Source organism: Echeneis naucrates, chromosome 24 (genome assembly GCF_900963305.1).
Source record: "Echeneis naucrates chromosome 24, fEcheNa1.1, whole genome shotgun sequence".
Lineage (NCBI taxonomy): Eukaryota > Metazoa > Chordata > Actinopteri > Carangiformes > Echeneidae > Echeneis > Echeneis naucrates.
Genome location: NC_042534.1, coordinates 6,720,252 through 6,854,453, shown reverse-complemented (window position 1 = coordinate 6,854,453; position 134,202 = coordinate 6,720,252). Strand labels below are relative to the sequence as shown.

The 134,202-nt window shown below is 40.9% G+C and overlaps 14 protein-coding genes across 23 annotated transcripts in view; 4 read left to right on the top strand and 10 right to left on the bottom strand.

Moving 5' to 3' along the window:
• Positions 1-3,002, top strand: part of LOC115038229 (uncharacterized) — a 7,049-nt gene extending 4,047 nt beyond the window's left edge. The window contains exons 10-21 of the mRNA XM_029497100.1: positions 68-224; positions 302-513; positions 596-710; positions 819-1,018; positions 1,107-1,221; positions 1,300-1,469; positions 1,536-1,627; positions 1,856-1,986; positions 2,232-2,421; positions 2,530-2,671; positions 2,766-2,862; positions 2,932-3,002. Coding sequence (XP_029352960.1) covers positions 68-224; positions 302-513; positions 596-710; positions 819-1,018; positions 1,107-1,221; positions 1,300-1,469; positions 1,536-1,627; positions 1,856-1,986; positions 2,232-2,421; positions 2,530-2,671; positions 2,766-2,862; positions 2,932-3,002 — 1,692 coding nt within the window. The remainder of the gene's footprint in view (positions 1-67; positions 225-301; positions 514-595; positions 711-818; positions 1,019-1,106; positions 1,222-1,299; positions 1,470-1,535; positions 1,628-1,855; positions 1,987-2,231; positions 2,422-2,529; positions 2,672-2,765; positions 2,863-2,931) is intronic.
• A 3,721-nt stretch (positions 3,003-6,723) lies between these two features.
• Positions 6,724-11,186, bottom strand: zpax1 (zona pellucida protein AX 1). The gene is made up of 21 exons (XM_029497099.1): positions 11,167-11,186; positions 11,008-11,084; positions 10,839-10,934; positions 10,629-10,753; positions 10,247-10,390; positions 10,098-10,178; positions 9,857-10,021; positions 9,694-9,790; positions 9,402-9,619; positions 9,164-9,320; positions 8,873-9,081; positions 8,677-8,794; positions 8,377-8,576; positions 8,196-8,310; positions 7,938-8,107; positions 7,770-7,864; positions 7,564-7,694; positions 7,297-7,486; positions 7,073-7,214; positions 6,878-7,004; positions 6,724-6,803 (listed from the first exon to the last, which is right to left on the bottom strand). The coding sequence occupies exons 1-21, from the start codon at positions 11,184-11,186 to the stop codon at positions 6,724-6,726; spliced, it is 2,757 nt and encodes a 918-aa protein (XP_029352959.1).
• A 271-nt stretch (positions 11,187-11,457) lies between these two features.
• ttc32 (tetratricopeptide repeat domain 32) lies at positions 11,458-13,804 on the bottom strand. The gene is made up of 3 exons (XM_029496828.1): positions 13,639-13,804; positions 13,361-13,527; positions 11,458-12,272 (listed from the first exon to the last, which is right to left on the bottom strand). Exons 1-3 carry the CDS (start codon positions 13,752-13,754, stop codon positions 12,145-12,147), a joined length of 411 nt encoding a protein of 136 aa, XP_029352688.1. The 5' UTR covers positions 13,755-13,804; the 3' UTR covers positions 11,458-12,144.
• Positions 13,805-16,940: 3,136 nt separating this feature from the next.
• On the bottom strand, positions 16,941-22,031 carry matn3a (matrilin 3a). The gene is made up of 6 exons (XM_029496674.1): positions 21,815-22,031; positions 19,057-19,632; positions 18,116-18,241; positions 17,745-17,843; positions 17,445-17,505; positions 16,941-17,366 (listed from the first exon to the last, which is right to left on the bottom strand). The coding sequence occupies exons 1-5, from the start codon at positions 21,984-21,986 to the stop codon at positions 17,450-17,452; spliced, it is 1,029 nt and encodes a 342-aa protein (XP_029352534.1). The 5' UTR covers positions 21,987-22,031; the 3' UTR covers positions 16,941-17,366; positions 17,445-17,449.
• A 443-nt stretch (positions 22,032-22,474) lies between these two features.
• On the bottom strand, positions 22,475-29,385 carry laptm4a (lysosomal protein transmembrane 4 alpha). The gene is made up of 7 exons (XM_029497141.1): positions 29,156-29,385; positions 27,627-27,747; positions 25,791-25,867; positions 24,644-24,766; positions 24,165-24,260; positions 23,871-23,969; positions 22,475-23,446 (listed from the first exon to the last, which is right to left on the bottom strand). Exons 1-7 carry the CDS (start codon positions 29,282-29,284, stop codon positions 23,372-23,374), a joined length of 720 nt encoding a protein of 239 aa, XP_029353001.1. The 5' UTR covers positions 29,285-29,385; the 3' UTR covers positions 22,475-23,371.
• Positions 29,386-35,863: 6,478 nt separating this feature from the next.
• pum2 (pumilio RNA-binding family member 2) lies at positions 35,864-48,188 on the bottom strand. 6 transcript variants are annotated; one of them, XM_029496891.1, is made up of 23 exons: positions 48,033-48,188; positions 46,179-46,542; positions 45,236-45,304; positions 44,547-44,652; positions 44,200-44,387; positions 43,952-44,124; positions 43,281-43,575; positions 43,093-43,186; positions 42,842-42,949; positions 42,572-42,717; positions 42,003-42,123; positions 41,532-41,675; positions 41,079-41,387; positions 40,754-40,981; positions 40,333-40,600; positions 40,114-40,243; positions 39,857-39,991; positions 39,565-39,702; positions 38,851-38,976; positions 38,500-38,571; positions 37,434-37,555; positions 36,695-36,887; positions 35,864-36,530 (listed from the first exon to the last, which is right to left on the bottom strand). In XM_029496891.1, exons 2-23 carry the CDS (start codon positions 46,527-46,529, stop codon positions 36,399-36,401), a joined length of 3,648 nt encoding a protein of 1,215 aa, XP_029352751.1. In that variant the 5' UTR covers positions 46,530-46,542; positions 48,033-48,188; the 3' UTR covers positions 35,864-36,398. The 6 variants fall into 6 exon arrangements, with proteins under 6 accessions (XP_029352751.1, XP_029352753.1, XP_029352752.1 ...); XM_029496893.1 differs by having other exon boundaries at positions 39,863-39,991; XM_029496892.1 differs by having other exon boundaries at positions 41,079-41,384.
• A 601-nt stretch (positions 48,189-48,789) lies between these two features.
• On the top strand, positions 48,790-51,317 carry LOC115038070 (rho-related GTP-binding protein RhoB). 2 transcript variants are annotated; one of them, XM_029496898.1, is made up of 2 exons: positions 48,790-49,060; positions 49,121-51,317. In XM_029496898.1, the coding sequence occupies exons 1-2, from the start codon at positions 48,932-48,934 to the stop codon at positions 49,520-49,522; spliced, it is 531 nt and encodes a 176-aa protein (XP_029352758.1). In that variant the 5' UTR covers positions 48,790-48,931; the 3' UTR covers positions 49,523-51,317. The 2 variants fall into 2 exon arrangements, with proteins under 2 accessions (XP_029352758.1, XP_029352757.1); XM_029496897.1 differs by having other exon boundaries at positions 48,790-51,317.
• Positions 51,318-52,386: 1,069 nt separating this feature from the next.
• Positions 52,387-66,361, bottom strand: LOC115038067 (apolipoprotein B-100-like). Its single transcript, XM_029496890.1, has 26 exons — positions 66,307-66,361; positions 65,894-65,938; positions 65,678-65,790; positions 65,440-65,585; positions 65,144-65,291; positions 64,571-64,723; positions 64,213-64,337; positions 63,946-64,031; positions 63,407-63,857; positions 63,168-63,282; positions 62,933-63,079; positions 62,617-62,828; positions 62,265-62,484; positions 61,824-61,997; positions 61,532-61,735; positions 61,253-61,420; positions 60,785-60,987; positions 60,368-60,538; positions 60,078-60,208; positions 59,749-59,950; positions 59,431-59,603; positions 59,153-59,328; positions 58,934-59,049; positions 58,399-58,772; positions 53,581-58,280; positions 52,387-53,481 (listed from the first exon to the last, which is right to left on the bottom strand). Exons 1-26 carry the CDS (start codon positions 66,359-66,361, stop codon positions 52,387-52,389), a joined length of 9,903 nt encoding a protein of 3,300 aa, XP_029352750.1.
• A 4,761-nt stretch (positions 66,362-71,122) lies between these two features.
• apobb.1 (apolipoprotein Bb, tandem duplicate 1) lies at positions 71,123-89,574 on the bottom strand. The gene is made up of 32 exons (XM_029497098.1): positions 89,520-89,574; positions 89,268-89,300; positions 88,988-89,100; positions 88,751-88,896; positions 88,495-88,642; positions 88,186-88,338; positions 87,961-88,085; positions 87,777-87,862; positions 87,242-87,686; positions 87,049-87,163; positions 86,665-86,811; positions 86,359-86,570; positions 86,037-86,232; positions 85,757-85,936; positions 85,440-85,643; positions 85,176-85,343; positions 84,875-85,080; positions 84,519-84,701; positions 84,307-84,437; positions 83,978-84,188; positions 83,710-83,882; positions 83,242-83,402; positions 83,052-83,161; positions 82,589-82,962; positions 76,549-82,242; positions 76,359-76,470; positions 76,247-76,270; positions 75,929-76,115; positions 74,857-75,848; positions 72,182-72,368; positions 71,338-71,479; positions 71,123-71,226 (listed from the first exon to the last, which is right to left on the bottom strand). Exons 1-32 carry the CDS (start codon positions 89,572-89,574, stop codon positions 71,123-71,125), a joined length of 11,517 nt encoding a protein of 3,838 aa, XP_029352958.1.
• A 7,615-nt stretch (positions 89,575-97,189) lies between these two features.
• Positions 97,190-106,113, top strand: hpcal1 (hippocalcin-like 1). 3 transcript variants are annotated; one of them, XM_029496446.1, is made up of 4 exons: positions 97,190-97,389; positions 102,528-103,036; positions 103,853-103,958; positions 105,423-106,113. In XM_029496446.1, exons 2-4 carry the CDS (start codon positions 102,659-102,661, stop codon positions 105,518-105,520), a joined length of 582 nt encoding a protein of 193 aa, XP_029352306.1. In that variant the 5' UTR covers positions 97,190-97,389; positions 102,528-102,658; the 3' UTR covers positions 105,521-106,113. The 3 variants fall into 3 exon arrangements, with proteins under 3 accessions (XP_029352306.1, XP_029352307.1, XP_029352305.1); XM_029496447.1 differs by having other exon boundaries at positions 102,525-103,036; XM_029496445.1 differs by having other exon boundaries at positions 102,522-103,036.
• Positions 106,029-111,116, bottom strand: pdia6 (protein disulfide isomerase family A, member 6). 2 transcript variants are annotated; one of them, XM_029496443.1, is made up of 13 exons: positions 111,014-111,116; positions 110,629-110,770; positions 109,960-110,017; positions 109,338-109,464; positions 109,112-109,218; positions 108,860-109,002; positions 108,475-108,589; positions 107,970-108,110; positions 107,654-107,738; positions 107,480-107,552; positions 107,246-107,404; positions 107,076-107,172; positions 106,029-106,681 (listed from the first exon to the last, which is right to left on the bottom strand). In XM_029496443.1, exons 1-13 carry the CDS (start codon positions 111,030-111,032, stop codon positions 106,610-106,612), a joined length of 1,338 nt encoding a protein of 445 aa, XP_029352303.1. In that variant the 5' UTR covers positions 111,033-111,116; the 3' UTR covers positions 106,029-106,609. The 2 variants fall into 2 exon arrangements, with proteins under 2 accessions (XP_029352303.1, XP_029352304.1); XM_029496444.1 differs by having other exon boundaries at positions 110,629-110,767; positions 111,014-111,101.
• A 2,370-nt stretch (positions 111,117-113,486) lies between these two features.
• LOC115038050 (potassium voltage-gated channel subfamily F member 1-like) lies at positions 113,487-115,094 on the top strand. The gene has a single exon (XM_029496867.1). The coding sequence runs from the start codon at positions 113,598-113,600 to the stop codon at positions 115,092-115,094; it is 1,497 nt and encodes a 498-aa protein (XP_029352727.1). The 5' UTR covers positions 113,487-113,597.
• Positions 115,095-127,970: 12,876 nt separating this feature from the next.
• On the bottom strand, positions 127,971-128,987 carry LOC115038046 (phospholipase A2 inhibitor-like). The gene has a single exon (XM_029496864.1). It carries the CDS (start codon positions 128,985-128,987, stop codon positions 127,971-127,973), a length of 1,017 nt encoding a protein of 338 aa, XP_029352724.1.
• Positions 128,988-129,816: 829 nt separating this feature from the next.
• LOC115038047 (leucine-rich alpha-2-glycoprotein-like) lies at positions 129,817-130,815 on the bottom strand. Its single transcript, XM_029496865.1, has one exon. The coding sequence runs from the start codon at positions 130,813-130,815 to the stop codon at positions 129,817-129,819; it is 999 nt and encodes a 332-aa protein (XP_029352725.1).
• Between the last annotated feature and the right edge of the window lie 3,387 nt (positions 130,816-134,202).

Genomic DNA, 134,202 nt, shown 5'->3' with positions numbered 1-134,202 from the left:
TTAGTCATTTCATTAGAAAACTGAGGGAAACATTCACAGCAAAATGCATCTTTAAAATGTCTTGCAGAGTCACGTTCAGGACAATCAGTACTTCACCTCTTACATGGTTACACCGATGGTCGAGCTGCTCTGGACTGAGGACGATACTCATGAGGAAACGCGTTACAAAGTACTCTTTCCCATCGCTACACCATTCCTATCTCGACCCCCACAAGTTATTGACAGTAAGTTTTTATAATTATGGTTCTTCAAGTATCAAGTCTATTAAACACTGACTTTTTTTTTTCCTATCCCCTCCCAGACACTGTTCCTGAGCAGTGGCTCTTTAAGGTGCTGGTCGGCCCCTTTGGCTCAGATGTGGCGCTAATGAACATTACCTTCCCCTCTGAGATTTTGTCTGTGACTGACTGTGTCGCCAGAGGTTTTAGCATTCTTGAGCACATTTCCCCGAACAGCAGCTCAAAAGTCTTCACACTTGAAGTGCCCTTCACAGACCCTGTTGTCCAACAAATGGTATGATTCAAGTTCACTTTGGAATCAGAGTTTTTTTTTTTTTTTTTTTTGTGCACATGCTCATCTTCCTATTTCCTGATAGAGAGAAATGTCAACAATGGTGTACTCTCTCCACCCGACCTTTGGTCTGCTGGTCCTGCCAGAGTTCACACCATTTTCTGTCACAGCTTATCTGGAAGCTAGATTGGTTGAGACAGGTCTGTATTGCGAGGAAGTTGCATTCAAAACAAGAGGATAATCAGGAAAAGGCTCAAACCAGCGTTGGCATTAGTTGACAGTAAACAATGTTCTGCTTCTTTCTGTAGTTCCTCCCTCCATTTCTGGTGGCTGTGACTATAAGAACTTCTATGTCCTTGTGAAATATGGGACTCAGGGCTTCAACTTTCAGACCATGCTGGGTAAACAGATATTGACCTCAGGGCTGGCTCAGCAGTACAATCTCATAGAGAACGGCACACACTTGAGCATGGCAATCCCGTTTTCAGCCCCAGCTGTTGTGTTTGAGGTGAGAACAGAATTGACTTAAACATGCTTGCAGTACAATGTAAATATTTTATTCAAATCAACTTTTTTTTTTTTTTTTTTTTTTTAAGGCTGTTGAGTCATCATCTATTAGGGGCAGACTTGATGTGGTTCTGCAGAATCTGGAAACCAAACAGCATATGAAAGCATTCACTTTGGCTTGCAATTTCCCCTCAACATTGACTGGTTTGTTTTGAGTTGGTGTTTTTTAATATAAATAGCCAGGAAGCAACAATGCATGACTGATAACCATCTTTTTTCCAGAGTGTTTTCCTAACGGAACAATCACATCTGTGGCTGTGAAAGTGGAGTCTGTGCCCAGTCTGGACCCCAGTAAACTCACTCTCAGAGACCCCAGCTGTGGCCCCGTCTACAGCAACGAGCACTACGCTTACTTCGTCTTCACTGCCAACTCCTGTGGGACCACCAGAAAGGTATAGTATGTTGCTGTGTTTCTGATACAGTGGTTCTCTAAAACTTAAGTGCTCCTTCCTCTTCAGTTTTTCCCCAACGCAATGATGTACGTGAATGAAATCTCTCTGCCCGATGAGCTTCAGAAGACAGATCCAAACTCTGAAGAGGCCGAGTATGAGTGAGTGTCTTGCACATTAAACTCATGGCATCGACACAATCAAGACTTGGTCTAGACATTTGTCGAAAGATGGCTTTTTTTTTTTTTTTTTTTTTTTTTTTTTTTTTTTTTTTTTTGGTGGAAGTTGCACAAACACAAAGTTTGAGCTGACTTGAAACAACAGATTACTATAAAATGTGACTTTGCACTCTTGATTACACTAAAGCCACATTGGCTTTCTTCACTCAGGCTAAAGATTTCTTGTTACTACGACATCAACATGACCCACGCTGTAGCCTTCCACCCCAGACCACGACGGAGCGAACCATATGCGGAAAATGCAAAAGGCGCAAAACAAGTTGCAATCAGACTTGCTTTGGGTAAGCCATGTTGTGAAGACTAGAAACTAATTAACCATAACTGGATAACAAGATATTAAGCTTTAAGTAAGCTCAGAGGTACCTAAACTTCTGGTCAAATGATTAAATACCTGATATCACCTGTAGTATGTGTGGAACATCAAAGAATGAGTTAATGTGAATAACTTCCTGATCAGACCTTGATGTCACTACACAGGACTGTTCTGGGTGTTCAGACTTAATGATTTAAGTAACTCTCTCCTCAGATGACTCCTTCAGCGTGTTTCACAAAGTTGAGGATTATCCTACAGCAAAGTATTTACAACAGCCGCTGTATTTTGAGGTTGAGCTGATGCAGTCAAACAATCCAAAAGTATCACTGGAGCTGGAGAACTGCTGGGCAACACAAAAAGAAGACAGGACTTCCGAGCCCAGATGGAACTTCATCATAGATGGGTAATTGAAACTTTTTTTTTTTAAATGTCTGTGGCAAAATTAGGAAAACTTAAATCTGGTAGATAAAAGTTACTTTTAAATCTAACTCTGTAAATTCTTCTCTTCCAGCTGTGCAAGCCCAGCAGATCCATACCAGGTGCTTTTCCATCCTGTCTGGGTGGATTCCAGAGTTCAGTATCCATCTCACTTCAAACGCTTTGAGGTCCAGATGTTTGCATTTGCTGAAGATCAAGAGAACTTGGGTCATCAGGTATAACTCCATGAATACTCAAAGGTGGAGGGGGATGCAATGATAAAGATGGACAAATCACTCACAATGGCATTAACTCTAATCTTCCTTGCAGCTTTTTGTCCATTGTGATGTGGTAATATGTGATGCCAGAAATCCATTGGGTGGAGTTTGTAATGGGCAATGTCCAAACCAAGAAAACAGGCCAAAAGGTAGGACAGTGAAGCACAAGCCAAATTGTCATTTCTTCTCTAAACAAAAATTAACATCTTTCTTTGCAGGTCAAAGGCGTGCTATTCAAGATGGACTTACTTTCAAATATGTTGCATTAGGACCTATACTTGTGATTTAACAACCCTAATAAAGTTTTAAAAGTTGACATTGTCTCTGAAATTTGAATGGGGGGGGGTGAGGTCCATCACATGAGATTCAGTTCCCCTTTAACTATTCATGGAGGCTCACATTTTATTCATCACATTGAAATTGTTTTGAAGTGTTTCATTGTAGAATAACAATCTGGGGTGTACAGCTCTCCATCAATGGCTGATTCAACTGTCTTATTCTGACATTGCTCAGAAGTCATCTCCAAGAAACTGATTTAAACACTGACAGGGTGGAGTCCAACTGACATTGAAACACTTGTACTTGTGATCTTAAAACTTAACTAACAAACCTGTTTACAGTGCAAATTTTTGTTAATGAACCAATTCATGGCTTTTTTTTTTTTTTTTTTTTTTTTTTTCTTCCATGCTTCAAGTGGTAGTTGTCTCCACCAGTTCTGAGTGCAGCAGTCATGTGACAAGTGAACAAGACAGAATCTGAGCGTGTGGATGATGGAAAAGAATTAATCAGTTGTTCAAAAGGAACATTACTAACAAACTTACTATTCAGGTTCCTCTGTATTGTCTGCCATTTCACTCAGCTAAAAAAAGATGGACTTTAGACACATTAGATAACACAACACAATCTTTCTTGGACACACACAGCTGTGTGCGTTTACCAGTTTTACCAGTGTCCTCTTCAGGAAGTGAATCAAACATTTAATTTCTATTGGCAGTCACCCACAGACTGAAATAACACCATCTTTTCATAATTATTTGCATCTTACATGTTCTTTTGATTTGATGGGGGTGGCACCCTCCACTGACCAGCCGTCAGTGGTTTACTGTCTATTAAGGTGAATAGCAAAGACAGCAACACGAGGTAAGCAGTTAACGCAGTCACCCCACAATAAGAAGGCACGAGCCGAACATGTCTGTTAATGCTTAATTGGTGACTAAATTGTAGAGAATGGACTGGCCTAAGGCAGAAAAAAGCAGTAGATGGATGGTGATAACGTGGATGCGACCGTGAGACCCTCCCGACATTGGACCACCCCCAGAGACTGGATCCATCCAGACATTGGACCCCCCCGGAGACTAAAGACTAGGCTCTAGACTGCACTGGACTCCAGAGAGTAGACTAGACCCCACTCCCGACACACTAGACCCCTCAAAACAGATTGGATCCCTCCAGAGACCTGACACCCCCAGAGCCTAGACCAGATACTCCCAGAGACCAGACCGGACCCCCGCCAACAGAACAGACGCCTCCAGAGACTAGACCAGACTGGACCCCCCACCAACAGAACAGACTCCTCCACAGAGACCTGACCCCCCCAGAGCCTAGACCAGATACCCTCAGAGACCAGACTGGACCCCCACCAACAGAACAGACCCCTCCAGAGACTAGACCAGACTGGACCCCCCAACAACAGAACAGACCCCTCCACAGAGACCAGACACCCCCAGAGCCTAGACCAGATACCCTCAGAGACCAGACTGGACCCCCACCAACAGAACAGACCCCTCCAGAGACTAGACCAGACTGGACCCCCCAACAACAGAACAGACCCCTCCACAGAGACCTGACCCCGCCAGAGCCTAGACCAGATACCCCCAGAGACCAGACGCCTCCAGAGACTAGACCCCCCGCCAACAGAACAGACCCCTCCACAGAGACCTGACCCCCCCAGAGCCTAGACCAGATACCCTCAGAGACCAGACTGGACCCCCACCAACAGAACAGAACAGACCCCTCCAGAGACTAGACCAGACTGGACCCCCCAACAACAGAACAGACCCCTCCACAGAGACCAGACACCCCCAGAGCCTAGACCAGATACTCCCAGAGACCAGACCGGACCCCCGCCAACAGAACAGACCCCTCCAGAGACTAGACCAGACTGGACCCCCCGCCAACAGAACAGACCCCTCCACAGAGAACAGACACCCCCAGAGCCTAGACCAGATACTCCCAGAGACCAGACCGGACCCCCGCCAACAGAACAGACCCCTCCAGAGACTAGACCCGACTGGACCCCCCAACAACAGAACAGACCCCTCCACAGAGACCTGACCCCACCAGAGCCTAGACCAGACTGGACACCCCACCAACAGAACAGACCCCTCCACAGAGACCTGACCCCACCAGAGCCTAGACCAGATACCCCCAGAGACCAGACCAGACCCCCGCCAACAGAACAGACGCCTCCAGAGACTAGACCCCCCGCCAACAGAACAGACCCCTCCACAGAGACCTGACCCCCCCAGAGCCTAGACCAGATACCCTCAGAGACCAGACTGGACCCCCACCAACAGAACAGACCCCTCCAGAGACTAGACCAGACTGGACCCCCCAACAACAGAACAGACCCCTCCACAGAGACCAGACACCCCCAGAGCCTAGACCAGATACCCTCAGAGACCAGACTGGACCCCCACCAACAGAACAGACCCCTCCAGAGACTAGACCAGACTGGACCCCCCACCAACAGAACAGACCCCTCCACAGAGAACAGACACCCCCAGAGCCTAGACCAGATACTCCCAGAGACCAGACCGGACCCCCGCCAACAGAACAGACCCCTCCAGAGACTAGACCTGACTGGACCCCCCAACAACAGAACAGACCCCTCCACAGAGACCTGACCCCACCAGAGCCTAGACCAGACTGGACACCCCACCAACAGAACAGACCCCTCCACAGAGACCTGACCCCGCCAGAGCCTAGACCAGATACCCCCAGAGACCAGACCAGACCCCCGCCAACAGAACAGACGCCTCCAGAGACTAGACCCCCCGCCAACAGAACAGACCCCTCCACAGAGACCTGACCCCCCCAGAGCCTAGACCAGACTGGACCCCCACCAACAGAACAGACCCCTCCAGAGACTAGACACCCCACCAACAGAACAGACCCCTCCACAGAGACCAGACACTAAACTGGACTTCTCCAGAGACCGGACCAGACCCCTCAACACAGACTAGAGAATATACTGGACAGGACACCCTGGAGACTAGACCCCCACCGACAAATTGCCATTCCTACACAGAATGTGGTGCTCATGTCAGACCAGGGAAAAGAATGAATCACCCACTGAGATGACTTGTACAAAAGATTAGTTCAAAATGAACAAAGGTAATACAACTGTTGCAGTGTTAACCTCAGATTAAAGTGTATTTTACAACAGCACCGCAGAATCAGAGGCTTACTAGTTTGATTTAAAGCTATCTAACCTGCTATGTGAAAACCTGAAGATACCCCCTTACCTTTTCAAAGGTGAGATGGTCCTCAATGTCAAGGAAGTTAGCTGATGTTTTATGGCTAGGTTACAAAAGGTTGACTCCCAAGAGTCTGCAGGCATGTAAATGGAGGTTTATGCCTCCACAAACTGTAGGGAGGTTTAGATTTAAAAAAAAAAGCCACCTTTGATATGCCAATGAAGACAAGTTTTAGATTGAGTTCCTATTGATTGTTAGAAGTTTCCAGAGGCAAGTCCAAAGCAAGAGACTACTGAAGCCACAACATGAAGTAATGCTGAGGCTTTGTTCAACTTCCAGTTGAAAGTTGACTTGTTTAGAAGTGCCTGTGTAAAGGTCACTCAGCTGAGTGACCTTTACACAGGCACTTCTAAAGTGGAGCACAAGTTCACCAATACATCCTCACAAGAGGATGATGCCATTTGAAAAGCCAAAGACTCAGTTAAGTACAGACACCAAGGCATGTTCAACTGTGTTTTAAGTAACTTTTATTTAGAGGTTTGACTGAGTGGTTGAGAGCTGTATGGGTCCAGAGGAGAGCTTCCTGTGGGTGATGGAGCCTGTGTGCCGTTCTGGAAATAGGGGAAGAGTGAGTTGGTTTTTTTTTAATATCAGTTTCAAATTTCAGGTCACTCATTTCACTTACCCCTTTTAACTCCTTTCAGCCCTTGATGTGCTGAGTTACTCATGCCTGAGTGATGCACACATTGGCCTCTGCAAGCCTCTGTTTGACTGTTTGTGTCACAAATCACTGCATCACAGTGGATGTAGATCTGTGGACAGAGATGTTAAGCATGGAGGGCTGCATGAATCTGTTCAATGTGCTACAGCTTGTACTTACCTCATCCTTCAGAACCTCATCATCTTTTGTGAAGGTAAACATCTTCATAGAGAAACGTTTGAAGTGTGATGGGACTGCAACTCTGGCGTCACTTGTAACAGGAAGGAAGACGGTCACATAACTGTCGTCGTTGTTTGGGCAGCTGGAAGAGATGAACATTTTGCCATTGAAGCTTTAAACTGTTAACTTTCCTACAGGATTAAGTTGTTTGAGCTGCAAGTCACCTGTCCACAATGATGTCCCAGCTGGGAAGAGACTTCCTGTCTATGTCAAGAGTTGCCCAACAGTTCTCCAAGATGAGCTCCAAATAAGGGTCAGTGGATTGTATCAGCTCCACCTCAAAGTACAGAGGCTCTCTCAAGTACTTCACTACTGGATAATCTTCAGCATTGTAGAAGACACTGTATGACAGATCTGGAGGGAGGACACCATATTACAGGGATGTGTTTGGGGGGGGACTATAAAAGGACTGTCCAGTTGAAGGCTCTTACCTTGGGCAAGTCTCATTTGCACCAGCAGTTGACCAGACCCAATCTCAGCTGCAGGGTGTTTGCTTCTTGGTTTATAGCTGAATGCCACAGTCTCCGTGTCATTGACGATGTAGTAGCATGAGATTGTTTGCCTGGAAACAGAAGTGTGAGATCACCTAACACACCAAAAAAAAAAAAAAAAAAAAAAAAGAAGATTGAGCAGTCACCTGTAATCAGGGTCAACTGGGGATGTGTAGGTTATTCCTTTGCCATTGTAGTGGAGGCTGATCTCATTCTCATACAGCATGTAGTGGTCAAAGAACTAAAGGGATGACAGGGTGCATTAGTTGCCAGTGGAATAGAGATTAACAAAATTAAAGGTGGCAGTAACTAACTGTTCTGGTTGTTCCACAGGAATCAGCAGCAAAGGCAAAATGAGCAAAGCGAGCATCACTGAAAGTTGGTTTGCAGGATGTGTCCTTCAGAGTCAGCAAACTTGGGTCAAGATTGGGGACTGACTCCACCTTCACAGCCAGAGCAGTTATGGTGCCATTAGGGTGACATGCTAAGGAGAGAAATGTAATTTAGGGCTTAACACCAAGTATTTATCATTTGGTAAATTTGGATAAAGCATGTGGCAAATTAAGTCATACTGGTTGTTGTCAAGGGGAAGTTGCAGGCTAAGTAGAGGTCACCAACCACCCAGTTGTTGTTTGGATCCCACAGCAGCAGGTCAAGTCTGGCTTTGACTGACTCAGAGGTAATCAGCTGAAAGACAGAACAAAGTTACATGCTGCTCAGTCTAGTCAGCTGCAAGAGCTGCATTTCACCCACCTCAAAGACAACATCCTTGGCCTGGTATGGCACCACAAGGCTGAAGTGTGTTCCATTATCCTTGAAGTTGTAGACCTCACCCAGCTCAGTGGTCAAGTGTTGTGACCCAATCATGGTCTGGAAGTTATCCCCTTGACTACCATAGGCCACACTGACGTAGAACAGGTTCTTGTCACAGGTACCAGAGAGGGTGGGCAACACTAAGATGAAAGGCAACTTAGATGCATAGCTTCTGCCATGTTATCATTTTAGAAAGGCAGACATTCTGAATAAGGTGTTAAACCAAGTAGTCAGCCTCACCAACATCCTGAAGAGATGCTTCCAGATCTACAGCATGACCAAAGGGCATTTCTTCCGGGGAAGTGAGAAAGCCAAAGATCAGAGGCAGGAAGTAGACTGTAACCAGTGGTTCAGGATTCTGCAGAACCAAAGTCCAGGTCATGTTAGGGAACCAGCTGATGGTTTAAATGGGTACAAATGTTTGAGTGTTACTCACATGTTTCAGGACAACATCAGCATCAAAAGAAACTTGCAGAGAGAAGCTCTTCCTTCCATCAGGGAGGCTGTGCTCATTGACAGTGAAGCCTTTGGCATTGCATTCCTCAACACTAAGAACCCCAGTAGAAAATGTGATGTTCAGGAGTTCCACATCAGGAAGAAAGACCCCCACATGAACACTGAACAGCCTGCTCTCTGCAACAGTACCTGAGGAACAGAAAGGGGTCAAGTTGCTTTCTGCAAGCCAATCTTCAGTTCCTCAGTGGGGAAATGTACAGCTAGGGCTTACTGTCTTCAGCCTGAGGAGGTCTGGCCATCAGAGGGGTGGTGATGGGAAACAGAACCTTGTATCTGTTCTCATCTTTGGTTTCATCTGCCTTCCACAGTACATCAAGCATGGGCTCTACACTGTAGGTGATGTGGTACTGGTAATCTGGGGCATGGCTCTGCAATTATTCATGGCATTTTAATAAGCTTCAGAAATTGACAACTGACCCAAGTCTTGTCTAAATTTAGACACATCCAACCTTGTAGTAACCATCGGGCGACCCCACTGGGATCTCAATGACGATATGAAAGTCTGTCGTCGAGAGCCTGTAGCCACGAGTGGCCATCTGAGATTTCTCCAGCCTTTGCCCGTTGATACCCATGTGCATTTCTAGGATTTTAAAGCTGCCATCTATCAATGGTGTCACACGACGAGGTACGTGCCATGAAATAAGCTCCTCAGTAAACAGGACGCCACCTATTAATGAGAACACAACCATGACTCAATTGTTGGCTTTTCTAAGTTGTGCTGCATCATTTGCTGATACTTACCTGTGGGGCATGCTGCTGCCAAGTTCACCACACTCAAGCCATGTTGTGCCTTGTAGTAAACACTTGCCCTGAAGACTTCCATGGGGACTCCAGCCACCTACACAAGTTGGTTTGTGTCATAAGAGGACTAAGGAAAAGAGACAGAAATGGGTGCATTGCTTACATCCTCAGAATAAGTCTCAGCTGTGTTGTACGGGCTTCGCATAACTAGGCGACTTGAGGTAGCCATGGCAGCATAGCCAGCCTGTTCAGCCTCCCTCAGCACCATTGAAACAGGTTCAGGAGTGAAAAATGTCATCTTCCAGATACCATGAGCTGCACCTGAGTCCTAAAGGAAAAAGAAATTTAAGCCACTTCATTCTTTTTGAATATTGAGACATTGAAGTGAACCTTAATATACATACACCAGGGATTGTGTTTAGCTGGGTGTCCTTGACATCTTGAACCTGCCCTTTAGTGTCTGGTGAAGCCAGACGGTTTGACACCTAAGAAAAGAAATACCAGATTTACAGTTTCCAGCAACAGAAAGGTATGAAAGAGTAAGATAACCTACTTCCATGTAGTTCCTCTCACAAAGAACTTCTTTGGAGGCCCATCGGGAGTAGCTGCAAGTCTGAGTCACATCATGACTGACCACATCTGAGGCACTCTCACTGTACATCTGAAGCTTCAGCCCAACATTAAATGTCACGTCATCCTATAGAGTGGGATGAGTAGAAGATAAAAAGCATGACCTGGTTCAATTTAAAGCTTTGCTGCTTTTGGAAAGTTTCTACAGGTCATTTGCAAGTCTCACTTTCAACATTACACAAAATCAGTTTGATTTTTAAGAGCAATAGCAGAAGAGTCCCAGTTTGTCTTTGGAAATACTGCCGAGCAAACTTCTAGGTTTAATATTTTGTAGTCTTGAGTAATACTCAAGATGTCAGAACAACCTTGTTGTCCACATAGCAGCCCAGCAGAGATGTGTAGATTCTTGTGTTGCCCCATGGGTCAGACTCCATACTATATCCACATTGAGCAGCCAAGCTGGGTGTCAGTATAACATGCTGGGTGCCATCTGGAAAAAGGTGCAAACATGACAGATCACTTTACAGTCACCCCATCTGCTCATGTTTAGTGGGGGGGGGGGGGGGTCCACTCACTGATGGCTTCCACCTCAAGCTGGTTCCCCACTGCAAGTGCCTTGTCCAACGACAACCTCATTAGACTGCCAGCACAGTCTGATTTTAAGCCACTGCCTGTGGGGAGAAAAGGCAGTTCAGGGAGCATAGCTGAAGGGATTCCTGCAATACAAGTTATTAGTCAACTTACTTGACTGCAAATTGAACTTCATGCTTGGCCTTGCTTGAACCAAGACAAGGCCTGCAGCCATCAAGCTCCATAATAACCTAAACCAAAGACGCACAGATACTGAGAGACAGTCAAGACATCACCAAAAAAAAAAGTGCATCTGAGAAAAGACAAACTTACATGTTTTTCAGCTCTCTCATGTTGCTGCTGCCAATCCAGTCAAACCCAAAAAAAAAACTACAACCACTAGCAGAGCTTGGCACAGAAACCCCAGCACGGTCACTTTCAGACCAAGACTCCAGTGGCTGACTGCCTTACAAACCCGCCACCAGCTCTTTTATGTGCCACCTGACAACGATGCACAGGTGATATGCATTACCAACACCACACCTGCTGCACACTCATTGGCTCAGCCTGATAAACCACAAAATCTGTAAATGAGCTAATTAACAAACAAGAATCAGTAAAACATCTTTATTGTCTGCAGACTATGAACATATTTACACACGCATTTCACCAAATATGCGTTTTATCTGTTGAAAACCACCACCCACATTGACAAATGACAGCAGCGATAATAGATTATGTACCTCTCTTATAAACCACACATCACCTGAAATCATTGCCCAGTGTTAACACTTGATCATGGTTCGTTTATGGCCACATAAATTTCAAGTGTCTTTGAGAGGTTGTTTTGCCTTTATTGCTGACATTAAATCCAGGAGTCATCATTTGACCCAGTGTTTTTGGGTTGATGAGTCTCCTCTGTCCACTCATACTTATATAATGATTTACTTTCAGGCCATTAAAAAGCGTTCAAGCTCAGAATCTGATGTTGGTGCAAGAAATTATCAATACTCTGCTGAACAAAAATCTGTTTTAGTGTTGGACCTGATCTTGTGGCATGTCTCCTTCCTTTTTTATGTTCGAACATCATCTCATTTTCAGCAGCATGCTGGTTTATGCAGAATGCTTCATAAGGTTTATGTGACACTTATTAAAATAGTCCATCTTCAAATTCAATCTCTTAATTTGTTATGGGACAAAATAAAATAAACACAGAACAAGCTCAAACAATTGCACAGCCCATCTTGTTTAAGCAACTGCAGGATAAATTAAAAATAAGCTAAATTTATTGGTCATTTTATTTTCAAGTGGTCAGTATCCCCTGTTAATCTTCTGCTGCTGGTCCAGGAGTGTCTGCTGCAGACTCACTTTGGCATCATTAAACTCTGGATTGAGCTTTAATGCTTTCTGGAAGTCCCTCTTGGCATCATCAAAAAAACCTATAAGACATAAAAAAATACAAATGCATAAATCATACAATTTTATGATGTGATACATTGTTAGACTGGCTTGATTAGCATCAGGTATTTTATTTTCTAAACAGCATGAGCACCTGGGCTGGCAGGCATCTGCATTAGCAAATGCATGGCTCCATCTAGTGTCCTCAGAAATGCTCACACAGCTGTTGAGGAATATCCCAGATAATCTTGTGAAAATCATTTACATGGTTGACTATAAATAATTACGATGGATATTAGTTTAAAAGTGGATTTTGTTTGAAGGCAGCTTATGAGCAGACAAACAGTGACAAATGCTAAGAAGCAATCACCACATGCAGAATGCAGAAGGAGTACACAAAAAGGGTAAACAGGAAACTTTGCTCTTTTAATCTTAACTAGTAACACATGCTATGAAACAGACCCGATCCAATGTTTATTTTACTGCTCTTTTTAGGATCAAGTATGAGCAATCACTTAATGGCACTGTCACGCGACTAGTTTGTCTGACAAGTTTGAAAGGTTTAATCGTTCTTTTTCCACATACCCAGGACAAGTTTCTCCTTTCACCTCCTCTGCAATCCTGTTAATAATCACACATTTTTACGAGACCAACACATCTGTCTGCCAAGTGTCTTTACCATTTCCTTCCTCCAAAACAAAGTCTCTTTGTACCAACTTAACTGCGCTTACTGACTTACAGATGGGTGACACATTAAAACTGTTTGAAATTAAGATGAGGCCACAGTGAGCAAATCAAACTTGGAATAGAGACTCAGTGCAGCTTGGTGTACATTCTCCCAGTGTCTGTTACTCTGCTGGTGAGATGGGCGTTAATCTTCCAACATAGTTGCATGATTCATGATTTGATTGAGTGAACTGGAAAGTTTCCAACAGTGAAGTCCATAAGAAGTCACTCACATCATTTTTTCAGTTGTCAGAATGTCTTGTGACTTTTCTCTTTTGAACGCATCACTCATCTCTAACAACACAGAACATTTATTCTGAAAAACCTTGGCGGAAGTCCGTTTTATTCTTCCGATATTTTCAACATTCACTGTTTCTCTTCGTGACAAAGTGTCTATTCTTACCAAGCCTATAGTGGACGAGTCCTCTGTTATAGTAAGGTATTTCAAACTGACTGTCGGCCTTTATTGCAGAGGTGTAATCCTCCACTGCTTCATGAAAATCCACCCGCAGGTATTTTATCTGTCCACGGTTGTTGTAAGCAGTGGCCAGACTAGCAGCTTCACATGCCCTGTGAAAAGATGACAGCTACAGATCAGTTTTGTTTTTGCTTTCATCACACAGACGATGGTTAGCATTAGCTAAGTGTTAGCTAGCTTCACCTCTCCGATAAAGACGATACCTGGGCTGCAGGCAGGAGGAGATAAATACTGAGTACAGCTGCTCTGCCTCACTGAAATTCTTCTTTTTAAACTCACTGTTGGCATGTTCAAGTGTTAGGGACCTGTCTTCCTCCATGGGGCGCCTTCTGTGAAGGTTTGCTGCTTCTGGACGGTTTGTAGTTTTTTTCCAAAACACGGATGTGACGTCTGCCGACAGAGCCAATCATGTTGTCGTGCCTTGTCGGTGGGCGGGGCTTATCCCGGTCTTTATTTCCAATGGCCCTCGACCAGGAGAGATAATAAAATCTAATCCTGCCAATAAATAATAAAATTCATACACTTGACCAGAGTTTCCTCTATGACCTTGAGAAATGTATCTTTCTGAAGTAAAAAGTGTAATAAGAGTGATGAAAACGTTCATTATTTAAAAGAAGCATTAACATAAACATACAATATTATCATATACGTTTTATATATATTTATGTGATAGCATTATTTTATATATATATATGCTGGAGTTTCAATTTATGCATACCACACCTACTTTCTGTAATTATAACAGTTTGGCCACTAACCTGCACTAACCTGCACTGATACTGATGTTATTTTATCATATGTGAATGTGAACATATTTTAGATTGATACATATGCATAAAATATAAGCAAGTTTATTTCAATACGCATGTGCAAAATTAGCCTTTGGAAAGTTTTAATTCACTTTAATATGATACTATAAACATAACTTGTAAAAGATTAGAGAGCTGTAACAAGATTGTTACAGTCCAATTGATTTTTTATGTTATTTTTTTTTACCAACAGCAGATGGCACACTTGACTTGGACCACATAAAAACTAGGCACAGAATGTATGTGAACCTACAGCGAGGTTTATGTGACAGTAATAGTCACATATTGTCAGTAGAGATGATAAAATGGCATAACAACATCTCAGAGAAACGCATGGAACCATAACAGACTGGAACATTTGTCACAACAGGACATTGACATTCACTGAAGTAAATATACAACAGGGAGGCCAAACTATAGGCAAACCAGTGAGAAATTCTCTGACTAGCTCAACTGCCCTGGTGAAAAATAACACCTTAAGGAAGCAGAGGTCAGTCAGGAGCCATGCACTTCCCTTTTTACAGCCCATTTATCTCCAGGCTGTGTGTATGAGTTGACACAGATCAAACAGCAGAAAGGAGCAGAGATTTCAGCGGGTTTAAATGCTTATGGTCAAATGTGAGAAAAAGATCCAGGTCATACTATGTTTTGCATTTTTCGTTGAAAACTCCTTTCAGTTTTTGCAAAAGGCTTAAAAGTTTTATTTTGGCAGAATAGCATGAACGCATGAAGCAAATATTGTTATGTTCAGGAGCTTCAAAGCTGGTGTTTTTATCGCACTCTAAATGTTGCTGTTTGCTGAGAGAATTAGCACAAAGTATCAAAGTCGACTTTAGTCTGGCAGAACCAGGACAGACATTTATCACTGACAGACCCATAGCACTGCAGTTCACCTTTCACTGCAGTCAACGTCTGTTACAGAAGAAATTCTTAACCACAAATGGATGTGTGTAACCTAGCACACAGACTGTGTATCAAGTATCATTTTCACAGCTTTTTATTAATACTTCATGTTGTATAATGACATTAATGCCGGAGTATCAAATGATGTTAATCCATCCCTTTTTGTGCTACAATGTGATTTGTGACCTTCTCAGTCCATTGCTCATTTTATTATTATTTTCCAGATATTATACTGTCAAATGTTCATTAAAAGGCTCGCATTGAACATTTACATTACGACCTATGAACTTTAAAATCATAAAATTAGTATTACTCCAAAGATTAAGCTTTTTCCTTAACACTGCTCACTTAGACCTCCTCAGCAGGGACACGTTGCACCAAACTTTATGAGTCTTTTTCACTTCTCAAAAGCATGTGTGTCCGATTCGTCTTCTCCCACTGAAACACTGGTGGGCTCACCCCTCTGACCGCCTGTGTGTGTGGTAGCCATGAAATAACAAAGATAAAACAGCTGTCTGGTTAAAGGAAGGAGGGAAAGAGTCCAAACCAGACTAGAAGTAAACGTTGGCATGTTGGCTCTCCACCTCACACAGACATTGCAGACAGAGGAGCTCTGTTGTCGGTGGTGTTTTAGGCAAACAGGCCAACTCGTTCCAGAGGAAACATGATGACCCCTGTCTGTTGTTTTTTTGTTTGGCGACACTATGGGTGTTAAAAAAAAAAAATAACTATCGTAAAGAGAGGGTAACACAAGTGAAGGTGGTGAAATGAAATCCATTAAATTCTCAACCCAGTTCAACCGAATTGATATCTCAGCTCTGTCAGGGGTACATTTTAGACTTTAATCTATCTTTAGCTTGAATTCTTGTTGAGGTTTAGGGATTAGGGAGCGATTCCCTTCTGTCTCCAGACTGTTGACTGTTTTTGAGACATCATGGTGAAGTATAGCACATTGTTAACAAAAAAAGTCAGAGCTGTACCATCATGTTTGTCTTTCTATATTGACATAGAAACACATGCATGCCACAGAAATGTACAGTTACACAAGAGCTGCTGGCATAATGTCTCTTTTGTATGTACAGTGACCATTCAACCCTAGCCCACACCCTGAGAATGTATAGCTAGAGAGATAATTTATCAGATTCACACAATGTCAGATTCATCATAATTGGGTTTTTTACTGAGGGGAATTTATTGTCTGTGATGAGGGATCAAGTTTTAAGTTTATGTAACCGGTTAATAATGTATTTAAAGCCATAAAAGCATAGGTCTGCAACCCATGCCAGCCATTCTGCTTCGTATTCAATTAAGCATTCACAGGCACAAAACATTCAGTAGATGCTCATGGAGGGATTTGTTGTGTCCCTTTAAATCATTCAGGAGTTTGATCTAGACCAGCTCAATTTGTAAAGTGCTTCTGTTATGATTTGGTGCTATATAAATGAATGTGATTTGATTTGAGTTGATTCATAAAACATGATGTATGGCCATTATCCAGGATTAGTGTTTTAACTTTGTTGTTGTCTCATGGTTAGACCTCGTAAGATTATGAAAGTGATTTCATAGATAATATTGTCAGTATTACGCTCCAATTAATAGAGGAAGAAAACATAGATGAAGATAAAAAAAGTTTGGTTTAAATTCATGTGTGATTATTTTATTGTCAAATTTGTCCGTTTTTATAGATCTTGGTAGACATTATATGTAATTTCAAAGGATTCACAAACAAATATATAAAACTTTTTGACCAAAATGGTACATAATAAAGTAAATATGCAATTGGATTGTTCTATTAAAATCGAATCCTTATGTAAATCCAAACAGACATTTTCAGAAATAAGTACTATATACATTATGCAACTTTGTTCAAATTGGACAGTACAAATGAGACAATGAAAATAATACGTATTTTCTTTGGTTATTTAAAAATATATGTTCATACTAATGTTAAGAATAATTGCAGATTTAGCTTTTACAGCAGTTTCAAAACACAGCATTGAATGTTCATAAAAATCCCAGATGAACTGTGTTATTGTTCTTCAACAGTCCACAGCAGTCAGTAACTTGAGGGATACCGTTGTATGAATCACAGTTTCATTTGAGCTGCGGTTGAAGTACATGCAGCAGTTATGGCTGGAGGTGGACGACAGGAAGCAGATGTCTCTGTTGCAGCAGCCTGTGGCTCTGCTGCTGGCAGGAAACAAAACAGTTAGCTGCCTCTGCAGAGAATACATAAACATGAGGTCAAACTGGCGTTTACCTGCAATCACCCCAGAAACACAGCTGCCAGCACTTACCAGCTTTAAAGATGGCCCACCATGTTCTCCAGATGCTGTATTCTCCCAGACACATCAGCTAGTGAAATCAGTCAAGGAGACTCACTGGCAAACACGTTTAAAGGGACAAGTAAAGGATTAAAGCAAATGAAAAATGCTCATATTGCTCTTTGAAAGGTAAACAGGATCTACTTTTAAATCATATTTCAATAACAATCTCAGCCATGTAGTAAAAAAAAAAAAACCTGTAGGCTACAATAAATGTGCGGCAGAGACTATTTATAATAAAGTGTCTTCCATCTGAAACAACAGAAAGGATATGCTTGGCTGTGAGCCGCTGGATGGCTGCCTGCGTCTGCTTCTGGAAAGCCAGTCTAGCTTCACATTTACAGGGATCTTCCACCACCTCCACTTTCACCGCTTTGCCAAAAAAAAAAAAAAAAAAAGGAAAATTCACATTAGTATAACAGATCAGGAGATTCCAAAAGGGCTGCTGCTTAAGAACAAACCAAAGGTGAAGCAAATGGAAAATACAAAATAATCTGCATTCTTCATTTGCACCTGTTGGTTGTGACATGAAGCTGCACACAAAGTGAAGAAAGCCTTTGAAGTTTTGCACATTTACATTTCAGTGTTTACAGCAGGAGGGTTATATCTGTCATAGTTATGTTCATTATATTGGAAGTCCTTACGTTTTAGGGAACATGTCTTTTTGTCCGCATTCAAGATATACCCACTCCGACACTTGCAGTAATAGGAGGCGTTGCTGTTGACACAAATGTGTTCACACTCATGTCCCATGGCACAGGGGTCCAGACCTGGAATAAACCGGGATGGAGCTGTCAACGTGGCAGCATGGAACAGTTGCATGTGCTTGCATACACGACACGATAGCGAGGTAGCTAGTCTACAGTCTGCAGAGCTACAGAACCACATCTCAGCCAAAGCCCTTTGTGCATCAGAGACGTAGGTGAGTTAAGAGAACACTGCAGTTACAGTTACAGACCGTGGACACATGATTTTACAAATGAGCCACAACAACAAGATCAGACATGGAAAAATTTACAGCAGAATCTCGTTTGTCCAAATCTTTAAAATAGAACGTTATAATGTAAACTACAGTACACAGTAATGAAAAGTATTAACAAAAATTTGTACTATCAGCATATTGCTTAAACTGACGTAATTAATTAATTAAATTAGATTAATTTAGTTACTATGTTTGGATGTTTTCTGTTCATTGGAGATACTGAGGTTCTATTGTAAAAATCTAAATCATTCACATCGAAAAACAAATAAGGTCAAAGCAGCGAATTTTTGATTTCAAAACTAATCACAATCACAATTTTTGGCTTTTTAAGACAGAATCTGAAAGTTTAGGAAATCATGGTCCCAAGACTTTACATGGGTTTCATTTTGCAGCTATAAGCAGGTTCTAGTAATAACATCTGCAGTCCATGTGGGGGTGGAGAGCATCTGCTATTCTCAAAGTTTATTATTCACCAATAGCAAGAAAATGATCCACAAACTGAAACAATCCCCCCTGAAGACTGTACAGTAGGCGCCCCTTGTAGGGGACCTAGAACTGAGGTTAATGGTGGGAAAAGGTCTTGCAGGCCCCTGGTTGTCCTACCGCACAGTGTCTCCCTGAACTTGGAGGTGAGCTTCTCGATAACACCATATGTCTCCACGTAGAAGACGTGGTCGTCCAGAGGGATGCTGGCCATTAACTTCAGGGAGCGCATATCTGCCCTGTCCACCCCAACGGCGTAGATCTCGATGCCAGCGGCCCGGGCTGTTGCGGACACTTCTTCCACCTGGTCTTGAGGTCTCCCATCGGTCACAATGATGGCCACCTTGGAGATCTTCCTGGAGCGGGGTCGGGCCCCAGACTGCTCAGTGAAGGCTTCGTTGACTGCAGTTTTGATGGCGAGACCAGTCATGGTGCCGGCTGCCAAGGGCTCGATGCGGGAGATGGCTTTCTTCATGTCAGGTTTGTTGAAGTGGTCTTTGAGGAAAAACTCTATTTTGACCGTGCTGGCGTAGTTGACCACGGCCACTCTGGTGGCCTCCGAGCCCACATCCAGAGTGTCCACCATGTCGGCCAGGAAGATCTTGACCTTCTCAAACTCGCCAGGACGCACGCTGCGAGAACTGTCAATGATGAAGACCAGGTCCAGGGGACGGCTCCTGCACTGAGAGTCTGTCTCTGGTGATCAACCAAACCATGGCAGGATTAAGTCCATTTAACAACATGAAAGCTTTAGGTTAAACTTTCACAATGAGAAATACACAGCAAATTAAAACAGACAACTTGGATGCACAAAAGACATTTCTGAGGAAACACAAGGTCATTTTTGTGCATCAGTGCAGAGGTAAGATAGGAGTGAAATGATAAAGCATGCCATCGGGCATATTTTGCATCATTTCAGTGTTTCTACAGTCCATTGGGGACTTCTCGTTGATCTTATCCTTTCATGTCATCTCTCTGAATGAAAAGGATGCTCAATGATCACACCTAAAGACAGAGACAGTGTTAGGAACCCTGCCTGGCCAATCACTTACACAAATAATTCACTAAACAGCACATCCGTGGTTTCCCTCTGCCTTTACAAAGAAAAATATTATGTTTAAAAATGTTATAACTCCTAACATATTTAGGCAACATTTAGCCTGATTATCAGTTATTCCCATTTTATCCACTGCTAAAATATGCCACCGTCAAAAAAATGTCATTGCAATTTTTTAAAATTGGTGACACTTTCTTCAAAGCAATAGATAAACATTTTAGGAAATAGGTGCATTTGCTCTCTTTGCCAAGAAGAGAGAACATTTTAGCCCATGCCTGCAGAAAATGTGGAGCTATACCTAACAAATATTTAGCATGATGGTTTTGGTTTTTTTTTTGTTTGTTTGTTTTTTTTTTTTAGGCCTTTTACGCCTCCTGTCATCAAAAAAACTCTTACCTCGTTTTATCAGAACTAAAACATCTGACCTTCAAAGCATTGGGGAGCATTGTTTTATGCTGGGAAGTAAAACCTGACTGGTAATATTCTACCTGTCTCCACAGGACTGACGGTGGTGATGGGGCCACTTTGGTTACTGACCGGTAGCATCACACGAGCGGTGGTCTGAACTGGAGGCTCCAAGGTCACCACCAGCGGCATCACGGTTGTCTGCAGTGCTGCTGGAGTTGCTGGGAGGGTTGGCGGCAGAGTTGGCTCTGGTGGAGTTGGGAGGATGGTAGGAAGTTGCCCCACAGGTGCTGTTGGTACTGTGGGGTCTGACTTTGTTGGGCAGGGACCTTTGAATTTGTAGGGAATTGGGCCACTGACCCTTTGATGTGGATGGTAAGACACTGGTGGAGATTGACCTTTGTATATGTGGTGTGTGTGTGGTGCCACGTGCCCCGTGAACCCGTGGTGATGGGGCAGCATGGGGACTGAGGGTCTGTGGTAAGTCACCGGTGGAGATAGAGGAATAGGTCGATACACTACCGGTGGAGAGATCCTGGGTGGCTGGTAGTGGTAGTGATACCCCCCTCTATATGTGTAGTCACTTCTGTGAACTACAGGGCCACCAGAAAGGAGAAGTGATAGAGAGAATTAGTAGGCTGAAAGGCAGCAAACAGGAAAGCTGTGTAAGATGACTGTGTACAAAGTTATTGTGAAACATAACAATGACTTTTGCTTCCTCGGGAGCACAGACAGGTGATTAGTTAAAGCATGAGTGTACATTCAGCCACCTGGTTGGTTTCAGTTGGACTGTTTAATGAAACCTCCAGCCAGGAATTTAGATTCCATGCATGTTGTGCTTGAGAAAGTATAAAATGTTCTTGTTATGCTGTTGGTTAAACAACTGAAAGATGAAATACGTCATCTTACTAAGCTTGAATATTAAAACCAGTCGTAAAAGTAGCTTTTTAAACATGTAATCAGCACATTAAATTATTTATTACTATTTGCTTTATCTTTTTTGGGAAACAGATATAATAATAAACAATTGATCACAAGAGACTTCAACAAGTATAAAATGGCTCCAAAGCAGTGATGAAATATATGAAAGTGCATTTACTCAGTTTGAATTATTCTAAATAAAAGCAGGTTGAAGTGAGCAGCACCTCTACGTTGCATTAACATGCTGCTTACACTGGCTGTAAACGTATCATACATTGTTATGTGGGCTAAAATAATACACATTAGTGACATCTTTCTGCATTATTTACTTTTTGACTTTCAACACTTGAGTAAATGTACTTGGTTACATTTCAGCCCCGATGTTTTGTTACTGTAATATTGTTAACTTCACCCAACCTTTCCCGCCAGTCCCAGAAAGGTGAAACTGTCTTTCAGGAAGAGAAAAAGTATTTTAGAGGCTTCAGTAAAACTTACTTGATGGGTTCAGGGTCCTCACTGGTGGTCTGCCATTATTCCTGGTTTGAGCATAACTTTGAGCAGCTATCAGCTGAGGATCTCTGACACCTGGGTGATATGTACCAAAAACTTCGGATAGCAGCAGGAACACAGTGCAACACAGGAGGCTCCAGGGCAGAGACGTCATCATATCTGCACTCAGAGTCCTGCAGGGCTTTGGACTGTCCTGTGTCTGCTCTGCTCCGTCTCTGAGGGTCCTGCTAAGCTCAGCAGGGGTCTGCCCATAAGAGGAGCTCTCATTGTGATACGTCGAACTGTCTACCCAATCCAAAGCTGGGAGAAGGCCTGCGGGCTATACATTGAAATAATCTGTCCTAATCAGCACAGACTGGGGAACATTTTACCCTCAGGCATTAATGTTTTAACCCCCCTTTTTCCTCTTGCCTCCATTCTTTCCGAAAAGCTGATTTCCTGCAAGCTGTGGATGAGAAAAAAGTGGATGTAACGTGATTATGTAATAATGTTTCATATAATACAATTTTTTCCAGAGAGGAAGGTGTTACAGTTGTTGAAAGCATTTTCCAGGTTTGGTGGAAATTTTACAAAACTAGCATTCCTGCTGCTTTTGAGCTCATAATTCTTTGTCTACAACACGACACATACAGACAACGCTTTGCTATTAATCTCTTTATTGAATTTACTTCAGCATATCTGGCATGAACAAAAGAGTAAACTGGAAATGAAATGTTTATGGAAATCAATGTATCTCCACTATGATTAAAATCATATTACCTGTAAAGTAATGAGGTGAGGGGTGTTCATAAGCATGCAACTACTAATGTTCACAAGACTAGCGGTTTACTGCAGATGTCAGGTGAGAAAGAAGCAGAGGCAACAATCCAACACCAGTTCCCTCTGCTGTTTCTCCCTCTCTCTCTTTCAGACTCGGCTAGAAAACTAATAATTAGCCTTGTTAACACATAAGGACAGCAGAGTGATGAAAATGTGGAGGTGTGCATGAACTGAAACACAGCAAAGCTAAATAAATAACAGACAAAAAATAGCTACATACTCCCTTCAAGACTGAGACTGAATAGTCCAGATATTAATAACAAGGGGAAAAGAAACACAATGCAACAATAAGAGCTGTAACAACGGGATTGTCATAATAGTTTTTTACATTTCATATATCAATCTATATATAGGATGGTGCTGGATTGATGAAAGCATTTAAGCTATTTAATTTTTAAATGTATCCCTTTTACTAAGACATAAAAAAGGCCAGAGGGGAAATGGGCTGGTAGCTTCCATTGCTTTTCAACCATTACATTCATTCATTTATTTCACACAGACATTGACTTTTCCTTCATTCTCCTCACACACCTCTATAGACACTCTATAGAAATACAATGGGCCGGCTAAGGTGAACAAAGTGTCTTTATACACAGAAAGTCAGTGGAGAGGATAAGGGCGTAATGGTGTTCAGAAAGGTTTAGTGAGGGAATGTAGGAATGTAAATGATGAGTGTGTGTGCACGTGTGTGTATGTGTTTTGACAAACAACTGGTGCTGGTGCTTAAGCAGGCATGTAAGGAGGAGGAGGTTCTTTCTCTGGCATCTTCATTGCCATCTCATAAGTGGGCAGGATGTACTAGACAAGAAGAAGAAGAAGAAAAAAAAAACATTATGAGGAATCAGGGTGCTGACAGGCCTGTTAGCACATCAATATACATTTTTGCTTCACTGTAGGGCTAGATGTCAATAAAAAAAAATAACAGCGATAAAATGAAGAAAGTTAATTCAAAAGCAGAAAAATGACCCTATTAGGGTACAGCAATAGTCTAATATAGGTGAAATAAGAAAGGTCCAAACTAGGAAGCAAGTCCTACTTCATTGAGTATGATTCAACTGCGTATTTTTACTGACTACCTTATTGTGAGGACAGTATGCCACCTGCTGGCTTCACTTTAGTTTTACATGTTGCTGCAGTGGAGCCAAGGATGTTTTCATACATTGTAAACATGTAATAAAAATCCTAATCGTCAATCAGAGGTGGGTACAGGTAGCTAACATACCTGGGGAGGGGTTTCAAAGGCAGGGTAGATGGCAATCTCTGGCATGTTTCTGTTGTTAATATACTTGTAGCAATTCCACACACAGTTGATCAGGTAAGCCTGCAAAGGAGAGATCCAATTGTATTTGGAAGTTTGGTAAAGGTTGAATCTCTAAATTTGCTGAACCATAATATTTTGTGTTTCCATTTCTAAAGTTAATAAACAAGACCTGAAACAATTATCATGAGGAATATAAATGGAATGACTGTTGAGACTAATAAACTAAGTTCAACAGTAAATAATCAGTAGTTTCACCTTGAGGATGATGAGGAAGGCAAAAAAGACCAACACAAAGAGGAGGAGGCAGCTGGAGTCCAAAGAGAGGAGGTTATCCTTGTATGGAAAGTCCGGCTGTGGGGAAAAAGAACAATGCCGGAGGGGTATCAATTAAACCTCTTTATACTCTTCAACTCACATCACCAACTCTGACACTGAATTAATAAACAGATAACCTAATGATCTCCGGGGGGACTTGGGGCTGTGGTTTGTTGCTGACTGGATTAGTTTGAGCGACTTGACAAAAGCATATCCACCAGCTTGTCTGCTGTCCTAAATGGTCTCCTCAGTTTCAGGAATAATAACAGGAGGTGTTTGTAGCAGGGAATAATTTATGAACACGTAGATATAGCAAGTGGCTATAAAGGTGTATTTATACATATGCAGAGTGCTGTCAGGTTGGCTAACATGGGAAACATGCTATGACTGAGTTAGTGTTTGTGTGTATTGGGACTGACCAGCTGGTCCAAGTAGTCCTTGATCCTGGGTAGGTAGGTGAGAGAACTGATGGCCACCAGGCAGCTCAGAGCAAAGTCAAATAGCTGGTAGCAGAAAAACGGGATGAGCCATCCGTCGCGATGCTGAAATCAGAGACACAAACTCAGAAACAGGTGGAGGGGGACATCTATCTCATCTGATTTAAGATGAAAAGAACCATGTTGCATTTTTTCAACCTTATCTCCAAACACCTGTCTTAAGTTTTATAAAGTACCACGTGGAATTCTGCCAAGAAGACTCTGGTAATCTAAATAATCACAAATGACTGTGTTTGGTGTAGTGCAGTTTTGTAGGTAATTTGTTGAAGTTGTTGTCATAAATGCAGTTGGTTTAAGGCGGTGACTGCACTTTTATACCACCTGAAATATAACAAACAGGTAGAGAGGTTGAAAAACTGCAGAGAGGTCATTTCACTTCCAAAGAAACTACAGGTGTTCTGGGTAATTTCTCTACCAAAAGCACAGTGTAATCTATCATTGACAAAAACTATTTAGCTCTCCATCTCTAGATTGTGCAGCAAAGTAGTGATTATTTTTTGGTCATTTGGAATCATGGTTTAAGGGGGATTTCCTCAGGACACTACACCAACAGTGGCTCTGCACCACCATGCTTTATTGAAAAGGTAATCTGCTACATTATTTTTGGGAACATGTAGTTGCAGAACTGAAGCATAAATAACCGGCATGCAAAGTGTACAAAGCCGGCAGATGTGCAACATAATTTAACTTTGCAGTAATCCAAACTAGTTTCTTAATGCAGGTCCACGTCAAAAGGCTACCAAACCTTTAATTCTTGATGCTATCAGGCAGGCCTGTGAGGTAAAGATGAAAGGCAGTGAGAACAAGACAAAGTGTGCTCCACCCTCTCTGCTGAAAGATTCCACATTCGGCTAAAATGCATTGTAGTTGGAAAAAAAGTGGTTTGGTTTTTTTTTGGCACTTCCTGTTACTTAACAGTGGAGCTATTATTATACAACTTGAAAGCAAGGCTCTGCTATGCAGCATATTTTGGGATTACAGTTTAGCATAATAAACCATGACAGCTCTGAAATGAAGTGCAAGCTTTCAGAAGTTGTTTAGAAAAGCCACATCTATGGTGCACACTTACAGTAATGGCTCCGTACACCATCATGGCACTGATAGTGAGCATCAGCAGAGAGATGGCAAATCCAACACAGGCATTCTCTGTAAAAAAACAAAAAAAAAAACAACAGCATATACAATGAACATGCGCACACATGACAGTATTTTTATTTCATTTCAACTTTAGCATTGGATGCCATTCAAAGGCATAGTGAGTGAACGAATGGATTTTTGTCTGCGTTTTGCTGTGATCTGCATACAGTGTATGTCAACATCCTCCAGGACTGATCTCTTTCAGTCAGCTCTGATTTTAAGGCCAACTGGGAGCATAAAGCCTCTCCCTCGCAGCTGCAATGAAACTCAGTCTGAGATAATTAAAAGGCCTGCCTTTCATATCCTCTTTCCCTCCACCGCACAGTCTCTCACTTCTTCAAACTGTTCTCCTTATTGCTCTGAGCTGATGTTGCCTGTGAGAACCACTGCAGCAATGCAGTGCATACATAATTCTCTAGTTTTGTAGCTCAAGTGGAACATTGTAAACATGAATGAAAGAAACTGTGGGAATTCAAACTGTGCTATCCATCATATTTTAAATATGAAAAACATAAACTTCAGTCTTTATTAATAATTGCTCCTAAAAAAAATTCCAGTGCTGAAAAACTGTCTGAATTTCAATCTACTTTTTCAAACAACTTTGGGGGTTGAAGCTACAGATTCATTTGATCATCAGCTTTTCAATCAATTATTTTCTGAATGCACAGAAAACATTCTCAAAAAGTGATGTTTTCAGGTCACCCACTAATAGTCAGGAGTAATGACAACCGAACCAACCAGCTCAATACTAACTTTGTCTCTAGAGCCTGCTTTGGGGAAGGTCAAACCAACATGACTGTTTCTCCTATTATCCTGCTGAGTCACCGTTTCAGAAAAATGAAGACGCCTTAACCAAGCCAACCTAAAAAAATAACCCGCAGCTCAAAAGAAAGGAATGCTCATTGTCCTGCCAGCTCTGGCAAATACAAAGACCTAGGATGAATTTAAATTATTGAACAAATACAAAGGAAGGGGACCAGTGGTACCACACCAATAACAATATTTTCAGACAGCAAGTAAACACCACAGCAGTGTCCTGTTGTCCTCACAAGTACTTCTGTTTGGACGTCAACGGAAAGTAGTTGAGCTTTCAGTGGAAAGAGCTACTGGGTTAATGAAGGGCCCTGTCAAGAAAAACCAGCTGCACACTGAAAATTCAGACAGACAGATCAACAGACAAACTTTATTAATCCTGTTGGGCGGTTCCCTCCAGAAACTTCAAATACCAGCAGCAAGAAAAAAAAAATCAAACCAAAAAAACAAAAACAAAAAAATCCAAAATACAATCTAATTAAAATAACCAAGCAAGAATAAATAAGCCGAGAGCTGTAAACAGCCACAGTGCAAATATAGCAGTATATCCCGCATACAAATTAGGAAATGACGAAAATATCAGTTCATTGGGTAAATCATCATCATCATCATCATCATAAAGAGGCTAACCATAACAGAATGAGCTTTGTTTCATTACATGTGTCGATGTCTTATGTACTGTTGTGTTCAATGAAAAATTCAAAACCTCAAGACATTCAGTTTACAATGACACAAAACATAGAAAACCAAAACAACCCTCACAACAGCACAACATTTTTGCAATTGACTACAAGAATACGTCATTAATGCTTTAATGTTTATCAGTTGCAGGTTAAATTTCTATTGGTTGACCTACTGTTGTAGCTCAAGTATAAATATGATAAATTGATTAAACTAGTTTTTAAAATGTGGTTTCTTAGCCTTGAAAATATTTTTTTAAGATTTCAGAACTTACCAGACATCCTGTTGGAGGCGAAATAATGATCGATGACTTCATATTGCAAATCGATGGTGGGTACGTTCTCTGGGTGGGTCACAGCTACAGTCAGCAGGATGCCCATCAACAGGTTAACTACCTGAGGGGAGATAAGTGGGAGACAGCTTTTTATTTATCTATTTTTTAAGAACCCCAGCAGCAGTTTCTCCTGTCTAAAAATCATGATTGAACACTCAGACTCAGATAATCCCAAGAGGGGCTTTGCATTTTACTCAGTTCATAAACACAATTTACCCAAAACAAACAGACATGCAGGTATATGTTATATGTTAAAAGCACAACTAAAACAAAAACAACAGTTTAAGTAACACATCCTTGCACTTCTCATCGTGAATGGATCATTTTAAATCTGTGAGACATTTAGCCTTGAGGGCAAGCATTTGTTTTAGTTTGAGAGGCTGGTGATCTAGTGCAACATTCAATGTCATGGTCATACATAACATAAAACACATTACGTTGAAAAAAATAATAATACAGAATTCACAGTCAAATACAGAAAGTTTGATGATGGTTCCCTCTCATGATGTCAAATGAAAAGTGGAATAAATATTACCAAAAATCTAAGAAAAAAGTTAAAATAAAAGCATCAAGGCTGATCAACTGATGACATAAAAAAGTGTTTTCGCTGAACTGAGCCTTTATTAAAGACCACTTTACACAGCAAATCTGAGCTGGGATTAAAGAGAAACGATCACTAAATTACTATTTGTCCATGAAACTGGACGGCAATGTGCACCAAGTGACCAGTATTTCTAATATTCAGCAGATATCTTCATGATGTTGTGTCAGATTTGACTAACAATTGTCAACATTTGTTGTGAAAACGTCGGTGTGTTGTATTTTCCAGTGAAATTGCAGCAGACACATTTGTCATGTGATGTGAAGCAAACAGAGGTGGATTAAATCCGGATGTAAATACACCGATACAGATGGGATTTTAAAGCAGAAGATCTAATAAGCATGGATATAATTTAAATGATCTAAATTAAGCTGTAATGGGACTCTTTATCTCCAAAGTTCTGTTCTTCTGTTATGATTTGACAACCTTCAAGTTAGCAAGTCAGCCCGGGGGCGGCTAGCAGCTTTGCTATCCAAGCTAAATGTCTTATTTTGTTCACATTTTCAGAGAGATCTGGTCCAAGAACGGATGTATGGCGGCTGTCTATCATAATTTTTAACCCATTTTTACAATGTTGCCAGAATATAACCAGAAGCGTTTATCCAAACCAGGAAATATAGCACGTCGATGCTAATGCTAGCGTCCCGTGACCGTTGAGTCGACACGTTAACACTGTTATTATGCAGACCAACGAAAGAGGATCACGTCGGAGGTTCCATTAATAATCACACTACGTGTTTAAAAAGCTGTTGATTGTGCCTAAATTGTATTCACTGATTCACTTCCTACTTTGACGAAGTTAGAGTAACTGAGTTTGGTAATGCCAGCGTCCGTTAGCATGCTAACCGCTATCAACCATTTTACGCACCATGTACCAGGTCCCCAGGATGATGGTACCCGTCCGGACATGGCAGCATCCGCAGCACCGGGTGGTGTACAGTCTGTCTCGGCTCGGCTTGAAGTAATGCATGTCCTGTACGAGCGTAGGGAGAAACATCGGGAGTTGTTGGCCGTGAAAGACGAAGCGAAGCCCCTCAGCATCAACAGAGAGCTGACGATCGCGGAGGAACGCCCACCCCTTCCCCGACGACGAGCCGGGCGACGCCGCCGATGAAAACAAACGCTCTGACAGGGAGGAAGAGGCGGGACCGGGTCTGACTGACCGAAGAAGGAAGCCCAGATCGGGACTGACTTACCGGAGGAGACCCCAGGAAGAAGGCCTAGGACAGGACTAACCCAGGACAGGACTAATCCAGGACAGGACTAATCCAGGACAGGACTAATCCAGGACAGGTCTAATCCAGGACAGGACTAACCCAGGACAGGACTAATCCAGGACAGGACTAAGTCAGGACAGGACTAACCCAGGACAGGACTAAACCAGGACAGGACTAACCCAGGACAGGACTAAGTCAGGACAGGACTAACCCAGGACAGGACTAATCCAGGACAGGACTAAGTCAGGACTAACCCAGGACATGTCTAACCCAGGACAGGTCTAACCCAGACCAGGACTAACCCAGGACAGGTCTAATCCAGGACAGGACTAAATCAGGACAGGTCTAACCCAGGACAGGACTAACCCAGGACAGGTCTAACCCAGGACAGGACTAAATCAGGACAGGTCTAACCCAGGACAGGACTAAACCAGGACAGGTCTAAGCCAGGACAGGTCTAACCCAGGACAGGACTAAACCAGGACAGGTCTAACCCAGGACAGGACTAAACCAGGACAGGTCTAACCCAGGACAGGTCTAAACCAGGACAGGACTAATCCAGACCGGGACTAATACCACCATCACTGCTACAGCACATTAGAACAGATTATATGTCATTTATTTTTTCTATAAAAAATAGAACCTCCTGGGGTCAGGGCTACCTAATACCATTATTTACTATAGAAATACTATCCATACAGTTTCACATACCCCCTTTTCAATATCTCATGTTTGTTCATTTATTAAATATTGCACAATACAAAAACAGTACAAATTACTTTACAGTACATCCATCACATAAACAGCTTAATGTGTTGTATGAAAGCAGCTGATGATCATTGCCTAATCATTTTAACCTGAGATTAATGTGCAATCTTAAAAAAAAAAATCATTTCCCGAAGTTCTTACTTATTTAGCAAACAGAAATATTTATCGCTAAACAGACGGGTCAAATACTTTAGATACAATCAGACCTGTAGTGAAGATTTCTACCACAATATAAATAAGCCTACGAATGACAACAAGGCCAATTTTTACATTTCTTTTTTTTTTTTTTTTTTTTTACAGCAGCTGTATTGGTGTTGCATATAAATTTAATGGTGGTTCTTTTCAAAGCCACAACACAGTGAAAGTGAATCAACATGTAGAAAAGTCAGGACCCTAAAACTTAAGCTACATGGAGTTTTTAAATCGGTAGTAGTATCATTATTTACATTTGTGGTCCTTCCATTTCAACATGTTTTCTGAGGTGAGTAACAATGGAGTGTATTCTGTGCACGCCTTCAATGTCCTCAGATGAGCTTGACTCATGCAAAGTATTTTAAAAACGCCCCTGGGGCTTTCAGTACAAGCTTCAGGACATGTACACACACAGTTGAGTTAAATTTCTTTCAAATAAAGTGCTACAAAAAAGTATGCTGATGGACAAATTTCAAATAAAATATTATTTAACGGTCATTGGTTGAATCACAGGATCACAATCGGGCTTTTGAGGACATTGTCTTGGTGCTCTCAGAGGTACACATCTTGCCTGGTGATGTGAAACAGTTTTAAAGCTTAATATAAACATATACAAGAGGAAAGTCAACAAATTAAGACAATTCTTATTGCATCGTATCAATAAATAAATTATATATAAACAATTTATACATAGGCAATAAGGTAATGGATTCAACTTTGGTGAGACAGGTTTTGTTAAAGTTAAATGACTTGTTCCGTGTGGGCCTGCCGGCCCAGAATGTACCCTCCAAAATCTTTGTTGTGCCATTTGTAGATTAGTATCGCTGCTAATATTACAGCCAGTACACCTCCTGTTACTCCTCCTGCAATCACAGCTGTAAAGATAATTTTCGGAGTTAGAATAAAAATTCAGAATACAACTTTGTTCATGCCACTGTAACAAAATACCTGTAATAGCTTCTTTGGTCTCCAAGGAGGTCTTGCTGTTTGCCAAAATGATATATCCATTATCCTCTAAGGGCCAGAGTGTACTGTCAAACATCTGGTCTTCGTTGCCGCGCCGATCCACATTGTCTGTAATTTCATCTGGTGAGAGCGCAAACAGGAAAAGTGAATCACACGACGAGTCGGTTTTGAAATAAAGATAAGGTGTATAATATTTATGTGTAAAGAGCACAATGACAAATGCTTTGTAAATCAACAGTTCCACAGTATTTCAACATAATATGTATTACCTTGTTCTGGCCAGTCCCCTGAACCAGAGCCTGAGCTGTCTAGGCCAGATCCTGATCCATCAAAGTCTTGATCTGATCCTGATCCATCAGGAAGGCCAGGAAACTGTTATCATGAAGAAAATGCATTAATATGTATAAAATCAGCATTGTTTCCTGCTCTATTGTTCGATATGTGAAAGTGCAGGAAACTCATGAAGGTACTCGCCTTGAGAGCGTAATAAAGTAAGGAATCATGTCCGAGATACAAAGTCCCTTTGAAAGAACACAATTATAAAAGCACACTATGGCTGACAAACCCACGATGACGCAAATAGTCCTGGTTTTATCGCATGGCTAGAATAGCTCAGATGAAGTGATAATGAGATGACACCCATTAGTAAGGCGGTAAACAGTGCACAGAATTTCTTATTAACACTTTAGACTCACAACTTTTCAAACAGCAGAAAGAACAATAGTCTATATGTGAGGAAATCTCTGACTGTGTTTGAACCAGGAAAAAGTTTGAACAGTGCTATTTCCTTTTGTTTTTCTTTGTTTTCTGTATAACCACAACACAACCCAGCTAGTGTTTCATTTTACTACATAACTGCAGGTGTATTTCATAGCTCTGATGTTTTCTGGATTGTTCAATGATGCATTTTATTATGTGCTTAGCAGCTGCTGCTGTGCGCATTATATGTTATTTACCCACAGACATCTATTATCTTTTATCTAGCAGCAATAAAGATTAAATTGACAGATGCAGAAAACCTTATGTTGATCCTGTTGATCCTGATCCTGGCTTATTTAATGTGCATATTTCCTTATCATCACCATCATTTCTTTATTGATTGATAAATACAGCATATATATTAATGCACAAATATTATGTAAAATATGAAAGCAGAATTTTAATTGGCAGTATATTTTTTATATATAAATTATATAAAGTATATAAATTGCAATTTCCCAGTCTGGGATAAATAAAGTATCTATCTATTTTACATCGTGGTGTCACCAATAGGGCATTTTTCATATAAATAATTGATCTTCAAATTATTACAAAAAAAAGGCTATTAAAATAAAAATGCTATTAGTTTTCTGCAAATTGTAAATCATTTCTTCTAAAAGGACTACAACGTGTAAAATCCACAGAATAGGAAGTGGTCCAATCTCTGCTGAACTGATTTAAGCATCTGAGTCATCAGGTAAGAAGTCCTGGGTTTCATCTTTTTAGCTCTTGGCATGCAGAAACGTCACAAAGACACCAACAGGTTTCAAATGAGGCCACCTTTAATTGATCCCCAATTTTAATAGAAATCAACAATTACTGAGCAAATTCGACGTCTGCGTATCACGTACAAGTAACTGCACTTTAAATTAACAAAAGTTTTTTATTTCAAATATAACTAAATCCCGACAATCGCACCTTGATGTGTCGAACCCAGATCTGACAGAGGAAGTGAAGCCGGTGAGCGCCGAGTCTGACCCGAACATTTCATTTAAAAAGTGTCTGACCTACCGCCATGTGGACCGGGTCTGCCAGACACAGGGTTAGAAATAAAAAGGTCGCCAGAGATGCCGTCATGTTTCAGGTGGGCTGAAGGACGCTTTGCTCCCTTCACTCTTCTTCAGGTGCGAACCTCGAACCCCGCAGAAACCCCGCCCACCGACACACCTCCTTCGGGACGGACAGGTGACTGTTTCCCGGGAGAGGTGGGCGGAGTCACCCATCTCTTTCTACACTTGCAGACATGTTGTTGTTGAGGTCCGATAAAATCCACACACTAACATGGAGTGTTAGTTTTTTTTGAAGCAAAAGTGTATTTTAAAGCAGGGGACCAAGGGACGAAACAAATAAACTGTTTCACTTCCATATGTTCACTTACCTTTAAAAAACAAACATGTATCAAGAAAAAAATAATAAAAAGAATAGTTTAGTCCATAACAGATATAATCTAAACAATTATTAGGTCACACTTAGCGATTTCACGTATTACTAGCATCAGGCCCAACAAATAAATGAACAATAGCAACTGCAAAATTATGTAATTATTGAATGTTGAATTCAAAGGTTAACTTTGGCAAAATGCTGATTAGGGGCAAGTAGAAAATGATATTTAGCTGAACACAGTATTCAATGTATCCAGTTTGATAATTAACATTTAATCATTGTTTACTTTGCTCACACCATAAATAAGAGACACTTGATTGCATGTTAAAAAATTTTAACCTGAAATCGAACATAAGGAAAAACCACAACAGTGTGGGTCAAATGTTAGAAGTACAGTTTAATCATACATAGTCACAATTCTGCTTCCAAAAATGAGTTTGTTTTCTTCATCTAACATCTGGAAATGTACATAAGGCCACCTGAAAATGTACATGAATTTGACAGTGTGACAAAACTCATATGTTCATATTTATATAATTGACAATATTTTACATTGCTTTTGCTTACAAGGTAGTAGCTGTTCCAAAATACAGCACTCTTCTGTACAAAAATAATTCTTGTCATATCCCGTGAAGTTTCCATGGTAGCAGAGAGGACTAAATGCAGCCTCAGTTTTAGTACAGAGTGTATTTTTGTTCCTTTTTAAACTGTCACACATCAGAAAGACTATCAACAATGGATGTTACAGCTCCAGTACAAATAGAGGCTGGCCTTTCCCATAACAGATTAAAAACAAAAACCATGCCAGATTGTGAAGCCATAAATTTAAAAAAAAAAAAAAAAAAAAAAAATTACACTTGATCAAATAAAACTGTATACATTATATTCAGGGGGAAAGGAGTGATGAATATACACACATCAAAATGCACATTTTTGCCTTTTTCCCCCAAATAGTGTAAAAGACATCCCATTTACAGCATAAACGTTTACAAATGTACAACTGTACAGACGAAATAAAAGCATCACTACAAATTTAGAGCAAGGCCTGTCAAACACCACAACTAGACATTTTTTTTTTCAATTAAACTAATACTTTTACACTTATTAACTGCACATATACTACATGTATTCTACAATAATTCATATGAAGCAAAGAAGCCATCACTACGAGCATTACAGGTGAATCGTTTCGCTTTTGATGGCCCCACCAGCCTCCACCAATGCACTTACATACCCAACCAAACTGGGAGGGGGAAAAAACAAAGCAAAAAAACTCTAAAAAACAAAAACAGGAACATTATAAAAAAAAAAAAAAAAAAAAGTTCTTTCAACATCCCTTTCTTTCTCTTTTCCCACTAATTCTAATTCATTTCACCTCAGATACAAAGCTGTGATCAGCTCAGCTTCAAAACATTACCTTTTTTTTTTGACTACACTGACCTTCAGGCGGTGGGGGTCCCATCATTGCTGCAAACCCCCAACCCAAAAGCAACAATTTACTCATACATAAAGATGCTATACATCGCTAAACTACTTCTACACAAGAGATGATTATTCAGTATCAAGATACTGGTTTCTAGGGCAGTGTTCATCTCAAACTACAAGACAGATAGGATGTTACACAAAACATGTAAAGGGGGGGGGGGGGGGGGGGAGGGGGGAGGAGAAAAAAAAAAAAAAAAAAAAAATCATTCCAAGGATTAAAACCTGTCACAGCATGCCAAAGCATAACCCTCTCCCACCCGACTATCCCACACAAAGCTCCCCACTCTGGTCATTTCATGTAAAGATTATTACACACCCGCTGTACAACCAAACCTCATGCTCTGCTTCTATGAGTTAATGGTAGCTTTTCTCTTGCATAAACCCCAAGTGATCACCTGGATGAGGGGAAAAAGTAGGATGGCTTAATTGGGGCTGAGGATGCAGCAAGCTTAAGTTTGTCAGGCTGTAGAATTAAGTACCGAAACGTCAGGCAGACTACAAGCTGCTGGGGTAAACACATGCCCCGTCACTTAGCCAGAAAAAGGAGGTAAGAAAAAGCCACCGCTACTGGAAAACACCACTCTAGACTAAAGCACCAATCCCCAAAGCCAAGCACGCAAACTGGTCTAAGAAGACCTCTGAGTGACTGTGGCACATGACACATAGTACTCACCTGTGGACGGAGTCTAGATCCATCCATACTATGTAGTGCTATTTGAAAACTAATCCATCAGCTGCTTTGGCATGGGAAAACACTTTTGCTGTGCATGGGATAATATACAAATATAATAATCAATTGCCTAGACTTGAAACAATTGACATACCAAGTCTGGTTACAAAAACAAATGGAATTGTTTGGTTTTTTGTTTTTTTTTTAAAAGGATCTCTCAGTTTAGCCTTATAAAGTCACTTGCTGGTGTTAATTGTAAGAATTGTAAATTTCAGCAAATGCGTAAAGTTTTTTCTACAGAGAATTTACAAGGTAAAAAACTAAATGTACAAGATCATATGAAAACCAGTCAAATACATCAATTACACCATTAACAATGGGCTTGTGCTTTACCCAGGAAAAATCTGCCTGCTGACTGTGCGTACCCTTGGGGCCACACTGGGGACCTGCACCAGGGGTGGCAGAGTGGCAGGGGTCAGTTGTCACAGCGTTCTTATGTGAAGTTGACTTGTCTTTTTATATTTGGTAATTCCCCTTCAAAAAAGGGATGTACGAGGGTGTCAAAGGCCCTATGGCTAAGGAGCATTTCTCACAGAACAGGGGGTTTGGGGCGGCGGTGACTCCTCCTCCTTCTCTTCTTCTTCTTCAGGGGACCCGGGACGTTAACCCAACTAGATGAGGCCATTTGTGGGGCCACCGATGGGTCCCAGTTCAGATCCACTCTTCATGTAGTACTTTTCTAGCTTTGCCAGAATGTGCTTCCCATAGGTGTACTTGCGCAAAGTGGCAATGTGAGGCCGAATCTGATGAAGGAGAAGGATTAGTGACTTCATTAATTTTGTCTGATCAAAATTAAGTTAACAGCTCAAGTTTAGGCAAAAAATTCCACAACTGGATCTTGCACACAGTGAAGTTTTAGCTCCATAAAATGAACAACAACCTTGTAAACATTTTGATTGTTGCATACCTTGTGCATGATGATTTTACGCTGAGCAGGCTCTGCCATGTCAATCATTCTTTGGACAACATAGTTTGCATACTGATCTTTCATCATGGTGTATAGGGCGCTATGAGGCCCGTCTTTCTGACAACACACTTCATCTATCAGCAGAGCTCTCTCAGCACGTGAAGAATGGATCACACACTTCTCAACGACATTACTGAAGAAAAGCAGGGAGAGAAAGTTAAATCTTTCACATATTCATAAAATGAGTTCAAAACCAATGGTGAACATTAAGGGAAAATGCTCTAGTTACCCTCAGAGTGACTTTAACAGGTTAGTGCTTGAATATTAATTTTTTTTGCAACTGGTTGGAAAATCTCCAATTAAATTTGAGCCATTGGTTAAAATTCAAAGTATAATCCAAATAGGACAGCTGGTGGCATTTTGGCAGACTTGACATACTACAGGAGTTGCAACTCAACCTTCTCAAGTTTCATATTGTTTGATCTCCAGCTAGTTGGATAATTTGCAATCTGCATTTTACCACTTGTAATTTAATGAGGAGATATTATAATTGCCATTACACACAGATTTCTTTCCCTATCGGAATATTTAGACATCTAGGTGACACCCTGGTAGTGTGATACCCTCCTGAGGGCTGTTCATTGTAGAAAGTTCTGTCGGTAAAACAACGGCATGTTATCAGCACCCTGTCAATAAATGAAAAACAGAACAAAAAAAAACCTAAAAGCATTTCGCTTACCTTGCAAATTTGTGTTGGCTCAGGACAAGAACCTTTCCACGAACCTCTGCCACTATCTTACTCTTATCCTCTGGTCTGCCATGCTCCAAAACATGCTGAATGACATAGTTTCCATATTGATCCTGCAGGAGAATGTGTAAATTCATAGTAAACAGGTGTTTCAATATTCATTAAATCAAGGAGGAAAAAAAAAAAAAAAAAAAAAAAATCAGTATGACACCTTGTACTTGGATGATCATGCAATACTCTTTACCATTGGTCTTAACAGGTGTGAGATAAATCATGCAGCTCTAAGATGATAGGCAGACGACTGAGTGACACCCTCATTTGTAGTTTTATAATACCCTCACGTCATCACTGCAGAAGGTCAGACAAAATAGATGCTGCTGCTTGTGTTGCTGACCACACAACACAACCAACAGCATCTCTGCCCCTTCAGAAATGGGTGATAGACAGTTATGGGTTTAATTTTAGTGTGACAAGGTGGACACAAAAACTCACCTGACCAAGCAACACATAACACTCTCAAATTTATTTGTAGAAGTAGCAATGTGTTGGGTAGGTAGCATGATTTTCAACTTTAATTGTGAAGAATTTGCCTTCAAATCCATTTCCTGTCAATCTGTTTTAACGGATATTCTTTATTTACTTTACTTTATTACTTGATATTTATTTCCAGGGTTCAATGATAAGTAAAGGTGTTTTAAGCACTACCTAAAACCTTTTTGTTGTCCAAAGCGTTTCATATTATTTCAAGCAATTACAGTGAATTCAAGGAGATGAAAAAAAATAAATAAAAAACAAAACAGATTGATCAGGAGATGCTGTAGGCAAAGAGAAGGATAATTTGAAAACAGGGAAGCATGTGCCTGGTGAATCCTCTGTGGTGTAAAGCAAGAAAGAGGAAAAGGCGGCTAAGTAGGTTAGGAGAAGGCCTGTAAAAGTTGGGAATCGGAACGCTATCTAAATGTTAAATCAGTTTACAAAAGAAAAAAAGATTAAAATAAAAAGGGAAAGAGGAAGGGAGCACAGGGACATCCGCGAGAGAGAGGCAAATTGCTCTGACCTTGAACAGTGCATCACGGGACACTGTATAATATGTTTTGGGTGTCATCTCCAATGAAACGCCTTGATATTTCTAGATGGAATAAGTGAGGGGGCAGGGTGGATGTTTAAATTATCACATGTCAGATGTAATGACAGCTAACAGCACAATTACATTCATCCTTACACTTTTCACTGAGCACAACACAACTACACAGGAACAATGACAGTCTAAAACAAAATATGAAGTGTTCAAACATGGAGACATGCAAATACACAAGAGAAGGATACACAGAAGCAATGATCGGTCACATCTAAAAATATATATATATAAATATATAAAACCGGGCACATTGGAACGAGGTGTGCTCACCTGGCCCAGCTGTTCAGAGTGCTGATGCAGCTCTTCCAAGATTGGTAGAGTCTGCTCTTGGGTGCAGTGCTCCAAAATCCTTTGGATCACTCTGCAACCATAAGGGTGTGTGGACAGCACAAACACCTGAAAAAGAGGTTAAAAGCAAGAACAGTTCAATATTTGTGTAGTTATACAAATATTAAACAATAAATCATTACTATCACAGATCCTTATTATTCTATGGGACAAAGCATTCACGAGTAAACTTGGAATTCTACAGCTCTTCGAGCACAATGGGGCAATATTTTTAAATGTGAATCCTGGATGTGCATGCATGTCCATGAGTCACTTAAAAATGTACTTTTATAATGTGTGTGATTAAGTCTTCTGCAGCTCCATCATGAGACACTGACATCTAATCCATTTGCTCCTTTTTCCATGTTTTTTTCATGACACAATTGCATTCCAGATAGCAACTGGATAGCATTCACATTTATGAAATGTCTTGTGCAGTGAATTCAATGAAATGTTAAAAGTCAATTCACTCAAGAAATTAATCATTGACTTTAATCCTAATCTATTAATAGAAGATCCTTAAAGTACCCACTTCTTAAAAGAACTGGTGAGGCTAGTAGAGAACAAATGGAAGCTTCAACAACAGAAAAATGTTCTCCTCTGACCCATAACACAGACAATGACTGACAGTTGACCCATTTCTCATAATTAACCTACCTGGCCCTGGAAGGCATCAATAATAAACTGGAGGGCCTGAGGCTGAACACACTCAATGCACTTCTGCACCACATGGTTCCCATTCTGGTCCTTCACACACTTCAACACATGACCATCCAGCTCACGGACAATGTCGCTCTTCAGTGAAGAAATAATCAGACAAGGACAAGATTTTAACAGCAGTCACTGTGTTAAATTGAATGTTGCAATATGTTAGGAAATTAATAAACTGAATAAGCAAAAACTTTGCCTTTCAAAAAAAAAATAAAATAAAATAAAAAATCTCACTTACAATTACCTGCTGGTCTGAGGAAATTGATTCTAGGGCTTTCTGGATCACCCTACAACCATACATCTGCAAAGCCAGGGGGAGGACGTGCCCACGGATACGTGTTGCCAATGCCAGTTTTTGGTCTGCACTCCCAAACTGAATACATGCATATGTCAATGGAAGAAAAAACGTCACAGTTGTACTTGGATTATGGTTACTAGAAATGACTGACAGTTTTTGACTGAACTGATACCAGGATGAACATTTAAGGTCCTGACCTCAAAGAACTTTTGAATGACATAGTTCCCAAACACGTCAGTCATCAGTTGGTATGCAGCCTGCAGAATCTCTCCAAACACCATCTGCCTCTCAGCAGGTGTGGCCCTCTCAAGTTTCTGCTGGATGAATCTAGATGCAACATTTAAGTTAATTGGTTAATCAACACGTTATAACAAAATACAGCAGCATTTCTCTGGCAGAAAGTGCATCTTAGTCACCTGGATCCATGTTGGTCCTGAGAGAACTCCACCATGTGTCCTGGGAGGTCACGGAGCTGCAGATTTGGGAAGCGGTTGTTCCTGAAGTCTTCTAGTAGGCGGCTGCGTCCGGACGGCATGACATCAGAGCGGCTGTAACGGGGCCGAGATGGAGGGAACAGCTGGCTGCTGGAATTGAACAGACTGGATGTACCACCAGTGCTCCGGTACTTTGCTTCAGCTCCAGGTGCAGCAGAAATATAACGCCCACTGCCATTTGTCAGGCCACCTAGAATTGGAAAATGATTCAAAACTATCAGCAGATGCTTCTGCAGGGTGGCCTATAAAATTTTTATTAGCTTTTTAATGCTTTTGGAACAACTTAGGGATAACAAAAAAATATATATATAAAATTCACTTTCACCCTTCACACTAGGTTTACCTAGGTGAAGGCTGGAAGAGGATCCATGAGAGGAGGGCAGAGAGGGTGGAGGAGTGAGTGGGGAGTGACCCGGTGTCAAGCCAATGGGGCTGGGTGAGGAGGAGTAGCCCAGACTGTTGTAAAATGGCTGGCCAATGGGAGTTAAACTGCTGCCACCACGTTTATAAAGGTCAGAACTTGCCAACAGGGAGTCCCTGCGAGATACACTGCTACTGGATGAGCTGGATACTGTGGACAAAGTAAATGACAAAATGTGTAAGAACACAGGCAAATGCAATTAAACATTTTTTTCGAGTCCTAATGAACTTGTAGTTGCGTCACTGACCAGAAGAGCCAAAGGCTCCAAGAGCAGAACCCAGTCCCACACCAAGAGAGCTGCCAGTGCTGCTGAAGCCCAGGGAGGAGCTTGGTGGCGGCGGGGCAGCTGAGGTGTGGGAAAAAAGTGAACTGCTCTGGGATGTGTTCGGAACTGATCCGGAACCATAGAATGAGCTGGAGGGCAGTGCATTACTGGGTGGGGGAGCCTGCTGCTGCTGCTGTGGCTGGGGTTGAGGCTGCGGCATAGAGCGGTACAGCCCATTGGCTGGAGGACCAGATATATTGTTGCCAGAACCGGATGCAGACACTGCAGCTGCTGGTATGGGGGAAGGAAGCATGAGGAGGTCAAAGGAAAATCAAAGGCAATGGATTTCAGACAATCACAATAACTAGAGATTTTACCATAGCTCTGAAGCCACATATCAAAAGTTAACTATTATGACAGATGGATCACACTCACCAGCTTGTGCAGCAGCAGGGTTGATGAGCAAAGGAGTCTGAACGAGACGAACTGGCCCACCTAGACCAGTCCGAGCAGCACCGTGGCCCATCACCAGAGCCCCAGTCTGGTCATAGTAAGCTGCAGGAGCCAACACCTGATAACCTGGGGGATAAGGAATGCATCATCAACGACAGTACTGAAAATGAAACAATTTAAAAACTACTCAATGACAGGAGGATTTTAGTGTCATCTCAAATTGTGAAATTATTCTCAAATGTGAGCTCACTCTGAGGGAACAGCATCTTTAAATGGTAAGAAATGAGGCCGAACAAGTAATATAGTCAAATATGACAACAGAGCACATTAAGGGAGCTCTTTTTGAGTGTAGGATAATTATTGCTTAACAACCCAGAAGCAGTGTTCACAAAACATGAATGTGGTTGTTAGTGTCTTTGGCTAGACTATGTTTGTATGAACTGATGTACAAACCAGGCATTCCTGTGTATGCCAACGCAGGATTCGCAGCAGCTGCTGCAGCTAAAGATTCTTGCTGACTCTGCTGACCTTGTCCAGGTGTCAAAGGTCGCTGGTTTGCTCCTGTGCGCATCACCTTGAGGAGAAGTAATCATACCGTCACACCCACAGGCTGTACTGCATCAAAACTATCAAATATTTTCTGTATTTAAGTCTTGAGCATTAAGAATATTTATGGCTAACTGAGAAAGTGACAAAGTTCAACTTTTTCGGGACTGCAAGGGTTTGGACTAATTTGATAGCTGACTGGCAACATCATACCACAACTGACATGTTTTTTTAATTTAAATTTGGCTAAACCCAGAATGGTTAAAGTAATATGTTAATGTAGGAGCCCAATATTCATCAAAAGCTTAATGAAAAAAAATTACCTAATCCAATGTGATGTCACAAAATCACAGTTTTTAGAGCTGCATACAGCATTATCAGGTCCAAATAACATACATAAACAAAAAATAAAACTAACATTTAACCTTTAAAGCAAAACCTGTGAGAACAAGTTGTACTATATAAACCAGTCTTACCTGTGGCTGGCCTGGCCCTGGTCCCTGATTGGATGCTTGCTGATTAGCTGAGTGATTGGCAGTAGACGCAGCCTGTTGTTGGAAAAGATTGGCCGGATACACACCCCATGGAACTCCATAGTATTGTGGTGGAACTACAGTGGGCCCTGAGGAAGAGATTGTGTTGCATTGTTGTTTACTTATTACGCAACCGATGACTTTGATGACAACATATGTCCAACGTGTTCGAACAGAAAGATCACAAGATCAGAAAACGTGCTATGTGATCACCTGCAAGTGTGGCTGCAGCTGCCAGCCCAGCAGCAGTGTAGGGATCAGCTCCAGGGGGTGCAGCATTAATAATGTAAGGGTTTGGCACAAATGCAGGAGTAAGGCCAGCTGGGGAAGAGAAGAAGCCATGCAATTTATCTTTCCACGTCAAATCTCAGATCAATGACTATGCAATTGTAAATTCAAAATTCCAGACAACTTTAATTATATGACATGGTGTGCCAAATAATAAATAAGACACTCTGACTTACCAAGATGCTGCTGCTGGGCTGCAGCCAGGGCATACTGTTGTTGCTGAGCTGCAGTGAGTTGTTGAACAGTCAGGGGATTAGATCTCTGGAACAACTGTGGAACAAAAAACAACAAAAAAGGATTACAATTTGTTGAGCAAACTTAAGCGTTAGATCTCTCAATAGATATGTTTTGTGTTTCAACAGACCTGCTGCTGAGAGTTGTAGTCAAACAATCCTACTGGAGTCCCTGAGGAGTCCACTTGAATCTGGTTCCCAGCATAGTCAAACTGGAGGGACTCCACACCAGCTTGCTGCTCCATACCACCCATATTCTGGGCTTCCTGGTTCTGAAAGTCCTCAGCTTGGGCCTTGTTTTGGGCAGGGTTTTGTTGTTGGAGGCCATGGGGGTGGTGCTGTCCCATCATTTCCAAGCCTGTCTGAGATGGACCCATCCTCTCTACAGCCTCGGTCGGGGAAGCTTGACGGCTTCCAGGGGTTGGACTGGGGAAACAAATAAATTAAGCATCAGCACACATGCCATACTGGTACAGGACTTGGAAAGTCAGCAACTTCAATAAACAACATCTGATAACACCTCTCTGGACAGCATGTAAATGCAGGCTTTTCCAATTCACATTTTCATTAAATTTTAAGTTGATTTGCGAAGCTCAACCTTAACCCAACACCTCAAAAAAAAAAAAAAAAAAAAAAAAAACTAAATGCCATCAGATGAAATAGCTTTGTGAATTCTCAAACGGAGAATGGACATGGAAAGATGGTATCTGAATCAAGTTAAATCTTATTGCCTAAAATTAACAGGACCATAGATGCATCTGATAATAGGTGGTTGTGCAATTTGACAAACAGGAAAACCTACTTGAAGTCTTTGCAGTCTCTATCCATGCCATTAAGTAGACCTCTTGCGTTCGCTTTTGCTGGATCATTCTCTTCTCCCACCTTCATTTCTTGGCTTTTGTCCTCCTCAAAAGGTGACATTTTCTCTTGGGCATCATTCTTATCCCTCCCATCTTGGTCAGCATCTCCTCCACCCTGTACATACATTCATTGGGTCAGGGTACGTGCCACCCTTATTGAAATACCTGGTGTGACAGAAGCTTGACTTACATAGCCCCCATTCCTGTAGCGACCATCCATTTTGTCACCAGGAGAAGAGCTCAAGACGTACTCCACCATGCTCACCCCCAGGCCTCCACCTTCTGAGCGAGGTGAAAGCACAGAATTGGCATCACCATTTCCATGGAAACTCTGGCCTGGTCGCCGCTGCACCATGATTGGCTGAGACACTGAATGATCTGAATGAAAATCCGTAATCACACATCTAAAACAGTTGTGCGTGTATAAAAAGATATAGCTTGGTTTTGAGGTGGGGGGAGTCATTGCAATATGATTTGAATAGATTTTCAAAATGTAAGATATCTAATTGAAGACAGAAAGACAGAAAAGCAACTCACGAGATGATCCCCAGGCATTGTCCCTCCACTCCTCTCCAAGAAGCATCCCTTTCCTTCCATCTTTGGCCAATTCATCTGAATCCCAGAGCTTTTTCGCAGGCAAAAGCTAATGAAGAAAATTTTCAAAATATCACTAATGTCCAAATGTGGGTGACAATGTGTGCTTGCTGGGGTACTATTAAGTTTAAAATTGAGATTTTACTCTACTTTAAAATTGCCTCACTTGAAAATATACTCCACAACCAGTGTTAGTGCGTACATTTATTTCAGTAGAGCTAAAGGTGACTGTAGAGTGAGTCTAGGTTATTCCTCTTTATTATACATTCATTCTTAAAAACTAAAATGGTTTCAGCAACAAAATAAATAAAAGAAAATTCCATCTTGCATTATTTCCCATTTCGCTGCTATCCATGTGTATGGTAAATACAGAAAATGGCTCTACACATTACTTTTGTCACCATCCTAATACAAAAACTTTCAAGTTGTTTTGCATTAGTTTGAGCAGCTGTCTCTTCTCCTCTTATGGTCACAATGGTTGCTCCAAAGCACCAACCTATTCCCCGTCAAGTAGCAAACTACAGATGCCTTGCAGCCTCTTTCAAACCGAGACAGTGTCAACATTTCAGAAAGATTTCTGTTTTAGTCTATCATATCACAATGATGGAGAGAATGTTCCAAAACCCCCTCACCTCTCCCATTCCCCTTGACTCCAAAGCAAGGGCTTGAAAATCGTAATTCATTTCATCCACAGCACGAACCTGTGACAAAAGGAGATCGTTTTTAAAAATGGTTTAAGTTATTAGACTGTAATCAGCTAAAAGTATCTTCTTCAGTATTTCATGCAAAATTGTTCGAGGTCTAAAATCATTTAGGTCTTTGTTATTGGTGTGTTTCATTGTTTAATGAATATCATAAGATAAAATATCACCTTTCTGTTTTACATTTTGGAATAAAAGAGTTTCATATTGAGCTCACTGTTGCTTCGAAGCTTTTGTGAAGAGTTCCCTTTTTTTCCTTTCACAGGACAAAGCCAGGCATGTATGGGGAGTATTGCTATAGGCATCAGGGAGAATATCACATCTAATCCAGGAAGGATATTACACCTCATGAATAGGATATTACAACTGAGAGCAGGTACTGTACTAACTCTCTCACCCTTGCTTTGCCAATGCAGCCACAAAGCACTGGCCTACCATGCTTTGCCCACTGCAAATATGGAGACTTTCCTTTTTTTAAAAGTACTATTGCTGTATTAACAGACCTTGTAAAAGACAGGCGATATACCCAGAGTTCTGGGATTAGTGAATATGAATGGTTTATAGAACTAAAACATTGGTTTTCCATCACAAAGCAGTAGATATTTCTGGTGTTTTTTTTCCAACAGCAAATATTTTTAAACGGCCAGTGGTAAAATTTCTGCTCAGTCACACTATATAATTCAGTGTGCAATATATATATATATATGCATTTCTACAACTGACACGGATCATAAAATCTGATTTTTTTAAAATATCTAACACTGTCATTAAGTCATTGCATTGGTGTGTCCCTTGTGATTAGCTCTTCCAACAAAAGCCACTGAAATTTATTCTTGACATTCCAGTGACCAATCTCTGGATGGTGGCCCTTTACCTGGTCAACATGATTGGCGTCTCCAGTTGGCCAGCGATGCTTACTTGGCGTACAGCCCCCAAGCTGCTCTCCAGGCTGCCTCTGAAAGAAGTAACCAACTGTGGCATCATCCTGAGATCGTCCGCTCAGCGGAGGCTGTGGTGTACCTGGTGTAGGGTTAGGACCCCGATCCATGCCCTGTAAATGTGGACCTCCAGGAGCTTGTCCAGCTACACCAACCGAGGCTAAGGGCCCCCCACCATGAACTCTGACACCTCCAGCTTCAGGAGCACCATTTGCATGCAGCATCCCACCTCTTGTCTCCTGCCAGGCCACGTCATTCATGCCTAGGATGCTGCATGGAACGCTCATTCCACGGGAAAGCCTGAATAAGCCATAAAAAGGGATCATTTAGTAAAAGACTGTTGTCATTCAAACTTACCTGCACAGATATGCAAACGTGGGTATTACATATATGCAACCCTATACTGGGGCATGCTCTTGTGTTCATTTTGTAATGTCCCAGCATGACTGTATGACACAATTAGTGCAGATTTAAGATTTAAGTTCCTACTTATAATTGCTAAAAATGAATTTAGCCCCTACTATATGCAGTTACTGTATCAAAATGGCCCTGCAAAAAGGAAAATCTCTTGGTTACAACATGTGGCCATTATTACTCTAAGAGCTAGTAGTTAAACCAACTTCTGAAATAGACTAAAGAAAAAGGATGAACAAAAAAAATATGAACAGTTATTAAAGCATAATTTCTTTCGCTGGGGAATGGCTAATTCCCGTGTTGCTAGCTCCATGCTTTAGATGATCAACGAGGAAAGATCAATTATTTTATTAAGTCCTTCATTTGTTAGTTTGACTTGCAATTTTTACTTGTCGACGTATTTGCGCTACATCTGATGTCTAGTTTAGTAACTCTGTTGATACACGAACGAGAACGGCAGGAACAAACAAGTGACTGACGAAGGTGTTGATGGCTTACATTACCAGTAATGCTAGGTGGATAATGCTGCCCCGGTGTTAGCTACAAAGCTAGTGAAACTGTCGTTAAAGAATCATTCATCATAAACTAATCGGAGCATGCTTTCACTAATCGCCGACTGTTACCAGCTTTATCTGGTATCGAACGGCTCTCAAATATATTCCTGCTACGTTACATCCAACATTACCTCCTGACCGTAGAGGCGAACCGACGTGCTAGCCTTTTAACACACTGGCTAACTAACCTAGCCTGCAAGACCCCTTATAATAAGCGAGCCAACTTTGTGGCTTTGATTGGGGAATTAACGTCAATATATACATTTCACAATGGCTAGATCTCTATCCATCTGTTAGCCTTCACCGTTGAGGCCAATTTATTGATATGCACATGCGGAAATCGAACATGCTTAGTGTTAGCTCAAGCTAGTAGACCGGAGCTAGCCTTAGCAACATCCTTGGCTAATCAGCTAAGGCTAACCGCAGCGGGCCTGCTGTTTATTATTGCTACACATCAAAGTTAAATCGGCGATTTTGTCATTGTTTCACGGCAGAAATCACGGGCTATCGCGTCGGATAGGAAAAAAAGTGCAGTTTTTCGGACTCAAATGACAAGTGGCTGCTTGCAATGAGACGATCAGGGTCCAAATTGGCTACGATGAGGGCTAGCGGGGCGCTAATTGCCAAGTTGGTTTTGTGTGAGCTAAAACATTAACCAAACACTCAGTGGCTAAACAACATGGCCCCCCTTCAAGTTCCAAACAGATGGGCCTTAACCGCTAAACAAAAGGGGAAATACTGACGCCGCGACAGGCGCATTCAGAGCAGTCGCTTTCCTGAGCGTTGGCCGTCGACACGGACAAATGAAGAAGATATACTCACGCGTTGTCGTATCAAGAGAGAGTCTATGCTCGTTGCACGCCGTCAACCCAATTCTATATTGTTGTTTCCTCCTGGGGGGGGGCGGTGATTTAGCAGGGCTTGATAGTCAAAGCTAATAGTTTTCCGACGCCAGTGCCCCCTCCCTGTAAATAGCGTGAACTGCGTAGACATGCGTATAACAATGTCAGTGTATATTTGCCTCCCCGACGTACCTTTCACACTACATGTAAAAACAGGACACATTTTTGTGTGTGTGTCAGTGTGTATTTCATGTGCTGTTCAGCCTCACGACCATCCGCCTGATAATGATTCATTTCCTAACCCCCGCTCACTCCTCTGGCTGGTTGTTTGAATGGATGTTTATTAGATTATGGGCCGATTTTAAAATCATGAACAAAGTTGACTCAGCAAGAAAAAAAAAAAACATCTTCCGGATTTGGACGTTGTGCTTTTAAAACAAGTAGTTCATAATATAAATAGCTTTTTTCTTTTCTTTTCTTTTTTTTTAAGAATTATTATTGTTATCCATTTTTCATTTCATGTACATGACCCTACAGTCAGATGCGGTGGCTCCTGGCCGATCCTGGGTCGGGTGCGTCCTTCGACATCTATGACCCTCCTCTGCATGAGGAAAACCCGATGAGATCCAATCACCTCTTCCTTTCCACACTGTGATCTCACCTCCCTATTTGCGATTGGGTTGCTATATTTAGGAAACCACCCTGTGCTTTATAAAGAGCAGTTGGTATACTGGTAAGCGAGTTTTGGAGACCGGAGACATTTACTGGCTTGGGCTGTCCCGTCTCCTTTCAGACTGTTTAAATAGTGGCAGCGAAGTCTAACAGGCTTATATGTGTGTTGAAAAACGCGTCTGATCGGCACCGAGGGCAGAGACCGGGATGGCAGACATACGCAAGAAACTTGTGGTGGTCGGGGACGGCGCATGTGGAAAAACATGTCTACTCATTGTGTTCAGCAAAGACGAGTTTCCCGAAGTGTACGTCCCGACTGTGTTTGAGACGTACGTGGCGGACATAGAAGTGGACAACAAGCAGGTCCAGCTGGCTCTGTGGGACACGGCCGGACAGGAAGACTACGACCGGCTGCGGCCGCTCTCCTACCCGGACACTGATGTCATCCTGATGTGCTTTTCCGTGGACAGCCCGGACTCGTTGGAAAACATCCCCGAGAAGTGGGTCCCCGAAGTCAAACACTTCTGTCCCAACGTGCCCATCATATTGGTGGCCAACAAGAAAGACCTGCGCAACGACGAGAGTGTGCGGACCGAGCTGTCCCGGCTGAAGCTGGAGCCGGTGAAGACGGAGGACGGCCGGGCCATGGCCATGCGCATTGGCGCATATGACTATTTGGAGTGCTCGGCCAAAACCAAGGAGGGGATCTGGGAAGTGTTCGAGACCGCGACGAGGGCAGCTTTGCAAAAACGAACAACACCCCCGGACGATTGTTTCAAGTGTTGCGCCTTAATGTGAATTTACTGTGTGTGGTGAAACCCTGAGGCTCGGACGCGACGGGGCTGCCGTCGGGAGCCGAGTCTGGTCTGGACATGTGCTGGGACATGTGTGGGCAGGGATCGTGGTCCGGATCCTCCCATTTGATCAGACGACCTTGGCTGAACCAGAACAAATGACTGTAACCAAGTTGTTTTGAACAGACTCGATAATGAACTGATATTTCTGTGTGTGTGTGTGTGTGTGTGTTTTGAAATGCACTGGTTACAGCATGTTCTTTGTGGGTCACATGATCCCAGTCTGACTGGGGGGGGGGGGGGGGGAAAGGCCAAACTTTTCAATGAATGCCTGGGCCTGGATGTCTCATGCGGACAAGGCCTGCTGTCAAGCCAAGGTTTAACTTGTTCACTTTCTTTGTGTTCACAGTTTTTGCTTCTGCCACTGCCTTACTGCCAAGGTTAAAGCTACTTTGTGATTAGCAAAGCAGTAAAAAAAAAAGAGAAAAGAAAAAAGAATTGCACTCAATATTTATGTCCACTTTGTATTGTAGAATGGCTGTAATAAGTTTGAGGAATTGCACAACATCCATAAACTAAACTTGTTTTAAAACCTTCATATCAGTGTTGGATGCAACAATGATGTTTTGTGGAGTTCCTCAGAGGTTGCATGGCGTTTTGGATTACAGTTTAGTTTTATCAGTTCTTAGTTTAGAAGCTGTTATGCAACAGGCCCATTTTCATCAGTTTTCTGGGAGATGATGACTCGTGTCTGGGAAAGGGCTAGCCATATTTTCCAATGTATTTCAAGTTTTTTTTTTTTTTCTTTGGTGTTCTGTCAGAGACAAGTGGGCAAAGAAACAGTTGTGCTAATTGACATTTATTTTCTGACCGTTAGTGTTTGGCTGTGCCTACCATTACTGGTCTTGGGAGGACTTTGTTGAACTTGGTTCTATTTGAACATGAATTAGGAAAATAGTGCGAAGAAAGATGGTACAAAGACATATTTATAGCACAGCCAGCATTTTTGCTTTTGTGTATCTGACACTGTTTCTGAATTATGAAATCCAGGTTTGGCTATTTCACATGCAGGCATATTTCAGCTGTTTTTAAGACTTGGAAGACCATGCTCGCGTTTTACATTTAAAGCTTATGCTCAGAAAAGATAAAGCATGTGAGATGGTTAAGCATGTGAGTGCTCTTTTTGTAGAAAGTGTCATTAAAAGGACTGGGCTATATCAGAGCTCTGACCTAGCAGCAAAGTCTCGTATGGGATTAAGCCATGGGTTGGCAATAATGTTTATTATGACAAGAATCTTATAATAATAGCATAAAATCAAAATCCATTTTGACTACAACACAAGACATAACTAAATACGTAGTAATTTTTTTTCAGAAGCTATAAAAAGTTGTAATTCATTAAATCTGAAATATGACCGGTTGAGAGGCACGCAAACCCCCTTTAATGTTTCTTATGACAGTGAATGTAAGTCAAGTTTATCTGTTCAGACACATCGTTTGGATGTCATGTATCAACTAGTTTTCCATTATTATGAAATAAATTCAACTTACGTTAAATCTGTTTCTTCACAGGAGTGTTGTGTAACTGGTATGGTACACTGTACTGAGGGGTGCTTGTACATAACAGCTTTGGTCATCAATTGCAGTGAGGGAGTGTTCCTAGGCTGAAAATCCAGGGCAAATCCTGGTGGCTGCACAATTATTTTAATGGTAACCGTAGGACAAAAAAAAAAAAAAGCTCAACTTTCCTTTAAACTTCCAATTTTTCTGCAGTTCACAAAGCAAAAATAAATCAGAGCCTCAAAGAGTGTCTTTTAAAAATCAAACCTGAATTACGATGGTGTAAAAGTCACATTCCTCCCTGCCCTCTGTTGCTGGGCTCTCTGCTGATTTACAGAGTTGGAATGCATTGTGCTGGATCCAATGCATGTGCCTCTGATTTCCAGTATTGTTAACTTGCAATTCACTGGTCACACAGGACAAATGTTGAAAATGTGCCAAACCTATATGTTTGTAAGTTCACATTACTGGAATCATACAATACTGAAAGGTAGATGGAGAACAATGGAAATTATTTGTTAGGAAAAATAACAGTGTAAGGGGACAATTGCTACTGTTATGGGAAACTCAATAAAAACACTCAATGTGTCTCACCATCTCTTCTTACCTGTTCCTTTGTCTGTTTTTTACACCAAAGCCCTTTGCTATGTTGCAGGATTGTGTACAGTGTTTATGTATATATTGACAGATTTGCTGCATGAATTTAGTATATATTGCATAAATCCATCTTAGATTGAATTTGTGATTTCACTCCTGAAGTAATCATTACATTGTTTAAAGTAAGATTTTGATCTTACTTTGTCTCTTTGAAACTTTGTCTCTGCTAAAGTTATACCTGATGATGTAAATAATGAATGTACATATTACACGGAGACAAAAAAATCTGAGTGAGGTTCTATACAGTGTAACTATGACTAAAAATGTAGGTGCTTCTTGTCAGCAAAATGTTATTTAATATCTTATCTCATCGACTTAGAGCCTTTTTACGAAAACTGAATAGACATTTACGTAAAATTATATGTGAAAAAAGGACAGAGTTTAATGCACTACAAACTGCTTTTAATAAAGAACACACATTTTTAAATACTAGAAGACACAAAGGTACAGTAGCAGCACAACTGGGAGACTACTGTGAAATAACAAAAAATTAATAACTTGAAAAAAGAATAGAGAGAGAACCCTCTTGGGTACAAACAACACTTGTTAACATATAGTTTTGTATTTTTCTGGTAGAACAAATTTAATGTTTCTTGATGGTCATACAGATATTATCAATGCAAACACTTAAGAATGTCTAGCCATGGCCGCTTAGTTGGATCTGGCAACAAATGGCAAGGGAATGTCAACCTCCATTGTTCTGTCACTTACTTTCACAAACTGTTCTACATTTTTGCTTTTCTCCTTGAGGGTCCTAATGACATTGTTGTGAAATGCATTCATACGTTTTACCAATGAGTCAATCCAGGACTGGATGTCAGCCTGAAGCTGTTCAGTAGACATTTCAGCCAAAGTATTCTGGATTTTAGCTCTCACGGTTTTTAAATATTCCATAACAATTCTGTAGGTCTCTCCAATCTGCTTGGCAACATTGGCCAGGACTGGAGAGTTGATGGCATCCCTGTACATTTCAATGACAAAGTCAGAGATTTTTTTGATGTTCTGAGACTTTAGGGTTTGGACAAGCTTCTCACTTTGTTCAGTGGTAAACTGCACGAATGCATAAAATTTGTTAATGATATCTTCCAACTGGATCTTTCCCAATTCCCTCAGAGTGGCAATCACTTGTTGCTGGATTTTTCGCAGAGCTACAGACAAATCTTCAAGAATTTCTCTTCCATTGATTATATAGCTTGAGCCAGGAATGGTGAATTCAATATCTTGTAAATAATCAATGACTGATGTAAACATGCTGGCAAAATACTCTGGAATCTTTTGAACAGCTTCCTCAGATACCTGAGCAACAAAAGCACTACATTTCTGGTAGACCTCAAGCCCAGACAGCCTCTGTTCGTACCCAGGGACCTGGAACTTGGTTTCTCTCAGGAATTTCATCATAGCATCAAGCACAATTTCAACTTTCTTTTGGTACAGTTTCAGGGTCTCAACGATCTTCTCTGTGGCAGATGTCATAACCTCAGAAGGATTTACTGCTGCAAAGCTGTTAGCAGCCCTCTCAAACATAACCTGGCCCTGCTTTCTAGCCTTTTCAGCTTTTTTGTAGATTTCGTTATATGTTCTAGCCGCAGGCTCAGATACCAATTCCACAGCTGCAGGCACATGCTCCTTCAGTCCCAGCATCACGTCATATGGCATTTCCATATTCCAGGTTGTATGAATGTTCAGCTTTGAGTTCATCACAGCCATCTTCAGACCCAAGATGTCAACGTCAGTTTTTGGCTCAGACTGTGAGAAGAAAAAGAAGAGAAAAATAAATCACTATTTAAATTGAGGACACAATCAAAGGTAATTATTCAGAAAATAAGTGGCCAAAAGTTCTCTTACCGGGTAGCGACCATAGACTCTGGCTTTGAGTTGTGCTGGCTGCTTAGCCTGCATCTGAACTGCAATGAGTCCTGCAGATGGAGTAGACATAGATACAACAAGCCCTTCCTCAGGATTTCCTGTAATCTCCTGGGAGATTTCCATAGTCAGTTCTGGCAGCTTGACCTTCAATGAATTGGTGATGGAGGTATCCATTTTTTCATAACTTAGCATCATGTTGCTTCGGTGGTTTCCCTCTACCATGGCATGTTGTACGGAGAGGGTAGCGTATGTTTTGAATGGACCTCCTGTGCTCAGGTTGATGTCGGCCTGAATTCTTCCATTCAGAATCTCAAATTCAGAAGATGAGGAAGTATCAAGGTTGTATGTGGTGCTGATGTCCTTGTTGTTGATGCTGGCGTCAGTTTTGATTGTGAGGAGTGCTGTTTTCATTGAGAACCCATAGGTCAGATCACCCATTGCTGGGATCCTGATGGTTGAAACCTCTGGAAGAATGATTTTTGGAAGAGTCAGGTCCTTCAGGGCAGATGGGACATACAGAGATGGCATTCTAATGATGGTTACATCGGGCATGGGAATGGTAAATCCTGATATTTCGACATTCATCACTGGAACCCTGTATGCAGGCACTGTAAGGGTTTTGGGCATCTTAGCCCTGTATTCTTCATACTTTGTATTTGCATCTTTGAAGGATGCCTCAAGAAGGGCAGATGTTGTATCCTTGCCAATGATTACATATTTGTGCAGCGTCTCCGCATTGTTGTTAAGAGCATTGATGATTGGATCCACATTAATCTCAAAGGCGAATGCCTCACGGTTTTTCTTGTACTTCAGGTTGGAGCTCATGTCAAATGTCTGCTGAGTTGTTGTTAGGAGATATTTTAGGCCAGTATCTTGCCACAGGGAGACATACTCCACTCTTGGGGTTCGCAAACCAGTAAATGGCACTGTTATTTCAGGGATTGTGATAGGCTGGTTCAGTACATCCAGATTTGCTTCTCCTTTAATCTGGGAAAATATGTTAATTTCATTCTCACCATTATCCATGGAGAAGTCATGAGAATATTTGTACTGGTTGAATCTAGCCAAAGATGTCCAGCTACCCTGCTGAACTTCGGAGCTAAGCGTAACGGTGATGTCATTCTGGAGATCAACCTTTGCAGACAGCTTGAGTGGAAGGCCAACTTTGGCATTTCCCTTATTCTGGGTGGTAAATGTAAGCTCGTTAGGGCTGATCAAAGCAAGAGTAGAGCTTGAGAGAGCTCCTTCAACCTGTCCAGTCAGCTCTGCACTGTGAGAGGCACTGAAATCAATTTTCATGTCTTCAGCCTTAGCTTGGAATTTGACCTCTGCAACACTGTCCTTCATGAAAGGTGTTTCTGTCTCAACCTTGGCATTAACAATTATATGTCGGAAAATGCACACATCGACAACCACATTTTGATTCATTTTTAAATGGTTGCAGTCTGTTTCTCCAGTGAAAGTTACTCTGCTTGTGTGGAGGTCCATGACCACTTCCAGGTCACTCTTGTGATTTGCCTCTTTAGAGAATTCCTGCACCGCATATTTTCCATTGCCCAGATTGTTAAAGGTAAGACGAGCAGTGCCATCCTCAAGCAGGAAAACGCTCTTTTGCTTCAGCGATGTTTCACTGAAGATGTTGAGGGGTGGCATGTTGAGCTCATGTTTGTAGCCAGACTCCATAGAGGCAGAAACCCCACTTTTGGTGGTCAGGACTGCAGTATTGACAAACTCTGCAGAATAGATCTCGGTTGTCACCTTTGCAGCAGTTTCAGCAGAAGCCTGAGCTGAAAGACCTCTGAGAGTCATTGTGCCTTTGTGATCAAGCGTGAAAGATGACTGTTGAATATCGATGTTCTCAGTGATGGTCAGATGACTCATCTGGGGTGCAGCGAAATGTGCACTGGTATCCAAAGTGAAGTCAAGGGCTTTCAAAGTAGATGTAGCCTGTGAGTTGAGGGCCATTTTGAACTCTGGTGTCACTGATGAAATTGTAGTGTTCTCCAGCTCAGCAGTGGTTCTGAGTTTGTAATGAGGTGATGCTACCCTGAACTCTCCGTAGAGTTTTCCAAAACAGGGGATTTTGGTCAGATCTAGCACCTTCTCTTTCAGCTCCCTAGTGAGTGTGTCATAATCAAAGGATCTAATTTTCTCGACCATTCTCATGAAATAGTCACTCATGTCTTCAACCAGCTGTTTGAAGTCAAAGGTGTACAGCTCATTCACAAGCTCCTGAACAGGTACCATAGCTTTTTTCACCAGTGGTTCGATGTCAATAGATCTGAGAGCAGCAAAGGCTGAATGAATCTTTTCCCTCACCTGATACTGCTTCATGATTTTAACAACCTCATCCATGATGGCTCCAATAATTTTCTCAATTTCGTAGCCAGAGAGGATCTCTTCCATTTTGGAATATATTTCAGTGAACCTGTTTGCAATGTTATACTTCTTGATCCATGCCTCAACTGTTTGCTTGACGGTTTTAACCATATTCATGATTTTGTCGGTTGGGATCTTGGTTGTTAGGTTGGTCAAGACATTTTCAATTGAATAGATACACTTTTTCAAGTATTGGACAAAGAGGTTGAAGTCGATATTGTCAATGACCTCCTTCATTTCTGCCACTTTACCCTGCAGCTTGACACTGATCTCATACCTGTTGTCAATATCTTTAAGCATCTCAATGCTCTGGTCCATCAGCTGCATCATTGTGTTCTTTACATTTTCAATGACTGCAGGCAGGTGCTCAATGAAAGGGATCTGGATAAAGTGGCTCTCACTGTTCTTGTCATATTTCACAAATCCAGAGATGGTATAATCTTCATTGGCTCCAGTGAAGAAGGCGGTTGAGACAGCTCCTGACATCTCGATGCCCATTCTCTCTGCATCGTTATAGGCGCTAATGTCTTCATCAAAAATGTGATCATTTACATTGGACACCATCTTCAGTGTGACTCTTTGCTCTTGCAGGGTAAGCATGCTGTTGAACTTGTTCTCCACGTTGGTCTTGATAGCGGGTCTGCCTTCCAATTCATGGGTACTTGATGCTCTGTACTCAAATGAATGGGCAAATTTAAGAGGTTCTGCTTTCAGGAGGAATTTGCTGTACAATTCACCGCTCTGTTGCCCATATAAATATACTGCACCATTTGAGTTGAAAATGGCATCAATGGTCAGTTCGAAGGGTGCAGCAACAGTTTTAAATGTGCTGTCCAGCTTAAGAGATGGTGAGTTGAGGACAGCCACATTGGTGAACTTCATGGTCAGGCCAGCAACCTCCACATCCGTGGTATGTCTCAAATGAGATCCCAGGAGTTTGCCATTTGTGTTGCACTTTGCAGACAGGGCCATGTCACCAAACTTGATTTCGTAAGTGTGCTTGAGCTCTTCCTCTGAGTAAAGTCCCATGATTGTTCCAGTTAGCTCCATGTTGTAGGGCTTAGCATTGAACTGGGCATCATTCACAAAGTTAACCTCCATGATCTTCAGGTCATTTTTGACAACAACTGAGGCAGTGAAGCGCTCAATGTTAACTGTGATGTCATGCATGTAGGAGTTCTTGCTGTCGAGGACACTGTTGGTCTTGGTGTGGAGTGTGAAAGATCGCAGTGCAAGAGACAGTGAGTGGGTATTTTCAGTCCTCATCTCGTTGAAAGAGCCGACCATGTTGTTGGAGAGAACCAGGCCATCTTCATTCAGTCTGAGGTTCATTATGTTCCTGGTATTGATGTCAAAGAGATTACCCTCAAACTTGCCATTGAAATATACTTCTGTGGTCGCCAACTTTCCCTCAAGATTGAACTCGGCTTTGTTCTCTTTAACAGCTCCCTTGGTGAGGAGAGAAATGGTGGCACCAGAGGTGTCAACCCCACCATGGAAAACATTCTCAAAGGTCATTGGGCTATGCTGAGCAGTTGTGGTGCAGCTGGTAGTCAGGCCATTTGTGTTCAGGGTCAAGGTTGCCTTGTGAGATGCAAGGCTTGAAAAGATGTTAAGGGAGGCATCGGCATTGATCTCCAGGCCGGAGGGGTTGATGGAACCTGTGAGGAGAGAGTAGGCTCGGTTCTTTGTATCATCAGCTTGATTCTCAATCCTGAGGCTAGCCTGTCCTCCACTAGCGGAGAACTCCGTCTGGCTACGAAGCATTCTCTCATCAGCCTTGGTCACAGAGTCGGACTGGATGATTAGCCTGGCATCCTTGTAGTTAAGGCTCACTTTGGTGGTGTGCTTGATGGGCTCAGTGTTCATGTTGGTGTTGGACTCAATCAGGAGTTCCTGCTTTGAATATGATGCCTTGATCTTGTTTGCAACCTTCAGGATTTCGGAGTCCACATTCAGTGTGCTCTCCAGTCTTGCTTCTCTCTTTGCTGGCTCAACAGAGAAAGTGTGGAGATAGGTGGTGGTAGCAGCCATAGGTCCTACAGTAACACTTCCATCTGTGTTGATGTCTCCAGAGAGCATTTTTGAGTCTAGGGTGAGCTGGGACGTAACTGTCAGAGAAGTGTCCAGACCAAGAGGGGAAGTGGCATAGATGTTGTAGCTTCCTGTTGATAGTATATTTTCTGTGACAGCAATGGTTTCCTGAAGATTAAAGCCTGTTTTCACGAGCATGTGCGTCAGGGAGCTATCAATGCTGTATTTCATAGCTTTCTCTGCTTTGGAAGTTAATTTTGTAGCTCCTTCAAACCAGAAGAACAGTAAAATATAAATTAGTATCAACTTAGTACTGTTTATGCCATGTCAAATAACAAATGCATAAGTTAGTAAGAATAATGAATAAAGAAACAGTTCAATTACCCTCAGTTGAAAAGGCGAGAAGTTTGATTGGGCTGTCAGCCATCACTTTGAACCTGGCAAGGTAGTTAGGAAACTCAGCAGTGTTGTTGCCAGCTGAGACTGTTGCCTCCCAGTTATAATAGTTGCTGTTGACTTTGGCAGACACTTCCATCATTCCCATCAGAGGCAGGGTGAGATCATATTCAGAAGGGATGGTAAAAGTGGGGATTTGGATCTGCCTTGGCGCAAGCTCCATGCCCACCTGAGGCATTGAGATGCGAGGAGATGTGACCATCGACGGTATTCTCAGCTCTTCAGATGACTTTCCTCCAAGAGGCAGAGGGATAGTGATGGTCAAAAGATCCTGGTTGAACCGGTATTTGAATGCGCTTTCACTGGTGAAATGATGAAAAAAGGATATTTGTTAAATTTAAAACAGAGACTTGTCTGGAGAGAGGATGCTGTTACCTATTTTACAATTCAATTGAGGGAAACGCAATGTTCTAATAATCGATTAAATGAATTCTAACTAAGATTGGATGTGTGTTATACTTACAGGTTCATGAATAGGTTTTCTGGCATGGAGGGAATTCCCACATCTGCTAAACTGTTCCTCAGAGCTTCAACATATGGGACCTCAGTTGTAATCTTGTCCATCCAGTTATTGCTGGCCTGATGAAGAAATACAACATTTCTCATGCTTTAGTAGGGAAGAAACTAGAATTTAGTCGAAGAAATATTACATAATGATTATTAATAATGATATTTATTTCACCTCAACTGCCTTGTTGAAAATATGACCCAGTTTCATGTCAGTCTTGACAACTTGCTTCTCCATGGCACCCTCCACAACTTGTCTGAGCCAGGCCTGGAGGGCTTCAGTGTAAGGCACCACGATCTTAGTGTCAGCATTCACATTGGACATCAGCTGAACCTCAGCCTGGTTTTCACCTGAGAAACAAAACATTTAGAAATATACTTTTGTATCATAGAGTGCTTGGAGAAATCTCTAAAATCATTCTTTGAAATTTGATTATTGTCTAACATACGAACCATATTTGAATAGAACTGCCTGAACAGATGAGGCGCTCAGGACCTTCACATCACTTTTGATCTCCACAGTGAGTCCATTGTTTTTGTTCATTCTTGCTGTGATAGCGGCATCAGTTTGGAGTGAGGGGACCAGCAGCTGCACCTGCAGCATGCCATCCGTCATGGCTTGAAGCCTTTATAAAAATGAGAAAAACAAAATTGATTTAGTCAATTCTGGTATACGCAAAGATGCGTGAGGGCTGTTGAATATAAAAATTTACAAGCGACATTATTCATTGAAAAAGTGTTTCAACAAAGATCCCAGTTCGGTTTACTCACTTGGCACGGCCAATCACAGAGAGTTGGGGCACGTTCTTGTTGGAAATCTCAAAAATGATGGATTTGCCTCTGGAAGAGCTGTCGGTCATGGCAATTTTAACACCAGCCTCAACATCAAAGTCAGGGATCTGGACTTGAGTGGTGAAGACGTTCCTGTTCCTGTTGTATTTCATGGTGGCTGTAGCTTCAGTCGGCACAGCACCTAAGTAGCAGAGTTTGAAAAAGAATGATTTAATTACTGACTTAACTAGCCCTTTGAACTTAAAAAGAGACCGTGGCTCAAAGAAAAAAAAGGTGAACATATTTTTTTCCTAATGTTATGATCATACCTTCAGCTCTCAGGATCATTTTCAAAGAATCAACCTTTTGGTTGTTGTCCTTTCCTTCATTGAGGAGCTTGTAGGCGATGGTGGCTGTGTACTCAGATACCTCTTTCGTAGGTTTGATGTCAACAGAAAAGCTAACATGAAGGGAAAAACTCGATGATGAATTCTGATTAAAATCTTCTATGATAATGTATTGTTTACTTAAATAACTAAAAAAGGGTGTGATGTGTGATGCACCATTTCATGGCGACTATGAGACAAAATAATCACAGTTTCTTCTAAGGACAACTTACCTAGTCTCTCCATTCAGGGGGAAGTAAGGCACAGCTGTCTTGTCACCAGTGTCAGCACCAAGTGTTTTGGTGCAGTATCTGACTCCAGAGAACAGAGGGCTGCAGTTTGATTCACCCTCTGTGTGTGGGATCATTGTAGACTGGCCAGCACCCACAATCCACACTTTATTGCTATTTCAAAGAAAGAACAACCAAATCCTTTCAGTCAAAGTGCTGTATGAAAGATTACATGTGACAAGTGCCACATTTTACTTTGACACTAAACATACTGGTAATTGTTTTGTTCTACTGCTATCACGTCTGATCACTAATTTTGAACCAGTCTATGACTTACAGCAGGCTCACAAAAGCACAAGCATAATTTTAAATTTGCATTTATTCCATTCAGTATAATGGATGACTGTTTTCTGCTCTTACCTGATACTCAAGATTTTTGTGGTGCCCTCTGGGGCAGGGATGGAAAGCTTGACCTGGTTTGGCTCCATGGTGATTTTGGCATTGAGTGCACTCTCATGGTACATGTTGGTGTGCATCTCCACAGTGGACACAACAAACTGAGGAACATGGACTCCCATCTGAGTCACAAACTCAACTCCAACAGAGGGCCTGAACGACAGTTCCTTTGCGAATGAAAACAGGTAGAATAGATGAAATTAAATGCAAAGGCATGAAGGAAAGAATTTTACACAATTGCACAAACGTTACTGCAATCTGTGGGAACAACAAATACAACTTGTCTTATTAGTAGTGCTATTATTGCTGAATTTAATAACACCTTGCATGGTATTTGACAGAAAAAATCAGTTGACCAGCAGCAGGATAATACTGACATAACATAACTTGGGGTGTCATTGATGGATTGGGAAAGAAATATAGAAAACCTACCATATTTGGAGTAACGCGAAGGCCTCCCTTTGCGCCAGGAGTGAAGGTACCAGACAGAGCAAATGTGAGAGGCAGGCCAGATGCTGTTGATGTGCTGAATTTGTTGTCCATGAAGATGTAATGGGCAAAGATCTCATTGTCAGTGCTGGCCATTAGTCTAGACAGGACCTGATAATAAGAATTACATATTTTTAACTCGCTCTTGTGGAGGGGAAAGAAATGGAATAGCAATTTATGAAGGTGTCACATTTAACAGATACCATTAGTACAGACACGTACCTTGGAAGGAATGATCCTCATTATAATGTCAGCATACATCATTGTGTTTTGCACAATAGACTTCAGTTCATTGCCCTTGATGTAGCCAAGCTCAGCCCCCATGAACCTCAGATAGGCCATGGCCTCTGGAGACTCTTGACTCTGCAGATCTTTCACCAGCTTGTTGAAGTTGCGAACAATGTCTCTGACAAGATTTTCAGGGACCTTAGGAAAGAGTTAAATTGTTTTAATTGCTGTGAAAATATATCATAAATTAAAATATTTAATAAATACAGCCAAAACCAGGATATACCCCGTGTCCATCTGATTTCAGGGGAGCAACCCATTTCTCTAGGACATCTTTGATCTTTGGTGGCATCTTGTCTTCAGCCCAGTAAATAGCCTTGGACACAGTGTCAGGGAAGAACCCATTCTTTCCAAACAAAGCATCAACTGTTGGTTCAAAGCCCTTTCCCTCCATTCCAACCTATCAGAGAAAGACAGCAGTTATTTTACAAATATTTGGTTAAACCGTTAAATAACTTTAAGTTGACTGTTAGATAAGTAGGGCTGACCAAATTTCTGAATAAAACTACAACAACAATATAAAAAACAACAAAAGAAAGGTATTTAATTAGTTTTGTCTTTTTTCCTTACTTTCTACCTGTTTTCTTTTACAGCTTTACTGTCTGTAGTACATTTCTTTGGCACTGTAAAGGGACAATTTCCACGCTAGCTATTATGATGTACACACCTCCCAAATGTCCATGCTGTAACCAAAAGCTCCCAGGGTCATTTCCAGCAAGACCTCCCTCGGCAACTGGTTGCTGGGATCAAAGATAACATTGCCCTGAATGCCAGCCAGCATCCTGTCGTGTGCCACACCCAGCTTGTAGTGGCGAGACATTGTGGTGTAATCGTTGTGTGTAACAACATCAATGTCCTGCAGGGCATCCATTATCCTCTTACCAAGTCTGTGGTAAAAATAAATGCAAAACAAACATCTTATAACAAACAGTTGGGTTTGTTGGTAGAATTATTATTACAGCATTCCCTTGAAATGAAACAGTAATTGTGCCATCAGTGACAGTGTACTTCATACTTACTTCTGGGTCTCTGAATCAGTGGAATAAATGATGTTGTAGATGTGGGATGTCACAAAGGCCTTGACCTGCATGTTCTGTCCCTGCACGAGAAGCTTCTTCACCATGTCGATATCACTGTTATTGGGGTCCCTCATCAGAATGAGGTAAGCTGCTAGACGTTTCTGCACAGCGCCTTTGGCGTACTGGCTGACCCTCTGGAGGTTGGAGCGAACCTGAATAGAAAAGCAACAGTAACTAATTTGTCACAGAAAAAAGCTTGCACTAGAAAAATGGTAAACTGGGATACTGCTTTTCTTTGCAGGGGGATGTTTCACACCTCTTCTGTCACAGACATGCGCCTGAAAGCCTGAATGGCAGCAAGCTGCACAGACAGCGTGGTTGCTGGCTGCCTCATGCACTTCAGCAGGGTATTCTTGATTGCAGGGTCTGCTTCCTCAATTGCGTCTCCCATGTTGCCAATAACCTGGATTGGATGATGTACAATTTTAGGAAAAAAAAAACAAAAAACAAAAAAACTTTATTGTGATTAAAGACCATAGCCAGTTACCTACCCTCAAGGTCAGGAAGGTCAGATCTTTCTCCCCAGCACAATCTGCACCCAGAAGAGAAGCCATGTACTCAGACACAGCAGTAATCTCAGGGGTGACTCCCTCCGCCTGATACAGTCTAGTGATAAAGGTAGACATTGGTGAATACAGTAATTTACCACAGGAACTACCACTTAGTGTTACAGTATTGACAGGTACATCTAAAAATATCTATTTTCAAGGTAATATGTGGGTCTACTTACTTCCTGACTGCATTGCTAAGGGCATACATGATCGGTTTGCTCTGCTTATACTGAGCCATTGCCAGCATGTCCTTCACCAGGAGGCGGGAGGGATTAGGCAGCAGACCAAGGGCATAGACAGCAGCATCAACCTCAAGAGCAGATTCATCAAAGGTCCTGAGAACCTTCAGAATGGCGCTGGTGCACTCTGGAGTACCACACTGAGCAAGTGCTTGCCATGTCAGAGAAGTGGACATGTCCATCATCTCCTCAGTAACAGATCCCAGGATGTCAGCGTTCAGACCTCGGAGCTCAGACACCAGTTTGTAGAAGAGGCTTGCACGCTCCTCGCCCTGAGTGGTCTGTGAAAGGGTGTTAAGCTGCTGCATTGTGGCAATGACAGCCTCCTTGTTCTGCATGGGGCTCTTTTCATCAGCAGCATCCATGGACAAGAACTTGCGATTGTTATTTTCTGCACAGAATGACAGCACAAGCAATGAGAATGTGATTTTTTGGTTTTGTTTTGTTTTGCAACATTTTCTTAAAGGTGAAACACTCACTGAGATCAAAGATTCTGTCATTGATCTTGGCAGTCTCCCTCAGAGCCAGGGTCTGTTTCACCATGGCAGAGATTCCATATTCATTTCTGTTTTCATTAGGAAAGAGGTCATTTTAGAATATTAGTTATAAGGAAAACATTATACATTATACATTATATAATTAATCTTTTCTAAATTCAAATATTGTTGAATACAGGAAGTATAAAGAAAAAATCTGAACCTGTGTGTTGAATTAGCACTAAGGGAACATTTTAACCAGGTACTCACTGGTGGGAGAAGGGCAGGAAGAGGTGTTTCTCTGTGCATGTACCGCTGGTCATGTGCTTCTTATGGTTGTCAAACCTGTAGTTGCAAGTCTGAGTGCTGCTAATCATCTTGGACAGAGGGTAGTTCTGATGAAAGACAAATAACATCAGAGTTTCATATGATCATGTAAATGCTGAAAAACTTTTTTTGGGTTTGGGAATCAGTTTATACAGTGAATATAGCTTTTTGCATTCACTTTTTTATTATTGCTATACTTATACCTTCCTGTTTTCTTCCGTGCCATTAGCCTTGTACAATATATAGCTCTACACACATTATTACAATGGTGATGGCATTAGTTTGTTGCTTAAACTCTTACCATGCCAGTGATGATGGCCAGAGGACTGGTGTTCTGCCTGTGGGCAACAAACCCGTCACATTTGGACAGGTCCCTGGTGACAGTCACATCAGTGGCAATCTCTGCTGCGGAGTTGACAGTGTAGTCGGTGGAGCACACTCCATGCACAGTGGGCTGAAAATGATCAGAGGCTATCATCAATACTGAGGGATTGGGAGACAACAAGCAGCAAGAGCTGGACTGGTGAACCTGCCTTACGTCATTTAATTATTTCCCTGAATCTGATAATCCATCAATCCTAAAGATTAGCCCAAATCATGAGAGCATGTGATGATACCATTAGAAAGATAAAGTTATCTAGGACTTTGACCTGCTCCTGAGCATTGTCTGTGCGAGAACATGATGTTACAGGCATGTATTTATCACCTGTGACTGTAGCCAGCTTATCTAATCATTGTGCAACTCCAAAAAAAACAGAAGCAAGCTCTACTTGGTGACTTTGGTCCCAAATTGATTGGGAACTATGTACTGAAATGGCAAAACAAAATAAATGCAGATGAAAACAAGGAAATCAATCTGGGGAAGGTACACTACCATTTCTTTGTTCTTCTCCTCTTCCATTGCAGGCACCATGAGAGCAGAGACAATGCCCCTCTTGATATTCAGGATGTTGACAGGCTCATTTTCCTCAGGGTAGAGTCCAACATTTGTCTCTCCTTCAACTGTGATCTTCAGAGGGTATCTGGTGACGTGGCAAGATCATCCTTTACAACCTGCCCTTTCAGTTCACCCTTTGCTTTTATATTTCCTTAATTACTGTCCTCTCTTTTAGGACTGAAAAATATAGATAGGAAATAAATCTTTCCTGGACATAAAATAAGGTGACTCACTTGGCCATGGCAAGTCCGAAGGCATTGTTTTGAGCAGCAGGACGATACACTGGGTTGCCTTCAGCATCCACACCAGAGATCTCATTCAGAGAGCACTCTGTTGTGCGCAGGATGAAGCTGCAGGTCTGCGGCACATCAATCTCAACCTTTGTGGCAGAGCAAACACTTTAGTTAGTGTTTTCCTTTTCAGGATCATGAGACTTGTATTTGCTCTATCGATCAGGGCTGTTTGACATACTTTGCAGGAAACTTTGGGCCCACTCTTATTGCCAGTTGCTCCATTTACACCATTGAAAGTCTCAGCTTCATAGTCGTATACAAACCGCTTCTGGTTCTTGAATCTTTTGGCCACTAAAAAGTGTTCGAAATATCATTTAGATCACTGATGTGTTCATGTTTTGCATACTTGATTTCATACAAATGACACAATATTTTCAATAAACAAACAACTCACAATAACAAACTGGAGATTGTTCCCCAGAAGCTCCCACATCTTGTTCTGTAAAAGGTGAAAAAAATGTATGTAACGATTTTAAAGGCCACAACCTATACAAAACTTGTTTAGAAAGCTTACACATAGTTGCATTAGAGGGTATATAAGTATAAAGTTACACATATAATTAAACAATTTTTTAATTTTGGATTCTTTTCATTTGTTGTCAAAGCGTTCACCACATAAAAAAATCCCTTTATTGAAACGGCATCAAAACAAAGTTATCAAGAATCACAAAAGCAACATCTTAGAGGAAAATATTCCACAAAGCAGAACATAATCACTGGCTTTTCTCCTAAATTAATTTACCTTTAAAATATTAAAAACAAAATCTTTAAATTCTTTTGGCTTCAACATAAAAGCACAGTACTTACGGGCTAGAGTGTATGTGCCCAGAAGCAGCAAAAGGCAGAGCTTGGCACCCCCCATGATGGGCTTAGTGAAGCTCCAATATTGGTAAGGAGAGTCCTCCTCTTTCAGCGAAGACTAACTCTTGAGCCGTGCTCTTTTGGCTTTTATAGTTCTCCAATCTTAAAGTGTGTGATCACTAGGACTTGCTAATGTGTTGCCCTGGTTCCAAAGTCTGAGCAGTCCTTGTGGCAGGCCAAAGGTAAAATCATTTCACAAACTAAGTCTGGCTGACTCTGTCAGAACTGGGTGGGGGAGGTCTGAATGATTACGTGAGCTTGCGTCCTCGGTGCATTTTATTTTTTGGATCTGTTCTTTAGACTGATATTGAGGTTGTGTTTTAATGTAATATGTAATATGTTTATAATTAAAAAAGGCACACATCTTTATCTTAAAAACAACATTTTGCTATCAGATTAATGTTATACAATAGCTAATATAGCTTCAATCACTAACTTTGATTTCTCTGTAGTGGTCAAAGGGCAGATAACAAATAAACTAATTTGATAGTATCAGTGAAGTATAAGGGGAAGTACTTTTTTAAAAGTTTCATTTCAATCTGAATGTTGTCTTTAAGTCAAGTGATTTTGACCATTTCAGAGTTATGATTTTATATTGAAACTGTTTTAGATTAATTCAAGAAGAAACAATTTATTTGCAGATCCTTAATACAAGTTTTTAGCTCAAAGCACATTATCTGATGCCCTACACATCTACAAATACATGAAGGCATTTTAAAGAAAGCCAAATAAACCTTTGCCCTACTAACAAAATGAATCCACATTTACACAGAATCAAAACTTGAGACACCTGCTGTTTGTGGCACTTGAATTATATGGACATTCTTTGTGTCTTTTTCAGGTTGGGTATATAAGATGGCTGCACTTTCTATCTATCCCGAAACAGGTACAACACTGGTGGCACATTTACATCCATTCATTCATTCATCTTCTACCACTTATCCCTTTCAGCGTCATGGCTGGTGCTGGAACCAATCCCAGCTCACATTGGGTGAGGGTGGGGTACACCCTGGACAGGTTGCCAGTCCAATACAGGGCCAACACACAGAGAGAGACAGAGACCTACAACCTGCTACATTCAGACCTACGACAATTTTAGAGTGACCAGTTAACCCAAACATGATGTCTTTAGACAGTGGGATGAAACAGGAGTACCCGGAGGAAACCCAACAAACCGAATTCAGCACAGAAAGGCCCCAGGCTGGGAACCAAACCCACAAGCTTCTTCGTGTGGGCCAACAGCACTATGTCGCTGTGCTGCCCTGGCACATTTACTTAAGTACTTAAAAAAAAAAAAACGCCACCAGAAGGTGTCATTTTAAACTTCCTGTAACTGTGTTGGGCTTTCTTCCCATTTCTCACATTTGAAAAGGAAAACAATAAATGGCCTTATCAACAATAGGAATTTTGAAAAAGAAACACCAATTCTGTGGCACTTGGAACTTGTGCAGAAATGTACTAGTCCTTTAAACTCTTGATTAAAAAGTATGGTTTCTTAGCACTGGTGCCATAACACTGTTTACTGACCTTTGGCCTACTAGAAGTCTGAATGCTGTTTCATCAGGATTCCAACACAAGGAACTCAAGATAAATTCATTAAACAGGAGGCAGTAGACTAACAACAGGACAGCTGTACAAGTAGAATCTCTAATAAGCCACTACATATTAAGCTATATTAATAAAAAGACAATCATAACAGCAATTGGTACTGAACTCATTGGGATTAGTGTCGGTTGGCACAAAGACACAGAAACAATGGGTCCCCTAAGAAAATTGTTTTATTGAATTATACACTTGTCTGTCTTTTAAAAAACTTGATCAATAAATATGATTCAAGTCATGCAAAAACAAAAAAAAAAAAAAAAAAAAGGAGGGGGTCCGGTCTAGTCTGTAGTCTCTGAAACCAAGTCAGCCTGTTATCAGACAATACATATGATAATCCATCTACCGCTTTTCTGTGCTGTAGCCCAGTCCATCACTCACACAATGGACAATTTAGAGTCACCAATGAACCAATGAACATAGACATGTTTGGCTGCCCAGGCCTGGAATTGAACCCGCGACTGACCCCTACGCCACTACGGAAACTGGGAGATCAGCGAGCTCCATCTGTATTTTTCATTTACATCCAAGTTTATGTACAGGTGCAATATTATATTCTATTATTTTGATTATATCTATTATTATTCAATTATATTCTATGATTTATGATAAATATAATATAAGACCTACAGAGACTTTACTCTAATCCAACCCTGACCCTAAATGACAGCTACAGCGAAACGAAATGACCGAATGAAAAAAGATTCGTTCATTTTACCGAACGAGATCAAAAGACTCGAGTCAGTGAACAGATCCGTCACCAATCACCGTGCCGTTAGCTTAGCTCGTTAGCTATCCGAACGCCCTTTAACGGCTTTGGCGCGCGCCAAACCGGCCGCGCTCCATTTTGTAGCAACCGGAAGTGAAGTTTGGTGTGGCGCTGCCGAAAAGCGACGGCGGAGGGAGGAATTTGGGACATTTCTACTGAAATGTAGGAATAACATACGAGGACAGGAAAAGACGGCTAGCAGTAAGTTAAGGATAAGAATGGCAACAAATAATATTCAGACTATAAAAGAGTTGGCTTGCCTTTTGTCCGTCTTTATTTATGCTCTGCTAACCACCCATACATCTCTCAGCTTTTGACTGCCTCACGGACGTGCAACAGAAACTTTATTTTCTTAATTTTATCCACATTTACCTGGTTTTGCCATGATGACACCACATTAGTACATCACTGTAAAGGAAGGCCCAGTGGTGCTAATGGTAATGGAGATAAGACGGGAAGCCGTCAAACATCTATACTCACTGAATTTGAGCAGCTCTTGTTGTGGCTGCTGCCATTTTACACAGTTAAGAAGCTAACTCTGGCCACATGATACTTACACTGCACAGCTTTTTAAAACGGCAGGACTGCAGGACACATCTTTGTCAGAGGTTAGGGTAACAATCTTTAGGACAGAGGTTTTCCTGATGTCCTAAGAAGCATTACTCAACTTCTAAAGAAGTGGGTATTTGAGTGATCTGACATCTTTGCTAAACTTTCCAAGTATGAGGTGTGGCCTTTGCTTAAGTGTATTTAAAAAAAAGAAAAAAAAAAGCTGTATATTAATGAATGCTGTTAGCAAAGCAATTGAAAAGATGAAGAAAGGCAATGACATAAGGAAATATGACAATGACATGACATTTTGTTTGTCCTCATAGCAGACGAGCCAGTTTCTGGAGTGCATTTTGTGACTTCCTTGCTTTGGGCAAAGGAGAATTTGTGGGGAATGTCTGAAAGTGCTGGATGGCTTCTACAATAACAGGTAAGCATGTCCAACAGGAGTGGTTAAATAAAGACAGGTAGTTTGTCTTTTGGCAAAGGGCAGGACTTCTGTATCACATTGTGAACAGTAAACTAATATTAGCTGACCTATCTTTCAGTGTTGTGCTGCCTAAAGTGATCATGCACGTAGAGAATTACTGTGGTTTACTAGGTGTTTTTGTATTCTGTGGCATTAAAATAAGAGCTGGCAGTAGTTCCTGCTTATCACACGACTCACAGTTTGTGAGTGGAAAAAGGATTGAAACTGAGAGTGTAAATGAAAACCTTACTGCCAGATATATTTTATTACTCTTAATTGTACTTGTTTTAGAGTCGAGGACAGCTCCCTGAAAACATTGCCCTACATCTTGCTTATTGGTATCTTTTGGTATCTTAAGAAACTACTTGATAACATGTTCCTGACTTGTTAAAAAGAAGACAATCATATCAAAGGTTACAGTTTTCTAACAGTGTGCCTCAAAGGTTCATTCAGAGGCCCAGCTGATCTCGCCTTTCCCAGTCCTTTCTTCATGTTCATTTGGACCATGTTGAACAAATCATGCTGCCAGCCATGGTGCCATATTAAACCAAATGAATCTAGTTTACATCAGAACTCCCCTTGAAAGTAGTAATGTTTCTTTGCCATAATCCAAATTCCTTTAGATGCCAAGTTAAGGGTTTTAAAGAATGATGCTGCTACCATAAATACAGTGATGCGCATTTTTCAAAATTGAATCTTGTAAATACTTGTATCAAAACATAAATAGCCAATTTAAGGGTTAGTAATTGACCCCAATTTCCTCTGTAACCTAGGTATTTACTAGTTCATCAACATGTCCACTCTGATAAAATTGTGATGCCACGGCAGTATTGTGCTTTGCAAAGAAGTTCCAGGTGACACCCACTGGCTAATATATGCTATTGCATTTGTGCGGTTGCAGGTTTATTCGTGAATCTGGTATTCACAGAAAGCAGTTGTCCAAATAGGTGACGGATTTATAAAAAAAAAAAACCAAGCAAAAAACAAAAAAAGTCACAAATCAATAATATGGAAACATTAAGTTGGGATGACACACTTTTACATTTACTTCCTTTTTTACTTACATAGAATGAAAGGGTGACAGTGAGTAAAAAGAAAATAAAGGAGTGTTGTGCTATGTAGGAAAGAGACTTTATTTCACACCATCATTAAATACAAACACAAGTAGATTTGCAACTCATAGGGTATGCTGTTATATTTGCTACTCTTACATGTCACGCCGCCTTTATATCACCATTACTCAGTCTGTTTTTAAAGATATTTCATGTTCAACTAGTGATTTATTTATTAAAGATTTTTATAAGAAGCTGAGCATAATTTAACTACTTTTACCCTCATCTTTTGCTAATACTATTTCTACTGAAGGAGAATCATCAAAGAATGATCTCCAGCTTTCTACCCTTAACTTTTACGTAAGACCTGTACTGAACAGGAGCTTGCTGCAGATAGTCAATCACAGTGTATTTAACTTGATTCACTACAGATCGGAAAATATTCAGAAGGTAATTAATTGTGTTATTTATTGACTCTGTATTAATACCTGTGTTTGAGTATTTGGTTATTGTTTTCATGAAACTTGCGTATTTACCATAGAAAGCATTAATGTGGGAAGAAATGGCATCAAGCACATCTGACTGCAGGGTGTTGTCAACAAAGTCCTGAGTTTTGTCAAAAAAGAATTTAAGGGTGTCGCCTATTTTCTTTAGGAAGATGTCTGGACTCTCTATGTGCTTCAAAAAATCCATGATTGGATTAGACATAGTCCTCACACTGTCCCCAATCTTTTCAAACAATCTGGCTACAATCATGACATCCCCAACAGATATTGTGACCTGGATTTTATTGACCATGCCAAGCATGATATTTTTTGCATATTCTACACTGACAGCTGCTCCCTGCATTGCCTTCTTGACCATAGTAGTAATTCTAAGCCTTCATATTATTGAACTCCACAATGAGAGTGGTCATCTTGTTAGAGCCAGGCATTTTGATTGGGATTTCTCTCAGAGCTTTGATGGCTCTATCGAAGAGAATCTGTACAGTCCTTTGGTACTGAACAACAGTATTCCTAAATAGGATGGAGATCTGACTCATATGTGGAGCATGGTTGTTTGAAATACTGTGGACCTCCTCAATATAGAAAATTACGACATTCTTCAACTGAGCAGTATGTCCAAAGAGTTGGTATTTCTCAGAAAAGCTAGACAGACTAGAGGTGATGGCAAGAATTTTGTCCTGTAGTCCTCTGAGCATGACATCCGGGGCATCCATGTTGATTGACATTTTCAGATGAATTTTATCAGCTTCTTTGGCTGAACCTTTGATAGAGAAAATATCCACATCAGACTGTCAAACAAACAAAAATGGCATTGAATGTGAAATCCTTTTATAATTTTAAGATAAATGCCAAAATGGCAATAATATATACTTACAGCATAGCGACTGTAAAGCCTGGCATTCAGCTGGGATGGGATCCTGCCATGAAGCTGAAGACCTAGGAAACCTGCAGATGGAATAGAAAATGTAGCACTTATCCCATCTTTTCGGACAGCATATCGCAAGTTCACATCAGTGAAGTCAGGGCTGGTTATGTCCATATTCAGTGTGAGACGAGAGTCACTGTAGTGACAAAAAAGAAAGTGTCAGTCATTACTCTTGCAGTAGTGAAGAAGCTTTAAAAAAAAAAAAAAAAAAAAAAATCCTCAAATTTTAATACATCATAACGATCATGACATGAATATAAAATTGTCCAATGATCAAATTACAAAGGTAAAATGTTAACTCATTGTCATAATTCTCCAAGAATTAACTATTTAATGAATGAAAATATGAAGAATATATTTTACCTGATTGTATGGGAAAGAATATTTTGAATATCCATGGTTAGATCCATATAGTTGACAACACCCTTCCCAGTTAGGCTTAGGCCACCATGTTCCAGGTTTATGGTAATGGCAGCTGTTAAAAGACATTGATTTTTAGTTAAACCCCATAACAAAAATTGTCATTCAATATAATAACTATATTCTCTGAAAAGAAAAACGTACAGTCTAGGTCATACTCCAAGAAGACAATGACAGAGGTGGCAGAGGACTGAAGGGTGCCTTTGAAGACAGGAGCATTGCCCTCTATTTCTCCTGTTAGGTGTGTGGTGTACAGTGGGCTCACAAATTTGGAATTTGTGGATATCTTCTGCCAATTACTTTGTTGGTTCCATAGTTGAGTTTGTCATCAGCAATAATCTTGGAGATAGAACGCAGGCCATCATTATTCAGGTACAGATTAACTTCATTATCCAGGACTCCTGAAACTCCATAGTCCACAAGCACAGTACCGTCCATGTTTGCTTTGATGGATGACCCCATGGAAACGTACTCAAAGGTTCCCTCCAGCTTCAGACTGTGTTCAGCCTCGGCTTTTCCAACAGCCTTGATCACAGGGATGTTGAAATCAGACTTCATCGTCAGGATGGAAATAGCATTAGGCTTGTTTTTTGTGTTTGCAACCAGATTTTGGTTGGCTTCTAGTCTGAGTATAGAGAGATCCATCTTCATAATAGTAAAAAAAAAAAAACAGCGGCCCCAAAACACAGTTAAGTCAATTTCTGCGATATCACGTAATGTATTTTCTGTATTTTTGTTTTAGCTGAACTTATCTTACCAGGTAAGGCTGAGTTACCGAAAGTTATTATTTGCACTAGTTGAGTTCTAACAACTTTTGAATGAAAATAAGATGACAGTTCTTGGGTTCTTTCTTTGGATTAATTGATTTCCTAGAACTTTCCTGACCTTTCAGAAGATGGATACTCTGTGGTCATAAAGGGACTCATACACATGCACAGAACAATACTCAGCCAGGATGTTGGATTGAAATTATTCTAAATTGGTACAGAGGGGCTGAAAGTGTTCCAAGAAAATATCTCCCACACTATTACATCCCCAGCACTAGCCTTAACCATTGATACAAGGCAAGATGGATCCATGCTTTCACATTGACACCAAATTTTAACTTTACCATCCAAATGTTGCAGTAGGAATGTATCATTTAATTTTTTATTAGCCTGTGAATTGTATCCTCAGTTTCCTGTTTTTAGCTGACAGGTGTGGCACCTGGTGTAGGCTTCTGCCGCTGTAGTTCATCTGCTTCAAGGTTTCACATGTTGTGCTGTATGGCCTTCTGCATATTGTGGTTGTAGCGAGTGGTTATTTAGGTTACCATTGCCTATCTATCAGCTCAAGCCACTCTGGCCATTGTCCTTTGACCTCTGGTGTCAATAATGCAGTTTGCCTTGCTCATTGGATAGTTTCTCTTTTTAGGACCATTCTGTAAAACATAGAGATGTTTGGGTATGTAAATCCTAGTAGATCAGGGATTTTTGAAATGCTCAGACCAGCCCACTTGGCACCATGCAACATTTAAAGTAACCAAAGTGACCCTTTCTTTCCCATTATAATGTTCACTTTGAACTTAAGATGGCCATCTTGACAATGTTTATATGGCTAAATGCACTGAGTTTCTGCCATAAAATTGGCTGATTAGATATTTGCATTTCATGATGGAAGCATTGGCGGTCATAAAAGCAAAAAAGCACATACACATTTTATCTGTTTATATTATGAATGTACAGTTTAGATTAACGGTAAATTGCAGTTAAGCAGTTTTCATTTTGAGTAAAGGACAAGAAAGATTAGTTAATCCCAAAGAGTTAAGACCTTAGTTTCCCAGTGGTATCCAAATTAAGCTTGTGTATGTGTACATTGTGTAAACTAAATAGTTGGTGTTTTTGTTAAACTGGTTATTGTTGTTTAGTGCAGGAGCTGTTGTGCATGTTGATTGTGACGCATATGCCACTAAAAAACTTGGAAAAATTTGACAATTATAGACTGCATTATTGTATTTTATTGAGGTTTTTCAGTTTTGCAGTAAAATGTAACATTCAATGTTTGTATACAACAAACCATCTATATTAAAATGGTACAACAGGTATGTCTGTTAAATTCATTGTCATAAATATTGCTAAAGAGCTAATCAATACTCCTTCCGTGCATGTCTTTTGAACAGATGGTAGTGTTTCATATGGATTTATGCCTCTGTGAGGGTTCTTCACTGTTGGAAGGGAAAGGGAAGGTCAATCTCAAGCTTTCCTTGACTAACTTTTACATAGACTTGAGCCACCTCTGAGGCTTGTTGCAGGAAACCATAAATGGTGTCATTAAACTGATCTACTGCATAAATGAACATGTCAACAATTTGCTCAAAAGTATTGTTGAGCCACTCCATATTTACAACAGAGATCTGGTTAACGACATTCCTGATGCCATAAAGAAGTTCACGATAGAGGATATTGACATTAATGAGCACTGCATCTAAATAGTCAGACTTGACAACGTCGGCAAACTCCTGTGACTTCTCAACAATTGCCTTTAAGGTCTCACCTATCTTCACTAGCATTGTGTCTAGACTCTCCATATTTCTCACAAAGTCCACCATTTCATTAAAGAGTTTCTTGATACCTGTTTTGAACTGATCTAAAATCTGGGCCCAATTGATCACATCACCAATTGGCATGCGTAGTTTCATGCTACTAACTTTTTCAACAAAGATATTATGGTAGACCTCTATATTTTCATATATAATGTTGGTGACTATCTCAAGAGTAGCTGCAATGCTGCTGGTCAGCTTCTTCATGATTTCAGGGAGTGTGGTCTTCTTATCAGACCCAGGCAGTGTGAACTGTGTCTCCCTCAAGACCATGATGACAGTATCCAGAAAGACTTGGACAGTTTTCTGATATTCAACAATAATGTTCCTAAAGAAGATTGACAGCTGGCTCATTCGATGATCATAATTGATGCCAACATTATAGATCTCAGTGAAACGCATAACAATAGCGTTCTTTAACTCCTCCATATTGTTTGTAATTTTGTACTTGTGAGCAAATCTTGTGAATGCAGAGATGATGGAGGGGCCTCTCATTTTGATCTCATTTAGCATTACTTTTGGTGCCTCCATATTGTAGCCAAACTGCAGATTTATCTTATCACCATCCCTGATAGATGATCTCATGACCAAGATGTCGACATCAACATCTGGAATAGACTGTTGAACAGAAGAAAATAAAATCATGTTAGATAAATTTTCATTGAAACATTTTATTTTAATTAGAAGGTAATACTCACAGGAAAACGACCATAGAGTTTTGCAACCATGTCAGATGGGGCTCTGCCATTGAACTGAAGGCCCAGGAAGCCGCTGGAAGGGGTTGATACTGAGGCAGTAATGCTATCTCTTTGAGCAGCATAGCGAAGGTTCAAATCAGTGAAAGTAGGGCTTGTGATGTCTACATTCAGGGAATGGCGAGAGATACTGGAAGAGAGAAATTACATTTCAATTTAAAAAAATCTTTTCTAGTTATTAACCTGATATTTAATATTAAAGGTAAGGGTTAGGACTAATTAAGTAAACTTAATATTTAAAGAGAGAGATTGAAACTGTACCTGTCATCAGCCTGGCGCTTTCTCCTGAATAATGAAAAAAGAAAAAAGCGGGTTATTATTTTCTTGGGAGACACTTATTTTGCATATTTTGTCATTTGAAAAAAGATGTTACCTCAGTGCCTGGGTAATGATGTGATCGAGATCCATGGCCAGGTCTCCGTGTGTCAAAACAACCTTGCTAACGGTGTTCAGAGCTTCGTTCTCAAAGTTTGCGGTCGTGGACACTATACAAAGAAACTGTTTTGTAAGATTTTGTGCTTAAAATTAATTGCCACAAAGATGTATGTGTCTCATCAGCTTACCATCCATGTTATATTCCAGGAAGACAATGACAGAGGTTGCAGAAGACTTGAGAGTGCCTTTGAAGAAAGGAGCATTGCCCACTACTTCAGCTGCCAGGTTGGTGGTGTACAGTGGGCTCTCAAATTTTGCATTGGTAGACATTTTCTGCATGGCAGCTGTGATTTCAGCAACAGTTTTTTCAAAGATGGCAAGTTCACCCAGGCTGCTTGGCTGAGATATATCAATCTCAATATCAGCAGTCAAGGTAGACATTGGTCGAAAGTCAATGATTGCCTTAGCAACGTGCTTCCCATTGGTGTTGAAATCAAACAGGTTGACCTCATTGTTGCCAGTATATTTCAGCACTGCATAGACTTGGCTCCGGGAAGCAGCAATATCAAAATTTTCATTTACATCCATGGCAAATATTTTGTTGGTTCTATAGTTAAGTTTGGCATCAGCAATAATCTTGGAGGTAGAACGCAGGCCATCAATATTCAGGTACAGGTTAACTTCATTATCCAGGACTCCCAGAACTAGAAAGTCGTCAAGCACAGTACCATCCATGTTTGCTTTGATGGATGACCCCATGGAAACATACTCCAAGGTTCCCTCCAGCTTCAGACTGTGTTCAGCCTCGGCTTTTCCAACAGCCTTAATCACAGGGATGTTGAAATCAGACTTCATCGTCAGGGTGGAAATAGCAGGTGGTGTGGATTTAGGATTTACAACCAGATTTTGGTTGGCTTCTAGTCTGAGTATAGAGAGATCCATCTTCATAATAGTAGCTGCAGAGATTGCATATTCAAGTGTCTCAGTACTCATAGTGATGGAGCTGTCATGAGTGCCTTCAATGTGACGATTTTCAAGGGACAGAGAGTTGGCAAACTTGATTCCTCTCTTTGTAGTTAGGCTGGTGGTACCATGAAGTTTAGATCTCAGACTCTCAAATACAGAGGCTGTGGTGGCTCCCAGTCGGAACACAAAATCATCTTCAGCATACAGTCCAGCATTGACATTCAGATTGATAATAGCAGACTTGAAGGACAGCTCTGTTATCAGATTATCCACGCAGGGTATCTGGATCAGACCCATTATATCAAAAAGTGAAGCAGTCTGGCTTTTCTTGTAAACTATCTTGGCATCTACATCAACAGTCTGTTCAGTGGTTGTTAAAATATTCTTCAATCCAGTCTGCTCATACACGTTCAGATTACTGATAGCTGGAGTTCGGAAGTCCACAAAAGGCAGATAAAACTCAGGGATGTTGATGGGGTATGTCAGGAAGTCGACATTGGCCTCACCCTCCATAGCAACAAAAATGCCAGCCTCATTTTTGTTGTTGTCAGCTGTGAAATTGTAGAAGATTTTGTACTGATTGAAGCGAACCAGAGCGACTGTGTTAATCTGTTGATTATCTGCCCTGAGGATAATTGAGTAGTCATTTTGTAGATCCATCTTAGCTGCTAGAGAATCAAAATCGAACCGCTTGGCATTACCCTTGTTTTGGAATTCGAAGATGAACTCAGCAGGATGGACTAAAAAGTTGAGTCCGCTGGACATGACTCCTCTGATAATTCCATGCAGTTCTGTGTCATGGTTTGCTTTTAGTTCAAGCTTCATATCATTGAGATTGGCATTTCCAGATGCTACAAAAAGACTGTTCTTAATGACTGGTGCCTCAACCTCATTGCGGACATTAAACTTGAAGTAGGTGAAAGTAACACATTCAGCAGCAATTTGTTGTTTCATCTTAAGGAGCGGAGAGTTTGTGTCGACAGACGAGGTTAGAGTGGTAATGCTGGGAGTGAGTGACAAGTACAAGTTGCTCTTGTGTGTGCCATCATCACCATTAATATTGCCAGTGCCTAAATTTTCAACTGTGAGAGTGAAGCTGAGGCCATCTTGGAGAGCAACTGATTTCTGCCTTACAGTGGTCTTACTTGTCAAACCAAAAATTGGCATATTCACTTCTTGAGCGCAAGTTGTTTCGAGAGAGGCAGACATTCCTCCTTCCATAGCGATGAAGGCTGCGTTCGATATCTCAGCAGTGTAAGGTAGAGTGGTAATCCTGACTGCAGTCTTGGCCTGGGCCTGGCCTGATAGGCCATAGAGGTTTACAGATGCCTGGTGTTCAACTCCAAGAGCAAGATGCTGAAACTTCATTGTCTCGGCTACAAGAACACGACTCCTCTTTGGGATTGCAATACGAACCGAGGACTCAAGTTTGTAATTAAGAATTTCGAAACTTGAAGATCTGGCCTCAGAGATGAGGGCTCCAGTGAACTTAGGTGTCAACTCATTCTCAGTTGAGTTGTGGAACTCAGCAGATGTCTTGATGGTGTAGATGGGAGTGAGAAATTTGATATCACCATAGATTTTCCCAAAACATGGGACCATGATCTGACTTGGAATAGTTGGCAACTTGATCTCAGGAACCTGAAGAGACTTAACAAGCTTTTCTACAGGAATAGAAGGTAATGAAATCTCCGGAAGCGTGATTTCTGAGAAATTAATATCACGAATGGTGGGAATATAACTCATGGGCAAAGCATTCTTAAGGATCTCAGCTGTCCAGCAGAACATATCACTGATGAAGGTTGTGATAGTCAGGTAATACTGTTTCAGTGATTCCACATAAGTGTCAATCACAGCTTGGACATCCTGAAATCCAATAATCTGTTTTGAAAGTTCAGCAAAACTCATAAGGTTGTTCAGCACAATCTCATCAATCATATCCTTCACAGATTTGATAATTTCAGCGCATTTGATCTCCTTCAGGTATTCAGTGAAGTCTCTAACTGAGGATGAGACAAGATGGACAAATTCTCTTGTTGCCTCAAGTTTCTGGGGAATTTCAAAAGTCCTTATCAGCTCATTAATAAAAGATGTGTACTTAGCAATAATTTGATTGGCATGAACCACAAATGTATTGTAATTCAGGGAGTTAAGCCCTTGCACAAGAGTTTCGATATACATATTAAGATGCTGAAGTATATCTTTCACCTCAGTTGATTTCAAGTAGTTCACAGCATCCTGGAGAAGATGCGTGACTTTGGTAGGTATGTCTGCATTCCTCACCATCTTTATGACGGCTTTGATAGTTTCCTCAATTCTGAACTGCTTGATGAGCTCCACAGTTGTTTCCAAGACAGCTTGAATCTTCTGTTCGGCTTCAAACTTAACAATCAGATCTCTTATGTTGGCATAGAATGTGTTGATCTTTCCTACGATGTCAACTCCCTGAATAATTTCCCTAATATAATTAATTACATCAGTGAAAATGTCTGTGGGAATCTGACTAATTACTGCCTCAAGGTGGGCTTTGAAGTCAATACGTGAAAAAAACCACTTCACGTTAGTAACAAATTCCAGCAAATCAAAGGTCTCAATGAAGTCTTTGATATCTTCCAGGATTGTTTGCAGGTGAGCTTTGATTTCATACTTGGCATCAATGTCATACAGGAATGCAATGCTGCTGCCCTTTAATTTTTCCAAGTCAGTCAGATGGACTATCTCTCTTATGGCATTAATCACATACACAGCCATTGACTTGAGGTCATATTCTTCATTGAAGGCATTTAGTTGTTGCTGGAAATTGTGAATGAGGGTCTCAAAGAGGTTGCCACTACTAAAATTGTCAATTATCACACCAGCGACGTGTTGGATGTAACCAGTGAGAGCAGACAGAAGTTTTTCAGCAGCAACCTCCAGGTTTTTCAAAGAGGTTTCCACGTCCTCCACGGTGATGAAATATTTTTGTGTAAAATCACTGAAATATTGCTTCAGTTGATTTACCTTGCCTTCAAAATCAAGTTGAGACACAAAGTCGTTTATATGCTGGGGAAGAGCCTCAAGTTTAGCCTTTACCTCCGGATTGTTAATATAGTCTTGAAGGGCCTCTGCAACACGCACGACAATGCCTTTAATGCTTTCCAAGAAGGCAGGCAGATTTTTCAATAGGGGCATTTGAATTATGTGACTGTCTGTGTTCTTGTCATACTTAAGGAAGCCAGAGATGGTGAATTCCTGGTTTTCTGTAGAGTCTGTATTCAGGATGCTTGTTAAGATGGTACCAGAAAGCTCAATTCCAGTTCTCTCAGCAGTATTGTAAACACTCATCTCCTGATTGAAGACTTGCTCATTCACTTTGGACTTGATTGTAGAACTGGTTCTCTGCTCCTGAATTGATAGAAGAGTCTCCATCTTGTTGTCGAATGTGGTCTCGAGGACAAAACCGTTCTGCAGCTGCTGGGTTACTGCTGCTCTGCATTCATGTGAGCTCGCAAAAGCCAGTGGTTGTGCTTTAAGAAGGAACTTGCTGTATAGCTGGCCACTGTGTTTTCCATACATGACAATGTCTCCATCAGCATTGAAGATGGCATCAACGTTGAAATCAAAAGGAACGATGCTGCAGCGGACGGTGTGATCAAATCTCACTGGCTGAGAGTTGAAACGGGCATCATTGGTGATCCGGGCAGCAAGGCCGATAACCTCAAGCTCAGTGTTTTGATTCATATGTGTTCCAAGGAGTCTACCAGTGGTGCTGCACTTTGCATACGCCTTCATGTCGGCGTAATTTACCTGATAGGTGTGTTTGATCTCCTCTTCACCATAGATGGCTTTCAGGCTTCCAGTCAGGTCCATCTTATAAAGCTCTGCTGCCAGCTGAGCCTCGTTAATGAAGTTGGCGGCCAGAAGTTTCATGTTATTATTCACCTTTGCAGAAGCAGTGAAGGGTTTCAGGTCGATGGTGATTTCATGAGCATACATGGCATATTCGCTTGCTGTAGCTTCGGCCTTTGAGTTAAAGTCAAAGCTAGAAAGTGTAACAGTCATGGTATTGACATTATCAAGCATGATGTCCTGCATTGCAGCCTTGTTGGTAACAGATAAAGTAGCTCTAGAAGCATCAAGCCCAGCATTAAATGTGTTTTCTATGGACAGAAGGCTGTTCAGGGTGGTTGTTCCTCCTATGGTCACACCGTTCTTGTTCATCTTGAGAGAAGCCTTATGAGTAACCTCATTCTGAAGAAGCTTCATGGAGGCATCACTGTTTAGAGCCAGACTATCAGTGTGAAGAGAAGCGGTCAGCAGAGAGTAAACACGGTTTTCAGTGTGATCTGCATTTGTCTCCATCCTCATGACCATTTCACCCACACCAGCAGAGGCTTCAATCTGGTTACGGAGCTTCATTCCAAGAGCCAGGGCATTTGCATCACATTTTAGTGACAGTTTGTTGTCTTTGAAGGAAAACTCAGCAACATGTGTCAAGACATCTTCAAAGGCATTGGTTTTGGACACCATTGAGAATTCACCATTGGCAAGGGATGCTGCAATTGTGTTCTGGCCCCTGACGATTGTGGAGTCAAACTGAACAGTAGAATCAATTTTTGCTTCTGGTCTGAATGGGAAGATGGTAAATGACTGGGTTGAAACAGTCTTGCCGTACACGGGTCCCGCTTTGAACGTTCCCTCAAAGTTGTTGTCAGCAGAGATTTCTTCAGTGTTGATTCCAGCCATACCTGTGTGTTCGACTGAAAACTTGAGACCAAATGGACTTGTGGCTTCAATCTTGCTGTTTGATCTCAAATGGATATTGTCAGAGATGGTTGCCTGCTCCATGACAATAATACTGGCTTCAATGAATTTATGGACCAAAGAGCTTTTCACCTGGGCCTTAATGGAATCAGTCATGGCAAGCACTCCAGAGCCTAAGGAAAAAAAAAAATGCAGAAACAAAATTTATATTGTGATTAATTTGCTTCTCTGCCATAATATTAGCAGAAATATGCACAATATGGTCATTTGGCATAGTTGTGTGAGGTGTAACATTGTGACTGAAATGAACGGGAATTGTATTGCATGTAGATATGAAGCAAAAACATTGACCAAAAATTATATAATTGTTATATACATATTAACATTAATATATTATATATGTTATTAGTTATAAAACTATAAGTAGACAACACATCATTTAAACTTCAAATAAAGCATAGCAGGGATGCAAAAATGTATTTAGAATGCAACAAAGAATTATTAATTATTCTAAAATACCTTCAATGTTCATTGAGAGGATGTCAAGTGGTGAGGTGCCTTTCACATCAAACTTAGCCGAGTAACTTGGCGCTTCCACAACATCTTTGCCGGCAGCCATTGAGGCCTCCACGTTATAGAAGTTGCTTCTCATCAGAGTTGAAAGCTCAACTTTACCAAAAAGAGGAATGGACAGGGTGAAGCTCTCGGGCACAATGAGCTCTGGGATTGGAATCTCCATGGAGGTGATCTCCAGCCCAAACTGGGGTAGAGATACGGTGGGTGTTGTGAAGGATGGAGGAATGTTAAGCTCCTCTCTTGACTTTCCTCCAAGAGGGACAGGGATAGAAAGGACGAAGCGCTCATTGTTGAAATAATAAACAGCTTTTGCCTCACTGTTAAAAAGACATAGTTAAAATGCATTATTATTTGAGGAAATTATTCCAAAAATGTAAGTATTTACTGCAAACTACATCACACTCACGTATTCAAGTAGAGCGTCTTTGGAATGGCAATCTCGGGCATATCAGGTACTCTGAAGTTCTGAAGGAAAGGGAACTCAGCACCGTATCTTTCCATGTAGTTGTTTGTTGCCTACAAGATAAGCAGCGATTTATACAGGCTTTACATTTTTTACAGAAAAAAGTAAACATTCATAAGTTCAAGATTCTTACCTCCACAAACTTTTTGAAGATATGACGAACTTTCATGTCAGTTTGCCCAACCTGCATGTCAAGAAGTTCATTTCCATAGTTCTGAAATACACCAGCATTCGGCAGGATGGTGGTCTCAGTGTTCACATCAGACTTGAGCTCAACCTCAATCTTGTTAGAATCTGCAACAGGACACAGCATTCAAACTTCTTCACTATAAACATGATACAATTTTGCTTTACAAATTTAAGGTGTACAACTAAATGATTTAGGTTTTGATGAAAAACAAAGAAGCTAAAATTTTCACTCATTAACTCTCATTTTTTATATGTTATGGGATTTTGGCTGTATATTGAGTATATGCTGTATATGTTTACTATAGCATGACTTGTCTCTCCACACAGAATTTAACCAAGATTTTATCACATAAGTAAACTATTATGTAAAATTATTGAGAAAGGACAGAAAAAGGAAGGGAAAAGTCTTTACCATATTTAATTTCAATTTTCTGCTCAGAGGTGGCATCCATGAACTTAATTTCACTCTTAAGCTCCAGTTCCAATTCTTCTTCACGCTTCATATTAGCAGTGACAGTGGCATCGGTTTTGATTGAGGGGACAAGAAGCTGCACTTGCAGCATACCTTCCTTCATGGCCTTCAGACTGAAAGATGCAGCAGTTAGTCAGTGTCATCTTAAACACCAGGGTGACAGATGTTGAAATGTTAATTTCATGAGGATTTATGTTTGCTTTCTTACTTGGCACGGCCAACCAGGGAGAGCTGAGGAATGTTCTTATTTATAAAGTCCAGAGAGACTGAGTGAGTTCCTTTGCCCTTAGTGTTTCCATCAACAACACCCAACCTGAGTCCAGCCTCCACATCATAGTCAGGGATCTGTACATCAGCAGTGATGACATTCTTCCCTCTGTTGTATTTCAAGACTGCTCTGGCTTCAGTAGGATCTGCACCTGTTATTGGCCAACAAAGAGATTAATCTGATTTCAATATTACAAGTAATATTACACAACTCTGAACTTTAGTGTGTTACATGGATAAGATTGATAGTTTTTTCAGGTTATACTATACCTTCAGCCCTGAGAATGAACTTTACTGAGTCAACCTTCTGCCGACCGTCCTCTCCCTCCCCGAGGAGCTCGTAGGACACAGTGGCTGTGTACTCAGTGACTTCACCAGTGGGGTGGAGCTCCACAGCAAATCTTTAAAAATGTAATTGATAATTTTTAGTTGAAATTATTAAACATGATCTACAACTTGCTGGTTTATAAAATCTTACTCACTTGCTGTCTCCAGTGAAGGGGAAGTAGGGTGCTGTCTCCTGGGAGAAAGCGTCGATGTACTGCAGAGCTGTGCAATATTTCATTCCAGCGAAGACATCTGTGCACTCATTAACATCAACCTTGTCCATAATCATCGGGGGTATGGCCCTTACCTCCGATCCAGTCACTGACACCAGGGTGTTTCTAATTTTACATATATAAATAAGTTTAAATGTAATTTAAACCTTGACAAATGTGGAAGAGTTTTTTGTACAGATAAAGAATTCCTCAATCTCAATATATTAGCTTGATGTAGTATGAACATAGGTTTAAGGGCTTTTGCTTTCATCATATCTGTACATCCTACGGACGCTTACGTCACTTTGATGAGCTTTGTTGGCTGCGTTGGTGCAGGGATTGTCAGCTTGACATTGTCATATCCCATAGAGATCTTGGCTGTGAGCCCACTCTCATGGAAAATGTTGGTGTGCATCTCAATTGCAGAGTTGACATATTCAGGGATGTGGGAGCCAACCTGAGTTACAAACTCAATGCCAGCAGAGGGCAGGAAGGTAACTTCACTCTGTGTGGAAATTTAGAAACACAAATAGTTGTGTTAATGCTGTGCTATAGAATGATTAGTTAGTGGTAATTACTGGGACATTTGTGGATAATTACCATGTCACGAGCAACATTAAGTCCTCCCTTGATACCAGGAGTGAAAGTGCCAGACAGAGCAATTTTTAGAGGGACACCAGTTACAGTAGGCAGGAAGAATTCGTTGTCCATGAAGATGTAGTGGGCAAAGATTGTGTTGTCCGTCTTTGTCATCAAAGCCTTCATTATCTACGGACAAAGAAAGAAACTGATCTAACTCCAATAATGAACAATAATAACTAAGTCTGTCAAACATTAGTAAAGAAAATCACTGGATTTACTTACATCACTAGGGAACATCTTGAACATGCTGCCAATCATCATGACAGCAGAGTTGGCCATCTCCTCCACGTCATTGGTCCTTAGATATCCAAGCTCATTTCCCAGAAATCTCAGATAAACCATTGCTTCAGGAGACTGTGCAGCACTCACTTCCCTCACCAGTTTGTTGAGGTTGTGTCCAATCTCCCTCATCAAGTTCTGTGTGGCCTAGATAAATATATATCCGTACTGAGATACTAAATTCATTTGAAAAGATGTCACATGGTTGTATCAAAAGAGATTTCTAAATGTAACACTGTGACAAAGATTTGTCTGATTACCTGTCTCTTCATCCTGTCCTTCTTCATAGTAGGGAGCATATTCTGCAGAATCTCATTGACTGTGAGGGGCATGTTCTCAGAGACAAAGTACATTGTCTTCAGAGCCGTGTCAGGGAAGAAGCCATTCTCCCCAAATAGGGCATCAACAGTCGGCTCAAAGCCCTTGCCCTCGATACCGATCTGAAAAGGGTGCAATTTTTCACAGTCAATCACAGCTTAGGTTTTTCGGAATATGTTTTTTTATATAAGCATAATTTGAATCAAGTATCAGAGTATTTACCTCCATCATGTCAATTTCATAGCCAAATGCCTTCAGAGTCATTTCAAGCATAAGCTCCTTGGGCAGATAACTCGTCCCCTCAAAGATCATGTTCCCTTCTATTGATCCAATCTTGTAGTTGCGAGAGAACTTGGTTGGGTCCATGATGGGCCCAATTTCATTTCCCTGGAAAGCATCATGAATCTTCTGTCTCAACCTGTGGGAGAGGAGAAATGCTACAGTAAACCACATGGTGCTGAAATCAGGATACCTACTCCCAAATTAGAGCATTAGGTAAACAACAAATATAAAAAATCTAATGTTGCATCAGCTTTTCACTCACTCTTTGGTCTTAGGCTCCGTTGAAGACAAAATGTTGGTTATGTGGGAGATGATAAAGCTTTTGACTTGTTTGTCCTGCTCAATGGTCAAGGCATCAGCCAGCTGAGTCAGTTCACGAGGCTGGGGGTCCTTCATAAGTACAAGATACGCTGCAATACGTTTTTGCATGGGGCTGGTGTTGTCCAAAAGCACTTGCAGGAGAACTTCTCTGCTCTGTGATCAAAAGAGGTCAAAAAAATCAGCATCAGTAGCATCAGAAATGATGGTCCAAATATGGCGTCAAACCAAATGCAAAAAATTGACTTGCCTCCTCAGGGACGGGAGTCAGCCTGTAGACTTGGATGGCAGCCTGCTGCACAGTTGGGGAAGCTGCAGGATGGTTCACACACTGCAGCACTGCAGATCTTAGTGCAGGACTTTCAGGTATAACAGCTGGAGCCATGTTTCCAATAACCTAGAATTAATATGAGTAATTTGTTCATTATTCATACAGAAGGCTGGGGGAACCAATCCCACCTGAGGAAGTGTGTGGGAGAGAAACAAAGTACTAAGCCCATATAAAGATAGCATGCAAATGCCACACAAAAAGCCTTCAGACCCAGAGTTCAAACCCTGAGCCTTCTTGCTCTTATGTGCACACCTTTATTAATCCAAATGCACTTATATTACAAACAAGTGCAAGGATTCCTACCCTCAATGTCATAAAAGTGTTGTCCTTGTCACCAGAACAGTCACCCAACTGAGCAGCCATGAACTCAGCAACGGAGCGAATCTCAGGGATCACTTTTCCCTCAGCTTTGTAGAACCTGCAGAAAATAGAAAAATGTTTAAAAAAGAGCTAAAACACAATTCAGCTGTTCTTCTGTGTGGTTAACTTTACTCACCTCTTGATAACATTGCTCAGAGCGTACATGATGGGCTTACTGGACTTGTATCTGGCCATCTGGAGCATATCATTGATCAGGAGAGCAGAAGGATTGGACATGAGTCCCAAAGCGAATACAGCGGCATCAACCTCGAGTGCAGACTCATCTAAGGTCCTGAGGATCTGCATGATGGCACTGCTGCACTCAGGGGTTCCACACTGGGCCAGAACCTGGTAGGTCAGTACACGGGACACGGCAACAGCCTGAGGAACAGCAGGACTCAGAGTCTCAGCCTTCATTCCACGGGCCATGGCGACAAGCCTGTGGAAGAGATGGGCCCTCCTTTCGCCCTCAGTCTCGGGCAGATTGGCCAGTTCTCTCAGGAGGTTCAGAGCTGCATCTTTATCCTGGACGGCGCTCTTGTCCTCCACAGTCTCCATGTGAAGACCCTTTACAATGTAACCTATGATACACAGGTAACATGTTTATATTGAGCTACCTAAAATGACCATTTCAGATAAAATTGGCTAAAAATCAAAACAAGAGAATTTACTGTGATCAAAGACTCTGTCGTTGTGAGGAGAAACCTGAACCAGAGTCAGTTCTTGCTTTCCAATATTGGTAACTCCATATTCTCCCCTGTGGAGAGGAAACAAATGATTCATAATCACATAAATTTCTTGTATAAGACATTGAGGTACACTAAGATAACGGTGTATTACAAAGGCCTGACTTACTTGTGTGAGAAGGGGATGAGGATGTGGTTCTCGATGCAGGACCCAGAGGTCATGTGTTTCTTCTCATTGTCAAACTTGTAGTTGCAGGTCTGGGAGCTTCTGATCAACTGAGCAAGAGGGTAGTGCTAAAAACAGAGAAACATTGAGCCAGGGTTGTGGATTAGATGAAATGAAAGAGCTTTCTTCACGCTAATGATACAAAACTATGATTGTTCAGTGTCTTACCATGCCAGATATAAGTGCCAGTGGGCTCGTGTGATCTCTTATTGGCACAAATTTGTCACATCTGGACAGATCCCTGGTCAGGTTGATGTCCGTTGCAATGTCTTTTCTCACGTTTACAGTGTAATGGGTCTTGCACTTGCCATGGATTGTGGGCTAAAATGAAAATGCAGCGGCATTATGATATGACCAAAAGTATGCATGCACAGTGTATTATACAGATCCCTTCGAGAGTTTTCCAGCCATGTTTGTAATTTGTGCTAAAATATGTGGTATGATGTCTTTGAGTGTTTCTCCAGTAGATCAATGTACCATGTTCTTGTTCATGTCTTCCTCCACTAGAGGCACAGCCAGGGCAGAGATGATACCCCTTTTGATGTTCAGGATGGTTGTTGTCTCACCATCCTCAGGGTACAGTTTCACATCGTACACACCCTCAACCACAACCTTCAGAGGATACCTAAAAGGAAATTTGGGGTAATTAAATTGTATTATTAGTGCAAAAACTCTAAAAGGAGATTTAAGCCGGATAATATTTGATATCAAGCCCTTTTATGAAGTAACATGCCTCTCCATTTCAGCAGCAAAGGCATCAGAGCTGGGCGCGGGGCTGAACACAGGGTTGCCATCTCCGTCAATGTGGGCCACTTCAGTTAGGCTACAGCCACTGGTGTGGACAATGAAACTGCATGTCTGAGGCACTTCAATTTCAACCTGCGAAGCAAGGTAAGAATTTAGTTTCTATCGATCTGCTACAAAAAAATTATTTGAGATTAAACATGATTTTGAAAGATAGTTATCATACCATGCAAGAGATCTTGGGTCCATTTTTGAGTGGTGAGGCTCCATTGATAGCATTCAAAGATTCAGCTTCATACCGGTATTCATACTTATGTAGAGTCTTGTACCTTTTAGCCACTAGGAGAAAAAAAAAAAGATTAATAGAGAGAAAAGATTTGGTACTTAAAAGTGATTGATTTATTTCCATAAAATCATTAGTAATGTGTAGACTGGATGTCAATATACTAAACTTTGATGGAATAAGTTATAAGTTAACATATTCATCACTGCAAGTAGGAACTTACCAAGGCAGGCTGGCTGATCTTCATCTTGGGCAACTGTTCCAAAAAAGTCAGATAATTTAGATGCTTATTGCCTATAATTACACTTAAAACAAACTGAATTGAAATTATTTCAAACAAGTTTGTATAATTTTATAAAAAAAAAATGCTTGCACAATTTATAAGATATTTGACTTGTGTACAGCAAGACAGTGGGATTAAAATAAAATAATAACCTTAGAAAATGTTAAAATATGTACAGAATTAACTACTCACAAGCCAAGGCAGATGTACTAAGGAGCAGCAAAAGGCAGAGCTTTGAGTCCCCCATGACGGGTTCGCTGAAGCTCTCTCCCTTCACGTTGACGAGTACTCAGATGAGACTGATGCCTCGACCTCAGCTCAGAGCTTTTATACTTACAGCTGAGCTCTGTCAGAGGTTTTAATGCTCAAAGTCCACTCCACCCTCCTGTGTGGAGGGACAAAGGGAAAAGGTTTGAAGAGATACTTAAATATCAACCCACAGGCTTACATTGATTATTAGTATTAAGTATGGAAAACAAATTGGTATTATTATTTAATAATGCAATAAAGATGCATTGCATCAATGTTCGTTATGCACGTGACTTTCGCTAAATTCTTTGCATGAATCATCAAAAACTGACGTCCTGCAGGCATACTAGTGATTTCATAATGCTTTGCTAATTTTATGAAAATTCAGATGTGTGTGGAGTATTTGTATGTTAGTCTTTTTTGGGTTTGTTTTTTGGCATTGTCAAGTCACCAGTAAATAGTTACATTTAAGGTGGAACAAATTTTAATGTAAGTTATTTTTGTGGTTTACTGTTAGTCGTTGTGAATATTCTTATGATTAAGTTTTAGATTTGAAGAGTTTGTCTTGAATATAAAATCCAGGTGAAATATTATACATAGACTAAATTTAAATAAAAAGTTTTTAAATGTGCATCCACAGGCAGATGTTAATATTCTGCTGCTGTGATGCTGGAGAGTCAGTAATGTTGACTGTCCAACAGCTGCAGTATGAATTAGGTCATTGACAGCCACTCATCAGTGACCAGCGAGTGATCAAGGCGTGCTACGAAAGCAAAGTTCCTCTAGATGTGAAAAGGATGATAAACTTATCTGCCATTTTATCTGTTATTGATACTAAGGGGGAAAAAAAACTAAGTGATACCAAAAGGTAACATTTCTTCTGTTATGTAAATGTTGGATGTGTCCTTTAGTTTTGGTTTAGTAATTTAATTTACTGATATGACAGAAATAATTCACGTCAATGAACATTGCTGGACGTGTGCTAGAGTTTGTAACAGAGTCAGATGCTTGTTGTTCTGCTTCCACTGCTATAAGTCAAAATGAAAATAGTGTAAACATTTACCAAATTTCAATACGGGTTAGATGGTCAACTATCAAGATTCAAAGGTTGATACAAAATTTTATCTGCTGTTTAGCCTCGGCAGCAGTCATGATTTTGGCAGATACCAAACTTGTGCGAAACCTTTGTAAATCAATCACATATCTACATCTGAACATTGAGTAATGGACTGTTGCAATATAGCCCCATTGTGCAGATGGGGATATATAACCTCTCTTGAAGCTGGTCAGTTACGTTGTTTGCATTGACAAACATGTACACAGGTAGAGTCCAAAGGGAACTTTAGCCTCTGAACACTAGAATTTCTTTCACTTCATTTATACTAAGGCAGATTTTCAGTAAAACAAATGTTTTCGGACTATAATAACTGTATTGAAATTTGCAGACCCTTCTTTATAATTTCATCTTCTAAGGCTGATTGCAGTTGAGCAGAATTTAGACTGGTGAGATTGGTGCCCCTGCATGCATGAAAGATGCTGGCAGTGTTAATGTGAGTCTGTTTAATGGTATTTCAAGTAACTTAATAATTCCAAATGTAGGCTACTGTGATGCTGTCATCTGCATTATCATGGTTGGCCAACTCTTAATTTAATATAATTTTTTTTCTAACCCATTCATCCAAGCTTTTCATGTGTGGTATGGCATATGACCAATCCGTCCCATATCATAAAACACAAGTAATTGTCAGTCAGGGTTCTTATTAGTGTTTTGGTCCCTACACTTACTGTACTTTAGCACATCCAGTAAAAGTTAAATTTGTTGTTAGCTAAGTTGGTTTATGCTTTTTCTCTGGGGAGTTTAAATTGTGACTTTATTGACTCAGTCCATTTTTCCATTAGCTGTTAAAGTCTAGTAATGGCAGCATGAAAAATACAATCAGATGATGAAAGATGGTGATAAAAAAAGAGATTAAAGGAAATTTGGTAAGTTTTGCTCTTGTAAGAGTATTTTCAGTCAAATTAAATAAATCCTGCGTGACAGTGATTTTAAACTTGTAAACTCTGTGACCCTTAGCACAGGAGACCGGCATGCACAGTCCCCCAGGGGGGCAGCTATTGGCACTCTTTCCAAATCTTTTTTTTTTTTTTTTTTTTTTTTTTTTCCAGAGCAAAGGTCAACTGTTGAATCAAATGAGATCGCTTATAAGTGCTGTAATTTTTATTTGTACTTGTAATTTTATCTATTTTAATGTATTTTACTGAAAAGTAAATGTAGCTTCTTGATGATACATGATCAAACTACAAGATAACTGCATATTGTGTTGTTATTTTTTCTATATCTGTTGTTTATCCAGGTAAAGAGTCTGTTTATCATGAGTTTGTAGTTATCTGTAGTCTTTTGGACCGCATCACCCAACTCTTAAGTATTGTTGTCCTACGTAGCCAAATCATCACTTTTGTCATCAAAATTTGTGTGTAATTGCTTTGATTGTAAAAGAGACTAAGTGTGAAAAAAGACCAATCGATGAAAGCAATAACCCCACATTGACTTAATTTTTTTTGTTGATAAACTTTGTTATCTTTCAGAGGCAATACAACCTTGCAAGAAACATTGTGGAGTAATTGTTGTGTATCTTGGAATCTGTAAATAAAAACAAGTTGGAATAATATTGTTATGATGGATGCGGACTTGGAGAGGTTTAGCTGTGTTTGCTGTTCTTCCCTTTGTGCGTATGTCCCAGACACAAACTAAGATTCACACCAAAACTGTGAGATCAACTAGCCAGAACAGGTATAGTTGATCACCCCCTGCACAACAATGAGGGAAGTCACAGCCCCAGCTGTTTGTGTTTATTGCTGTGAGAACGGACACCAACATGAAGAAGTGGTCCAATGCTGTTAAGAAGCAATGGCACACCACTCAACTGAGTTTCGATTTGTCGGCAATTAGGAAGCCAGTCAATGGTTATTTGGTGGTGCATGCAGACATAATTGGTAAGCAGATAAAAACCTACTTTTTTAACTGGAGAATAGCGACTCCATAACACCCAAGTGAAGGAAGCATGGCGAGGATTTCTTTTGCTATTCTTTGCCGTGGTGTAAGTTATAAGCAAACTCAGCCTCTCACTGACCATTGGCACAAAAGTTGCAAAAAACTTAATAAGCAATCAGGCACACTGAATGAGCAAGAACTGCGAAGTAGCACACAATTAAGAAGTAACACTTGCTCAAACTGTTGTCTCCTCATGCCCAGGGAGTTCAACATTTATGGTCATGTTGAGTGATCAGCAGAATGCTTTGCTCTCAAATGTGGTTCATTTTCTCTTGTGGGTAAAAAAAGAATTTGTCGATTTGTCTTTCCTGTGTCCAATATTTTTTTCTCCTCTTTTACGTGGACTGAGTCATGAGAACATTATCCTAACTCAACATGCATACATGCATGTTGTATTTTGTGCACTGCATACGCAACATGCACAATATGCTTGTGCTGTCCTGTATTTCACATTCATAAAGGATAGCTAAATTCTTGCAGATTTAACCTTTTTACTATCAAAAACTACAGTAATGCTAGCTGCATAGTGTAGCTTGGAATATATGCTACTACAGTTTATTGACCTATTAGTCAATCATTTTGAGCAAACATTGGCTGAAAGTCCAGACACAATGAAGTGGTACACAGGGTATTGCTATGTCATAAACAGCCATATGCACTCATTGTCATATTGTTCTTTAACGTTATCTGGAACTGACAGATAATACTTCAGAACAAATCTGTAAAAGCTTCCCTGACTGAACGCACAGCATAGATTTCTGCAAGGATTTCTGGACACATACATTAAAAGCTGTTATGTTCTAACCCAACAGGATTGACCTTCATAGTATCTTTATTTCAGAAGTATGCCTGTGTATAGGGTTGTTGCTGAAATAATAAAAGTAAGCATTAAACTAAAAGTCATTACATTGAAGTATTGTCAGAATCGCTTTTCTGTGGGCTAAAAATAGAAAAGACTAAAATGTGTCAAAGTGGGGTTAGGGTTAGGGATAGGCTAGCTCTTGTGACGTGAAAAAATGATTTGTCATAGATGGCCGTTTGGAACGGCTTGTTACAACCAAGAGTATTTGCTTGAATAATTATGCGTATTTTAGACATGTTACAACCTCACCTGTACACTGGGAGGATTGTGGAAGTGACTGTTTTTAAATCAACTTTGCAACTTGTACATATTTCATGAAACCACTGATTGTTTCGGGAGGTGACATATTTAATTTTATAATACAGAAAATTGACTGATCCAATATAAACGGTTTTCGGTCCCCTACTAATTTCTACTCAGTGCCCATCAACTCATTTAGTACTGAGGTGGACTACCAAGGGCTCACAGTGCAGAATGTCAATCTGTTGATCCATTGGGGGTTGTTGTTGGTCATGATTGATGATGGAAGTTTTGATGAATTCATTTAGTCTGGGGAAAACGATTTCAAGGCATATCTACTCCGTCCTGTCACGATCAATGCAGCACAATAAGGTACAAAAAGTCGCTGATTTTTTTTTTTGTACTCCACTACAATAAACTACTTAAAAAATTATTATTTCATTATTTTGGCAGTAAATGTTCACCTGCACTCTTTATAATTGCATTAATGTTACCCTATATAATTTCACATTTACAATATTTGTCACACACTTACATTGAAAACAATAGAGAAAAGTATTTTAATAAAAAATTGGTCTTCTGAAAAATATAAAATATGATTCACACCAGAGGATTCTTTGAATAATGTTTTTACTGCTCATGTAATCTGCAGTGGTGTCTGTGACCAGGGACAAGGGTGACCAGAGAGCATGACATAACAAGTCTGGAACTAGGGCAGCACTGCAAGATGGGGCTGAATGGGAATTATGGAAATATAGGAAACTTAACATTTTAACTTTGAACTAAGTCATCAAATAATATAAATCACTTTGTCAAAGACTACAGCCCACTGTTGAGACGAAAGTATTATTCTGATAGACGTTAGTCTCACAGCTTCTAATACAAAGACCTTTCATCATACTTAGTACTGTAAACTCAAATGTTCTCTTCATTCCTTCCTGCTGATAACAAGAATCAATACCGTTTTCCAACTCACCCCTAAAACAAAACCTTTAGATGACATACCATGGATTCAAAGTCAAGTAAGCGTTTTGCAAAATATTAATCTCCTATAACATTAACAGGTACAAAAAACTCTAATTGTAATTTCATATGATAGTAAAAAACATTGAAGTATTTAAGTCATAGTTGCATTGGCCTAGAAATCACTGTACATCTAGAAACTTCTAGGAAATTCTACTCAGCATTGCCGCTATCTCTACAGCACAATAAAAGCTGAAGTAGTGTAAATATGATAACTTAGTTGCCAGACTTAAGCACATATACCATATCAGTTTATCAGCAAATGTCTGCAGTCTTATCTTCTTTCGAATGTAACATGCATATTATATAAATTAAAACGTTTGTCGTCATAGCCATTAACACCATGGCTTGCTGTTCTGATGAGTTATACAAATTATTCTAAGTATTGAGGTGTATACCAAGTTTGACAGATGCAATTGATTTGTACAAGCTACAATTGTGCTACCATTCATGAGTGCTGGACCACCAAAGTTGGCAGCTTGAATTGTCAGGAAGTGGTCTCAAACGTTGTCACAAAAAGGCATAGCAAAGCGTCTTAATAGGGTCTTTTTTTGAAATAAAAGTACAACTTAGACAAGATCAGTGCAAGCAGTAATGACATATGACATAATATGGTACCACGAAATCCAAATATAGAGCTCTCTGTAGTAATTGGCCACAAGAGGACTGTGCCCGTAAACACCCCTAAAGTTTGAACTTCTGATTTCAAGCTTGAACCCTGGAGCCCAAGTTTTAAAGGGGCAATCAGCGACCTCTAGTGGTTTATCATTTCTGCAAAACAGTATGACAGTTGTACCATTCAACCACATGGAATCATTTTTTTTTTTTTTAGCAATATTTCACCCAGCAAGTGTAAAAAAGCCACATGATCAAGTTTCACTTTTTCCTACTTCATCTCATAATATTCCCACATGCCCACTGTCATCTGGAAGAAACTGGCACTAATGGGAGAAGTGCATGAAAGATGTACGATTAATCCATCTACAATGCAATAAAATAAATAGTTCATTCTCAGTGTCATCAGATTTTAGATCTCCTTAACTATTACAAGATAAGATACCAAACAACAGAATTATCCCTCTGAGGATTTTCATGAAAGTCAGCACTCAAGCCTCCATATATCTATTTATAATTGCTAACTATTATTATGAATAATTTTTACATAACAACCACCAGTTAATTAAATTGATTAATTATATAGGGTTTTGGTTGTGCCATCCTAAAGTTTTACTGTAAAACTTAAATTTAAACTGCACTATATTTTGTACCCATGTGGAATGATTTCCAAAAAAATGTATGAAAAAGGTCTAATAGCAAGGAGCCAGTGATGTGTTCATCTGCCGCAACAAGCTTGTGTCAGTATCAAGTTTCAGAATGGCAAAAGCAACCTCAGACTCCTTTATTGCTGCCAAGACCCCCCTCCTACTCTGCATTGTACTCACTCTTAGGTAGAGATAAACACTCCATGTGCTTATAGAAACAGGTGTCAGGCTTCAGGAAGACACACACACACACAAGGTTAATTATTTATCCACTCACTGAAACGCTGACATACACACCACCCTCCCTGCAGTGTCACTGAAGCCGACATAAAACATCTTACTGTGACAGGTACTGATGGACAAACCCAAAGTCAAATGAGGGAAATTGAAAAGATTGGGTCAATGAGTGAATCATATAACAGCTGCTTTCTCATGCAATTTGCCCCACAGCGTGAGAAGGATTTGTTATTTTTACAACTTAGATTTTCCATCAGGGAATCATGATCTCAACACTCGCACAACTCAAACAAGAAAACGGAAAGAGAGGATTAATTAAAGTTGCATTGTTTCTTTTTTAACTTTAGTTTTATTTAAAGGACTCTGTGACTTCTACAAACCCCGTTTTTTTTTTTTTTTTTTTTTTTTATATATATATATATAAGAGAGTGAAGTCTGGCTGATCATGTCATTGCTTTGTTGGTCAAGTTTTTTTAGGCTATCTTCTAACAAATTCATCTGTGGTTTGCAGCTGCTGCTCGTCTCTTGCAGTTTTAACATTTTCCTTAAAATGTGAGCAGTTTATTTTAGATATTGTGCTAATAATAGTCTCGAGTGATAATTTTCCACAAGACGCTGCTGCGACTGTTTCTACGGTGGAAGCAGCGGGTGTGGACGGGTCCATTCGGTGCCGAAGGGGAGGGGGGCGGGGGCGGTTAATTGGAAAAAACCAAAAGTAAACGTATTAGACCCGAAAACGTAAAACCGTTTTAAAAAAAGGTTACTTTTCATTTGTTAACTCTTGGTTACCGCTGTGAGCGTTTCTCCAGCATTCAAAGGGAGTACGCTTAATCGCCATCAATGAGGAAAGGAAACCCTGTAGTTGTGACTTGGGCGAGTCGGATGAAAACCGAGCTGTGCCACATCTTCCAGAGCGATAAAGCAGTTTCACCGGGAACTGGAGGCAGGCAGATAACAACCCAGCTCTGACAAGAGCCACTTACGATCCGTCATATCTGTTCTTTTATTCCCAGAGGCTAAATCTCCCTCGGTTTGGATTTGAAAGTGGAAAGAAGAAGGTGTTAAGTTGAGGTTGGTTAACGGTTCAGTTTGACTGTCGGAAAGTGGACTTTATCCTGAACTTCACTCCAAACAGAGGTAAGGTTACATGACTATTTGAAATTGTATTATTATTATCATTATTATTATTATTATTATATATCAATGAAGAACATTTAAACTGCTGTAATGAATAGCCTTTTGCAGCGGTGAGTCTGTCCTCTGGACTGATGTGGAAATTTATCCAAGAAGGAAAGAGAAGTGTTATAGGGGCTACACCCATGAAAAGACTAACCTCCTCACACCTACACTTCAAAACAGGTAAAAACTGCGCTAAAACAGTCTGAAAGCACCTCCTCCTTCAGTGACAGCATGGCAACATAGTTTCAGTGGAAGACAAACGGGGCTCAGCAATATTGACATCATTATCCTACATTATTCTTAAAAGACTACACAATGTGTATACAACCACGTGTGATTTCATCAATCATCATCATCATATATGTATAAATGATATGAATAACAGTTGTTGGTGCTCTGTGTGCGAGTGACTAAGATAGTTGGGATGTTTTGATGCTCTGAGGTTTAGACTCCCATTAGCGCTCAACGAAAAAAATTGTGTGTGAAAAATAGATTCTTACAAAGTAGCCAAATGATTTTTTTTAGTTGTGAACCTTTATCTTATAGAACAAGATGTGCAGTAAAAGAAATTGCACGCTGAACAGTATAAGGCCAGGAGAGAGTGATGCAGAAGTCACTGCAGAGAGATGTAACAAGAACAATCATAGTAATAAAAAATATAAATACTCATCCACATGCTGTTTCGCTTGCATCTCAATATATCTCCTGACCTGTGTGTCCCAGATTGATAGTTACACTGCCTCCCTCTAATAAGAAATAGCACTACTACCCTGTTGCCTTGACTACTGCTGTGTCAGGGGACTTCATCCTGATCTGCTGCATGATTTTCTCTGACAAAAGTTCAGAGAGGCTGCCACAAAGCCTCGCTGAAAGCAAGAGAAGCCTTGTAAAGTGGAACAACTCCTCACCCACCTGATACAGTCTTAGTTCACAGTAGTACAGTACGCAGTGAGAGAGAGCTCTGCTCATCCACTGCAGAACAGGCTACACGCACCACTTAAATGGGAAGTCTGCTTTCTTTCTGTGCACCCAACCATATCAGTTTGTTTAATTTACATTCCATTCAAAATAGACACGATACAGAGAGTGTAAAATATTTTCTCTGCTGTGTTTATGCAGAGTTGAGGAAGGGGAAATGTTCTCTGACCCCTTTGGCATCATTAAGTGTCGACATAAATCAATTATGGGGGGAAAAACATTTGAAATGACCTATATGATAAACAAAGTGCAACTTTTAATTTTCTTAAATAATTGATTATTTGCCAGTTCTTTTGTTAATTTGTCTATTAGTTTATTGAATATCATTTAATACTCACAACTATCCATTACAATGCCACAAAGACACTTCATTTACTGTCAGAAGATTAAAAATACCAGTAAATGTTCACAATTTAGAAGCAGGGGCCGATGAATTTGGTGGGGGGGGCCTTGATGGATGATTTGATTTTTTTTAATTAATTAATTTATTTATTAATTTATTGTGCTATAGTGCTGACTTATTTTGTCAATCAACTTCATCTCTTTAATTTCTTTGCAAATATTTTTTCTATGTTTAGCTTTGAACTGATGCGACTTGTCACAATCATAATGAGCTCCATCAGCTGTCTCATGCTTTGTCCACCTCTGGGGGTGTCCAACTCCCCCCAGTGTGTATCAATGTGCTTGTTTCTATCCAATCACACAACCTTCATCTCTTCTAACCGTCTTTGTATTTTTTTCAACACTGTACATGAAATAATCAGCATCTGGGAAAAGAATAAAGGTTGTCTTTGTTGGGACAAGCCATTACCCAGGAAATGAGGTGGGCCTGAGAATGGCAAACAGCAGTGGATCTGGCCTGGTCAGACGTTTACACAATCCCCACTGTAGCCTTGGGGAGGGGGATACATGCTGCACTGCAGCTTGTGTGAAATAGTCTCATTAGGCAGCAAACCCAGTGGAAAAAATGTACCATACAGAACAGTAGTAGCTTTGGGGGGTGGCAGTGGTGTTGGATGGATGTGTGTGTGTGTGATTATTGTGCATCAAGCTATGCTCATGAATACCGTTGATCTTACAAACTAATTTGAGGCAGAGACGGCGTGATTCTCTCTCCAAAGGAGGTCATAGGGATGTCAACGCACTATCTGGCCGTTATTTCTGACCACATAGCAGAAATATTTCCTGGTGCAACTTAAAATCCACCAGAATAGCCCACGAAAAGGCTCCAGCTGTAAAAACACATAAAATATCGAGTGACTTCTTATGTGCCGCCTGGATCAAACTGCTTTTATAAACACAAATGGAATACATAATACCTATTACACAACATATTGAAGAAAGTAACACAAAGGTCACAGAGAGGGATGATTATATTTATAAGTTTTTGCACTTAAAAAAAGTTGAAGCAAAGGGCCAAAGATGATCCCATTCTTGCTGTGTTATCATAAAGAGAAATTCACTAAAATAACTTGGAATAGGTTTTAACTGCAAATTATATTTAGTTGTATACATATAGTTTATTTTTTAGCTTTTATAAGTTCAAAAGTCACTGGAATCTTAAAAGACTTGGAACCCACAATCTTTGGTAATTATGTTTGTGTAATTTAAGAGGACACACCGGCTGTTTTCTACCCAAATTATAAATATCGCGTCCTCGAAGTAAACTGTTAATTTAACTTCTGAGCTTCAGGCCAGCTCTTTTCGGTCATTCAGCTTGGAATCTTCTGGGTTTTTTGTGGCTTTGTGTGTTTGAGAGAATAAATAGCAACGCCCATATTTATGTCTGCTCCAGCTCAGCCTGCACACTGAGCTGTCCTGGAAAAGTCCATGTGACCTAGAGCTGAGGAGGTGCTGCCACTTCCTCATCCTGTTGTATGTCAGAACGGAAAGACAACGAACGGACAAACCTGCAAGACAGAAAATGACTATTCCATAGTCATTGTCGAGCTTCTCAAAGTGAGCATCAGTTATCCTCTTGTGGGTCACAATCTTGCTATTACGTTGAACAAGGCAAACACACAAAATCCTACAATTTGTGTTTCACCTCCGTTTAAGCCCAGTACAATATTTATGTGTCAGTCCAGAACTTGGGTTCAGACTTTAGTGGCAACAATGAATCATCCTGACTTTTGACACTCCTTCACTTTTCCAGCAGTGCAGGTTTTTCAGTTGTTGAGAGAAATACCACAACTTGCGCTAAATCTTCTACATGCACCGTTTCCAGAGAACGAAGACTACAGAGTTTACTAATGCAGTCACTTTTCTTTTAGTCCTGCCATGATGCATTTTTTTGGGTTTGTGCGAATGGTCTTGATAAAAATCTGGATGGATTGTCATTAAGTTTTGACAAACGCATTAATGTTCCCATCAGGGCAACAGTCGTGAAATCATTCACACTCCCTGATTTTGTGTTAATTATTTTTTTTTTTTTTTTGTTTACTGCAAAGTGATAAACGATAATAATCAGCCCATTCTGAACAGACATTTAGCTAGACTTTTTTTTTTTTTTTTAACTTTACTGCTGTTCCCTCCAGAGATGAATGTGGATAATAGTGGTTCATTTTATCTCACCGTTGTCAGCATGTGTTGCTCCTCTTGAACTTGATGCTGTGCTTCTGACCTCACATCAGGTGCTGTTTGGATCCTCTGAGCTCTATGAAAAAAAAAAAAACATTATTTATAATCATGGATTAGCTACAAGGAGGTATTGCTTATGTAACTTTTCTACATTACTCCATGGCCACTCTAGATACATCTGTAGACTCTGATGCAAAAAAAAAAAAGGGACAACATGAGAAAATTAACCATAAAAGAAATCTGGTCTCATAAGTTGTTTTTTCATTCATAAACATGAACAACACTTTGTATCGCCGCCTGTTTCTCAGACTTGCTTGACAGCCATTACTCTGACTGGGATTCATAAAACTGCAGGAAATTACACCCATGCAACAATTATAAGAAATGAGGGCGTCATATCAAAAAGACCTCATTCAGATTCACACTGCACACATTTTTTCTACGCCAGATAGAGGCACCCCAACGCCAATAAGGCAGGAGAAATGAGATTTCAGTAATTGAACGAAAGAGAACAAAGGGATAATGCATTTCTCTCTCCTTTAGGATTCATTACAGGTACCTCGGGCGAGTGGCGGTGTTATTCAGAGGGATCATTATGTGATTGAACTGCTGGTATTAGCAAAGCAGCTCAGATAGTATGGCTGGAAATATTTTTCCTTCTATGTGTCATACAGTACTTTTTCCATTCTTTGCACATCTCTTGTGTCCCTCCCACTCACACTTTACCAGACGTGTTGTAAAGAATATGAGCTCAGGGTTTGGCCACATTCTTTCTAAGATCGACATCAGAAAGTTGCAGCCAGTTGCTTTTAACAATTTTTATGTTACGTTTCACACTTTTATTGCGTTGACCTTTTTCTACTTTCTTCTGTTTCACAGCAGCACCCTCTAGAAAACAACACTGCATTCAAAGTGAAATGAAATGCAAATTTTAGCTGGCTAGCTCTAAGTGAGTGGCGTTATTTGAGAGGATAAGCAGCTAAACAGCTTTGTTGTTTTGTTGTTTGTCCTATTTAGGACAGAACCTGGAGGGAAAAAAGGGAACCTTTTTGTGTACAATCACAGCCATTTTTGCTGCTTCATCAGTGGGTTGCATGTACAAAGTGTCCAGTCTAATAGTTATTATGCTGAAGCGGTTGTATCCTGGATGTGTTGTGTTTATGTGTCCTCATATCCCCGGCCATGAATACCCCTGCATAAATGAATAAAGAGATTTTGTTGGATATAACCATGGAAACTGAATTTAGACAAACCACAAAAACCGAAGGCGAATGGGCCCAGGTGGTTCGAATGCTTCAGTGTCTTCGTTTGCGTTGGTATGTTTCAGCTGTTTTTTGTGATTCCTTTTAATCATCCCATGAATTCTAGTCCACTTAAATCAGTGAGTGTATTTGTTTCCTTTATATCCTGAGGAGTATCCACAGCACGTTTTATTATAAAGCACTGCTGCAAACGGGGATGAATTATCGAACCCATGACTCATTTATGATATTGACACAAGGATATTAATGAGGCTTGTTGATGTCCTGCAGGAGCAGAGGAAACCAAGCAGTCGTCGACGTGGAGAGTCATAACACTGGGGGAGTGGAGAAGTGAAAGGACAAGAGAGAGCAGCAGAGAAACCAGCCGAGCTATTTGCCCCCCTTCCCCCCTTGGAGACTGCAGCGTCATGGGGAAACAGAACAGCAAGTTGCGGCCCGAGGTCCTGAATGACCTGAGGGAGAACACGGAGTTCACCGACCACGAGCTGCAGGAGTGGTACCGAGGGTTCCTCAAAGACTGTCCCACGGGCCATCTCACCGTGGAGGAGTTCAAGAAAATCTATGCCAACTTCTTCCCCTACGGAGATGCCTCAAAGTTTGCTGAGCATGTTTTCCGCACGTTTGACACCAACGGTGATGCCACCATCGACTTTAGGGAGTTCATCATCGCCCTCAGTGTGACATCCCGGGGCGGGCTTGAGCAGAAGTTGCGCTGGGCGTTCAGCATGTATGACCTGGATGGGAACGGCTACATCAGCCGGGCAGAGATGCTGGAAATAGTTCAGGTGAGGACAAACTGTATGACTCATTTTATGGGATACAGGTTCTTGTGGATTGATGTGCTCTATTCAACAGTCTCTCTTTTTGTTGAGTCAGGATCAGCCTTAGATCCTCTGAAATCTAAATGTTATTAAACAAACCTTGATTTTAGATTATGTTAATTTCATATCACATAAAATAAAAAAAAGGCAGAAAATCCTTAAATCTCAGCAGCTGGAGCTCAGGATTTTTTAGTGTGTAAATTATATGCAAAATACATTTTAGGACCTTGTCTTCCAGTAATAACTGCTCCTGAGTGTAGTGTCCATTTAAAGGTCTGAATTTATCATTTATTTTCTCCTTTCAGCATATATGCAAGCTGCTCTTTCAGTTTTTTCTTATCACTGTAGCTATATTTACTCTTCCAATACGGTGAGCTGGGCAGCCTGCAGGGCTCCATATCAATATTGGTTCAGTGTGCTGTGTTTGTGGATACAAATGAATGTGGGGAAAAAAAAGGAAAAAACACTACAAGCACCAGCTCTTTTGTTACTGCAGCACGCTTTGTTTTTTTTTTTTTTTTAACCACATATCTTTCTCTCATCAAAGCCATCAAAGACCTGTAGATGATCTAAAATGTTCAATGTTTAAGGGCTGAAATAGGCACATTATAACCACTCGTCTCAGTGAGTGATACAGCAAGAAGCGCCTCAGTTGCCAGAGCATCATCATCATTCAAACAGTACATGTAAGAAATATCTCAGTGGGAGGGGGTTATTTTTTCATCTAAAAGCTTCATGTAGAGAAAGAGCAAATTTCAATGTTTTTCCCAACGTTTTCAGGCAATTTACAAGATGGTTTCATCAGTGATGAAGATGCCAGAGGATGAATCAACACCGGAGAAAAGGACAGATAAAATCTTCAGACAGATGGATATCGACAATGATGGTAAGAATGGTTTGATGTTATTCTTTATATGCACACCTTTGCCTGAAATATCACAGCCAAAGGTGGGAATCTGCATCTTGCTTTGGTCTCTCTAACAGGAAATAGGTAGGCAGTGTTTGCTGTAGAACAGCAGTACTTTCAATACTGCAAAGCTGCAATAAGACGCAGCATGAAACTTTAGAAATAAAAGGTTGTTTACATCGTTTGATAATCCATCCAAAAGAGCTTGGCTGAGTTCTATGTAATTATGGATGGCCTTCTATCACATCCATTAAAATGCTGTGAATTTATGATTATACACAAGGCACCACAATTTTTATGAGTTTGGTCTAAACCTGCTCTATATGTAAAATGCCTTGATGTAACTTTTTGTTATGACTGGCGCTATATAAATAAATCTGATTGGACCACTGAACAGCACGAGCAGAAAGCCAATCAAATCCGATGATATGTACTTCAGCATTTCCCAAGTCACCCGGCCCTCAATGTTTTGGACATATCACATCTCTGGATGACATTCAGAGTGTGGCAGCAGAATATCTGGAGGTGAAAGTGTGTGTCACAGAGCAGCCTTCGGCTACAGCTGCAGCGGAGGGCAAATCCACTCAAACTCAGTTAACCATTCTTTCTAATACAATTTAAAACAAATACATGTTGGCAGAAAGTTGCAGTTATTCTTAATCAATTATGGCCTTCTGGTCATTTTATCTTAGTGGTGGATCATTTAAAACGTACAACAAGCCATGGTCTGCTCCTTTCAGCTTCATTGTTAACACAACCTCAAGTAAACTGTTACATGTTAAAACAGGGAAATCTATTTGAAGAACCAAAATGCCAACACTGAAGAGCTTCTTTCTTCATTTTAATTGTTTTCAGTACTTTTGCAATTTTGCATATTTGAAATTTTACTTAGAAGCATTTAGTTTCTAGATATGTTGTAGTTCAGCTGTTCCCTAAATCTTAGAATGTAATATAAGTATTTACAAGTAATAATTAAATATTTGTCTTATTTTTATATAATACATTCAAAGGATGTGCTGTCATTTATGTATTCATATAAATATTTATTTCAGGCATGTGTATTATCAATGCATCAATTATTTGTTTTGGCATCCAGGTAAAATTAGGTTTGCCCATTTCAACTTTTGTGGAAGATTATAAATTAATTTTTCGATACATGAAAATAGCACAATGGCATCACCTGCTGGCTGATTTGATGAGACAGCTAGGAATGTAATGATATAGTTAATGAGATGAGCCTTGTTTTCATTTAAAGTGGCGCACCGTAGCTGTAACTTTGTTCTTGGGCATCAGTGCTTACATAAATACGGTATTTGACCTCAAAAGTAACATCAGCTGCCTTTCTCCTGAATGTGGTGGGCGGCTGCTTGCATGACTCACTCCTCAATCCTTTGTCACATGTTCAGCTGCTGGAAACCAAAGTGCTTCTTTTGGTCTCCACAGGTAGGTTGTCTTTGGAGGAGTTCATTAAAGGTGCCAAGAGTGATCCGTCCATCGTCAGACTGCTGCAGTCGGATCAGGGAGCCTCTCGTCAGTTCTGAGGACAGAGACAATAACGTGCACACACACACCTACATCCATTCAGCTTCCTGTAGTTTACCTGAGGCTCAGCCATCATCACACAACCACTTCATTTTAGTATCACTCCGCATTCTAAGTGTTTACATTAATGGATAATTGTCTTTGTGGCTGCTGACGTGCTTTTCCATTGAAGTATTGGTGTATGTGCATTTTCCAAAGCTCGCTTGCCTTGAAATGGTTTTTACCTGTTCTCTGTAAGTGCAGTGCCATATACTATATTTATACTGACTGGATTATGCTTGCCAGAAATCATGATTTCTATAGTGTTACACCAAGAGGACACGAATGACCTCGCTTGGTATAATTTAATTGGACTAAAGTGTTAAAGTGGCTTACTGTCTGTCAGGATATCAACAGTAGATCAACTGGTTGCTATTCTGAACAACCTCTATATGCCTTTGGTATTGCATGCGCTCTGATTTATGTTTTCTGTTATTGTAACAATTTCTGTGAATAAGGAAGCCGTGATAGTTTTTATTCCTTTTTATTTTTGTAACAAAAATGTCATTTTGTTTTCACACAATTGAAATAAAGTCGTGTAAGAAAAATCTACACAAAGTCCCACAGTATCCCCTTGTCCTGGACAGACCTGATGCAAACCCACCAAGATTCTCAGATTTTAAAAAGAGAGAGAGAGAGAGAGAAAAAGATATATTCAGACATACCAGGTTGGACGATTAAGTGTCACTTTGAAAAGTCCACATCTTAAAATAGTTGTTTAGAATGACTGAATGGGGGAAAACGTTTGAAAAAGACAACTGACATTCCACATTCAAAAACCTCCTTCACAGCTCGGAGAAGTTGTATAAATATTGAGCTTCTACTGTTCAGCAGGTATGTGAGCCAGAGGTCATTACAGGGACAGACACACAAACACACTCACACACACCCTCCTATGATGTGAGAAACTGCAGGTATCTCCTGTGTCTTTTCTGGAGTTTTTCAGTAACTGGGCCTCCCATTCGTCCATAGGAGAGGGGAGGTGGGTCGTACTGGACCAGACCAGATACGACAAAGCCAGTCTGGATCTGATGCCCACCCAGTCAGGCTCATAGCTCGTCCTTCTCAAAGTCATCATCCAGGTCCACGTCACTGAGGTCATAGTCGTCCTCCTCAGGGAGCTAAAGGTGAAGGCAAGCATCAGAGGGTCAGTTCATTCTGTTACACACCACATTTTTCCATCATTGGAGGAGTGTTTGCATCTCTGATCTGCTTTTCACAGTGAGAAGAGAATGTCTTTGTTTTGCAGACAGGCTTAAAAGCAACGATCTCAGTTTGAGTAGGTTATCTGAACCCGAACCTGATCAACAAACCAGTTGTTTGGTTGAGGATTGCTCGTTAAGCTAGTTTGATACATTTAATATAACTGTAGAAACGTTTTGTCCCCCCCCCCAGTACTTCTGACAATGTGATTTCTTAAGTGGAATTGTCAGTGCACAGAACAGAGAAGCAGCGTAGGACTGTTTATTTAAATACAGCCCATGAAGTCGCTATGATTCTCACACGCACACTCACCTGTCCATCTTTGCCATCCCAGGCTTCGACAGCATGAATCTTGGGCATGGCTCCTCCTCCCAGCGTAGCGGTGGAGCCACGCCCCACAGAAAGCTCCCTGAAGAGAAAATCAAACATGAGCTCACTCAGGCGAGACTAAGATGTGTTTCTCAGACAGCAGGGCCTCCTACCTCAGGAACTCATGAATGCCAGTCTCACTGAAGGAGCCCCTCAGAAGGGCAAATTTCATCTTGCGTGTGTTGATGGCAGCCATGGCAGGGTAGCCGAATCCACCAATACCCAGAGAGGCCTCCAGCTCCATCTGTGCTCCCGCCTCAGTCCACAGCCAGCTGACAGAGAGATGGCAGGTCATTAGTATCAGTCATAAGTCACTGGAATAATAACCTTTGACCTCTCATCCTTACCCCCACATCTTCTTCTTGTACTTCTCAGCCATCTTAATCATCACCTCCAGATATCCATTTCTACCAGCTGCACCTGTTGGCATACATAGGAGATGGATGGTGAGTGAATCAAGAATTTAAAGAGATTCTCACGTCCATTTGTGTGATTTAAGGTTATGTTCAGTCGGGTCTTACCTGTATCCAGGATGTGAGGCAGGACGGCAATTATACACAACTGACTGTCCTCACAGGTCTTCTTCAAGATGTCTTCATTGAGGATCTGAGAGACAATCAAGCACTTTGAGTTACTTTAAGTTTCAGTTTGTTTCGCCTGTTCGGCTGTGGCTGTCACTGCTGATGCATAACACCCATGTAAATATAAATGGTATAAATAAATCAACGGGTGGGAATGTGATAGGCTACTGTATAACTTAAAGAATAGACAAGCACCATCTCCAGCAGCAAACCATCATTTATGAATCCAATAATGCAGACAGAGTACAGCACTGACCTCCAGCAATTCAGGAGGAGGAGCGTTGTCAGAGAACAGATCCAAAGCCCTCTCAATGATGTCACCACGGGAACGGCCTCCCTGGTAGTCTTCAGGTTCCTCACCTTTGCGGAAAACCTTGATGGTGGGAAATCCACGGATCTACAAAAAAACACGTGATTTGAGTTTCTGGGTTGGGAATGCAGACAATTCATTTGATTGAATTCCATACTGATATTTATCTCAGGCTTCCATACAGGACAGAAACATTTTAACTGCTCTCTACTGACATTCAGCTGCAGGACACTGAAGTCAAATTACATTGAAATGTTCCAAGTGCTGTATATGTAACTGTCTTTGGAGATAGCCATGCTGTTCGAGGACTTGAAACAAAACACTGCATAAATTTGGTTACAAATCACAGTACTTGCAGTGGGCAGTGTTAATTGACACATGTATCTGTAAGTACAGCATTTTTTCCCTGAATTTGCACCAATCAGCATGAAGTTTACTGATTTGTACTTACTCCATAGCGGCTGGACAGACCCTGATGCACAGTAGCATCCACAGCTCCGAGGCGAACTTTGCCCTTGGTCTGCTCCTTGACAGCTGTGGCTGCAGCTGCCCACTCTGGCTCCAGGCTATTTACAGAGGAGAGCCACGGTTAAGAAAACCTGACCATTATACTATAAACTGTAGCCTTAAATTCCACAACACTTCATCAAAATGAGGTTGGCATTAATGTGAGTGCCAGACAGAGTGAAATGTTTTTTGGACCTCACTGAGTTGATAAGAATTACATTCTGCTGAAGGAAAAGGAATGATGAAATGTGGCTGTAGTAGATTATCCATAATCACTGGGACTTTGTTTCCTAAAGCTGAGGATCTACTGTGTCAGGAACCAAACTCACTTCTTGCAGTGCCCACACCAAGGGGCAAAAAACTCCACCAGCCACACGTCATCACTTTCTAGCACCATCTTGTCGAAGTTGTCATCCGTTAGCTCAACAACATCCTTCGTGTTGCCTCCGCTGCTGCTGCCGCCACCACCGCTCTACAGAGCAGATGAGTGAGACTTGAGCATGTCCACTGAAATGTTTCATCCTTACAAATACAAGTAGCTGGAACAAAAAGCTGCAGCAGAGGTTCACATCTGGATCTACCTGTTTGCTGTAGCCAGAGCCACCAGACTTGCCGCTCAGTCTGTCTTTCACCAAACTGCGCAAAGCGTTCATGGCTCCATCCACAATGGCTTGACTGCTGCGTCCACCTGAAGTGTGAAGGACATGCTGACTTCAGTCACTGCAGCTGATACATTTCTTTACAGAATCTACAGGTTGTTAATGTCAAAGTTTGTAAAGCTGTGTGACCCGCAGAAGTTGCCTGTACCTTGGTACTCCTCTGGCTTGTGCTTATTAGCTCCAAAGATCTTGATGGTGGGGAACCCTCTGACTCCATACTGTCCACCCAGAGATTTGTGCTGGTCTGCATCTACGGCACCAACCTTGACAATTCCCTGGAGAAGCGCAAAAGAAGCTGGTTTTAAGTTTTTGCATAAACAGTGCAGCTCAGTTCAAAATATTCAAACATAACACACATTCAAGTTGACAGTTTTGCTTTTTTCACTGGTAACACTACTCAGTACCCATTGTTTGTCTTCTCACTTATGTTTTTAAATTTACACACATTTTTAAAAGGTAAACAAGTTAGTCAGCCAGAGTTTTTTGTCAAAAATTTCTAAATTTGGTCCAGCAGCTTCCATGAACACTAGTGTGAATCTACCTGTCAGCTGCCAAAACACTGTCATATCATCAATGAAAGCCTTCATTTCAAATATTGTGATACTTGATTTTGTCAACAATTCTGAGACCTGCTGAGAATAACGAGTGGTTTACTCTTCCACAGCTGAAGCATTTTCCCTGAAAATGTCAACAGCTGATGCAACAGTTTGTCATTCACTCGGCCGACTGGCCAGCTGGTAATAAATGCCAGCCTGAAGGGTTTTATTCACCTTGAGGGCAGTAGCTGCTTTCTTCCAGTCCGGAGCTAGATTCTGACAGTGGCCACACCTGAAATGATGAACAAAATAAGAGGCACAGATGTAAAGATTACATCTAATTGAGTCAAATACCTTGCAATCTAGAGTTATAGTTGGCAAGCTCAATGAGTTGTAAATGTATTGGAAAGGAGAAAACAGTGATAATGTCCCAAAACATTTAATTTAATCAAGAAATATCAATTCTATCCTTCGACACATAAGTGTCACAGAAGCCAATGATCCTACATATCCAGAGAGTATTTCACATCTCCACTGGCTAGTTGTTCAGGGCTCCTGGTCTATAATGCACTTAATGGCTCATAAATACACACTTTATGGGAGATGGGTTGAATTATTGACTTCCCAGCTCAGTCACAGTTCAACGACTATCTGGCAACTTTCGCAGGTCACTTTCAGTTACACTTGTGTTTGCATGGCAAAACATCAGCTACAGTTTTTTTTTTTTTTTTTTTTTTTTAATCCCCCTGAGGTTGCTTTTGCATGAGACCAAACTCGACGTGTGAAACTTCTGCTCAGCCCCTGGAGGAGCTCCCAACTTTGCACACAAGTCTGCGCAGTCTGATCACACCTGATGATGTTTTAGATGAGTGAGGAAAGCTGGATGTGCCAAACGGGACTCACCAGGGAGCGTAAAACTCGACCAGCCACAGACTGTCGCTCTGGATCACCTCTCTGTTGAAGTTGGAGGGGCTGAGCTCCACAACATCATCACCGGCTGAGTACATAGACTGGACGGTCAGGACCAGGGAGCAGCCCAGCACTCCTGGGGGAGACGAACACACGCTGAAGGGGCTGCCCAAACACAGCTTGTACGCAGAAATGTCACAAATCATCAGCTTTTTAATTCACTGATTCAGCCATGACGGAGGCCTGTGCGGCTCAAACTAGCTACCCCAGCTAGAAGGCGGAAACCGTTACGGCTCACTTACACACGACTGTTACATTTTACTGGAGTAAAAAGGGTCGTAAAAGGAATCGATAAAAAGCTGTCTGTGTGCAGACTCACCGAGTAAAAGCGGCCTCATGGTTTCAGCAGCTGTCCTCTTCCTCAGTTAGAAACAACTCGGGGACTGAAGCCGCCGCGGAGCCTCCACAAAAGTAGATCACACAGAAAAAAAAATCTCACCGTGGCCCGCGCTGATTGGTCCGCTGCCGGCGACGCCGCGCCTCAGCCAATCAGCGTGCGCCGTGTAGTTTCGCAGAGCCGGCGGAGACGGAGCGTACACAAGGAGGCAGCGTGTGTGCGCACAAAGCCGAGGTGGTAACACAACTCACAAGGCTGAGTCAGTCCCACATCCACCGGTGGACTGCGTCTGTTGTGAACACAGCCTGTAGCTGCAAGCGGTAACACACAGGGAGAGGTGTCTCCTTAGAATAAAACATAATATAATATTGCTTTACAGAGCAGGTAACTTGTCAGCTGGAGGCCCAGTTAATAATAAAAAAAGAGAAATTATTTAAGAAAAGGGTCAGTGTGTAAAATGTCAGGGAAAATGGGAAAAGCAATAGTAAAAAATCATTATTCCCTCTAGTCCAAGTCAACATATTCCTATTACTGTTTTCTGCCTCATGAAGTCAGCAGTCCTAAAAAGAAGAAGTTATTTTTGATGCTGAGGTTTTTGACATCATTGTTAAATAAATCACTGACATAATAAAGATTCATTCCTGCTCACCCTGTCCATATTACAGATTTGAGCCACTGTCCAAACCTCTCTGTCCCTTTATTTGCTCTGGGCAAGCTGTTGACTCTGACACTCTTTTATGATGCCGTGGCCAGATGTGGATCAAGTAAGGCCAGATATCAGATCCAACCTGGATCTGGTCCTGGTCCTGGTGAATTTAACTTGTTTACCTAAGTTAACAGACTCCACTACAGGTTTAACTTCAATTAGTTGTTGACTACTCCAAAACACAAAGACTATCAGCAGGATACTGTATTGTGGAGGTGCTATCACTAGATGGAGACACACAACAAGGCAAAGTCGTATCAAGCTGCTGAAAGCAGAGTTGGCCATTCAATAATTCATTCTTTTGCAGAATTATTTACTTGTGTTGAGGCTATATGGAGCTAAGCCAGAGGAACATCCAGATTCTTAGTGACCTCCTCTGTCCTTTCCTGACTGCTCAGTTTTGCTGCTGTTTAGAGTCCAGGATGTTCCACCGTTATTGCATGAAAGAGACACAGATCTACTGAACCTTCAATGCAGCAGTCATTTTATCGTACCTTCAGAACAACCATGTCTCAGCAGGCAGTTCCTACCTCCTCATGTCTTCCTTTTTTCTCTCACCACCAGCCTTTATGTACAGACATGCTGCTGTTGTGTATAATTATATTTATATATCCAACCTTATTGCTGTTATACAGAAATATTTTTCTATGCTTTTCTAAAAGTATTCTATACATAATTGTTTTCTTGAATCCCTAATGTCCATATTTCACTTCTGTCTGAATGTTCTGTTAGGAGCACCTGCGACACAAACTATTTTCCCTCCGAGAATCATATTCTGGTGTGCCTTTCCAAATCATGTCCAATCCAGAGAAATCCCAAAGATGATAAAGAATAACTGAAGGCAGCTTAGATGAATGTCAAGTGTCAGAGCAAAATCTCTGAAAACTTCTGCCAATGCAATATTTCAGTTTTTTTCTTTTTTTTTTGTTGAACTTGAAAAACATGAATTCCTATTTCCACTTTGTCATTATGGGATGTTGGGTGATGTTTAATTTAATTAAAGGCTAAAAACTAATTGTTGTTTTTCTAGCTGTTACCAAGCATCCATAATTTCCATGTTTTCTACTTGACAATTCATGACATAGCGCAGAGGGGAAGGATCTGCAGTTTGTGGCTGCACTGAGCTGCACTAACACAACAGACACACACAGCACGACCGGAAGTAACGGACATCCACTTAAAAATAAAAGCACGGTGCCACCTGTCTCATGGGAGTGAAAATGCAATAATGCGATCCTGTTGTTGTTATTATTACTGACACTGAGGTTTATGATAGGACTGAAAACAGTTTGACTGAACTGATTCATTGATGGATGGGTTTATACACTTTAACTACACAAACGGTTGTGATGCAGATGTAGTTTATAAATGATCAAAAACTTGAAACAACAGCTGGAATAACAGTGAGGTGGAAAAGCAAAGTATTAAGCAATGATAAAGAGTGTGATTTATCTAGTATGTGAGGTGTGATTTAATTAAATGCTCATTATTTTGCTGCTTTACACTACTATCCCCAGATTCTTCATTGTTGCCGGTAATCGTTTTGTTTTGAAAGTCATTGCCGGAAGTCCCGCGCTTTGATTTCGGCTCGCTTGTCAGTACGCGCGCTTCGTCGCCAACTTTCTCGGAGCTCACAGGCGGATTGTTCACTGCCAAACACGGCCGTGTTGAACTGGAAGGACTTCAGTCTGCCGAGCACAAAAAAAAAACAAACAAACAAACAAACAAAAAAAAAAACAACAACCCCACTGAAACACTGAGATCAGAAGGTTGGTCTGTTTTTACGCACGGCGCCGGAGCGTCTGGCCCGACCAGTCGATCAGTTGGGCTTTATTTTGCGGCGGACCTGTTGTCGACATAATGTGGGGGATCCAAAGGACGCGGTATGCGGACTGCAACGGCTCTGAGGCCAGCGAGGAGGCGGAGGTGGTGGTGAACATCGGCGGGGTGAAACAGGTGCTGTACGGGGACGTGTTGAAGCGCTACCCGGACACCCGGCTGGCTGAACTGGTGGACTGTTCACTCAAATCCTCGGAAGAAATATCTTCACTGTGCGACGACTACGACCCCGACAGTGGAGAATTTTATTTTGACAGAGACCCTGAAGCCTTTAAGTGCATAATTGAGCTGTATTATTATGGGGAGATACACATGAAAAGAGGCATCTGTCCGATTTGTTTCATGAAGGAGATGGAGTTCTGGAAAATCGACTCTGCCTTTCTGGATGAATGTTGTAAATGCCACCTGAAGGAGGTGGAGGACGAACTTGCAGAGATTGCAGAGAAAGTCCGAACTATCTTGGTGGACCGGGAGGGAGATCCGTCTGCAGGCGGCTGGCAGCGCTTCCAGATGTATGTCTGGAGGCTGATGGAGAAGCCGGACTCCTCGCTGCCTGCGCACATAATCGCGATAGTTTCTTTCATCTTCATCCTCGTCTCCTCCGTGGTCATGTGCGTCGGGACCATCCCCGACCTACAGGTGGAGGACTCGGAGGGAAACCTGACGGAGCACCCGACTCTGGAGGTCATCGAGACGGTGTGCATCGGCTGGTTCACTATTGAATACGTCCTCCGTCTGATCTCCTCCCCTAACAAAATCAAATTCGTCATGGCCTTCATGAACATCATCGACTTCATGGCCATCATGCCCTTTTACGTGGTGCTGATTCTGACGTCCTTCGGCGCGGGAGTGCTGGAGCTGGCGAACGTGCAGCAGGCGGTGCAGGCTTTACGCATAATGCGCATAGCGCGCATTTTCAAGCTGGCACGCCATTCCTCCGGACTGCAGACGCTCACATCGGCTCTGAAGAGCAGCTTCAAGGAGCTCGGCCTGCTCCTCATGTATATGGGCGTGGGGGTGTTCCTGTTCTCCGCGCTGGGCTACACCATGGAGCAGAACCACCCGGAAACCCTGTTCACCAGCATCCCCCAGTCCTTCTGGTGGGCCGTGATCACCATGACCACGGTGGGCTACGGAGACGTCTACCCCAAGACCACTCTGGGTCGGTGCAACGCGGCCATCAGCTTTCTGTGCGGCGTGATCGCCATCGCGCTGCCCATACATCCCATCATCAACAATTTCGTCATGTTCTACAACAAGCAACAGGTGCTGGAGACCGCGGCCAAGCATGAGATCGAGCTGATGGCGCTGCGCTCCGGCGCCGGCGAGCTGAAGGCTGCGCCCGGCGCACACAAACACGCCTGCGACGGCGCCTGGGACAACCCCATGCGCTCCTGCCACAGCGACACATACATCCCCTTACTGAAGGATCCCAGAGGGGGGGCGGGCATGGCGACCCCCAGCAAAGACCCCAGCTTTGAAAGCACAGCCGAGGTCTCTGAATATTTTGTCTCATGAACACTAATGACTCTGCGGAACGCGAGAGAAGACTGTTGCGGATAAACAAAGAACAAAACATAAAATGAATTATTCATTTCCGAGTTATTTAAACTTAATCAGCCAACCATGGGACAGTAACACAGGATGACTTGATCGTGTAAATAGCCTCGTAGAAACCGCAGTAATGGCCTCAAAAGACAAATTGCGCCTATTAAAGCGACATGTGTGTGAAATATTGGCTTGATGAGCTGTGCCTTTGCGCAGTGAGTCCCTGTAGGCCAGCAGGACTGTTTGAACAGTCAGTACACTGATTCCCCCCATATAGGCTACTTATATAACAATCCTCAATCCTCACACTCATACTGTAGACTGCATTGTAGCTTATTTATCTGTACATTATGCATCACACTGAATGGTTTTTTTTTAGATAATAAAGAGAATCAGCTCCTCTGGGAGAAAAGAAAAGTATTCTCACATGAGAGGTTTATACTGAACGTAGAGAAACCTCAACACTCTGATGCCATACATGTCACCAAAGTCTTTAGTGAACACTGCAAACTCTAAGATACACTGTGGCGATGTGGTGGAAAAGAAATATTGAGCAACATATCATGAGAAATGTTCATTTCTGTGTCCAGTTGTGATCTTCTTGGTGTCAGTGTAATTTTTCTAAGTGACACTGCGATTGTGATGAAATCTGTCAGATATAAATAGCAGTTTGCACAGGATTGTTTTAAACAGTGGCTGTCTCAGCGGTCTGTATTTCTGCTGAGGGTCATATTGCCAGCACTGGGAACTCAGATGCTTCACTGGCTGCAGGACACATTCCTGTACCAGGTTCAAATTCATCAGCAGCCATCACCGCTGCTCTCCTCTGTAGAGGTTCAGTGGAATAAACCTAACCACCCCTGGTGAAGGAAAGGAGCGACAGAAAGGTTTTCCTAATAATTCACTCATTACAATTTTAAATAAAAATTTCAGAGCACTGGCTGGAAAGCTTAAAAGTGATGAAGAAGGTACCTGATGGAAATGTAATTTTATTTAGTTAATTTATCAATATAGCAGCATATCAAGCCAGCAGGTTATCTACATAGCACAGAAAGAGTAAAAATGAATGGGGCTATATCTGCCTGGCCAATGCGTTACTACTTTCATTTTGATGGAATTTGGAGAGACAAAGTTTTTCACACACAGACGGCATTAATGTGAACAAAACTGGCCTAATGGCTGCTCCAATTAAGGGATGAAATTTCCATGAGAAAGGTTTCAACTACAACACCATTAGTCTGTGTAACATGAAATTGCACAAACAGAACAATTCTTAGAAAGTATGACACAAAAAGGGGAACTATAATTTTAAATCAGGTGTCTCATGTCTCAGATTGTCAGTTTGATTTGAGTTTCACCTGGATGGATGATCTCTGTCAAGACTGTATTTATGTGTAATTTTGTGAAACGTCTTGAAAGTAAATATATGCCATGTGCACAGAGTGTTTCACAGTGAAATGGTTTGAGTGTTGATATGATTATATATTCACTCTGATTTCATGGACTAAATTTCTTACTGTGGCTTACATTTTACATTTAACCAAAATATTCCTTTATATTGAATATTAAATACCTTTAGCTGTATATCAATTACTTTTAGCAATTTTAATTGTCTGTTCACTATTTTCAACTCACAATTTCAACCATTCCTCCATTTTTCTACTGACTTTAAAAAGTCATGTGTTAAAGAAAATGATTTAATCCCTTTAGCTAATTGTTTATCCATTACCTTGAACTGACCATTTATTGATTGCATTTAAAGAAGTATCTGTTGGTTAATATATTGTTCCAACTAGTTCAAACTATTTAATCTATGCATTTAAATAATTCAATATAATTAATGGCTCAAGTATTTAGCAAAAAGTAGAAGCCAAAAGCAGTAATGAATAAATGAAATATTTCAGTAATGTTTAGCTGTGTAGGAGGGAAAAATGGCTGATATATTTAAAAACACCAAGTCTGAGCTAATGGTTTTCAGGGTTACGCTGACAATTTTCTTGCTCGCGGTTTGGTTTTCATGCCTGTGTTTTTTCAAAATCACATCATAGTTTAAACTTTTATTTTATGACCTTGACAATCTTTTCATAGCTCTTTGCAGCAGGTAGCAACTCCAAAGGCATGAAAATGTTGTCTAAACTTAACAGTTACCTTCACTTCAAAATGCAAATTTAGTTACTTAAAAGGCAAAAATAATATGGACACATTTTTGAACAAAATACAACTTAAACAAAGGAACGTTATGTTCTGCATATTCAAATGCTTTGTTGGTTGTTTTTGGCCTGATGGGGGCGCTACAAGCAAAGGTCAAAACTGTAAAATTTAAAGTAGCCTACTGTGATTACTACACCATCCATCACCTTTAGATGGAATGAAACAGGCTAATATTTCCTTCTTCACTCAGTCACTGCCACAAGATGCCAATTTGTTTTGAAACAGAGAGAGCACTGACTCAGAAATATAAGCTACCTCCTCGAAATGTTTTTCACTGAGCTCCATTTTAAGTCCTGCTACCTAAAAAGAGAGATCGTGAATGAGGTCAAGGACAGACTCTGCAGACTTGTCCGCCCACACACGTCCTGTGCAGGACTCTGCTATCTCTGCCGGCCAGCAGCAGATTCACACACGTCAAATCCTGGAAGAAAGGCCTTTGTACGCCCTGACAGGTGAAGCTGGAATGTCAAAGGCACGTATTGTGTAGCAGAACAATGATGCCCCAGCAGATGTGCACGTTCAAATTTAAATTTACAAGCATACGCACACATTGGCATACACAAATACCCACCCCACCCCTGCCTGCTCGCCCTGTCTCTGCTGCCCACCCACAAGTGCATACAAATGACGGCGCACGCACATATTCCCCTCACCCGTGTACCCACAGCCACGTGTTGTCGTCTTCGCAGTGACCTGCTGTGATCTGCTGGCTAATCACCAATTTTTACACCTACGTATTGGTCATCTGTGACATTCAGTGGGTGTTTAAGATGAGAGGTGTTCCTTAGCATTCGCACAATACTGTGCTCCATTATCCCTGCACCAAAATAGCCAGAAATATTGTATTGTGAGAATTTCCCAGTTATGGTGGTGAATGCTCGTGCAATATATTGTTCCAGATGGTTATGGTTGCTGCCGCCCAATTTTGTGACCACAGAGGATAGCGGGCAGCGTCTCTGGGTAGAAAATTGTCTGATGCATGTGCGCGTTGCGAGAGGACTCTTCTGCTGGAACCTGTGAACAGACTCAAAGGGTTACAGAGGGTGTGGGTGTGGAAAGTTCTTTAAACTGTACAGTTGACCGCTGAATGACTTTTCTGTTTTATTTCTAACGGTGTTTACATGATCTCGCTGACATTTCATTCCACTGTTAAAATGCAGAGGGAGTGGAAAAGAAGTCGACCACATGCTGAGTTTCTTTCAGCATCAAACTGCTTCCATTTCAATACTGAATCAAATCTAGTGCTAAAATGTGGAACGTGTTCGCTCGTTACTGCATATAAACACAGTATGACATTCAGCCCGAGCCCTCATGACTCCAGCTATTAAACAATTGCACAGAAAAGAAGTGCGATTTCAGTGTAGACACACTTTGTGCCACCATCAGAATTTGCATGTGATGTTGATAATCAAAGAAATTCCTGAAACTCATGTGTCCCAGGTTGCTGACTGCCAGGTCTGATTGTTTTCCAGTGTGACGTATTCGCACGTTGGTATTGAGTTACATCCAACCTTTTCATGGACAGCAGAGACTCACAGAGAGCAGCTTCTCCCGTTTCCTGTGTCCCGCGACCTCTAGGACAGGAATTGTCACTTACTCACGTCTCTTGTCTAAAAATAGAGGAATCCTTAGCCATGTATAAATGGTAAAGGCAAAAAAGAGCTTAATTTTATTCTGTGAACTAATTTTGTGTTCACAGTTAATAAGTAGTTTTAGGTAGCAAGGAAAGACTGACATATCAGATATGCTCGAAAGTCCAAAGGTTCAAACATCCAAATCCAAGTTAGACATAAGAGAAAAGAAAAAAATTAATATAAAGCGAGAGATAAAAGAAATCCTATAAAGAAATGCTATAAAAACACAGACCATTCAAAGCTGACTACTTAACACATCTTGCATAAAGATCTCTCCCAAGACTGCAGTAAAAGCAGATAATGTCTACCCTCGAAGGGTACAGATGGGATATTTCAGTGGGTGCAGAAAGCCTGCAGAAAATGGTTGAACACATTCATTTGAATAAGAGTGTGTATGCATATGGAAGCCCACCCCTACGAGCACTATCTCTGTTTGAGAGATATTTTCAGCTGCAGGAGAGGGAAAAGGTAATCTTCCTCATATCAGTTACAGGGGAAGAAAAACATGTTCCAGGAGGGGTTTTGTGCAGAATGATTTTCTTTGCAGTTTATTTTATTTTATTTATTTATTTTTTTCGATTTATTTTTTTCCCCCCCCGCAGCAACATTTAAAACACTGCGTAGGTGTACGCCAGGAGCACTTTGATTCAGATGGAGAGCTGCATAAAATTGCATGACAATAATTACATAGATTAAATATGACCTTCTACAAAATAGCAGAATAAAATGATTCTTCTGGCCGACTCAGTCAGCAAGCGAAAATGACTTCCTCTATCTCTTTATCACTTCTTCCACTGTCTCCATGTTGCCAAATGTTCTCCTACAAAACCGTCACATCCGTCTTTTAATATTGTGGATCGGACAGAACTGAGAGAATCTATCCAGCCTTCAGAGTACAATACGCTTGAAAAATCAACTAACTTGTGTCCAGTTAATGTATTCTTTCAAATGCATTACTCAGTGTCCTTGCGAATGACTGTGCCAGAACCTTTGACAATACAAACGTAAAGTGTTAACCAATAAAATCAATACGTGCCTCTGCAATCAAAACACTGACCAATGAAGATGAAATGCAGCTCTCAGGCAGTTTACCGGTACATTACCCCAGGAATCATAAAAATGGAGGGGGAAATATAACTGTCAGGGCAAAATGAGGAAACTGTTTGGGCTTCTCACCAGAGAGACGGCTCCTTTTTCATTTCAGTGACTAACAGAGACGTGTTCAGACCTAAAGATTTTTTCCTCCAGAACTTCAAGACAGATGCAAGAGAATATTCAATGATAGTTATGGGGGCAGAGTTACTGAGGTGTGTGTGCATACTGAACTCACCATTTAATACAAATCAATTGTGAGAGTCCTAATGGACTACTGCAGCAGTTTATTACTTTTTTTTTATGAAAACAAAGATTAATGTTCAGGGACTGCTGAGTGCAAAATTAAACTGTGACAGATATATGAGCTCTTTTAAATTTTTCAGTTTCAAAAAGCCATTTACTTGAAAAGAGTACAGAACAGAACGAAACAGAAAGTGTGTGATCTGCAGTTCAGTGCTAGACTTTGGTCCCGGTGGAAACTCGGTGTCTGGTGATTTGGCAGGGAAGTTATGGCCTCGTTCTTTTTCGCAGGTTCTTAGCTGAGAGGATTCTACAGTGCTTTTTATGTGAAATACAGACCCACAGGTTCTGGGCCATCGCAGTTTAATGCTGAGCCTCAAGGAGGTGATGCGGTCTTAACTCAGAGAAAACATCTCTGGAGGCTCCTACTCACTATGTTGAATAGCGTACCTGCTCTCAACCAGACCTCTAAGAACAAGCCAAGAATTTGCGAATAAAGGCTCATGGGAGTTTTACATCAGGTCTTCTCTTCTGGAAAATACCTCCTTTACTTGATTCACCACTTTCCTGTCTGCATTAGACCTACGGGAGCAACAAAATATCCATGAACTCATCACAATACATTTTCTGTTATTGCCTCTCATTATGCTAGATTGGATTTGATAATTGTTTTTTTAGGGAACCTAATGTGGAAGTTTTAGTTATTGATTGGTCTGCACAGTCAGCTTTAGTGCAAATACTAATTCAAATACTCGCTATATTGTGGTTATATTCCTTGTCGATACGATGGTTTCATTACTTTTATTTATATCACAGTGGAGCTTATGGACCCTACAAAGCTCATTAAAAACATATAGTCAAAATTATTACATTAACTGCCTTATAACAGTAAATCATATGGGATTCATTGCTTCTTTTTTTTTTTTTTTACAAAATATCCTACAATAATCATAAAAGGTGTCAGAGACTGTTCTTTTGACATAGTATAGTACGGTGTAAGCATCCACACTGCAGACCAAAAGGTCAATGTGCAGGATTAATTATTCAAAAATAATAATACATTTCCTGCAACGTGATCTTGATGTGTTCTAATAAACGGGTCACATACTTGCAGATAAATATTTCACGTTATATTTGTGAGTAATGTTGACTGTTATGCAAACCACTTTAAAGACTCCATTTCTATTCTAGTGTTAAAGAAGAAAAAGAAAAAAAGATCCACTAACAAAAATGAAAGTGTAAAATAATAATTAGAGAAAACTATACACTTGAGTGTTAGATGGCGTGATTTCCCTCAGGTTTAATTTGAGCCAACCTCACTGAGGACAGAAACACTGAATTCCCTCTTTACATCCTACTGGCAGTCTTTGAGGCCAGCATTAGGGCGTCCACTAGAGCAAAGTGACACACTTTCAGCAAGTAGGAACATGCAAATAAAAAAACAAAATCCTATTTGTGTAATTGCCTATTTTGAAAGCCATTTGCATTGTGTTGTCTTGGTGCAGCTTTGTTTTGTTTTTTTTTTGCTACACTTTGATTACTGTTGCAGTACTGAGTGCTTTAATCAGGCCTCAGCAGTCCGAAGCAAAAACACTTCACATTTCCAGCAAACGCATTCTGCCCACTGACGGTTTTCAGCACAAGAATTGAATTAGAAGAATTAGAAAACAGCAGCGAACAAGGAAAGACACAGCCCTCATCTGCTTCCCACTGCCTGCACGGTGAGGAGATGTGACGACCTCTGCTTGTGCTGTCTGGCACAAGTCGTTCTTTCCTTCCTCTGAGTTCACGTCCTTCACTGACAGGCCCTACCTCAAAAGTGACTCACAAACGGCCATTACACTGCATCAGCTATGTTCTCGAAGCCCTGTGTCACCTCTGGTGATAGATGTATGGACATCTAATTAAGGAAATTGGTCTACAGAGACCAAAGCTGTGTCGATAGATCTGACCTGCCGGCTGATGCGTTTGCCAATGCTGATTATCTCATCCACAGACAATGATGTTTTATGGAGTGGAATGTCGCTCTGCTGCCTGGCTTGCGACAATCCATAGTTAATTCATTGTGGCAGATGATAAAAACAATATTTAGAGAAGGCATTATCAAATCCGTACCTTCTGTAGAACACACTTATCTCTGTCACAGAATAACTCGAACTCGCTCTTTCTGTACGCCGCTCTGCACGTCAGACTAGTCCACTATGGGTGATGTTTCATTCGAACCTGCAATATATAACTTATGAAAAATGTCTTGTGTAAAGCAGCACCTGCCATGAAAATAAAACTCACTTTTAAAGCAGGATCACCATATCGGGGATCATTGCCAAAGAACTGTAAAGCCCAGAACCAGTATAGTCAAAATATCCTACAACTTGTTGAAATGCATAAATACTAGTAAAATACGGATAAATTATTTCTGAAAAACATATATATATTTGCAGAAACTTTAAAGCAGCTAATTTTGTACCAAATAAATAAATACAATATTAATTGTGGACTTGTGGACTGTAGAGAAGCTGCTATAGATTTTACCGCTGGGTCTGCTTCTGCTTGTTGTGCCAAGTTAAAGTAACAGTTGCTGGCTATAGCTTTGAATTTTATAGACACTCATGAGAGTGGTATTAATCATCTCATCCAACTCTCAGCCAGGAAAGTGGATTTCAAAAATTGTCAAAGTAATAAGACAAACTAAACCATTCCAGTATAGCTGGCAGACAGAGATGTATGACTGGTTTTAAAACCAGTTTTAAAATCTGCATCTACCAGGAGGTCTTCAGCCTTGTTTGGCTTACAGAGTCGGTGATGAGATACAGTAGATGTTCACTAATGAGCTTTAGAGGAGCTGGTGTTTGTATTTTTGCACTTTCAAGAGTCAAGCGAGCTGTTTCCCCCCTCACATCTTCTTCAGCTACAAACATTTCTAAATTAGTGGTTGCTAACAGAGAGCTCTTTGCAGAGGCTAGACAGCAAGTTGCCAAGTGAATTTCCCAGGCTGTGTTTTTCTTGGCTACTCCTTTTCACCCCCCCCCCCCCCCCCCATCATGGAAACAGTTGGTCTGATCTCCTCACTCTTCAGTGACACTTGACCTTCCTGAGTGAGCTCTGCTTGGTTTCCACATGCCGCAAACAAGCTTCAGTGGCTGCAGGCATCTCTGCATGGCTCCACTCTGCCCACCCCAACAACAGGTGAAAGGTCCATTATAGACACTGCATAAAGCCCCGTGGGGCAGATGGAACTGGTTGATAAGACACATGAGCTCAGTATGAAAGGATGTCAGTGAGCCAACGTAAAAAAACTTATGGCACAGGATGTGAGGAGTCACCAAGAAGATTTAGATGTCAAACTGTGATGAAACGACATGTCCTTGTCTTTTGTGCTCAGAGGTAATTAAACTTCCTCGGCCCCCTTTGTCCCCTGCGCAGGTCGCTGTGGGCGAATACAGATGGATGGCAACGTGCAGATCAATCTGCCATCCCCGGAAAGAAAAATTACAGAGATGGACAAAAGGAGCTGGGTTGACAAGAGTATTTACTAGGAAGATTCTTTTTTCTCTCTCCCAGCAGCCTCGGATCAAAGCTGCAGGGATCGTACGCAGTCCATCGCTGCAGTGGAATATTTACATAGTTATTACAGAGTGGATGTATACAGTCAGAGGAGGGAATAAGTTGGAAGGGGGGGGCAGGAGATGTAATGTTTTAGAGATGGCAACGTGAATGTCAATGAGAGCTGAGAGTTCCCGGGAGAGCTAACGAAAAAACACAGATGTGGATCTTGTCTGTTTTTGAAAGAAAAAATAAGTCTTTGTCTAACAATGAATAACAAGTAAGAAAATAGCAATGTCAGTGCTGCTGTGTGCTGCAGTGCCACAGATTTATCTCTCTGTATGATCAGTATCTTCAGGAGGAATAATGAGCAATTGTTAGACGGGTATTAATTCTCACTGACTTTACAGCTCTATTCAACTTGTGTTTTTGTTATACAAATAGCCCCATAATCATCAGTAGCTGATGTCCACAAAAATTATACTATAATCCTTATTGTTGTATTTATTACAGTTTGCTTGAAAAGGAAAAAACAAAAAATAAAAAAAATAAGAGCCTTTGGCGCTATCGTGTCTTGCAGATTTATTTTTAACTGGCCATGTGTCAGGTGTCGGACTCTGATAGTTTGAGGGGAATTAATTATGCTCAGTTTGCTCAGTTTATTGCTGTAGACTAAAACTGGATCTGTGGATGATCTGGATTAGAATAACAAGAACACCGATTGTGGATAGAGGTACTGAGGAGTTATCTGAATGTAATTTGTCAGTGCTGTGAGCACCTACAAAGGTCAATTCACCTCCATTGCGCTGATAATTCAGTGATTCACATCACAAAACCCAGACAAAGAAATCCAAAAATAGCAAACTCTTTACGTCAATCATACCACTGGAAGTAAGGGAGAAAATGTTGGTGTAATTTGAGTGAACCTCATGCTAATAATGTTGGATGGAGCTCCTCTAATCATGAGCGCATTACACTCTTAATGACATCTAATGAGTCTAATGTCATCAATAGTCTAATCAGGCCACTGCCACTGTTACTTTGTGTCCTCATTGTCAATCAGCTGTTGCTAGAATTTTACTAATTTGAATTTTTCCTCAAAATTGAGAAGCCCTTTTTTGGCTGATTTCACTTGCAGCCCTTAATTTTGCCTGCATTCTCATCCACGAAGAGAGATTTGGATAGATGGGTAGCTTTTATATTTCTTTGAAGGTTAATGTGTTTTCCATGTAGCTCCCATTACTCTCTGTACAATATGCCTTTGGAAATGGAGGGAGCCTCCATCCAAACCTTTATTCCTCTAATAAAACAGCCCGGATTTGTGGCAGTGTTAAACACAATGTCCATCTAGGAAGAGCCCCCTAATAGCCCATTTCCCCAGAGAGCATGGGAGGCCACTTACACCAACCAATCATACAGTGGGGGAAGCTGCCCTGGTCCCCTTTGTCCATATTGAGATAATGCACAAAGGCAACAACAAAATCCTTTCACCGCGTTTATGTTGTCAAGTAGAACAATGATTTATGAGCAGGAAAATGAAATGAATAAAATGCCCGTAGGATTGTGATAAATGAAAGATATAGGTTAATGCACTGGATCATGCCTCTTTTCACACTCACCACCTTCATCCGTTGATGGCAAAACTGATTGAACATGTTAGATGAGGGCTGTAAAATGCAATGCATGCAGGTCCTGAAGACGCACGTTCTGAGGCATAAACAATCCTACGTGAAGCGCGTAGGAAGGCTGTCAAACGGCTTGGTTGGACTGCTTCACTGTTAAGTGCTTGCACGGTAATGGCCTCCAGCTCCTGAAGGCAGCCACATTGTGAGTCCTCTCACCCACCTTCAGGCAAGCTTTTAATGAGTCCTACAAGCTCTTTTCTTATTTCTGCCTGAGCTCAAATGCACATAATGAAAGAAGGTGAGAGTGACCTGTGAAATATCACGGCGGGCTCCAACAGTGCAGACAAAGAACAGATGTGTCTATGTGATGATATGTGTGTTGTTAGAAGAGAAGCTTTTATCGTGGGATCCGCTTTTGTTTGTGATTAATTACACTTCAGTTTACAGGAATAGTTTTAATGGAATAGCAGATAAAATATCTATTTTAGCTCAAAATGTTCTCTACATCTAAACAAGCGGCATAGTACACTAACAAATCCTCCAACCCAAACGACCGCATACTGCATGTTGCTTGTCTGTTCCTTTAGATTTGACCTATAACAGCATACCAGTGGCCAGGCGAACCAGACCTTCGTCATGGCAGCAGTTATAAACACAGTGATAAAATGGTAGGACAGTCATTATTGTTTTGGATTTTTTTTTTTTTTTTTTTTTTTTTTAGCAAAGGAAAGACTTTGTTATGTGATTTATGTTAACATATGTAGCAAATAAAGTTAGTGAACATTCATCTCCTTGTTACTCCACAAAAAACTTTAAGGATGTGGAAAGTTGCGATCATTGGGAAATGATCAACATTGTCCTGTTTGAGAGTCCTGTGTTTTGTTTGACAGACTTCCCCTAATGTGGAATTTTCCTTTACACAAATATAGATACCATAAAAGAGAATATTCGCAGCACATCTAAGTTTGGATTGAAAGACAAACTGAAAACAAAAAACAAAAACAACAACAACAAACTGTTTCAGTTCATTGATGAAGTCAGAAAAAAATATTTTTAAACTCAAATTGGTGTCAAGCTAAAGAGACAAAAGAAGCAAACAGCATTGAGTTTATTAGCTGAAAGTAATAATTTGGAGACATTCCAGTGTTGCTGAAAATGTCAAATAATTAGGCCGCAATTATGTGCTAATGAGCAACCATCAAATATGGTAAAGTTTGCATTATTAGATCACTAAGTTAGAAAGGCCACAGTAATTCTCAGTGTGTGAAAACCTTTTCTGTGACCATCTGGATTTCAGTGTCAGTCAGTAATCATTAGCTGACAGGATGGCAGCGTGCCAGAGAGCATTTCTCCATACTGATGCAGGGAGGAGGTCCCCACTATAAAGCACAAACATCAGCTGGAGTATGTCCGCAGGAGCTGAATGAGATTAAGTGTCTTGGCCAAGGGACAGCAATAGTTGTTAAGGTGGAGGAGAGTGGGCTTGTTCATTTCCCCCATTACAGATGTTTCCATCCTGGGGGAATTCTCACAAGAGGGATTTAGGAGTCGAACCAGCAATCTGTTCACAATTTCCTCTTCCTCAATCTTCAACCTCAAAGTTACAATTCAAAGAGGTTGAGTGAAGGACAAACATCAATCCTCTGAGGTTTTCCTTACATTGTTTGGGGAACGTTTATGAACAAGATTTAATTTTCATAAGTAACACCCTCTAGAGGAGGCAATGTTTTATATTTTATAAAGGTAATAAATTACAATCCCAGGCACTCAGTGTGATCAGGGCTGGTGTGTGGGCCTATATGGGATATCTACACACGTTTGCTGTATGAGGGAGAGAAAGAAACCTCAAGAAAGTAAAAGAGAGAGATGTTTAAACACATTCGGAAGAAGTCAGCTGGAAGACTCTGGCATTGCACTGCCCACACACTCCCACATGCTGAGCATCATTAAAAACAAAAGGGCATGACTGAAACAATGCTGCAGTCTGTGATGCAACAAACAACAAGTGAGAGCTGCTGAAGTAGGGATTCACCATGAGAGTCTAAAAACACATCAAGGGAGGAGGGAAGAGTTATCTCAATTCTTGATTAATAGATTAATTGACACCTTTTTTGGGGGGGTATTTTCTTTTGAAAAAAAAAAAAAAAAATACCATTGAAGAGGATTAAATTTCAAAGTTACACTCTACCTTGATATGCCTCAAGGATAATTTTTCTAATCGATATAATTGTAATATAGCAGAATTGTTATTTGTTTTGACATATTTTTGGCTGGGATCTGTTGGCTGGGATCTGTTGGGAGCATTGTTTTTGTTCTTACGCCACCCAGTGGGCTGGATATTATCCAAACAAAGAAAGATAAAGGAGGGCTTCATTATGGGAAAGTTTTACATCAAGATTGGATACAATTGCATCTATTTATTCGGCACAAGGTTTTTGCAGCATAAATTGATGAATGATCCAGCTGAAAATGCCAATTTTATAAACTCTTCCACGCATTTAATTTGTAATTTTGTGTGATCTTACAAGACCAAGCTCAGTGTCATTTAAAGAGACCACTTGACGATGTTTGAGAGCTTCAGGACCTGCGCAGGTCACCTCCTCCAGGAATAGGACATTTTGAGGATGGACAGTGAGCCACCACTTTAGAAATTCCATCTTTTCATCGCACACCCAGGGATTCCCTGCTAAGATCAACTGTAAAGAAGACTCCCTCTCATGCAGAAAACCTGAGGGAAGATACTGCAACTGATTCTGATTCAACAGCAGCATTTGGAGGTGTTGGGGGCCATGGAGGAGGGTCGCTGGCAGATCTCTGAGCTGATTCTCTTGTAGAAATAACTTGGACAGTTTCAGATTGTGGGTGAAGGTGGTAGGTTTCAGGGAAATTAATTTGTTCCCAGCGAGATTCAGCTCTTCCAGGCAGTGCAGGTTCTCCAGTGATTCAGGCAGCAACTCTTGCAGATTGTTATAACTCAAGTCCAGGTTTTGGAGATTAGGTAGCCTCTGAAGCAAAGTAGATGGGATGCCAGTTAAACGATTCCCAGACAAGTCAAGCCAGATCAGGCTGCTGTTGTAGGAAAACACCTCGGCATCAATTTGCTCAATCCGATTATTCTTCAGCACCAGACTGTGGAGTGAGGCATGGCTGAAGATGTTTGGAGGCAGATGATCCAGCCGATTACCTGTGAGATCCAGCGTGTTTAAATGAGGAACCCCTCTCAGTAGATCTGAAGGCAGACTTGTCAGGTTGTTGTGGTAAAGCTGGAGGTAGTTTAGAAGCGGAACAGCCCTCAGATGACTGGCTGTAACAGTGCTGAGACCGCTGGACTGGATGGACAACCGAGAGGTGTTGGGAGGTAAACCATCAGTGGGGAAAAGTGTAAGGGAGCTATGGCTGCACAGCACCTCTGCACCTGAAGAGCATGAGCACAGATCTGGGCAAGAGCGAGCACCTCTTTTCTGGAGGCGGCATTCAGCCAGTGCAGCGAACATCAGGATCAGCCACACGTTCATCTTTAAACTCTGCATATATGCAATAATATATAAATACAAATAATCACATACTTTTACGTATACTCAATGAACTGTAAAACTCCTGGCCACAAAAGTAAACTCCTACCTGAAAGGCAGAGCAGAAATCCCTCTGTTTTAGACCTGGACATACGCAGCATAGGGTATATTTGTTCCCAGGAATGAGTCAGTACGAATGTTGCAAAAGATGTTGCAAGAGGCAAATAAAGGTAAGCAAACAAAGCTGAACATCAACTGGTGACTTTTTTTCCCTGTACTGTCCATAAGTAAAGATGTTCCCACACTTAAATCAATATTTTTTTTTTCTTTTCCTCAAATAATATTCCATGAAAACACCTTCAAGTGTGATATGTAATGAATTGAAAGAGGCATTAAATGTATTCCTTCGATGCATTTATCTCCCTCCCTCATCTCCCTCCAAAAATGCACAAACCAGAAAATCCAAAGTTCACGCAGTTCATTTTATTCATTTGCATTCAAATATCAGGGTGGGGATTAGAGACTGCTACCCTCGCCTTCAGTTTATTCAGTATAGCATAGGATAAGGTTTTCCTGCTTTCCATGTAATGAGTGGCATCAGTCTTTGAGGGATTAAGTGGTCAAATATACTAAACACACTGTCCAAGTATTTCTTTCACAACACATTCTCTCTGCAATTGAAGTGCAAAGAAAGACAAAGTCTGAAATGCTTTAATCACATCATATCTGATTACACATTCATGGTACTTAAACATATTTAACTGATTGAAACATTAGACATCAGTGACAGGCTAAAGTAGGAAGATTATCATATGAGACACAAACAAACATGTTAAGACTGAAGGTTTAGTTCACTTTCAGTCAGTGACAACACTGAGCGGTTCGACAGAGATTCCGGTTTAGCACATATGATGTTGTCTGGGAGAAAAATCTTCTTTTTGTTCTTCTGAATCCACCTCCAGAGGTACTCCACCTTCCCATCACACACCCAGGGGTTAGCAGTCAGGTCCAGGCCGTCATCATCCAGGGAGTTCAGCTGGTCCAATGAACCTGGAGGGATGTGGCTCAGCTGGTTGTCATCCAGACTCAGGATTCTGAGCTGAGTGAGTCCCTGAAACAGGTTTTGGGGGATTTTGCTGAGTTTGTTCCGAGACAGGAAGAGATGGGTGAGGTTCTGGGTGCTCTGAAATATGGATGCATCCACATTGTCAAGCTTGTTGTCCTGCAGGTTTAGCCTCTCCAGTTTGGTCAGCGGATCCAGAGAATTAGCAGAGACTGCCTCCAGGTGGTTGTTGGAAAGGTCGAGGTTCTCAAGGTGCAGAAGCTTCTGTAACAAATCAGATGGGATCTTTCTCAAATGATTTCCAGATATGTCCAACCAGGTGAGATTGCTGTTGTCCTCAAGCCAATCTGCATTTGCTTTTTCAATCTGATTGTTCTTCAACACCAAGCTTTGGAGTGGAGCGTGGCTGAAGACGTCTGCAGGCAGCTCAGTGAGTTTGTTTCCTGTGAGATCCAAAGTGCTGAGATGAGGAACGCCTCTGATAAAATTAGAAGAAAGGTGCTGCAGGGCGTTGCTGTACAGGTGGAGCCCTTGTAGCAGGGGTGTGGCATTTATATGTTGCTCAGTAATGGAGGTGATGTTTGTGAATTGGATTGTCACCATGGTGGTGTTCTTCGGGAGACCCTCCGAGGGGTACTCCGTCAGGGGAACCTCATTACAGACCACCTCAGCTCTCCTGGAGTAGCATTTACAAAGATCCGGACAAGACAGAGCACCATGGCAGAAGCACGCCAACCAGAGGAAACTAAGGGCACACCAGGTATTCATTGCTAGGACACAACAAAGGGAGCACATAGAGAATTAAGTATGAGGTGGCTAAGAACAAGAGAACTTAAATATCCCGCTGAGGTATTGCACCACTGTAAAACGTCAGACTACAAATAAATCCAGTACAAATGACAAAGTTTCAAGGTCATGCACATGGTGTTCATAACGGTATGAGTAACTAAATTGAACTTACTTCTGTTCTCTGATTGAAAGAGGATCAGCCAGACTGCTCCTCACATCAGATTCAGCAGTGCTAACTTGAAAATGAGTCATTTGGGGGTCAGAGTCCATCAATCTAATCATTACTTATTGAGTAAACAAGTACCGGTCACAATTTTTCAAGGACAGGCAGTTTCAACAGACTGAATGACTCTAACCTGCAGGGAAAGCACAGACTTGGAAAAGTGCTTTGCTGCTTTGCTGAATAAAGTATTTCAACTTAATATTAAGGCATGTTTATGTTTTCAGAACGTCCCTTCAACGTGACCATATATGAGCTCACTTTTAATGGTTGGATGTTTATTTGATCCAGCCATGGGAGAGGAAGGGTGAGAAAGAGGCAGGGAGGATGTGGGGAAACAAGCAGGAATGCATGCTCATCAATATAACGTTAAGTGGATTTGATTTATATGGTGCAAATGAGATTCCTTGTCAGTAAAAGCTAACTATTTCAAGAGGCAAAATGTTTGCTCAGCAGAAATAAATTATTTACTGTGTATAAGATATACAGATGAATCATGGCTCAGTAAATTTAGCAGTAAGCCCTTTCCATCTGCATATTATTACTTATATCAAAGAAGGGATGTATTGACTCCACAATCAGTAGTGGGAGAAGTATTCAGATCATTTACTTAAGTAAATGTTCCATTAGAAAACTCTCACCAATCATTAAGGAGGAAATCTAGGCATTAACATAAATAAATTATACTATTTCCACTTTGTTTCAGCTGGACAATTTACACTTGTATTCAATAATAATGTAGATTATAAGCTCATTTCAGGATTTCTAAAATCTTAATCAACCCAATACAAATATACAGAGACAAAGTTTCCCTCTCAATTGTAGGGGAGAAAAAAGCTACAAGGAAAAAATAAATCCCATGTACTAATGCTCTGTGAGGTGATGTACTTTAGTAAATTGAACTTTCATCCACAGGAAACAAAGGTCTAATGTCTAAGTAAATAACAACATGCACGCAAGTTACTCTTTTTCATACTCAACAAGCCAATTTCAGTAACATTTGATAAGTTGGATATTAGTTTGTATGCCAATTTATTGTGTTTAAATATTCCATATCCTCATTTTTATCCGCTATTTTCATTATTATAATTTTTTTTATATGAATTATGGATTACTTATTTTTAAATAATCTCATTGTTTCTGGGATGGTTTGATATTTTGTTTGCTTTCACTCACATTATAGTGTGTATGGTACACTAATTTAATTACAGGTGTACAAAATTATAAAATCTGGTTTGCCAACTGAATTAAATTGATAATGTAATGCAGAAAGTAACAATTGAAATCACCTCTTTTGATTAGCAGTCACATTTGATGACAAAATCAAAGGCTGAAAATCTAAGCTGAACTTAAAAGACTCAAGGTAAAAGAATAAACGTGGGCAGAGAAAGCGAAGACACAGCAGGAGAGGGCCACGCTTTGTGCCACCTGAGCTCACAGTGGTCAGCGCAGTGGGTTTCATGCTAATTCAACCAGAAGGCACAGTCACACAGCTGATAGAGAGAATGGATTATAGACCTGCAGAACGAAGTACGATTTTAGCAGATGGGCAACATGATGAAGCGTTACATTATGTATGTTGAGTGCCAGTTGGCTTTAGGCTGCTCTGAAAGATTTATTTCAGTCAAGCCCACTCACTCCGCATGCACTAACGAGATAGAGACAAACCTATTCTGGTATAGTTTAAACAGTCTCCTAAAATATACTGTAGTCAGATATAACACCTCTTTTGACCACATGTTTGCATTTGTAATGTGTCTGCAACACCACAAAATGATATCATTGTTGTCCATGTTACTGCCCATCTTGAGACAGCACTTCAGAGTTACACCGAGTTATGCATTTGTTTTGCTATGATGTAAGTATGCATATTTCCACTCACTTGGCAGTTTATAATGAAGATTTAATTAAAAATAACCAAGTGTAATTCCACTCCATTCAGGAACGTCAAATTAAGGAGCGTAAACCAAACCACAGACACCTCTCTGTATGAAGCAGCACAGTTACCAGCAAGGTTTATTCCAGGACTATTGGTCATGAATTATTGTTTAGAAATAATGTTAATCCCGACTGTTTCAGATGTTTGCATGGATGTTTCCATTTTGAAAAAATTTATACTCTGCTTTCACCTTTTGTCCATTCATTCCCAGTCTAACTCTATGAAGCTGAGGAGACCAAGCTGGTGCTCCTTCATCTAAAATCAGCACTTAGTTCTTCTTCTAATGTTTTAGGTCATCACGTAGGAGAACGCGGTCTGAATTTGTGTGTTAAAATCAGTTTCATATTTTTCTCCTCTCTTCTTTTGTATAAACAGTTTCTCAGATTTAAACCAAGACTCAGGCCTCCTCAGATGAAAGCACTTCCTCCTCAAGGAAAACGTTGCAAAGATCAATGAAAGCACCTTCACAAAACACAACTGAACAAAGTCACCCTGTGTACACAACAACCAACAAAACAACCTCAACCAGCTGCAAGCATTAGCCATGCTAGCATTCCCTTCATATGCCACACAACAAAGCTAGCAGCTAGCAACTAGCCCACTAGCCTACTAGCCTACTAGCCATGGCAGCATTTTCCTGTCTTTACTTTTAGCTGTTGGTAATGAGAGTAAAAATGCAGCATGGACTTACTCGCACATGGAGGAGAAGAAAACCAGTTCTGAGTCGAGCTGGAGATCTTTTGAAGCTTTAGTGTCCTCCATCTTGGTTAAGACAAACCAGTGATGGCTCCTCACCGACCAGGAAAAACAAATCCAAGCTTGGTCTTCAGGTTCATCGAATTGGGATCTGAGTCAGTAAACTTCATGGCCTGTCTGTGTGTGCCCTGCTGTTTCCACACGGAGGCCTTTTAATGAAAAGTAAATAAATAAATAAAAACAGCTCCTTCTTTGGGGTTCCTTCACCTGGACACCAGGACAGGCCCTGGCTCACTGAACTGTGCCGTGCTGCAGGTGGGTGTTTGGGAGATTACAAAATAAAACGCCCAGAAACAGTGAAACCAATCACACAGTCACATACACTAACACATAGCACCATCAAAAGTAGTCACTAATCAAGCAGTAAGTTTCTTCTTAGAGACAGAAATATGGTGCAAAAAGCATTACCTGACTAGTGTCTGAAATTGTTGTTTTATTTTACTCTCTTGTT

Coding starts and splice junctions, on each gene's coding strand:
- LOC115038046 (XM_029496864.1), bottom strand. CDS start 128,987: ATGAACGTGTGGCTGATCCTGATGTTCGCTGCACTGGCTGAATGCCGC.
- hpcal1 (XM_029496446.1), top strand. CDS start 102,659: ATGGGGAAACAGAACAGCAAGTTGCGGCCCGAGGTCCTGAATGACCTG. Junction 103,037..103,852: donor AGATGCTGGAAATAGTTCAG/GTGAGGACAAAC, acceptor CAACGTTTTCAG/GCAATTTACAAGATGGTTTC. Junction 103,959..105,422: donor GATGGATATCGACAATGATG/GTAAGAATGGTT, acceptor TGGTCTCCACAG/GTAGGTTGTCTTTGGAGGAG.
- zpax1 (XM_029497099.1), bottom strand. CDS start 11,186: ATGAGAGAGCTGAAAAACAT. Junction 8,795..8,872: donor CTGATGTTGTCCTGAAACAT/GTGAGTAACACT, acceptor TTGGTTCTGCAG/AATCCTGAACCACTGGTTAC. Junction 8,577..8,676: donor AGCATCTCTTCAGGATGTTG/GTGAGGCTGACT, acceptor CTTTCATCTTAG/TGTTGCCCACCCTCTCTGGT.
- LOC115038067 (XM_029496890.1), bottom strand. CDS start 66,361: ATGGGGGGTGCCAAGCTCTGCCTTTTGCTGCTTCTGGGCACATACACT. Junction 65,586..65,677: donor GGCCCAAAGTTTCCTGCAAA/GTATGTCAAACA, acceptor TCTGCCACAAAG/GTTGAGATTGATGTGCCGCA. Junction 64,338..64,570: donor TGGCCATCATCACTGGCATG/GTAAGAGTTTAA, acceptor GTCTTTCATCAG/AACTACCCTCTGTCCAAGAT.
- pdia6 (XM_029496443.1), bottom strand. Junction 108,590..108,859: donor TGGTGTGGGCACTGCAAGAA/GTGAGTTTGGTT, acceptor CTCTGTAAATAG/CCTGGAGCCAGAGTGGGCAG. Junction 107,405..107,479: donor TACAAGAAGAAGATGTGGGG/GTAAGGATGAGA, acceptor TCTCTCTGTCAG/CTGGCTGTGGACTGAGGCGG.
- apobb.1 (XM_029497098.1), bottom strand. CDS start 89,574: ATGGGGGACTCAAAGCTCTGCCTTTTGCTGCTCCTTAGTACATCTGCC. Junction 86,233..86,358: donor ACGGAGCCTAAGACCAAAGA/GTGAGTGAAAAG, acceptor CCTCTCCCACAG/GTTGAGACAGAAGATTCATG. Junction 82,963..83,051: donor AAGACGCTCTACTTGAATAC/GTGAGTGTGATG, acceptor TCTTTTTAACAG/TGAGGCAAAAGCTGTTTATT.
- ttc32 (XM_029496828.1), bottom strand. CDS start 13,754: ATGGAGGAAGACAGGTCCCTAACACTTGAACATGCCAACAGTGAGTTT. Junction 13,528..13,638: donor TCCTCCTGCCTGCAGCCCAG/GTATCGTCTTTA, acceptor ATCTTTTCACAG/GGCATGTGAAGCTGCTAGTC. Junction 12,273..13,360: donor ACTCGTCCACTATAGGCTTG/GTAAGAATAGAC, acceptor TATGTCTTATAG/GTTTTTTTGATGATGCCAAG.
- LOC115038070 (XM_029496897.1), top strand. CDS start 48,932: ATGGCAGACATACGCAAGAAACTTGTGGTGGTCGGGGACGGCGCATGT.
- pum2 (XM_029496891.1), bottom strand. CDS start 46,529: ATGAGCGTTCCATGCAGCATCCTAGGCATGAATGACGTGGCCTGGCAG. Junction 37,556..38,499: donor CCCGTGATGCACTGTTCAAG/GTCAGAGCAATT, acceptor ATTCTCCTGCAG/GATCAATATGGAAACTATGT. Junction 36,888..37,433: donor AGCCAACACAAATTTGCAAG/GTAAGCGAAATG, acceptor GCTTTTCTTCAG/TAATGTCGTTGAGAAGTGTG.
- laptm4a (XM_029497141.1), bottom strand. CDS start 29,284: ATGTTTCTCCCTACGCTCGTACAGGACATGCATTACTTCAAGCCGAGC. Junction 24,767..25,790: donor TGGTGTACGGAGCCATTACT/GTAAGTGTGCAC, acceptor CTCTGATTTCAG/CATCGCGACGGATGGCTCAT. Junction 23,970..24,164: donor CCTTCCTCATCATCCTCAAG/GTGAAACTACTG, acceptor TCTCCTTTGCAG/GCTTACCTGATCAACTGTGT.
- matn3a (XM_029496674.1), bottom strand. CDS start 21,986: ATGATGACGTCTCTGCCCTGGAGCCTCCTGTGTTGCACTGTGTTCCTG. Junction 18,242..19,056: donor GTTCAGGGAGACACTGTGCG/GTAGGACAACCA, acceptor GGTTTATTCCAG/GTCTGGACCCCTGTGCCATG. Junction 17,506..17,744: donor CCAGCGGCTCACAGCCAAGC/ATATCCTTTCTG, acceptor GACTGATTTCAC/TAGCTGATGTGTCTGGGAGA.
- LOC115038047 (XM_029496865.1), bottom strand. CDS start 130,815: ATGAATACCTGGTGTGCCCTTAGTTTCCTCTGGTTGGCGTGCTTCTGC.
- LOC115038050 (XM_029496867.1), top strand. CDS start 113,598: ATGTGGGGGATCCAAAGGACGCGGTATGCGGACTGCAACGGCTCTGAG.